This window comes from Sphaeramia orbicularis, chromosome 11, assembly GCF_902148855.1.
Source record: "Sphaeramia orbicularis chromosome 11, fSphaOr1.1, whole genome shotgun sequence".
Lineage (NCBI taxonomy): Eukaryota > Metazoa > Chordata > Actinopteri > Kurtiformes > Apogonidae > Sphaeramia > Sphaeramia orbicularis.
The window spans coordinates 14,662,499-14,806,677 of NC_043967.1; the positions used below are offsets into that span (position 1 = coordinate 14,662,499).

The 144,179-nt window shown below is 37.5% G+C and overlaps 3 protein-coding genes and 1 long non-coding RNA gene across 4 annotated transcripts; 2 read left to right on the forward strand and 2 right to left on the reverse strand.

Annotated features, from left to right (window-relative positions):
- Positions 1-15,707: 15,707 nt before the first annotated feature.
- LOC115428847 (tissue factor pathway inhibitor 2-like) lies at positions 15,708-20,907 on the reverse strand. Its single transcript, XM_030148071.1, is given in 8 exon segments — positions 15,708-16,129; positions 16,501-16,674; positions 19,029-19,160; positions 19,163-19,207; positions 19,369-19,497; positions 19,500-19,541; positions 19,671-19,747; positions 20,903-20,907. Coding segments are annotated over 8 exon segments (687 nt in total). The 3' UTR covers positions 15,708-16,046.
- A 2,461-nt stretch (positions 20,908-23,368) lies between these two features.
- On the forward strand, positions 23,369-71,881 carry LOC115428848 (probable acyl-CoA dehydrogenase 6). Its single transcript, XM_030148072.1, has 11 exons — positions 23,369-23,464; positions 24,012-24,125; positions 25,467-25,496; positions 37,145-37,265; positions 53,623-53,752; positions 55,664-55,770; positions 56,943-57,110; positions 57,407-57,580; positions 60,750-60,911; positions 69,480-69,630; positions 71,456-71,881. Exons 1-11 carry the CDS (start codon positions 23,369-23,371, stop codon positions 71,544-71,546), a joined length of 1,344 nt encoding a protein of 447 aa, XP_030003932.1. The 3' UTR covers positions 71,547-71,881.
- Positions 71,882-72,347: 466 nt separating this feature from the next.
- On the reverse strand, positions 72,348-76,615 carry LOC115428439 (BET1 homolog). Its single transcript, XM_030147487.1, has 4 exons — positions 76,447-76,615; positions 76,123-76,229; positions 75,932-75,988; positions 72,348-73,146 (listed from the first exon to the last, which is right to left on the reverse strand). The coding sequence occupies exons 1-4, from the start codon at positions 76,463-76,465 to the stop codon at positions 72,991-72,993; spliced, it is 339 nt and encodes a 112-aa protein (XP_030003347.1). The 5' UTR covers positions 76,466-76,615; the 3' UTR covers positions 72,348-72,990.
- Positions 76,616-107,701: 31,086 nt separating this feature from the next.
- On the forward strand, positions 107,702-115,221 carry LOC115428546 (uncharacterized). The gene is made up of 3 exons (XR_003936643.1): positions 107,702-107,927; positions 109,109-109,115; positions 115,207-115,221. It is a non-coding gene; the product is annotated as an uncharacterized LOC115428546 (long non-coding RNA).
- Positions 115,222-144,179: the final 28,958 nt, after the last annotated feature.

Sequence of the window (144,179 nt, forward strand, 5' to 3'; positions counted from 1 at the left end):
GAATTAAGTATAGAAAAAAGAGAAAAGAAAAAGAAAAGAAGAAAGTAGAAAAAACGAAAAGAAAAGAACAAAGTAAAAGAAAAAACAATCAAAAAGAAAAAAAGAAAGAAGAAGGGAAAGAAATGAAGGAAAGGAAGACGAGAAGAAAGAAAGAAAGAAGAAAAAGAAAAAAAGAAAAGAAAGGAAAGGAAAAGAAAGAAAGAAAGAAAGAAAGAAGAGATAGGAAAGAAAAGAAAAGAGAAGAAAAAAAGAAAGGAAAGGAAAAAAAGCAAAAGAAAGAAAAAAAAAGATGAAAAGAAAAGAAGAAAGAAGAAAGAAGAAGAATAGAAAGAAAAAAGAAAGAGAAAAAAAAAGAAGGAGAAGAAAAGAAAAAGAAAAAAGATTAAAAAGAAAGAAAAAGAAAGAAAGGAAAAGAGCGATTAAATGCAGTATTTAATCTATAATTGCATTGTTATTTCACTTATTGCTTCTAAAAGTCCGTTTCAGAGGTTAAAAGTGAGTTGGTAAAACAGTTTGGTGCTTTTTCTAAGACTTTCTGTCATAAATGCTTGTCTGTGTCTGTGCTCAGTGAGTGTTTGTCTGTGTTTCTTTTCTTCATAAATGTCAGACTTTACTGTGGGCCTCCAGCTGTGAACCTGGATGTGCACCCAGAACCACTGAAGTGACTGCGTCTGCTTGAAACAGTAAATATGGACCACCACCACCACCTGGTACCACAGACTGTGTCAGTTTGTGTGCAGTTGCATTTTTCTGTGGATAACTTAATCACTTTAGCCTCTTGTTGATGCTCAGTTTAACGTTTTTCATCTTCCTTCGTTGTAATCTTTAAACTTTGTTGTGCAGAGTGCTGTTTGTGCAGACTGTTTTCATATTTATCTGCTGCTCACTTCAAGTCACCTAAAGCCTCTATTTGTGAACATGGATTTGTGGATTCACAGTCATTTTGGGGCTTGTCTTGAGCAAATGGACAACTTTTAGATACAAAATGTGAAAACTTCACACCATAACTGCATTTACACTGAAAAGGAACTTTCAGAAGATGAAAAAAAAAAAAAAAAAACTATGACAATTGCACTTTTTGCACATTAAGATATTCGGTGTATTTAAACCACTGTCTTTATTCTCACTGTTTTTTTAGATTTTCTTTATATTTTCAAATGATTTAACCTTTCTTAAGTGATTTATCTCCGTGTATCATAATACTATCCTCTCCATTTTGCATTTTTTTCAGTGAAAATCAGGTATTTTCCATATTTAATTCACTGATTTTGTACTTTAATCATCATGCTGAGATTACATTTGAGGGTTATTATACCAAAAAACTGAGAAAACTGAAGAAAAAGTGACATTTTCAGTAAAATCTATCATTAACTGAACATAAACCAAGTGTCTCCATCCACTGTCACTGATCCAACTCTATGGGTTTTTCTGGTGAATCAATGTTGTAGAAGATGACAGTGTTTCCACGGTAACTACGGCGCCTCTGAATGTCCACATGGGTCATATCCAATGACCATGAAAAGATGACCAACTGTATTTTATACCAGTTTTTACATGTATTGATAGAATTAGTGAATCAACAGTGATTTACCTTTTCATATCAGTAGATGATTTTGACCACTAGTGGATATTTGGTTCTTATGGGTTAAATACACAGTAAATATCAGATGTCATAGTAGTGCTCATAGTAGCATGGGATCATGGGAATTATTGTTTTCACCACTGTATCAGAGGCAGAAATCATTATTTGCAGAGTAGTTCATGAATTAAAATTGAATTGTCATCATCTTTAATGATGTATATTCACACTGTGTCATTTTAATGGAATGAAATAGTTTTAATTAATGTTAAATATTAACATTGATATTAGTGAAGATAATGTGGCTGAAATGAAGCTGAACACAATGATATGAGTGAACAGGAGATATTAATGCTGCATATTATAGCATTTAACACAATCCATAGTTCATGCACTGCAAAAATCTAAATCTTACCTTTTTCTCATATCTGGTCAAAATATCTCATCACACTTAAAATAAGACATAATCACCTAGAGTGGCTTTTCAGTGAGATAGAAGAACTTATTTTTAGACAATAGATCTTGAAAATCTTATTCAAAAAATCTTACCAAGATAATTTTCACTTGTTCCATTGGCAGATTTTTTTGCTTAATTCAAGATTTTTTGACCTAATTCAAGCAAAACAATGATAATCTTGTAGTGTCATTGGAAAGGCCTCTGGTGAATGAATTCCTCCCCTGGTGGGTTATCCATGTATTGCATGTATCTAATTGTTTACATCAGGTGTTTCAAGAAAAAATATCACACTGGTTGCTTGTCCATTGGACATCTGCACAAAACTTTACCGATATTTACTATATGTTGAAAATGTTCCATTAAATCACAAAAGTGATGATTTGTTTATTTATTATCATCAGATGGCATGAGAAGTCATTCCATACATGGCGACGAATGTAAACAGTGTTGATTTACAGATATATTCATTATCATTATATACCCCTGTATCTTGTACTAAATTAAAAAATGATTGGGTTTCCTGCTGTTCATCATGTTTGTTCTTCTTCTTCGCTTGTTGTAACGTACGTCAACCTCCTTTTTTTTTTACTCACCTGACTCTGTTTCGAAAAAAGGTCTTTCCATTGCAGTTTGCGTGATACTATTTGCGCTATGCCCGAAAAACCACCTCTTGCCAGCGCAAAAAATTTTAATCGAAAAATGAGACTTTTGGCAAAATTTTTCCATCAGGTAAATTTTTATGCACAAGTTACAGGGTGGGGAAGCAAAATTTACAATGAACATTTAGTTGTTTTTTCTCAGCAGGCACTACGTCAATTGTTTTGAAACCCAACATATATTGATGTCATAATCATACCTAACACTATTATCCATACCTTTTCAGAAACTTTTGCCCATATGAGTAATCAGGAAAGCAAACGTCAAAGAGTGTGATTTGCTGAATGCGCTCGTCAAACCAAAGGAGATTTTGCGATAAATCTGTCATTTCTGCGGTTCAGAACAGCATCGACAGTGAAGATCTTTTCATCTGAAAAGATCGTTACAATGGAGGACTTTTTCTTGAACCATGTAATAATTTTCTTGCACCTTTCCAATCTCTTTTCCTTCATAGCTGTTGTCAACAAGTGTTTTGGTGTTCTTGTGTAAGATTTTAACTTCAAATCATATTTTACTGCATTTCCAATGGTCTTGTTGTCTACCTCAAGTTCAATTGCCATTTTTCTCATGGATTTGGTTGGATCCTTTAGGATTTTGGATTTGAGAGCTTTAATAAAAGCTTTGGTACGTTTTTTGTTGCTTCCTCCACTTCCAGACTTTCTTGTAATAGTTTTGCTCATAGTCATTCTCTTCTTTCCATTATAAACAGTCTTTATGGACACTCCAACTATTTTTGAAATCTCCTTTGGTGTGACGAGTGCATTCAGCAAATCACACACTCTTTGACGTTTGCTTTCCTGATTACTCATATGGGCAAAAGTTTCTGAAAAGGTATGGATAATAGTGTTAGGTATGATTATGACATCAATATATGTTTGGTTTCAAAACAACTGACGTAGTGCCTGCTGAGAAACAACTAAATGTTCATTGTAAATTTTGCTTCCCCACCCTGTATATTTGCGCAATTTGAGAGGCAGTGGAAAAGCAACTCGATCATGTAGAGGGCTTCAAAACTCGTGTATCAAATATGATACGTTTGGTGTTATAGGGTTAAATAGACTCTTTGCTGTGATTGGTGCATATCTGTATAAACATTAGCATGATTAGTCGGTCATGGTAATTTACTGTGTGAGTGATTCTATAACAGTCAGGTACAAAACACATGCCAGGTTCAACATGTCAGAGTGGAAAATGCACATACACAAGGATTAAAATGAATGTCTGCTGAATCCAATTTGTATGCAATGTATGGTTTATCTTCTAAACATGAGGCTGGCTGTCAAACTGCACTGAGAGGGAAAAAGCTTTAAAACCCAACTATGATCATTATCCATCTGTATCAGCACCATGAATCTGTGCATTACTGATTACTGCTGCTGCAGCGACACACACACACCTTCATTATAATCATTAAATTTGTTTTATAAGCAGAACCGTCTTGTCATACACACACACACACACACACACATACATTTTCAGCACAATCACAAAAGACAGATTGTTCGTCATCCCCCAGGTTACACACAATCTGCCTATTCAGGAAAAATTGCAGTTTGCCGTTCAACTCTCTCGTGGTGAGTATGTGATGGGTCAGCTTTCTTAAATGTAATATATTTAAAAACCCAGTATTAGGCAGCAAATCCAATTGTGCCAATGAGCCTGGCTGCAGACTGCACAGATCCACTGAGCAGAGGCTGGAGGTAAAGTCTTTAACCTCAGGGAAGCTGGTAATTGAAGCATAGATGTGGAGTCGAAGAAACCCAGGCTCTGATTGAAATCTTTATTTTTTTTATTTATTGTTGTTTGTTTTTGTTTTCATTTTCAGTTGTGCTGGAAGGGGAAAAAAGTATTTGGCTCGAGGGGGAGGTAGGCATCTGTATTTGTTCGTTCTGCTCAAATCATGCTTAATCCTCCTAACCTTGATGAAAAAAACACTCTGGCACATTGGCGGAGGGTGAAAGCGATAGATTTATTTGCAGCTATGAGTCATCTGCTTCAAACGGATCCTTTTCTGTACAACAAAAGCACAGTGTAATTGTTACCATGAAGACAAAGGTCTGCGCTGAGAGCATGAGATACTGTTCAAATAATCAATATTTAACACACATATATATAAAAATTAGTATTCTCTTTAAAAATCAATTATTGCACCATGACTGGAGTCAAGGTGGGATGGAATGACATTAGCAGGATGTGTGTGAAAGAAAATGATCAGTAAACCTCTGGTACATATATAGATGCTTCTATGAAACAGGACATGGGGGCTAAAAATTCAAACCAGATGTAGACTGATGTTTTGATGCAAGTTTGGAAGCACTTTGGGTCTATTTTAAAAATAAATACTTACCAAGATAAAAGAGAAACTATTTTTCAGATAAAACCCATTTTTTATTATTATTTTACATTATTAAATACAAAAACATGGTAACACGGTAAAAGGACACAAAAATTACATGCTACTATGTTTTCAAATATCTCTTTATTCTCTCACAGGTAAATTTGGGGAATTGAACTAATTATTTAAGGCAGAGTGTTTCACAAAAATGACTGCTATTGCAAAATCGTTTATGATTTATTTGTGTTTAACCCTTTCATGCATACTGGTCACTACAGTGGACAGTTATTCTACAGCTGTTCTCTTGTATATTCATAGGTTTGTTGTTTTAGTTCCATATCTTGTAGCACTTTGAGATTCTGCTGAATGAAAAGTACTTTATGAATGCAACTTATTATTATTATTATTATTATTATTATTATTATTATTATTATTATTATTATTATATCAGCTGACACTGTGGACACTTATGCATCATCCCATCCACTGCAGTTCATACCATTACTGTAATTTTGCTGTTCTTGGTAAACCTGATCTGCAGTAACATGCTTTAAATCAATTGCTAATTGTTATTAGACTGTAATTAACAGTTTTCTTAATCAAAAAGATGTTTTATATTTGCATATTATCTCCATGAAGTGAGTAATAACTAGTGTTAGAGTATGTTAAAATGTGAGAAGACATCAGATTAGCTGCATGAAAAATGTTTTTGTTTCATAGTTTTTCTTCCCCACTCCTTTTCAGTGTAGATGAATGATTTTGGAATTTGAATTTCATGTATTCTGTAAATGCTCGAAATAAACAAAAAATGAATGAATGAATAGTTTTCACACAGTATATGACTTTCTGATGATGGGTTTTAAATACATGTTTCTTTGCTTCAAAAATTAAATACATGGTGTCCAGTTGTGTGGATGTTTTTCTAACTAAATGAAAACAGGTTCATAAAAAAAAAAAAAAAAAACAGTCGCATTGTTTTTTTCATGCCTAAAGAGGAATAAAAACACTCATGAAAAAAATCTCGACTCAGGTTCTCATAATTCATGCATGAAAGGGTTAAATAGGCAGGTTCTGGATGTAACACAAGTGGACACAATGGGTTACATATTCATAGTTGAGTTATTGTTTGTTCAGTATTAATTGTCAGCCTTGTAAATCCAAGCTGGATTGACTGTACATATCCTGACCAAGGAAAATAAAATTCTCACTTTGTGCAGTAATCTACACCTGGCTTTTCTGCCCCGTCCAAATAATACACATTATATCAGGGGTGTCATACTCATGTTAGTTCAGGGGCCACATACAGCCTAATATGATTAAAGAGGCCAGACCAGTAAAATCATATAATAATAGGAAAAGAACTTTTGAGTGAAAAAAGTACAATTCCGTAATGAAAATGTTTACATCTACGAATTGTACTTGAACATAACAAGAACAAATATGAACGACCTGAAAAGTTTTTAGTAAAATAAGTGCAATGTTAACAATATTACGCTTTAGTTTATCATTTATACATGTGAATCACAACTTAGAGATCACAGTGGATCTACAAATACACACAACATTGAATAACAGGCAGAATATTATTAAAATTCCACATACTTCTCTTAAGACATTTCAGATATTCACATTTTTTGTAAAAGGCTAGTCCGTAAATGTAAACATTTTTGTGTAATTTAACTTTTTTTTACACTAAAACAAAGAGACAAATTTACAGTTTTCTTTATTTTAAGTTATTATGATAGTATTTTACTGGTCTGATTCACTTTAGACTGAAATGACCTAAAATGATTTCTACATCCTTAACTGTTAACATCTTCAGTGTAATTTTTACATTTCATAAATTCATCCCAGGGGCCAGATTGAATTCTTTGGTGGGCTGGATTTGGCCCCCGGGCTGCATGTTTGACACCTGTGCACTATATAAACTAAATGTCATCTAAAATTACGTTTATTTGCAACATAGTATAGCAAACATGAAAAAAAACAAATTAATTTTAGTAAAAAAATGTCTCAGTTTTGAATGTCTGGGGTCGCCAGAAATTTGTGAAGTTAAAATGGGGTCACAAGCACATCTTAACCCCTTTAGCCCTATCAGCCAACCTGTGGGCCGGAAAAATTATATTAATATTCATCTACTATAAAATATAATAAATCAGGACAATGGATGTTTTTTTCAACTTTTGCTCAAAGTTTAGACGCTAATGTTAATACAAGTACATCAAAAGTGTATTTTAGTGCAAACTTTAATGTTCAAACATGATTTTTAATCTTTGTGGGGTGAAATATACGCTATTAAAAATCTCCGACACAAACAATTAATTTGTGCATATCATCGTCAATCCAGCCGGAAAAAAAAAAAACAGGCGAGGATAAAAAATTCCAATTTCTCTTTTAGTTTGTTACAGTTTACTCAGGCATAGTAGTAGATATAATATTTTAGACAATGGGAATAGATTCTGTGAGGTCTGTAAATGTCCATAGACACCAAGAACATCCATATGAACCTTATTATTGTGAAGTAATTCTTCATTTACTTTGGGTCTTTTTAGGCGTTTTTCCCCTGAAAATATGGTCAGGGTTAAACAGGTTAACAGTTTCATCTCTGTCTTCTGGTGTTTCAGAGAAGGAAATCAGAGGTTGTAAGAGCCTCAGAGAAAACCATCCCAGAGGCTCAAGTATGGAGTCGTCTGACCTGTTGAGTGATACGGCAGCTACATGTGTTTGGCAGCCAGATGGACAGTGAAGCCCAACCCAGTTTCCCATCAACAGACACCAGCCTTCAGTGTGTGTGTGTGTGTGGTGTGTGTGTGGTTGTGTGTGTGTGTGTGGTGTGTGTGTGTGTTGGGTGGGTCGGGTGGCAGACACGTTCCACTTTGACTAACAGAGGGTGATGGATGTTGGGGAAACTCTGATGCCATGTCGGGGCAGGGAAGCTGCCTGAGAGCCAGAATCCTCCTGACATGTTTGGTCTACAGTTTAAACACAGCAAACTGTGACAGCTGAGAAATTATGGGTTTTATAATGCAAAAAAATAAATAAATAAAATTATAATTTCCATGTAATGTAAGTGGCCAGAGTTCAATTTCTAGTGTGAGTAATGTTTGACAGTGTAAATAGAGTCTGAATGTGGTGTTTGCCTTTCTATAGTATTATGGCTCTATCCTAGGGGTCACATCCGCTTACATCAGCGAGGAAGTTTCATATAATAATATTAATTTATAGACAGGGCGGCTGTGTTGTGTTGATAATATCACACATCTAATGGCTTTCCTGTTTGGTCTTAAGGGCAGTGGAACATTGGTCATAACTGAATTCTGTAAAAGCTATATGGAAGTAAAGTGCTGCTACTAGTCAACAAATCACGGGATGGTGATATGTTTAAGGAATAAACTTGGAAATCTATGCACTCAGATCTAGTCCAGACTAAACATGGAGCATTTACTCTGTTACGCTGCAAACAACTGGAACAAACTGACAGTAGAGCTTAGATATGCGTGGATTCATTCATTCATTCATTTTTATTCACATATACAGTATAATAAAAGATCCAAGTATAAGAACATCACATGTTGCATTTACATTATGTGAAATGGGACACCCTGGGAAGCTGAAGAGCTATTGAGAGGGGCCCAGACACAAAGAATAAATACCACATGTAACAATAACACAACACATTTTACAGTAAGACAAACCTAAAAATACCACACACCCCCTTTTCAAGCATCCACATTCTCACATGGTACAGGTTTATTTTTTTTATTTTTATTTTTTTTTTTTATGGGCTCAGCTGGCTGACAGGCAGCTGTCTGTACCGATAAGGCAGCAGCTGACACCAACTGTACTCCCAGTCATCATTGCCCATTTTTCTGACACCTTTGCTTGTGTATCCTCTTTTATTTGGACATTTACCAGGGAGTATCTCACACTACTTTTTTTTTTTTTTTTTCTTTTTTTCCTACTTGTCTTGTCCAGCGTTCTAACAGCAGGATGTTAGTGTGGTTCCTTTTGGTGCTGAACAAATTTGCTTTGCCAAGGGTAACTTCATAAAGTATATGAAGCGCCCTTTGATATTCTACTGTGTTTATTATAAGTTTTGTTGAACCACATTTCGATGCCGGACCTGACATGGTACAGGTTTATTTATTTATGTATTTATTTATGTGTTTATTTATTTATTTTTTTTTAATTTAATATTTACAGGTTTATATGATAACGATAAGCGCATTGATCCACAGTCTCACTCACACACACTCACATACACAAAGTAAAATAAGTTAATATGAATAATAATGTTGACTTCCCTAACCCAGTGGTTCCCAGCCTTTTTGCCTCATGACCCCATTTTATCACATATTTCTGACTTTCAAAACAGACATATTTTTCTTGCTAAAATTAATTTGTTTCGGATCATGTAATAGTATGTTATACTATTTTGCAAATAAACGTTAATTTTAGTCGACATTTAGTCTATGTATATTATTATGGACGGAGGCAGAAAAGCCAGGTGTAGATTACTGCACAAAGTGAGACTTTTCTTTTCCTTGGTTAGGATATGTACAATCAGTCTAGCTTGGATTTACAAGGCTGACAATTAATACTGAACAAACAAGAACTCAAACTATGAATTATGAAAGAGCTGCAGCATCTGAAACCGACCACAATGAACATTTGACAGATAAACAGTACCACAGTGCTTCAGTTTCAGCTTCACAGTTTGTCATGTCTTTTATAGATTGGGATTGTCTCTGTCACACCATATATTTTTCATTAGTAAGTTTTTTTTCGTTTTCTTTTAATTTTTATCAATTACTGGAAATTTCAGGTGACCCCATTTGAATTCCAGGTGACCCCACGTGGGGTCCCAACCCCAACGCTGAAAAACACTGCAGTAGAGCTTAGATATGTGTGGATTTTGTTTTATTTATTGTTTCTTCAACCCCTTGCTGTTTATAATTACTTTTTTTTTTTTTTTTTACTATAATCCTGCTGCACCGTGGGGCTTGGAGTTTTACAATATCAGTTTTCTGTATGTCCTTTACATATGGCAAAACTGACAATAAGGCTCTTTTTTCATCTGCCTATGAATATATAGCTTACACTTCATTCTTACCACACTTCATGTCATAATTCATTTTTATTGTTACTTAACCTCCTGAGACCTAGTAAGTAAATATTTTCTCCATTTTATGTTAAATAATTGCCTTAATTGTAAACAGCATGATGCAACAGGTTTTTTTTAGATACATTTAAAAACAAAATGTATATATTGCTCTTTTCAGTGGACATTTTATTTATTTATTTATTTTTTAAGTAAAGCTGTGAAACTCTTGTCCACTATAGAGGGCAAAAAGCCATTGCTGGGTCTCAGGAGGTTAAGGACTCTATAATTTCCTGTTAATCTTTTAATGAAAATTTCTTAAAGTGGTTGTATTAATTTCTATGATAGTTTTATGCATCCTTTTTTCATTCTTCTGATATTTTATTGTTTAAGCACAGTTTTTGTTTCCCCCTACATGCCTTTGTGTGTGAAATGCACTATGTAAATAACTTGCCCTGCCTTGACGTACACACTTATATCATCAAAACTGAACTGCAAGCAAAAGAGATCATTTTCTTTTGCAAAACTGTGCACTTTAATATTCACTACCTCATCACCCACCTACCAGATGATTCATTATGTTTATTCACATCAGAAACACAACACTGTTAATTTTTCTGACAAACCCAAGAAAGGAAACAAATATATTATAAATACTTTTCTTTCTAGCCTCTGTCCTTTCCCCCATTAGCTTGTTATATAAACCTGCCACCAGGGGGCGTCTAAGATATTCTGATACTCAACTATCTGCACCTACACTGCCCCTTGTCCTGAAAGTGCTTTGTATGATTATTTATTTGGCTTCACGTTAAATATCACACTCTATCTCCAGTGGCAATATTCGAAATATGCCATAACCTTTAGATTTAATAGACAGTGCATTTTCACAGCAGCAGTGAAGCCATTGTCACTGCACTTTATACTCAGTTTATAATCATAGCTTTAAAATCATGAATAACAATTAGGCAAACGCAGCATCCTATATTAAATTACTCTAATTTTCAATAAAAAATGTGTTCTGATGCAAACATCCATTAATCATCATTGAGAATAAGGGCAAGATGACGCTGCCTAATGTACTGCAGCTAATGAAATAACCACAGCAGGATCAGTTCATCTCTAGCCCTGAACTACACTAGATCTTTCACAATAAGGATTATATCACCTCACATTAATGTACCAAAACAGAGCTCTGTTTTAATTGAAGTTAACCACTGAACCATTCAGCACCATCTAATATTTGTCACGTCATGTAGTGATTAAAATAGTCTGTAAATACTGATGCCATGGGACTAAACTGAGTTCACATTTGTTCTCATGATGGTGGGTAGTTTTTACAGAAAGAAAAGTTCACATGTACTGCGTTTGGTTTGCAGCAGCTCAGGTCAGTACATAAGCCTGCGAAAATTTCACTTGAGATCTTAACAGTCATTTTAGTTCAGAAGCCAAATTTAGCCCACTTTAATGTTAAATGGGTGAGATCAGTAAAATACAGTCATAATAACCTGTAAACAAATGCAGCACGACAATTTTATCTTTGTTTTAGTGTAAACAAAAAAAAGTTAAATTCCATGAAAATGGTAATATTTACAAAGTATTCTTTCACAAAAAATGTGACTCATATGAACAAATATGAACAACCTGAAATGTCTTAAGAGAAATAAGTGTAATTTTACCAATATTCTGCCTGTTACTAAACGTTTTGTGCACTTGTAGATCCACTGCGATCTGTTGGCTGTAATGCACATGTGTAAATTATATACAGGGTGTCCATAAGTCTCCATACATAGGAAAAATAAACGTTTCTTGACACGAACCATTTTTATTTAAATATATGCTCTATATGACTGCCATTTTGTCGGGAACACATTTCAATGCGTGTCCCCCACTGCTGAAGAACTATAAAGAAGAAATATAAGAAATACATGTTAGAACCATGGAATGTATTATGTCTCCTATGTATGGAGACTTATGGGACACCATATATATTACATATATATATATATATATATATAATATATATATATATATATATATATATATATATATATATATATATATATATATATTAATATATATATTATATATATGTATGTATGTATAAAATGGTATTATTTTACTGGTCCGGCCTGCTTCTAATCATATTGTGCTAAATGTCACCCCTGAACTGAACTGAAATGAGTCTGACACCCCGGCCTTAGCCCATAAAGACCCCAACAGTCGCTGGAGACCAAAATCATCTACTGAGCTAAAGTGTTTAATAACTTCTGAACATTCATGTCAAAAATTGGTGTAAAATACAGTCTGTCTCTTTTCATGGTCATCAGATATGACCCATTTGGACGTTCAGAGGCTCTGTAGTTACCATGGAAACACTGTCATCTTCTACAATATTGATTCACCAGTAAAACCCATTTAGTTTCATAAATGAGTTTTTCTTCAGTTTCTCTGTTCCTGATATAATAACCCCGACTTTAATCTCAGCTTTTGAATATCTACATAATCAACTAGAAAAGCACTCTGAGAGCACAGACCTCCGCCAAGGCAGATCAGCCCCCCATCACCACCAACATTCAGTCATTTGTTCCTTGTGCCAGTATCAGCATCTCCTGAAAATGTCATCCAAATCCTTTTGTAACTTTTTAAGTTATCTTGCTAACAGACAGACAAACAAAGAATCCATCACCACCAAAATGTAATCATTTGTTCCTTGGTCAATATCAGCATTTCCTGAAAATTTCATTAAAATCCATCCATAACTTTTTGAGTTATCATGCTAACAGACAAACAAACAAACAGACAAACCCCAATGAAAACATAACCTCCTTGGTGAAGGTAATAAATGATGCATAGAAAAATACCTGATTTTCACTGAAAAAAAAAATCCATCATGGCCAACACCTCTCACCCACTGCATCAGACTGTGGAGACTCTTGCAGCTCCTTCAGTGTCAGACTTCTACACCCACAGTGTAGGAAAGAGCACTACTGCAGATCATTCATCACTGCTGTCAGTCTGGACAACACCACAGTGTCACCTGTTACCTGAGGAACCTCATCTGTACTACACAGCTCATCTGCACTGTCTGACTTTCTATAGTTCCAGTCTGTTAGTATTTGTACATAGTCCAGTGGTTCCCAACCTTTTTGGCTCCTGACCCGATTTTAACATCAGAAATTTCTGGCAATCCCAGACATTCAAAACTGAGGCTTTTTTTTTTTTTTTTTTTTTGGCTAAAATTAATTTGTTTTGATCATGTAGTTTTGCTATACTATGTTACAAATAACTTTAGATGACATTTAGTCTATATATGTATATTATTATGGACGGAGGCAGAAAAGCCAGGTGTAGATTACTGCACAAAGTGAGAATTTGATTTTCCTTGGTCAGGATATGTACAGTCAGTCCAGCTTGGATTTACAAGGCTGACAATTAATACTGAACATACAATAACTCAAACTATGAATATGTGACCCATCGTGTCCACTTGTGTTACATCCAGAACCTGCCTATTTAACCCTTTCATGCATGAACTGTGAGAACCTGAGATTTTTTTCCTGAGAGTTTTTATTCCTCTTAGGCATGAAAAAAAACAATGCGATTGATTTTATTTATTTTTTTTCTGTTTTTTAATGAACCTGTTTTTCATTTAGTTAGAAAACATCCACTCAACTGGACACCATGCATTTAATTTTGAAGCAGAGAAACATGTATTTAAAACCCATCATCGTAGATTACTGCACAAAGTGAGAATGTTATTTCCTTGGTCAGGATATGTACAGTCAGTCCAGCTTGGATTTCCAAGGCTGACAATTAATACTGAACAAACAAGAACTCAAACTATGAATTATGAAAGAGCTGCAGCATCTGAAACCGACCACAGTGAACATTTGAAAGATAAACAGTACCACAGTGCTTCAGTTTCAGTTTCAGAGTTTGTCATGTCTTTTATGGATTGGGGATTGTCTCTGTCAACTCACCATATATTTTTCATCTATGAGGTTTTTTTTTTGGTTTTTTTATCAGTCACTAGAAATTTCAGGCAACCCCATTTGAATTCCAGTAACCCCACATGAGGTCCAGACCCCAAGACTGAAGAACACTGACATAGTTTGTCTAGTTTTTATCACTATCACTATTATTTATTTTATATTGTTTGTTTTCTTGCACTATCTTTATGCATGCACACTTTTTGTTGCACTTTATTCTGCTAATGCCTTGACCACTGAATTTCCCCGTTGTGGGATCAATAAAGTCTAATCTAATCTAATAAATGGTGATATATCACTTAAGAAAGGTTAAATAAAGGGAATATTTCATTTGGGAACTGACACTAAAGTAACACTGGGTCTTTTTGAGTTAAAGGGCAGAAATAAACTTAAACTCAACCCTGTCAAAAAACAAACAAACAAAAAATCTACCTGTTCTACTGAAAGCAGCCGCTGTGATTTCAAGCTTTTATGAAAATGAGTGGTGACTGTTTAGGCCACATTCTCTTTCATATCACTATCTAATGGATGATTTAGCGTTGGTTCTTAATAGCAAAGAGCTGGATATATTACCATTTAGCACTATTTACAGCCCCGCAGAATGGATGCAGTGTCCTCTGATACCTTTCATAAATATTTATTGTCTAAAAAAAAAAAAAATCCACTCAACAGCACTTCAACCCGTCTATTATTGGAAATGGAACAAAGGAGAGATTTAGGACAGTCAGGATGGTCTAGAGATTCATTATATTTGAACGAATGCCTCCTTTTTTTATTGCACTTACAGGCCAATATTAAAAAACCAATGCTGACAAGACTAAAGCAGGTTTATTGACGAAAAACTGTGGCTGAGTTGCAAAATCCTCTTCAATAACTATAGGACTATCAGGAAAATGCAAGCATACACATGAATACATTCCAGTCTGCATGCATGAATGTGTCTATTGCACTAGGATTACACTGTAATTGTAAAAAAAAAAAAAAGAAAGAAACCTCAGGTCAAGATTTCTACAAAACCATTTCTTTCACATTCTGCAAACCAGCAGCTTTGTCTCTAATAAGCATGAACAAGGGTTTTAATGAACCTGCCTCTCCAGTGTTTGGCTGCTCTATGATTGCTTTTTTCCTCAGTACTTTTTCTAGCTTCAACTGGACCGGTTTTGCTCTTTGAAAACGTTTCGTCTCTTATCCAAGACACTTCTTCAGTGATTGCTTCTTTTCCTGAATCAAAGCTATGCAGAACCCAGATAGGCTGCAGCGCCTGGTAAAATATTTCTGATTAAAAAAAAAAAATAGGGGGGAGTAGTAGACAGCAGAATTGTTAAGGGAGAGAAACCTTAAGATAAAAAAAAAAAAAAAAACTGACAAGGAGGAAAGTGAAGAACTGGCTGAGCTTTTTTTTTTTTTTCTCTTCTTCTTCTTCTTCTTTCTTTGGGTGCAATGTTTGTTTGTTTTCTGAGGTTATACTCCATAAAACCACAGCACTTTCAGAAGCTGGAATTAGCACATTATGAGCTATTATTATAATACCACAAAGTGCAGCAATTTACTGAAATCTGCAACATTAAAGTACAAAAGTGGACACCAAGCTTGATAAAAGTATGTATTTGATGTGTATTATCAAAATGTTCTTATGACACAGTTATGAAAATGTACAAAATATCTTACTTATAAAAAAAAAAAAAACATACATTACATACATAAAATATCAAAGTAAACAATTAAGAACATTAGTGCAGTGCAGTAGTAACAAACTTCATCAACAGTGTAGAGTAAATTCACATTAAAGACATATCAAAATGCTTGTATGTGCCAATAACATCTCCAAAGTAAGGCCATCTGGTCCTTTTGTCATGAACAAAGTCAGTTAATAATGTTATTTTCATTACATGCTTGTCCAAGTGAGTCCCAGAGAACAAGACTGATGCTTACACCCGCAAGAAAGTTATGTGCTTATGTTTATTCCGCCTCATGCGACGCACTTTTCCTTGGACTGTGAGCTTTTTTGGCCCTGGAACAAAAAATTATTAGACAACTGAGTATGAATCATCTATAAATGGAATTCTTATTAAGTTTCTCAGTAAATGTAACACACATGATCATTGAATGATTTGGATGAAACCCTGAGTCTATGATGATGACTCACACCATGCGTTTGCCAGGCCTGATATAATTAACTGAATCTTATTTGGGTTCCTCCCAATTCCTCTCTCCCCTTTTTTTGAAATCTCTCCAAACCGAAAGCTATAAGTCAGCCTGAGTGGGAACCCAAACACTATAATTATTGCACTGAGGAGTCTGAAAATTGCACCTCGGTGATCATCTTTGGGATTCTCACGGACTAAAAGCTTCCCATTCATTCCCTCACTCACGCTCTCACACCTTTAACACACACGTCCATGCAGCTCTGCCTCGACACGAAGTTGTTGCTGCTCCCTCCGCAGCCTGAGTAGATGAACTCCTCACACATCTTGGTGACTTTGTTGTAGTAGTAACGAGGAATGGAAGCCGAGCACCTCCCTTTGTCCAGACGATCCAGGCAGAGCACAGGAACGGCTGGAAAAGAAAAGAACACACTGCACAATGAGGCTGCCATTCACCCTCTGTGGACCGCACAACAATTAAAGGAATTCATGAGATTTCACATTTCTTGCTCGTTTTTCTACAAAGCAACAATGAACCATTCTCACTATTATATTCATGGATATGTAGAAGATGTACTCATTCTCTCTAACTCACTTCTTTTTTTTTTTAACCCTATATTGAACAAGTGACTATTTTTGGTAATTTCTGCACACAGCTGTTATTACAGTGATCCAATGTGGTCTCCAGGGTCTGTAAGGTCCACCTCTGCATGAACAGTGAGTGGACCTGCTTTGTTAGGTACCATGAAGTAATGGTACTAATGTAAGGAATGATGTTCAAAGGGAGAATGTGGATGTGGACAGGGGTCTGGATCAGCACTTATGTTGGTCTAATGTTCTAAAATACATGTTCCTCTGACCTTACATGTGTTTTTTATTTATTTTTTTATATATACCAAAGGGGCGGAGAGGGGGATTGTTTTTGGTTCGTTTTTTTGTTTGTTTGTTTGTTTGTTAACACTTTGGCAGCAAAACTAGGGGTTAAATTCATACCAAATTGGGTTTATAGATTGCCAGTGACCCAGAATATAGGTGATTACAGTTTGGGGAAAGTAGGTCAAAGTTCCCATTTTTTAATTAATTTTTATTTTATCCCCCCCCCCCCCCTCCCATTTACTTATAATGGGCAAAATTTCAAATCGCTATAAAAATGTCAATTTTAACTCAATTTACTTAAAATGTTGCAGAGATATAGAGATTAATTTTAGACATCACTCTGCAAAATATCTAAGTGATAGCTTGTTTTTGAATTTTTTTGCAAAATTTTTAAATCTTTTTTTTTTTCCCATTAACTATAATGGTGAAATTTCAAATGCCTATAAAAACATAAATTTCGTTTCAATTTACTTCAAACTAGACACATATAATATTTTTTAAATGTAACAATTATTGAATATGGATGAAAGAGTTGATTGATGCCAAAATAAGCTAGAATATGTGCGAGGGGTGGGGTTTGTTGTGTCTGGAACCACCTGTTGGATTTGGGGGGGTTTTTTTTTAGATTTTTTTTTTTTTTTTTGCCAGTCATGGGTTGATGACATGTTTATCTGAAATCCTGATACATTTCAGAGCACTGATGATGACAAGATGAAATGGTTGTTTAGTTCAAATGTATATAAATGTACATAAATCAGCATTACTTGTTGTAAAGCCTGGAATAAGCGGCAGATGTGTTTGTTTAAATAGGTCAGTAAATTGTCTTGTTAATATCTGTTGTCAGGTATTTGGTCTTTGGTTTGTATTTTTGGTGTCTTAGAAGCCCATGTAAGGGCTAGGCATATTCTTATGCGGGACACAGGAGCTGGCCCGTCTACAGTTTGTCCAGAACCTGCTGCCAGGCTCCTGACCCGCACAAACAGGAGAACCCACATCACTCCCATCCTTAAATCTCCACTGGCTCCCTGTTCTATATCGTCTTCATTTCAAAATTCTTGTGCTAACTTTCCGGGCCCTACATGGCCAGGCCCCTGCATACATTGCTTCCCTGATCCAGCCCTACAGCTCGACTCGTAGCTTGAGGTCTTCAGGACAGTACCTGCTGATGGTTCCACGGACCTGTTTTAGCACACGCGGTGACAGGTCTTTTAAAGCTGTGGCACCACGTCTATGGAATGACCTGCCTCTACACCTACGGTCCATGGACTCTGTAGAGAGCTTTAAGAAACACCTCAAAACCCTCCTGTTCAAAAAGGCTTTTTAGTCTCCCCCCTGACCCAGGACCACCACAGACTGATTACACTCTATGTATTCATCATAACGTACTCCATGTGTCACCCCCCCCCCCCAGTCTCTCTATATCTCTATCGCTCTCTCTTTTCTCCTCCTTTACTCTCTCTCTCTCTCTTTAACCCCAACTGGTCAAGGCAGACAGCCATCCTTCAGGAGTCTGGGTCTGCTCCAGGTTTCTGCTGTTAAAGGGAAGTTTTTCCTCGCCACTGTCACCAATCACAAGTGTTTGCCCCTGAAGGATTCTGTTGGGTCTCTGTAAACTTAATTTGATTCTGATTTGAATTGATAAAGCACTTTGTGACTCTGTCTGTGAAAAGTGCTCTATAAATAAAATTTACTTTACTTTACTTACTTACACAATAATAAAAATTTCATTAACCTTGATTTTCTACATAAGAATAAAAAATTGGAAACTTTTCACATAAGTATTAAAGTCTTGTTAGGTCCTCCAATAACACACTATGGTTGGAATGTTGAATTTCTATGAGTGTCCTATAAAGGGTTAACATCATGACATGCATTGTATTTCCTGCTTACTTTTTCGTGGGCTGCAGTATTCTGTGCAGGAGGTGAGGTCCTGGAAGCGGTTGGAGTTCCCCTGACAGCCCCCATAAGTGAAGCTCTCACACTGCATGGTGGTCATGTTGAAGAAGTAACGGCGGAAGAGGCACGACAGGGTCCTTCCTCTTTAGGAAACCTGCAGATTTGAGGAATTTCTGCCAAAAACAACAACATTTCAGCTTAGGAATCATATCAGCTCCAACCTTTAATTATTAATGTCTGTTTTGTCAATTAAGAAGTGCTTTTTTTATCTTTAGGGAACATTTACTGTACATTATCAATGCAGGAAACAAAGAAGAACCAATGACTCATCAACCTACTTGGATTCTAAAGCATGTCTTCTGGCACTCCTGATAACTCTTGAAGTTATTGGCATTTCCTTGGCACCCTCCGTAATAGAAAATCTCGCATTTTTGGGTGATAGTGTTGTAATAATAGCGCTCAATTCACCTCTGCAGGGTCCTTCATCCACTTGAAGGAGACACACGCCTGAAAACAGCAAAGAAAAGGAACAGTTAGTGAAATCCAAAGCATTTACTTGCAGATAAAGCAACGGCGGTGCGTCTTTACGCGCAGAGTTTAAGTGCGCAAAAGAAAAAAAAAAACGCACTTCATTACCTTTAGGTGACAACGCCAAAACACTGTAAAACGAGGAGACTAGTGTGATAATGTCAGTGCGTAAAGTTCCATTATGGCTGTAAGTTTAGTCCAACTCTTCTCCTACAGTATCCGACCATCCCAGCCTGCGCCACTTTTATAGTTGAGGGTGAACCTTTCCCAAGAGAAACTAAGGGCGGGGACATGACTCATTTCCATACGAGAGCAAAGATTACAAAGAGGTGATGAGTTCATTACTGACCTGTCGTTAGGGTGTAAAACATTGCGTATAAAACTATGACTAAAGGTATATGCAGAAATGATCTGTAACGAATGATGAAGAGCTTTGTCGTTCAGATCAACACTGGAAATGAGAAGGGGAAGATGAGGAAGATGATAGACTCTGTTAACCCCCCCCCCCCCTCCCCCCCCTTAACCCAAAGGACCCAGTGTGGCTTTTGTGGCAGTTCCAAATTACTTTTTTTTCTTTATATAATTTTTTCTTAATTGATTTTACCACCATTTATTTTAATAAACTTCTCCTCTTGAAAGTATAGAGGGTTTTTTTTTTTATTGTGTTTTTTTTTTTTTTTTTAATTGTGTTTGTATTTATCTGTTTGCTTTTTAATGTGGACAAATTGTACAATATTTTCTACACCAATATTATCAGTATTAGTAAAAGAAATACTGTGCAAAAGCATTGTTGTGTGTAATTAGAGTTCTGTGGTTATACATTGATTCTAGGGCTCTAAAGTCTCACACACTGGGTGTGAGACACAAACTTCTCCTCTTGAAAGTATAGAGGGTTTTTTTTATTGTGTTTTTGTTTTTTTTAAATTGTGTTTGTATTTATCTGTTTGCTTTTTAATGTGGACCATGAGTCTGTAATACTATCTATCTATCTATCTATCTATCTATCTATCTATCTATCTATCTATCTATCTATCTATCTATCTATCTATCTATCTATCTATCTATCTATCTATCTATCTATCTACTATCTATCTATCTATCTATCTAATATTATCCTCTGAAAATCATGTATTTTCCTAAATGTAATTCACTGATCATATTCATGTTCATAAAAGCTCAGATTAAAGTTGATGGTTATTGTATCAAAAACAGAGAAACTCGCCGAAAAAGTGACTTTTTCAGTAAAATATATCATTAACTGACATAAAACTGAACAATTTTTCCTTCACGCCTCACACTGATGAACAATTAAGCCTGTAATAGAACAATAATTCATGTACCACATGTACAACCTTAATCTGCTGACTGCTCTTCTTTCTCATTGCACATTTTTTTCCACTGCACATCTTTTAATTACACTACTTAACTTAAATGTTTATACACTTTTTTGAACAAAAGCTGTTGTTTTTTTTTAACTTTATTTAAACTGTGTTTCAGTTGTGTGTGTTTTTATAGTGCCTGTTTTCTATGTTGTACAGAGAGAGCATAGTTTAAAAAAATTTAAAAAAAATTCCTTGTATTCTTTGAAAATACTTAACAAATAAAGACAATTCTGATTCTGATAAACCAAGTATTTCCATCCACTGTTATCGATCCAACTCTATGGGTTTTACTGGTGAATAAATATTGTAGAAGATGATGGTATTTCCATGGTAACCGAACCTCTGAAAGTCCAAATGGGTCATATTTAATGACCATGAAAAGATGACAAACTGCATTTTACACCAATTATTTACATATATTGACAGGATTACTGGATCAGTAGTTTAGATCAGTAGATGGTTTTGGTTGGCAGTGAATGTTTGGGTCTTCATGGGTTAATATCCCTGAAGAAGTTATGAAGAAATACACTTGTGAAATACTACACATCCCTTTTTCTCGTTTTAATATTGCTCATCAAGAACTAGTCTGACTGGATTGAAGACACAATTTCATTCAAAGCACTTTCCATTTCAGGCCTTGTGAACTCTTATCTTGTGAGATATTTAATGATAAGAGCTGCCGCCAACATTCTTTCAAGGAACGCAGCACTTTACTGAGATACAAGGTCCCTGCTGAGACATAAAAGCAGCACTGTCTGATAAATACAGATGAAATGCACAGTGAATTTGAGTTTTCAAATAAATAATTCATCTCTTGATCACTGTCTTTCACCTGAGTTAGGGTCTGGTCCAGTTCCTATGGTGCACTGCAAAAATCAAAATCTTACCAAGTGTATTTCTCATTTCTAGTCAAAACATCTCATCACACTTAAAATAAGACATAGTCACCGAAAGAGTAACTTGAAAGTGAGATATAAGAACTTATTTTTAGATCTATTTTTAGATTTTTAGATCTTGAAAATCTTATTTCAAGAAATCTTACCAAGATAATTTTCACTTGTTCCATTGGCAGATTTTTTTTTTTTTTTTGCTTGAATTATGCAAAAATAAAATCTTAATTAAGCAAAAAAAAAAAAAAAAATCTTGCATAAAGCAAAAAAATCTGCCAATGGAACAAGTGAAAATTGTCGTGTTAAAATGTCTTGAAATAAGATTTTCAAGATCTATTGTCTAAAAATCAGTTCTTATATCTCACTGAAAAGTTACTCTTTAGGTGATTATGTCTTATTTTAAGTGTGATGAGATATTTTAACTAGAAATAAGAAAAATACACTCAGTAAGATTTAGATTTTTGCAGTGTGCAAGATGTTTCCATATTGCATTTATTTGTATTTGACATATAATACACATATTTTCATCTATATTTGACTTCCTCTTTGCTTCATGCATATACATTCTCTGTGTACACTGCAAAAAAAGAATATCTGACTTAAATAAACTGATTGAATTTCGAATATTTATTTTGAAAGATCATTTTTTAGATTCATTTACTTGTTGAGATTTAATCGTGTTAAGATTATTTGACACTTTCCAAGAATTTTCTCAACCAAAAAATTCTTGAATTAAGCAAAAAAAAAAAAAAAGTTTTAAATTAAGCAAAAAATCTGCCAGTGGAACAAGTAAAATTTATCTTGGTAAGATTTCTTGAAATAAGATTTTCAAGATCTATTGTCTAAAAATAAGTTCTTATATCTCACTTTCAAGTTACTCTTTTGGTGACTATGTCTTATTTTAAATGTGAGATATTTTAACTAAATGAGAAAAATACACTTGGTAAGATTTTGATTTTGCAGTGTAGGAAACCTTTTCCTTTTTGCTGTTAAAAAAACTGATGTGCCTTCATATTTAAGACAATGACTCATCTTCATCTTGACAGGTGGAGGCTAAATACAGATTAGCCGTCTTATCAAAGTGACCTGACACACGAAGCACCACCCACTGACCCACATCTGAATGATTATTAAGTAAAACGGTAAATATGGACGTAGTGCACAACATATGAGGAATTCTATGTGGGATTTCAAGAATCCAGATGACACCTGTGTGATTGACCCTTCTGTTTCCATAACATAGTTCAGATAATGGTGTGATACACACAGTAGGGCCTCAATTTAATCAGATTAATGGATTAGGATTGTTGATACAGATTACTTTATAACTGGGATTGAGGAGAGGAAAGGGATTCTTCAGCTGGTTTTCAGGGTGAAGGACCGTTCCCTGCAAGCATCAGTAAGTGCATTTCTGTCTATTTGTTAATGACTTTATGCATTTTCCATTTGAAACTGTAGACTGTCATAAGCTTTCTTATGTTGACATGTTGAGTCTTTAATTAGTTTTTGTTTTTTGTTGTTGTTTTTTTAGAGGATGCCGGTCATAAATGTAGAGGACTTGACAGACAAGGACAAAGCTGTAATGGAAGTAACCCAACTTAAAAATGAAGTGAAACTTGAGAGGTGGTTGGTAAGTTCTTGAAATTTTTGACATGATAAAAGTTTTTGTTAAAATAGTTCTTTTTTTAAAATAATTTTTTCATCTTTCAACCTTGACAAGCAATAAATAATTATTAAGATTATCTAAACCAAGCACCGAACCTAGGGGGCCAGAGCTTTTTCTATTGCTGCTCCTACCCTCTGGAACTCTCTCCCACCTACCATCCGACACTGCTCCAACCTCAACACCTTCAAATCCCTTTTAAAAACTCACTTATTTAAGATTGCTTTTAGTGTTTAACTGTTTCATATTTATATACCTGTCTTCCGCACCTGCTTTTAACTGTTTTTAATGTGTTCTGTTTTTTATCTGCTGTATGTAGAGTGGTAAAGTGTCTTTGAGTTCCATGAAAAGCGCTATACATATAAAAATTTATTATTATTATTATTATTATTATTATTATTTTATTATTATTATTATTATTATATTATTATTATAATTGATGAAATTAAAATATAAATTATGTGGTGAAGAATCTGAACAACTTGGGCTAACATCATTTTGCTGTTCACATCAGACATCTAAATGCTGTGAGGAGATCAAGGAATACATTCAAGCAGGCGTGGAGGAGGACACCCTTGTCAAAGGCATTTCAGAGGAGAAGAACCCCTTCAAGGAGAAAGGTGGATGTGTCATCTGCTAAACTGGACCTGAGGAGATTTTCATTTCTGAGATTAGTACCCAAGGACATTCCTCCCCCCTCCTAAAACGGATTTGCAGACTGAGAAGACTAGACGGACATAATAAAGAATGAATTTATCAAACTTTACAAGCTCCCATGTAAATGATTCCTAACCTTTTGGCCAGATTTGTAATCCTCACCATTTTACTATTTGAAAAGATGCAGTAAATAAAGGTTGTATTTGGCTTGTCTCACATGTGGAGCAAACAGACCCATTGTTTTTTTTTCATATACAGAAGCAACTGTCATTAACTGTGCTTATCTAACTCAGCTTCCATCATTCACCGGATGTTTCAGGGCATCTGCATAACTCACTTTGCATACATTTAGAGTTTGCTCTAACTTTTCTCATAAATTCTTATTATTTTTGCATACATAAATAACTGTATCAGTGTATTTGCAAGAGTTACGTCTGGTTTCAGTTTTAGCTCGACATAACTGTAGTTGTACTGTTTTTATTATTTATTATTTATTTTTGGATCATCACTGCATGGCAACATGATGTAGTGAAGGGTATATAATTTGTGAATACAGCAATTACAACAACCTGTAGATTTCTGAAAACGTAAGTAAAGAAAGTACTAATGATTGGTGTTAACTGATCTGCTGAGGTACATATAAAGTGATTCATCAATTTGTGATGTAATTTGGACATATTGAAATCAAGAATTACACACATTGCACATATTTTACTTATACACTTATGGGTTAATCCTCACATTAAAAAAAATATTTAAATCAAAAAGAGTTGAAATACAAACAGTATACAAGTATACAAAAGAACATGAAATGATAGATGTGCCAGGGGTAATGTACATTACATAAAAAGGTTGTATATTTTTCTGAAATCTAATGTTTTAATTTTTTTCACTTGTTGAAATGGTAATGAGCTTAAAGTAAAGTTGCATTTCTTTTTGGAAAACCGCAAAGCAAGCAGTTTTCTCTATAAATCAATTTTTAATAAACATTTTGCCAAAACAAACAAAAAAAAAAATAAAAACTGAAATTTTCCTTCTCTTTTAGCGTAATTATGAAAACCAAAAACAACATTTTCCCAGAGTAAAAAAAATCCTTCACATATACAAGAACTGGACTACAGATGTCTGCGTGCGCATGCGCAGAACAGATGTAAATAAAAATGGCGCTGCGCACAGGATCAGTGCTACTGAAAACCCAGAATTTTTATAAATTCACCTCAGTTGTTGGCGTCCGGTGGTTTGCAGAAAAAGCATCTAAATCTGTAGCACCCAGCGACCCTGAGACTACGGGCGACCATTGATCTACACACAGCACTTTGCATTGAGGGAGTCTCTCAGAAAGGTAGGGAGGACTGCTAACAGGTTAGCAAACATAGATGTTAGCAAGAAAAAGAAAACATATAATATGATGAAGTGTCAGTATATGTACATACGGCGACTGCATTGAGTGATTTTGTTCGTGTCTCTTGTCCAAATATGCTGTTACATAACATAGCCGGATGAAGTAGCACAGGGGCAGTAAACGAAGTGGGTGAGAGGTCAGTGGTGTAAGGTCCGGTTGTTGTGGAAGGGTTTCACCTTAAACTGTTTTGCTAACGGGTCTATTGAGTATTATTCTTTCCCAGTTAATTAGTTACACACAGCCGGAGAAGGTTTAACCCTTAAAGACCTGTGTCACAACTTCAAATGATTTTTTTTTTTTCTTTCCCAAGTGATTTATAATATTTATTATAATATAATCCATTGCATTTTGTAGTGAAAATCATGCATTTTCTATGTTGCATTTATGATCATGTACATGTTCTAAAAGTCAGAGTAATCAGAGAACAAATAACTTCTTCCACAAAATATATCACTAAGAGAACATAGCAAGCCTCTCAAACACTGCATTTATTCAACTCCATGGGTTGTGTTGTAGCCAGTTTAGATTTGTGCTGTGTGTGTATGGTTGTATGTGTGCATGTAGGTGTATTTTTGGTGTGAGGCACTTGGGTTGCTAGGGTCACCTGCACACCTGTGAGCAATAGGTAGCAAACAGACAGGCAGAGGTTATATAAGGGAGACACAAGTGATCAGACCAGGGGATTTCAGCCATGGGGAGCCACACAGTTTTTCAACTGCGCCTGTGTGTGTGTGACTGTCTGAATGGGTGTTGTATTTGTAGTTTTTGTCTTAGCTCATTTTAAGTCATTCAGCACCCAGCCTTTTGTAGGTGGTTTTTTAAGATTTGTGAGGAAATAAAGTATTAAATGCACATCCATGGCGGACTTCGTTTTTTACACACCATCACGAGTTGGAAATGTCTTCAGAATCCCTCAAGTGGCATTTTTTGTAGCTAGATCACCACTATATGTTGCTGTCAATGGAACAGTTGATGTTTTTTTCAGTGGGGGCTGAGTTTAGTTTACACTGATTGTCTGCCCTTTAACCCATAAAGACCCAGTGCTACTTTTGTGGTAGTTCCCAAATTATTTTTTTTCCTTTTATTTAACCGTTCTTGAAGTGATTTATCACCATGTCTTGTATTATTACCCTTTGTATGTTGTAGTTTTTCAGTGAAAATCCGGTATTTTTCTAAGGTTTCATTCATTGATTATGTAGATGATCATAAAAGCTCAGATTAAAGCTGATGGTTTTTTATCAGAAACAGAAAACTGGGAGAAAGTGACTTTTTCAGCAGAGATATCAATAACTGAATGTAAAAATTGTGTGTGTTGTTTATCCAACTCCATGGGTTTTACTGGTGAATCATGTTGTAGAAGATGTTCCACGTTCACTATGCAGCCTCTGAGCATCCAAATGGGTCATATCTGATGATGAGGAAAAGATGACAAAACTGCATTTTACCTGAATTATTGCATGTATTGATAGGATTAGTGGAATTAACAGTTATTACACATTTTGGATCAGTAGATGGTTAAGGTCTGTGGTGGACGTTTGGGTCTTTATGGTTAAGGTCAGTTGTGTTGGTTTTACACTACAGTTTTACAGCGGTCTGTTTCCTACGTATGTTTCCGTTGCTCTTATGGGAACTTGGTGGGAATGGATGACAGGCAGAGTGCCAGGTACACTGAGTTATACTGGTCCCACACACTGGCACATGACCCATACTAAAGTCATATTCCAGCTCCTGTTGATATGTACACTGTCTGACAGAAATGTCCTAAACTAAAGCCGACTTCAGATCTTTCCATTTGGGTAGGTGAATTACTGCAGTGAGTAATATGTCTCAGCTGCAACAAGTTCTTTACCCTTTAACTGATGGGGTGAGTAGCTTCTCATTTGTTGATAGAGAGCATAAAGATTGTTTCAATGGATAAAAGTCATGTGGTCTGATGAGTCCAGATTGACCCTGTTCCGGAGTGATGGACACATCAGAGTGAGAAGAGAGGTGGATGAAGTGATTACCCATAATGCCTAGTGCCTACAGTACAAGCCTGTGGGGGCAGTGTTATGATCTGGGGTTGCTTTCAGTTGATCCCCAAAAATAACAAATAAATGTGTCATTGCATGAGTTTATGGGAACAATGCAACAGCAAAATGCATGCTGTGTTGGAAGCTCAAAGCTTCATAAGGCTAAGGCTAAATAGCCTATTAGTGTGGGACTTTTTCTTGACCTGGCAGTATGTGATGTCTGTCTTATGGGATTGTCTTTTGACTGACAGGTGTAAATGCACACAGTTATGTGTTTTTAAAATGAAAAATGTATTGTCAGTCAGGTAAATCTGTGAAGTAAATGGGAGGTAATTCTTCACATTGGTAACACAGCGCTGGAGCTGTACAGTCCACCTCACCTGTTTAAATCAGGGGATGTGATAGGACATAGCGTGAAAATAGTACAAATTTGCCAACAATTGCTGGTTTTCCCCACTGTTAAGATCATTATGTCTTGTACGGGGTTTTCCTAGGTTTATGCAGAGCTTTGATGCTGCGACGATTTTGGTTATCATGTGACTAAAAACTATGCATTTATGTATTGTTTGACTTATATTTTTTAGAATAATGTGTAGACAGTACTTCAAAGAAACACAACTCTGTTCCTTAATGAAGTGAACGCACCAAGTCAAATTTGCAAATAATAGGCAGCCCCCAGTTTATAAAAGGTTTGGTATTCAATTGTTTTTTGTTCAGGCCAGTTTGTTATATTTTCTCTTCCAAATATTAGAGGAATGTGAACTGAGGATGTTTCTTCAGGTCAGGTGCTGTAGGTGATTTGTTATTAGACATAAATGACACTAATGGACACTTACCATGTTAAAATTAGGAGAGGGTTTAATGATGCGTAGAGCAGTGATCAATTAAAAATATAATATCAGACTTTGTTTATATCAACCTCTCACCTGTTTTAAATTTTAAACAGTTGGCTACATGCATTTCTGACCTCAGACTCCATGTATCTGTCAGTATCATGTGATAAAGTATAATGGTGTTCTGTAACCTTGTTGCAGATATGCTTTCAAGCATTGTGGTTCATTATGTAGAGCATGTGTTTCGAACTCTCCTCTCAAAATTCACTCTTAATGTACAGCACTAAATCTTAAAAATGTCAGTATCACACTGTATATAAAGTAGGACATATATGTATCAACATATCAAATAATTCAATTAATCAAAGTTTTGTGCCATGAAAATTGTGAGCAATGCTTAAATATCAAACTGAGGCAGGAGACTTTTCTCGTTTGCTTCTTGTAATATGTTAATTGTGAATGTGTTTCACCAGATACGGTAAAAAAAAAAAAAAAAAAAAAAAAGTTTTAGTGAAGAAAGTGTATTTTGAATCATGTTTTGTCTTCAGTTCATGTACCTAGAAAGTAATTGATTAAAAATGTAAATAGTCCATAGCATTTTTTGGCTATATTGCCCAGCTCAGACATAATTTCCACATACTGTGATGAGCCATGGATTTTTTGTATGTTAAAGTCACCTTTTATTCAGGTCAAATGCAGCAGGACCACATTAGCAGATATATTACTGGAGCCACTCAGTCTCACGTAGCTCTGTTGTAAAGTGGTGACTAATGTGGGGAAACGCCTGATGAAACTGGCCTCTTCCGGGATGACCCCAACCAGGACATTAAAACATTGAAAGTGATGTGACTCATGCTGTGACCTTCACAGTCCTGATGTTAATTTAGTTGAACAGTTATTGGAAATTTTTAACTAAAGCAAGCAGTAGACAGAGCTCTCCTCCATTGCCATCAAAACCTCAAATGAGGGAAAATCCCTTGAAAGAATGTTGTTCAGGGACATTTATTTTGTGTTTTTCCTTTAATTTGTCATCTGCCGGTATGTATTCAGTAAGTTACAAAGCAGTGGTTAAAAAACGAAGGGAGTTAAAGTAAAAAGCTTGACTCATTTTGAACATGTATTACTAGACAGTCTCATGGTCCAAAAATAACAACAAAAGCTTAATTTAAGACCGGCAGAAAAGGTGTTGCGGTAAATAATGGGAGGTTTGTCGTGTGACTAAACTTTCAAAGGATGCTGGGAGGTTGAAAATAACGAGCACTGGGAATTATGGGAAGGATGAAAATATGAAAAGGAAATGCAGAACAATATGCAGGCAGTTCAGGAAAGGGAACTTGAGGCGACGAGGTTTATTAAAAAGAATGCACTGGAGGGTAATGTGTGTGTAAAGATGGTATACAAATGGGGTTATAGGAAATCCTTCAAGGTCAGGTGTTCATCAGGCCAGTATTTCCACAACAAATATTCTGTAATGGGTGGGGAGGGCATAATGCATGAATAACTGTTGTTAATGTGACCCTGTCTGTGGAAAACTGGAGTGGTGCATTCACATCCTCATGTATAGACTGGAGACACAACTCGAAATCCTAAGAAATTAGTCAGACTCCCACATGAACAAACCGCCAAACTCTGAAACTTCATCTGTTGTTGTTGTTCAAGGAGGATGAGGAGCCAATACGTGGACCTTCTCTTGGTCTCAGTCTGGGATTTCCCACCACAACTACAAAGCCAGAAATACCTTAGCTGCTGCAGAACAAAAGACCCTCAGATGTGCATCTGCTGGTGATAAAATAATCTGAAAATATAACATCAATGTCGGAAGCACCAAGGTCCTGTTATGATCATATACGGATCCTTCAGAATTAATTGGCTCCTGTGGTGTTCCTAACTACTTTTGATGCATCTAAAATAGTACAGTGTTAGTGGATGTGAAAAGGATTTAAAATGCCATTGTGAAATGTAATTATTGTATTTTTTTACTGTTGTTTTAAGTATTAAGTGTGAGGTTTAGGGTTGGGTATTGTTCTTTTGATACCATGCTGATTGTGATACTTTGGCTTCAACATCAGCTCCTAATTTTTTTTTTCTAATAGCAATTTTCCATCTTAACAAAAAGAAAATGACCATACAGATCACTGCAGGGTTTCCCCCATTGTTAGAAGGATTAGGATTTTGGGTAGCAGCTAAACTGGATTAATGTGAAGTAAAGTAAAGGGTATAACAACAAAAACTAAAATTAATTAAAAGTCACTGTGGAAAAATGTGAAAAACTGAGTCAACGTTGTTGTTTTCCTCCACCTCATGCATGTGTAGATGCTGGGATGCCTTATTGTTGTCTAATATAACTGAAAACACAGATTTGTGCTTAATTTGGGATCAGTGTTATTACAGCCATTTGGGGGGGCACTTTGTAACTACGTGTGGGACACAGAACAGTTTTACAAAATATTGTTCAGTCATTTGTGCATTAACAGGTACCCCACATGTTGTGTATTTTTATATTTTTGAATGTTTGATGTTTGTTTATGGCAAACACCTGTAATTTACTGAGCGTTTTGAACGCCTCACAATATTCCCTGAGGCACTGTGAATGTGATCTCACAGTAACACTGCAGCAGAGGCACGGTGAAGGAGAAGAGGAGCAGGTTCACTGGATTTTGCCAACTTGAGTTAAAAATAAAAACCTTTTTGCTTTAAAGGAAAACCGTGGACTCTTTTGTGCCACAAAGCTGCAACATATCGAAAAAGAAGGTGAAACTTAACATGCTTCAAATGTCTGACCTGGCTTCTGTGCCTCTATTATACTCTCTGTTGTCATGTTTTGGGGTTTTGTTGCAGCGTGCTGAGAATTCGTCGCTGGTGAATGTATATAGAGGAAACCCTGCACATGGGTTCTACTTGTATCCACCCTGCTTACAGAGTGTTTGCGTTCTTCACATACGCTACATGTATTCGTTCGGTATACCTCCGTATTGTATCGAAGGCCCTGAACTGACATGGTTTGGTACAAATGAGTACACCGTTACAACCCTAATATATATATTAGGCCTGTAACGGTACACAAAATTTTCGGTTCGGTACGTTTTCAGTTTTCAAAGCCACGGTTCGTTTTTTTTTTTCGGTTCGGTACGGGAAGAAAGAAAACCTCTCAAAATGTCTTTAATACATTTGAATTTTTGAACATTTTTTCCCCCAATTTTTGGACACAATAGAATATAGAAAACAGGAATAATATAATTCTGCTGCTATAGAATCAAATAGAGAATAAAATAAATTATTAATATTACTAAATGTATTTTAAACATTAGTATTACACTTTTCCCTGACAGGCGCTTTTGAACAAACAACAAAAATCTAATCACAGTTCTGTCAGTTCACATTCTGCATAAAAATATCAACAAAAAAATTCTGCATGTAGTGCAACATTAACAGGAGGGTAAACTGGTATTCTGTTTTAAACAAACTGATGAGCAACATTGACAACAAACTTAACCAAATTATTATTTTAGGACAGCTAACAAACTGTTTAGGGCCACTTTGTGTACTCATGTGTGTGCGCATGTGCGCACACGCAAGGTGCGATTTGTCTGGGGGATGGTTTGTTTGTTTGTTTGTTTGTTTTTTTGGTCGGAGCCGGGGGGGCGCGTGAGGGGGGGGGGGGGGGGGGGGGGGCGTGGTCCGGTCCGGTCCATAACTAACGTAACTAACGCTGGCGTGAAACGAAGTGAAACTTTATTTCTATATACTGTCAACGTCCAAACTCCGAGTTCTATTCCTCTGGTATACAGCGGTGCGTGAGAGACAGACAGACAGACCAGAGCTAGTGTGTTTTAGAACTACCGTAGCTCCCAGGGGCCACACAGCGTTCGTCTTATCTCCGTCTCTTTCCTCGTTGTTGTCTTTCACCGGGACCTGAAGTGATCCCAAACTGGACTGGACTGATGGTGGAGGGTCTTCAATCTCTTCCTTCCAGGTTCTCATCATATTTTTTTTTTTTTTTTTTACCTTATATCAGCTGCTATTTCATATTTCGGGTCAATGTATGCGTCCTTAAATATGTCCGTGTGAAACTTGCGCGTATTTAAAGTTCCGCATCAAACAATGTCTTTGTTCCTTTTCCTTTTTCTCAACACTGTGCCGTTCGGTACAGCTGTGTACCGAACCGAACAGGTGTGTACCGAAAACGGTTTCGGTACGTGTACCGTTACAGGCCTAATATATATACATCTACATATGCATGTAAATATATTGTAGACACATATCAGAGCTTCAACCAAATGAGCAGTTATTGTTGCACACATGAGAAAAACTTTCAAAAGGACACTTTGTTTATTGTTAAAGGGATATTCCATCTTTACTTCCTGGTTTTCCAAGGAGACGCTTGACACTCCATAATGGACAAGTCCTGATAATGAAATGCTCTTGACCTTGTCGGGCTGCTTGACAGTTTGGTGATGTGATATGGTTCTGGTATGCAACACAAATAGTCTACAATAACCTTTGTGAAGAGTTAGAGGATTACTCCCAGATGACCCATATGTTTCCACTTCCAGCGGCGAATCAGCCCCCCATTTCCCTCCTCAGGATCTGAACTTTGTATTCAGATGATTGTAGGTTAAAGGGACCTGTACCTGCTGTTTACTGTTTGTTATTGTCATTAACATTAGGTGGTTTTCACAGATTCAGGTCTAGGTTTGCGCTCCAAAGCTTGTTGAAAGTGGTGTCTGTTTTGTGTTCTGAGCAGTAAAATGATGATGCCCGTGTTTTCTGTCAGATGTTTCTCAGCGAGTGTGTTTTTCTTGGCTGGTTGAGTGCTTGGTTGGTGTGGATATGTGTGCTTTGGAAATAGAACATGAGAGTGCAACAGCTTTTGCAATCCTGGAAAAAAAACGGAATTCTTCTTCAGTACTCCCTTTGTTTCAAAGGTAAAATACAGGCCTTGTCGCCAGGGCTTCATGTGCTCTCATTATGAAGCAGAAATGTAACCACTGCAAAATAAAAGTCAGATTAATCAAATGCAGTTTTTACATTCACATTAAAGCGCATGGCTCATTGAACTCTTGTCATTGGATGTGGTTTGAGTTTGATGACTCCTATTTCCACTCAATGCCTGCTTTGTTTCATTGGCTTTACCTGCCATAACAGAGGCCTATTTATGAACCAGGTTGTCATGGGTGGGTGTTTTAAGAGCATTTATGATTGATTATGAGTTCAGATCATTTGTGGGAGGACACTTAAACTGCAGAGCATTCAAACAATGAAATGACAAGGGACTGCAGTAGTTTAACTGAGTTTGTTTGACTTGTGCCAAATTTCACTAAATATTGTAGTTTTGCCAAACCTTGTCAACAAACTGCGTACAACACACCATGTTAACTGGAACCAGTGTTGTCAGAAATATCCCCAAATGAACGTATCAATAGAATGGTCATTCATACGTGCTTCAGCTGTCGACCACTTCCAGGTGCTCAAAGTGAGTCACAACACCAAGGTTCAGTCATTCCATCATCTATTTTCAAAGCCAGGTTGAAAACCCACACTTCACTGCCTGGGGAAATGTTGTTCATGACTCATAAAACCAGCACTAGTAGTAACACAGACGGATGAAGCACAATGCTACTTAAATTTGGACTGGAGAGACTAAACAAAAGCCGCTTTCACAGTTGAAGGATATTATGTAAAGCATAGTCAGAGGGATACTTGTTGGTCCCTTTGGAAATCATAATTTCATTTTGTTTCCATGGAAATCAATATCAATTTGGAACTTGTTCACACACTGTGTACAGTACGGTTGGATAGACATAACCAAAAATGTTGTCAGTCAATATGATAATGTCAAATCATTAGTTCTTTCAAAATTAAAGGTTGATTTTTTTTTACTCTGAGTATACATTGAAGAACTAGAGTGTGTTTTGTGGTTTAAAGTTATTCTTTATGGTCAAGGAACTTTTGACACGTCAGAATTTTAGAGGAAGAATGCATAAAAACAGTTAAAATAATAAGTCTTTTTTCGACATTCATAGTAAAATAAAGTAAAACAACAAAACATTGAATTATTTTGCAAGTGTTTTAGCTGCCAATGTAAACAAATTATGCTCTGAAGTCAAAATTATACCTTGATTTATTACCAAACAAACACATTTGCACAACCCTGCAGGAAGATTCTGAGTGAACACAGCCCAGTGGGCAATATGTATGGGTTGAAAGTGGAAGATAATGTGGAGTATCTTACATTGACAGCCACTAGATACTGGCCATAGACTTGCATAACAATCTGGTCTTGTGTGGATTTCTGGTCCCTCTCCTAAATGTATGGTGATTTAGTACATCTATGACATATATGACAAGTGTGCATGACAGCTTACCTCCCTGTTGGGTTGGACTTTCGAACCATCTGCTTATTGAATAAAAAATTTTTCCGGGCAAACAACTGCCGTTGTGCTTGATAAGTTTCACTAACAAGGCCTTCAAATGACTCTGTTATGTTCCTAAAAGCTAGATGGCCATTCCCCAACACAAATTCCTGACTTCAAAACAGAATTTAAAAACCAATTGATGTTATCACAGTGCCTTGGTCTACTACTTATATACTAGAACCTGATTAGGCAGGCCCGATTTTAGCGTATCACTGATTAATCAACATCGGTCAATATGTAACCAATTGTATTAACTTATTAACTTCCACATGTACAACCCATGGTTCCCTATGGGTCACATAAGATAAGATTAGATAAAGTGAGGTAAGATAAGATCAGACTTATGATCCCACTGTGGGGAAATTTCATAGTTGACAGCAGCAACATGCAACACACCAGTGCAAGGGAAGGCAGGTAGAATTAAACATTCCTAAAAAATTAAAAATTTAAATGGTATTAACATATTTACATTGTTTATATTGTGGTTGCACATATACATGGCATACAACATGGCATACATACATACATACTAGTCTAATATAAGACTATTATACAGCTTTTGAAAGTTGTGTAAATTATGTTTTGAGATAAACAAGATGCAACTGTTAATTCACATATCCACCAGTATCTCATATAAGACTATGTATATCCTGTGTATATCAATGTTCTTATTTCATATATCGGACCGATATATCGGTTACCGGCCAGTATATCGGATATCGAACGATATATCAGATATTGGCTTTTTTAGCCCCCAGTATTGGCCCCAAAAATCCATATTGGTCGGGCTCTGTTATATACAGTCTGTGATGTCACCACTTGAGTCTGTACAAAGGTGTCTCCAGCTCTGTGGGAGTGTAACTCGGTCTTGTGTTCAGCAGAGCAGAAAAATCAGACGACAGCGTAACTTGATTCACTCTGTTCTCATAGAGTCCTGCCCACACAGCCTGCACTGCCTAAAGGTGGGTGCTTAGAAACATCCTGAACACAGCAAATCAAGAGGAAAGACAAAAAAATACAGCCAGAAGGAAATGTCTCCTAAGACAAATATTCAACTGCACACTTCTATTGGGTCACAAATGAGTATTGAGCCTAATTACTATTTGAGTCTCTACATTGTTTTTAGGAAACTGCAGTAATTGAATGCAACAAAAAGTGTATAATCACACAAAAATGAGTCATTTGTGATGTTTTTGCAGCTTTCATGGTCATCAGATATGACCCATTTGGACGTTCAGAGGCTCCGTAGTGAATGTAGAAACACTGTCATCTTCTACAACATTGATGCACCAGTAAAACCCATAGAGTTTGATTAATGACAATGGATGGGCACACTTGATTTATGTTCAGTTATTGATATCTTTACTGAAAAAGTCACTTTTCCTTCAGTTTTCTCTGTTTCTAATACAATAACCCTCAACTTTAATCTGAGCTTTAATGAACATCTATAGGATCAGTGAATTAAATATAGGGAAATACATTATTTACACTGAAAAAACACAAAATTCAGTGGGTAATACTATAATAAATGGTGCTAATTAAAATAATAAAGGTTAAATGTAGACAAAACTTTATTTGGGAATTGCCACATAAGTGGCACAAGGTCTTTATGGATTAAATGCCAACCCTGAAGCTTTAGTTCTGCCCACTGCTCTGCATATTATTTCAGAATGCTTCCACTGTTAAAGTAGTAGAATATGTTACACCGACTTCTAAAATACTGGAACAAAAATAGATGAATGCAGATATACTGAACACCAGCACAATATTGTCAACAAATGTATTAGTTAAAAATAACAGTATTCCATATGAAGCATTCAATAAGATTGAACCAGTTGGTTGTTTTATCAGCCTGCAGCTCGTCATGTATGTCAGTGCTTTAGTTATCACTAGGGGACTGATAATGTATAAATAGAAAACTGTATGCTATACATATTGTTACTGTGTCTGTCACTGTCATTGTTAGAGGTTCAGCATGTATTACATTTTCTAGGCTGTTTGTATTCATGGATATGTAATACCTTATCTATGTGTCTGCTAGAGATAGATTACATAGACTTAAGTAGAGATGTGCATTACACAGCAGGAGGCCTATGTGTAACAATCAATGTGCTGTGTAGGTCTTTTTCCACCCATAATGTATAGCCTTTAGGGCCTTTGGAGAAATAGAACAGCAAGGCTCTTATTCACCAGCAGAATAATTTTTAGTTAAAAAAAAAAAAAAAAAAAAAAGAAGCAATCAGTACATTTTTATGTATAAGCATGGTGCATGGGTATGTACATTTATGCTCAAAACTCAGTCTGTCCTGTTTTGTTTCTTTCTGTAGATCATCGACCAGGAGATCAACCCATATGTGGATCAGTGGGAAGCAGAAGGGAAGTTTCCAGCCCACAAAATCTTCAAGATCTTAGGAACCGCTGGGTTTCTAGGGGTCAACAAACCAGTGGGTAAGATGTCTGAGATGATGTGGTCCTTTAAACTCGCTTTTTAAAAGTAAAAACAAATGTAACATTGATTTTCTTTAACCAAGACTGTGTTAGGTCAGATGCCAGTGGGGTGAATTTGGTGACTTTACACTGAAGGTTTTAACAATCAAGGGTAGGGATGGGAATCGAGAACCGGTTCTTTTGAGAACCGAATCCCAGTAGCTCGATTCCTTGGAATCGTTTGCCAGCCTGGTTAATGATTCTGCTTATCAATTCCTCCTTTGTTGCGCATGTGCGATGACATCACATGTACGCTGCATTGTTTTGGTCAGAATAGAATAGAATAGAATAGAATAGCCTTTATTGTCATTGCACAAAAGTTACAACGAAATTGCTGTGGGGCTACTCTGCACCACATGATAATAATAAAAAATAGACAAGACAATAATAGTGTATATATATATATATATATATATATATATATAAATATAAATAAATAAATAACAGTGTGATTAAAAACGGTAGAGACTAAAAACGTAGCCAACATGGCGTTGAGACAGAAACGGTCTAAAGAGACGACACCAGGGCCACTTGTAAAACTTGCAAAGCATCCATTTCTTCAAAAGGATGGAATCCCTCCAATATGTTCAAACATTTGTCCACACAGCATGTGATTCATTTACAGGAATGTCATGTATTTGATACAATCCTTAACGGCACTTGTGAATCTAGCAGCAGAGTGAACACCAGGCCGTCATCCGGGCCTAGTTCCGGTTCCAGTGCGGGAAACAAATGTTGTACCTCCTCAAATACAAGTTTCCAAAGGTAGGGGAAAGGAAATGAGGTGCACAACATCGAGAGACGGGCAGAGTCGAACTGGTTCCACGTAGTGGAAATGCGGCAATAGAAGAATTAATAAAGCGTCTTCAGTTTCACTTTCACTGTGCACGCCCCCCCAAACCGGACCTGGCGTCATCTGTTATTATTGTTTGTACATACTGTATATGCTATATTTTCTCTGCAAAGATGGAAATATAAAAGACAGTTAATGCAAACACACCTGTTTATACTCTTTTATTCCCTCACCCAATGATAATCGATAAGAGAATCAATAAGGAATCGGATCGATAAGCAAAATCGATAATGGAATCGTTAAATTCTTATCAATTCCCATCCCTAATCAAAGGTTTCAAAATCATTTTAGTTCAGGTTTCACATAAAGACCTATTTAATCTCAAGTAGGACACAAAAAGAAAACAGTAACCTATAAATGATGACAACTCCAAATTTTTCTCTTTGTTTTAGTGTAAAAAAAGTTAAATTACATGAAAATGTTTACACTTACAAACTTTCACCTTTACTCTGGCCCCTTCCTGTTAAGCCCCATGAAAACTCATTAGGGAAAAAAAATGGATTGCATTCAGTGGTGTGAGAGCAGTTATTTTTTTGACACTGTTTTGTCACCAAAGTTTTTTTTTTTGTTTTTTTGTTTTTTTTTTCATGTCACAGCCAATGATGAAAAATGAAGTATCGATGTTAGTAAAGTTACGTACATATGACAATCTGGCCAAAAATATGACTGAGGCAATTATGCTGTGAGGCTAACAATATGATGTTTGTCAGTTTAAAGCATAATTTTATGATCCAAGAAAGTCACAATTTGTTATAAAACTGTTGAAGTACCAGTGTGTGAAAATACATAAATATGAAGACCACAGACCTGAAAGCTGCAGTAGTGACATCATCATAAATGTCCACCTCCACAGCTGCTGAGGATGCGTCTGTGTTTTCAACATGACCAGACTTGTATTGATTCCTCTTCTTTTAATACTCCCTCAACTCTTCAACAATGAGGTGAATGGGCTCTATGCACAGCCCCACTACTTCCTGAACTTCAGGTGGGTCCTTTATTTCCTGTCTTTCATTAGTGGACACACTGATTAATCATGGTGTGACTATTTAATCAATAGTCACAACAAGAAGTAGGAGGCACACCTGGATTAATCAGTGTGTCCAATAATGAAAGACAGGAAATAAAGGACCGACCTGAAATTCAGGAAGTAGTGGGGCTGTGCATAGAGCCCATTAGGCCAAATTAATGGCTGTGTTGGTCTTGGTGATATGTATCATGTGTGACAAGAGATGCAGTCCATTGAGCCATTTAACATAAAACTAGATGCTACTTTAGATTAGATTAGATTAGACTTTATTGATCCCACAACAGGGAAATTCATTGGTCAAGGCAACAGCATTGAAGTGCAAAAAACATGTGCATGCATAAAGATTAAAAAAAAAATGCATAACTGACTTTCTTCACTCATATTTGTTATATTGTTTATTTAAATAAACAAATATCACCTGTGTAAAAATTATTTGTCTTTAGCCATTGACCACCACAGGGCTTCACTTCTCTATCACAGTTTATTTACATTTTTGTACCGTGGTTGAATATTTTAGTAATGAGATTTATATATTTTAGCAATAATAATAATAATAATAATAATAATAATAATAAAACAAATAATGGATTGGATTTCTTTAGCATGTTTCAAGGCACTCAAAGTATTTTTAATTTTTATGTCATATCTGCCATGTTTAGTTTTTATTAGCAAAAGGTAAATAAAGTATTATTTATTTTGCAAGTTCTAAATTACACAAATAAAACCTTTTTCTCCTTCTTAAGATGTATGGGTAACAGTGATGGCATAAAGTGCATTTGTTCATGTCATTATTCAAAGTTTGTGTGACAACTAATGGCCACCTCATATTTCAGTATTGTGACAAATGTAGCAATGCATTCTGGGATCAGTTTCAGCCCTTCTGAGATGGTCAGTGTGTTTGCTCGGTTTTAAACAGACAGCTGCTTCTTAGAACTGATGAAGATTGAATTAATCCAGTGGGATTTGTGTAATATCAGGACTAATTAGAAGGTCTGTTTGATTTAAAGAGCCGTCTTTTTTTAATATCGAAAGGGACACGTTTTATACGAGAGGATCTAAGGAGATAACAATCCTGCTGGGAAGTCACATCCAAGTGCCAAACAGTGCACCTTTCTTGCTTTGTCTCAGTGACAAGTTTAATTTAAAGTAGTTAAAATTAATGTTTTTTTCAGTCTATTTGTGTCTGTGAACTTTTACAAATGTGGGTCTAGTTCACAGGATTCTCTCTCTGTATTTCTGTTCATTTCAGTTGCTACGTACGACATCTGATTAATCATCTGCGCTTGAGTCAATGGGATATTTGTTGAAACATGCTGTTTTCATTGCATTCGCAGAAACTACTTTAATAAATCTTTAACATCTGAACAAAATTAAAAGAAAACGCCATGGCACATCATAAATATTACGCAGCTTAAACCAAGAAAAACCACTCAGCGTTTAAGGACAGCATTTTTATCTATAAAGCAAGCCATGAAAAATAAAAGAGTCATGAACTAGAATCATCAATTACAGTTGTGGTTTACATTAGTCTCAACATTGGGATCTTTTTTGGAGCATTTCTTTTTCCTAGCTTAAATGACATTCAATTCATTTTCTCCCTCTCTGACAGGCATTCATTACAGTCAGGTCTGGTTTAGAAATACTCCCACTGTGATGATGGGTGTTGGTGTCACAGCAACATCCCACACCAGCTGTCTGCCACGCTGTAGCCCATATCCAGATGTGTATCCAGCTGTGTCACTGCTGGTGGTGGAGGAGGGTGTGGGATAAGTTCAGTACAGGCCCGTCAAGCATATGGTGGTGGTGTTGATGCGTCGGTCATTCTGAACACAGGGAGGAGGTTTTGCGGGAAGTGTATGACAGCAGATCTCTAATCAAATTACAGTTATCGTTGTCTTTTCTCAATAGCAGCTAGGGCTGGGTATCATGGCCAATTTCCTTAATCAATTTGATTTCGATTTGTAAGGTTTCATAATCGACTGATGACGATTCAATCCGATTTCAATTCAGTATTAATAGATTAGTTCGGGGGGCGGGGGGGGGCAGTGCAAGTGAAAGTAGTCGCTTTTCCATGGACATCTGCACAAAACTTTACCGATATTTACTAAATGTCAGAAAAACAGAAGTGCGTAATGTCGGTTTTTCCATTAAAATCACAAATGCGATGATTTGTTTATTTATGATCGCGAGATGATATGAGAAGTGCTTCCATAAACATGGCGATGAACATAAATATGGTGTTGATTTACAGATATATTCATTATTATTATATATTACCCATCTGTCTCCTACTAAAAAAATGATTGGGTTTCCTGGTGTGTCCACACATACCGCAACATGTTTCTTCTTCTTCTTCACTTGTAGTAACATACATCAACATCCGCTTTTGTTTTGTTTTTTTTATTCACATGACTGTAGTTGTGAAAAAGATCTTTCCATTGCAGTTTTGCGTGATATACCATTTGTGCTATGCCCAAAAAAACCACCTCTTGCCAGCGCAAAAACTTTTAATCAAAAAATGAGACTTTTGGCGAAATTGTCATTTTTCCATTAGGTAAATTTTTATGCGCAAGCTATATTTGCGCAATTTGAGGGTCAATGGAAAAGCGACTAGTGAAACTGAAGACGCTTTACTATTCCTCTAACTCCACACTCCCCTATGGCTGAATATGGATCCAAGGTAATATTCCCAGAACGGCCGCTTCCAAAACCCGCCTTGGAGAGCCTCCGCTCACCAGACGGTCTGGGTGGCGAATTCCTCCACACTGTAGGTTCAAGTTTTAGGCCGGAAGGACCTCCTGTGGACGTGTTTTCCCCACCCTTCATCCACCCCCCTCCCATGCCAGAACTGTTGCGAGTGAGATCGAAGCACCCCGTCTCCCCCGGGGGCCCACAAGATGGAGCCAGCCATGCCTCGGTGATACCGGGGTCAGGTACTCGCGGTCCTGCTCTGAAAAATCGATCTCATCCACTATTAATCAATAACGTAAAATTAAAATGAAGTCAATCCAAAATCAATCAAATCTATTTTTTTTACCCAGCCCTAATAGCCGCTGATGGGCATCTGTTGTCTTGTTGCGGCTGTGGTTGATAGCCTGGTCAACCATCATCTTTCTCAATGAGAAATCTGTCTGGAATCGTGGGGCTTGAATCCAAATATGAAGGCGGGACTATCAGGCGCCAAGTAAACCAACCACAGATAAGACGCATGTGACGCAGTGATTCGATGAGCAGATCCCTAATGTCAGCAAACCTCAGCATGTTTCCAGCATGGCGTGTGGTGGTGGTGGTCGAGTAGAAACTTACACTTACAGGGTGCAATCTGTAATTCAGTCCTTATTTTTGAATCGAGTAAACAACCAACAACAGCTGTAAAGAGGTTTGCAGACTTGGAACTGACTTAGACTCACGACAAAAAGAAGCTGGTGCATGTGACGCATTGGGAAACCCCCCCCCCCCCAGACTTGTGATTGGTCGTATAGAATAGATTGTGCATATTTCACCGCAATTGGCCTAGTTCCAGACTGTTTTCGCAGTTTTGAATACACTGAGAAAACCAGATGGCTGCCGAGGCTATGTGTTTGAAGCTGTGACATGTAATTCTGAAAGTGCGAACAGCCATAGCAGCCAGTGGGCCTCGGGATGAAGACTGCAAGTCTGTAGGTCAGACATGAGGGAGGGCAAAGCAATTACAATGTGCTGAGTACACAAGGCACGAGCATTAGTTGACAGGATTAGAGGAGAGACAGACTGAGTGAAGACACACTGTATGAGCAGGTGTTAGATTACCTCATGTGATGCACCGCAAAAGAAAAGAAATCTGAAAGAGACGCTCAAAAACATGTCCTTCCTAATCAGTGTTCTGGTGTAACGATGGCTACATGTTGCATATGTGGGTTTTTGACATTAAAGACATCCTCTGATAATTATCACTGCATTTGGTTTGACATTTGCTCTGATAATAGGAAGAAATGTTCTCAATAAGACTCATTAGTTTGGTGCACTTGGTAATGAAGCAGACTGTCAAAGAATGTAGCATTTGGTTCATTGATTCTGACAGGATTACACAATAGAGGGTATGCACGTGACGTCACCGCGGTTCCGCCCACTGAGTGGCAGAAAGAGGGAGATGAGTAGCAGCGTTGGCTTGAATACTGTCTAAACTGAAGAACAACATTTAATAAAAAAATGGGGAAGAGCTGTTGTGAGATTGATTGTATGAACAGGTTTGAAAAACAGGTGGAGCTATCGTTTTACAGGCACCGAAAGACAAAGAAAACAGAAGTAGATGGATCCACAAATCCAGGAAACCAAACCTAGATCTGTGGATCCTGTTTTGTGTCAGGTAACATTAATTTATGCTGTATTTTTGGGTCAAATCATACCTTAAATTACGTATTGTTTTGGCTGACGTTACTTCTTAGTAAAGCCCTTGGTTTCATGATCAGATCTTTCATGGTTTTTGTCTTCATTTTGAGATTATGAACCTTGTGCTCCTACATGATTTGTAAACTAACTTAAACTGAGGCTAACCCAGTTTTTCAAATACGGGGGAACTGGAGAATAAAGCAATGACAGCGTATTAGGGCCACATGAGAAAATAAAAACGCTTGTCACTATAAGTATAAAGTCATAAAATATCGATATAAAACCCGTAATTTTATGAGAATGAATTCGAATACAAAAGAATCACAGTGTTATGAGAATAAAGTCATAGTTATAAAAAAACTCAGAATTTAACAAAAATGTCATTTGTTTATGAGATTAAAATCATCATATTCCGACAATAAAGAAATAAATATACAAGACAATAAATATTACAAGAATAATGTCGTAATTTAAAAACAGGTGGGAAAAATATCATAATTTACAAGAATCCAGTCGTACCCTGCTGGTCCACAGCAGTAGTATCTGTGTTGTATAAAGTACTTGATCTGAACTAGACTCAGTAAATCTCCTCAGTGCCAGTAGATCACGCATATATTCACTGGGGTCAGTACACGATCAACTGTAAATGCACTTTGGATCAGCTGGTTCTGGGCCCTAGTTTTGGACCCTGGTTGTCAGTAATGATGAAACCATGTATATTTGTTTCAGGTAAAAATAGCGATGATCCCCTCCACCCTGGATGTCAGGATACACGATTTCTGTCCACATGTCAGTGTTTGTCGACCACTTGTTCTTTGGTAGTTCATACGGATCCGTGTCCAGTCCAGTTGTCCTTCATTTAATTTCATATTTCACATTTTCCTGGTCTTGCTGTGTTTGCTGCTATACTCCGTCATGTTGAGCAGGTTGGGTTTTGACACTCAGTCTGACGTAAAGGGGCATGGCCTGGGGGGGAAGTGACGTATGTGCATACCCCCTATTGGGAATCAGGATTTAAGAGTCTGTTCCACAGAATAATGATTCATCTGGTGGAATAATAAAAAACATTTGCCCCTGGTTAGAAAATAAGTCAAGACAAGTCCATTGCAAAAGTTTGCAAGAGGAAAAATCTATTATTACATGATGAAGTCCCCAAAGTTCATTTTTGTACTAGAGGCAAAACATACTACAAAGAAACTTCATGTTTGAAGAATTATCAGAATGAAATTGTATCGGCTTGATAAATGAGTATTATCTGCCTTGCTTTAAGATAAAGACACTCTGTTTTAGAAAGAAATCCTATTAACTACTTAGAGCTCCTCTCGGTGGGATTTATTGACTTTAAATCTAGGGAAAATCTGACTGAGAGTTGAATTAAATAAATTAAAGTCAAAGTTAGAACTTGGAGGAGTTTGAAAATGCTAGCGAATTTAAAGTAGGCATTTACAACATCATCAGTTTCCACTTCTTATCCACGCACAAGGAAGGGAATTATTACCAAAACATAGCAGCGGGGACATTTTCCTGAGGAATCCACAGCAAGGGAGAAGATACAGTTGACCCTTGGCTGTGGGCCTGTTTTCCCTTGGTCGGACAGGGAGGGAACCACAGATGACACCGTGGCACTGACCCTGCCTCCTCCTGACAGATAGATCCTGGCAGCCTGCACTGTTTTCCCTTTACCTCACTGTACTGGATACTAATGTTTAGACAAGAGTACAAACAGTACTTTTTAGAGATGATGAGGAAATTAGGCCCATGAATACATCGTAAAAGTTAGATGGTTCGGAAACTTTCACTTTTTAAATGTGTGTGTGTGTGTCACAGCTATTTGTAGTTACAGATCCATCATACTGTATGTAGGTCCTATGACAGTGATTCTATGGCCTATTTTCCTGCAGAGATCTGTTATCAGTTACACTCATACGACTTACTTACTTACGTAGTACATACTCATAGGGTGCTTTACACCTATACTGACCAACTGGACAATGTTTGTCTGTCGTGCTGTTGTGATATCATTTGTGGTATTTCAAAGACAGTGGGATGAGGGGCTGAAAAACTGAAGGGTGCAAAGGCCGAACATGTTGTTATTCTTCCAGGACAAAAGATGATATAAATGACAATCTATCTGGGTTAAAATGATTTGAACCCAAAAAGACCCTGCGCTACTTTTATGACAGTTCCCAAAGTAAATTTGTCTCTCTATTTAACCTTTCTTAAATGATTTATCACCAATTATTATAATATTATCTGCTGTATTTTGCATTTTTTCAGTGTCAGTCATGTATTTTCCTATATTTAATTTACTGATCATGTAGACGTTCATAAAAACTCACATTAAAGTTTAGGGTTATTATATCAAAAACAGAAAAAACTGAGGAAAAGGGACTTTTTCAGCAAATATATCAATAACTGACCATAAACCCAGTGTCTCCATCCACTGTCGTTGATCCAACTCTATGGGTTTTACTGGTGAATCAATGTTGAAGAAAATGATGGCGTTTCCACGTTCACTACGGAGCCTGTGAACGTCCAAATGGGTCATATCTGATGACCATGAAAAGATGACAAACTGTTTTACACCAGTTATTTACATGTATTGATAGGATTAGTGAATCAGTGGGTATTAAAGCTATACCTACCGATGTGGCATTTCTCACAGCACTTAAGGCGGCCATACACTGTGCGATTATTTCAATCGTTGCACGCAGCTCCATCTCAAACTGTGCGAATCAGTCGTACAGTCAGACTCACGATTCCTGTTCTCACACTGCACGGACCGACGCTCGTATGTGACCTGACTGCTCACACTGTAGGACCATACACCACAGGACGCACGACACGTTTGAGTGTTGTATCCGGAAATATAACGTTAAAATACCAAGGAATCCGTAAAAGTGCATAGACGATTGTGTATTGGCGTGAGCCACGAAATGGTAGTGCTAAACAAAAACCAATGAGCTGCTTTGGTAATAGGTGCCATTATCTGTGAGGAATCAAAAAAGAAGAAAAGACAACGATGTGTTCGGTGCAGGCATTGGTTGGCCAGACGTGGACAGTATAGGCTGTCATCCTACAGCAGGAACTAGAGGTAAACTGCAACAGCCAAACTGCACAAGGACAACAGACAGCTACTGTTAGCTTGTACGCTACTGTACGCGTCTGTGTTCACGCATGCACAGTGTGAGAATTTGAGGCACATCGGTTTGTGGCACTGCTTTGACAGTACGATACACTCACGAGGAGCGAGCAGGATTTCAAACAGCTCCGTATTCCTTGCGAACACACGATTGCTGGTCGTGAGGTGCTAATCGCTTCTCTTTACGCCATGTACACTGCACGAAGCACGACACACGATTAGAGGCACATCGGGCCCGATCCCAGAAATAGTCGCACGAGTGAGAAATCGTCTCTAAACTCGCACAGTGTAAGGCCGCCTTTGGTAAAAGTTTGAACATGAACAACCCGCCTCCCTCCAAAGCCCCGCCCCCTTCCCTCTGCCTGAGCTCTGAGGCTCCTCCTCCTCTCTCCTCATGCGCAATGGAAACGGAGGAGGAAGCAGAGGCGGAGGTCCGGTCCGTTTTGGCATGTCCGCGGACCCCTCCCTCAGTAATCAGATACATCATCCACCTGCCGCGGGCCCGCGGCCCCTGTTCCATCAGTAGACCTGGTCTGTGCAGTACTGGGTCAGTGTCTTCACTGCAGTGCCCAGGGGATGGGCGCGCACACTGTGGACGCGCGGCCTCCGCGAATTTTCCCGTGGACATTTGAGGTTTCATAGTCCATACATTTATCATCCTACATCATCTTACATTGTGTGACACCATGTACATGTACCTGTATGAGTCCCACCGTCATAAAAGCTGAGCTTTATGCAGACCTGTTCAGTCCAGTACAGCTGACTTCCGGACTTTTATCTCCATCCTTCATTCATCAGACTCCCGTTTGTCCCCCTCAGTTGTTGTTTCTGTTAAATCAGTTTTTTCCCTTCCACATGTGCATGTCAGTTCTATCCAAACACATCTTAGACAGTAGACTGTGGTCAGTAACAGGAGAAGCAGCGCCAGTGAAGCGTCAGATTCAGAGGGACACATATCGGATGTGAGGCGGCGATAATGGATCGGATGCTGGACGGCCGTAATGGATGATTGACAGGAGGTTCAGTCAGGTTCGGCCAATTATTTTATTCGGACCGATTAAAATGATCGGTCAGACTTTTATTAGAAATATATGATAATTAAACATTTTTGAGTTTCAATACCTGGTGGATTTCTTTTACATTTTAGTTTGACACACACTTATTAGGAGCATTTTAAGATGACAAAAGAAAAGTGTAAAAATGCCACATCATACGGTATAGCTTTAAACGGTTTACATCAGTAGACATTCTTGTTCGATGGTGGAGGTTTGGGTCTTCATGAGTTAAACCAGGGGTCACCAATGGGCACCAGGTCGCCCGCAAGGACCACATGAGTCGCCCACAGGCCTGTTCTAAAACTAGAACTAGTCCAGATGTCTCCAACACGTTGCTCGCGCTCTACCGGTAGCTGCCAAGGGTCAATAATATAAGAACACAAAGTTGACTTGTCATTTGGTTGAACAGGTCTAAATTTCCACCCAGTCAAAATTACAAGTGTCCTGCCCCCCTCCCGAGATGAACCGTCAACTAGCTGTCAATCAAACTTTAGCACTGGTTTGCTGTCTGTCATTGGAGAGGGGCGGGGCCCAGGAGGAGCAGGATGAGCCAGATGTCAGGGAGGAAGTGGGTTTAGCCCCGCAACGATGTGGGCTGAGTATACTCACGGAGTTATTTTCACCAACAATAAAACACAGACTTCTGTTTGACAAATGTGAAAGACAAGTGTGTGAGTGTGTGTCTGATCTGTGGTGTGAGCCTGGTAGTTGGTAAAAGATGCAACGTGGAGTGGAATTTCACCAAAGTTCACAGCAACTTTTCTGGAGATTCTCCAATGGGAATCAGCCTCTGTAAAGAGAAGGAAAAAGAGCTGAAAACTAAAGTCCAAAAACAACAGTCCATGTTCACTAAACTGACCAAGGCCAGCGTTTCAACCGAGGCATCAGTAAAGTGATTCACATCCTGGACAAGCGCAAACATATGTGTGCTATGTGCGCATGCGCTCAGACAGCTGGAGTCGGAGCTGGACAGGTGCCTCTGCGTTTTACTCCAGTGTGATGACTCTGTAGAAGTGACAGGGGGATGGTGGATTTATGTGCACAAAGTTGTTCTGTTTTTAGTTGATATGTTTTGACAGCATATGTGAATTTAGAAAAGGTCAAATCCTTCAGAAATACAGTGACAACATTCCTTTTCAGAATTTCAAAGTATTAAAAATGCACATACAGGTGTGTATTATTTGTTTTTAATAATGCTATAAAAATATGCAGGATTGTTCCATTTCATATTTGACATAGTATTAAAATATTTAGGAATACAGCATGCAAATGCTTGTATCTGTTTTTTTCTACTTTTGATTTTCTTAATAAAAGTAAAATAATAGTTTCATTTTAACACTATTTAAGTATTGTAAATGTTAAAACAAATAAATATAAATAAATAAAATAATAAATGAAGAGCACAATGTTTGAAACGTATTATACAAAATACGAGTGTGTATGCAAATTAGGTATGTAAATAAATGTTGCTAAATTAGCGTAGCCCTCCGACAACTTCATTATGTAAAAGTTGCTCACAGAAGAGAAAAGGTTGGTGACCCCTGAGTTAAACATTGGCATCAGCCCAGAATTTCACAATTGGCACATTCCTAGTAGCAAGGATTTCCCTTAGTTTTCCAGTAATGAGGGGTTTATATTATCCCATTGAAACTGTAATGACCTCAGATGTGTCCGTGCATTTCTTTCAGGCTGTCCCTCCGTCCATCTCTTCACATTTACAACACAAAGAACAACTTGACAAAGTGTCTTAAAATTTAGCACAAATGTTCCCTTGTACTCCAGGATGAACTCACATGATTTTGCTGGCCGAATGTGAAGGGCATTGTGATCTCATGCCTCTAATAAATGTGACACCTCAGGAAACACCTTGAGGGATGCCATTTATGTACAAATGATATAAATAGTACGTTGTCCTTTATATGTCATGTTTCGTTTTGAATGTTTCTGCCTGACTTTGTACACTTTGTTTCTTGTGTTTTTGCTGCTGTAAACACTGCAGTTTCCTGACAGTGGGATCAATAAAATTATATCTTATCATAGTTCCATGCAACAAACAATTTAGTATGCATGTTCATGTTTTGGTGGCTAAAAAGGTGTGGCATTAATTCTAGGTTGTTTGGAATTGAGAGAAATTCACTGAACTTGAGGCTCAGTCCATATTGTTTTTAACCATTATGCTTACCATATTTATGAAAGTCAAGTCTTGAGTCTGAATTTTGTTTGTGGAAGGCTAATTTCTCCAGGTGTGGGGTCCACTGGTCCCTCCATTCAAAATCCTATTATAAAAGAGAAGTGAACTCTGTGTGTCTCGGGCATCACACAAAATCTGGAAAGAGCTGACTACTGCAGTTTGGCATACTTAGGTATTTTTGGTCAAGGAACCGAGTAGCAAAAATGGCAAGTTGATAGAGCCAGTATTTTGGGAGATATTAGTAATTTTGGAATACAATAGCCTCCCAATGGCCAATCACATTGCTATGCCCAGAATTATAGAATTATCATTCTTCGCAACATTGCCCCCCCCCACCAGCTGCCGAAACACTCATCCACGCTTTCATCACTTCCATACTAGATTATTGCAACAGCATTCTTTATGACCTTCCTTCCACTGCCCTCCAAAAATTGCAGTATGTTCAGAACTCAGCCACCCAGTTACTCACCCACTCCTGCTCCAGAGATGACAACACACCCATCCTCCGTCAATTTCACTGGCTTCCCATTCAACAGTGCATTAACTTCAAGATCCTCCTCATCACCTACAAAACCCTACGCAACCTTGTCCCCTCTTACCTGACTGATTTACTGCACCGCCACTCACCAAATCGCCACCTCCACTCTGCTGATGCTAACCTTCTCACCCCCATTACAAAGACTAAGTTCCGTACCCTGGGTGACAGAGCTTTTGCTGTCGCCGCCCCAACCTTCTGGAACTCCCTACCCCTTCACATCTGGAACTCCGACACACTCACCTCATTCAAAAGCCAACTCAAATCCCACCTCTTCAGATCATCATTCGAAAAGTGACTATTCCACCTCATCCACCCTCATCTACCTTCTCTCGTGTTTTCTTTTTCCGTATCTGTCTCTACATTTTTGCATGAGTATTTGTTCTTTGTTTGCCGTTTAGCCGTATCTGTTTACCTGTTTGCTGTGTGTTAGTCCCTTGGCTGTTTATTGTAAAGCGTCTTTGAGTACTTAGAAAAGCGCTATATAAAACTGATGTATTATTATCATTGATGGGGATTATCTAGCAACAGATAAACAATAGGGCCATGTTGCCATGGTGTCAAATTTCATGTGCAGAGACAGACATGCCAGCTGAGAGGTTATTCACCTGAAAATGATTCAACAATTACATTCAACTAGTTGAATTTACCAATAAAGTAAAGGAATGAACTGGATCAGAGGAACTTCAGCCTGTGGCTCCCCATGGGTCAACGTGGTTATATATTTATTTATTTATTTACTCATCATTATGGAACATTATTACAATAAGTGTGCCAAAATGCTTACCACAAATATGAGGAATAATTTTGGGGCACCACTGAGGAACAACTGCAACCATTGGATGTGACAAACGGTAGTTAGTTTTGACTCTCTTCTCATTGATGGTAGATTAATTTGGCTTAGGTGGTCTCCAAATTGCATGGATGCTCCATCTGGAATCTCGATAGGGAAAACCCTGCCCTAATAAATTTTGCAAGAGAAGACATCTTCACATCAACCATGCTGTCATCTGTTGTTGTCTTGGATTGCCATTTTATAGCCTTCAGCCATTGGCCGGTTGAGGAGGGTAGGACGGTAACCAGAGTAAAGTAAATAGGTATATAGTCTGTGTAGTTTTTTTGTTTTTATTACTATTATTATTATTATTTTTTTTTAATTTTATATTGTTTGCTTTTACAGTACCTTGTTTTTTTTACACTATCCTTATACACGTATACTTTTTTTTTCTTGCACTTTATTATGTTGCTGCCTTGATTGGTAAATTTCCCCGTTGTGGGATCAATCTAATCTAATCTAATCTAATCTAATCTAATCTAATCACAAGAACGAATGGGTGAAACTCCCACTTGAGCTAATACTACTCCTGACTTGCACTATAAAGTGATAAACTTATTAAACATACAAACACTGACAAATTAATTTATTCAATTAATAGAAGCTCCAAAAGTCAATGAATGTTGACTGTGCAGATATTAAACCCTTTTATTAGCTCCAAAATCTGATTAACAGTGGAATATTTTGCAGAACGATCACCAGAACACTTAGTAGAGTCATTATTTCAAGAGAGAACTTAATTGGAGCCAACATCTAGTGGGTGTCAGGGGTATTTACACTTAAATGTCTGCATTTGCTTGAATTCCAAGCCACATTCTTGCCCCTTTGATTACAACACAGCAACAGGTCTATTGTATTTTAGATGTAATATTCAACACAGAGAAAGAGAACAAAACAAGATGAAGCACACTCTTTACATTGCTGTTGTCTGCTTAGCCTGTTCCCTATATTCTCCTGTTTTCATGCTCTACTTCTTGTGGAGCTCCAGCCGATGAGCTCCTATGCTGAGGAACATCTGGTCTTCAGAAGGAACATGTGTATAGGATGGACGTTAGTGACAGAATCATGTTAGTTTTTCTTTTGCTTGCTTGTTCAATCAGACAGCCTGCTGTTTTGTTAAAAGTGGAGTAAATCTCAGTGCTTCCCGTGGTCCACATTATCCACAGCAGGGTTTCCAGTGCTCTCAGAGAGTTATCGCTGCACAGCTGCACCTGTTTCCTCTTATTTTTGGCCGTCCCAATCCCCTGTTTGCACGGCCAGCTATATCCCCCACTTTCTCTGTCCTCGTTTATTCGCTCTCTTTCATTTATCCCCTGTCTGTTTTTGACAGTCTGCTCGGCTGTGCTTTCCATTATTTGATAACTAGCCTGACAGGTGATATTACACCACTTTGCAAGAGTTGCAAGCCTCCATGTGGTAAAGTCACTTATAATTATTCATTGTCAGTCAGTGGCAGTATCCATCACCCAGTGGCTGGCACACTGTGGTTAGTCATGGGGAAAGCAAGCACAGACTGACACAAATACTCTGCTTTTTTGTCTTTGTCTTACGGGGCACTATCAACACAAGATTTATCTGAAACGAATTTATGTCAGGTTACATTTACTGAGCAGTATGAAATGATAATGGCCATTTTCCAGACTGTAAAAACTTTTTTTTCAAGGTTCATATTTGTTTCAATTTTTTGTTCATGGGTAATTTTTGACAAGAATGAGACGTTGTGTGGCTTCGTTAACTGGCTTATTCCACAGAAAATTGGTCTTTTAGTATATTCCTATGAACCACCAGCTATTCAATTCACAGAGGAGGCTGCAACTTTTGATGAAAGGCAAAACAAAGGCTCTTTATAAAGATAACTGATGCAAAGTGGTTCCATTAAGGACCTAAGGTCTTTGTAAATGTCTCCATTGAAAGAATGACAGAAACAGACATCCATTTTCGACTGTCTCAGTAATTATGCTGTTTAGAGATCAAATCAAGTCGATGTACTAAGTAGAGCAGGGGAGATGACATGGAAATGACAATGACTCTTTTAGCAGTGGTTTTTATGCATAATTACAAGTAGCTAATTATAACATCCTGTAATTGATTTGAGTACATTTCTCAGTGTCAGTGGATAACTGCGTATTGTTGTATTGTTGTTAATGTATGTACATGTATGTCTACACAAAAACACTACCCTTTGTTTTATTGTGGAAGTAACTGAAAAGAGCAAAAGTAACCGTAGGCCTAATGTAACTAATTTAATGCATTTTTTCTGCATGGCATTGGCTAGGAGTTTGAAGAGCATGTTTTCTTTCTGTCCTGTGCAGAGTATGGAGGCTTGGGCCTTGACTACACTTACAATGTGGCAGTGGCAGAGGAGCTGGGCAACATCCGATGTGGAGGCATCCCCATGGCTATCGGTGTACAGTCTGACATGGCAACTCCTGCACTGGCCAGGTATTTCCACAACACTAAGATCTTTAATAAACTGGGACAGATTTGTCTTAGCTAAAATGTGTACTACACAATATTGATCATTCCATTTAAAATATGATTAAAGTTGCAGTGATATCAAAAAACTTGATAGTTTTTTGATATCATTAGGCATAATTCTATAATTACCTCTCAGGTTGACATTAAAGTTAACTCACTTTCGTTTGTTAACTCACTCTGCATTTTACCCATCAGAATACACACACATTAGCTAGCATCAGCAGTTAGCATCAGCACATAGCACACATTAGGAACAGTGGGCTCCCATTGAAAGCACGGGGGGGCGCAACTCCAGATTTTCATCAGTACTGTGGTCAGGGTTAGTAGATATTGTATTTCAAGTCATCTGAAAGGAAACGAGTCGTCACCATTTTTGTGGACTGTTTTAGGCTAAACCACAGGTGTTTTCAGACAGGTAGTGGGGCTGATGAAATGGTTTTAGGTCATCTTCTGTAGATTTATATTTAGTTTTGCTTTGGACAGAGAGGAGAAAGCTGTAGAGGAAAGGGAGTATTTTAAAATCGTGGCATTTTTCTCTGATTTGAGCTCCTACAGTTTTAATTAAATCTATTTTATATTGCCCCAGATACTTGTATGAGTACTTTAGTCTTCATTTAAGTCCTGTCAAAACTGTTGGTAGTCTCGTCCTGTTAATAAAGGATCTGACTGTGACGTTTGTCTCGGTGCAATCTAAGGTGACTTTTGTATCAAGTCCTGTTATGTTTAGTACCAGAGAGTTTCTCTGTCATATTTACTGTGACATATAGTGGTGAAGTCACAGAATATTTCCCAACCTAACCTTGGTGGCCCCAAAAAGTCCCTTGTTAAACTCAAAGTGGTATGTGCTTTCTGGGCTTTGTAGATGAGGGGATATTTACTCTGGACTATACCCAAACAAGTGGGTGAAAAAGTCCACAGCTCGTTCAGAGGTAACAAAAGCACAACAATTCTCCTTTTCATGTGATGATAAACTAAATAAAATGTTATTATAAATTTTATATTCCATTTCTGCTGTTAGCTCCCCCTAAATCTTCTGAATTTTACACAATGGACCTTCAAAACCTTTTCTCTCATGACCTTGCGTGAACTCTAAAGTTTATATCAGTGCACAGTATTTGTTTTCCATGGACTGGAATGTGAATGAATTAAATCTGTCAGTCAGAATGAAAGTAAAGCTCAGCGCTCTTAGTCATAAAGCAAAGTCTCCAGTTTTTTTTTTTACTTTACAGATGTGGCTTTTTGACTGAAGGATAGCTGTCCTCTCTCAAGGGCTGTACAGTATCTCGATGGTTTTATGAACGTTAGGTGTGAAAGAACAGTCTGTTACACAGTCGCACTTTATCCAAACTTCACTCTCGAGGGGTTCATATGTATTAATATATTTGGTCTTTTTTGTTTCTGTCATACTGAAGGCCTTCAGTTGTGATATTGTCGTGCTGTGAAACAGCTGCTGGTGACACAAGATGGAATTCATTGAAATAGATTCAGTCTCAGGAGCTTAATTAGGGGATCTACACTTGCCTGCAACGAGGTTTAAGTGCTGTGAGAGAAGCAAAGAAATGAACATCAAGGGAGATTCCTGACAAGACCCCCTCCCCTGTCCCACTGGAACTGTAATTGCCTCAAACATCCCGATGTCCTCTTAAAGCACTCAATCCACTGCTCTGTCTTGCCAAAGCCAGACACATACAGAACTTTTCAGAAGTTTAGTACAAAATGGTCTACTATATAGGTTTTTGCTAATCATGATCACATTGAGTAGATAGAAAAACATCTACTTAATGTTAATGTGTTTTACAGGTAGTCCAAAGGCAATTCTCCTGGATTTACATAGTCTCAGAGTAATTGCATGTTTGTTTGTGTGTGTTGCTACAGGTTTGGTTCACATGAGCTAAAGGAAGAGTTCCTCCTTCCCTCCATCATGGGGGACAAAGTGGCCTGCCTCGGCGTCAGTGAAGTCGGTGCTGGTTCTGATGTGTCGAGTACGTCTCTTCATAATTCATCCTCATCCTCATATGATTTCCTTTAGTCTCTGACAGATCATCGTACATCAGACTGTTACTAACACGGTTGATACACAAGTATTAAAGGGAGGAACACACCATGTCTACAATCAGTGGATGCCAATGGTTGTCTCCCTCAGACTTTCCACGGGGTTTCAGTGGAATTTTGACACATCTTATAATTGATTTTAGTTCAGTGCTTGGTTGAAGCCTGGGGAAACTAAGAATATGAAGGCTAGTGCAGCTTGTGCAAGAAAAGCCACTTGGAAAATTGTAGTAAACTGCCGTGGAAAATTCACCTTAAACTTCTGTATTCTCAATGGGAGCATCACCAAAGTAAAGTCAAGGGCAGCAGGAAATGAAATAGTTATTTACGTCTCTCATGGTCTTAAAAAGTCTTAAACTTAACTTGAAATCTCTAGGAACCCCCGTCCCAACTGATATAGACAGCATGGACAAATCTGTATGTGTACTTATATATTTGACCATGTTAAGGTCAACATCATTGCATTTTATACCACTTTTTGTCCTGATTTAGTATCATATTTTATACGTTAAGTAATGTATAAGTGTAAGTGACACAGCGCAAGTATTTTTTGTTCTTAAACTTTGAGGATTGATGGCAAAAACGTCTGTGGTGTAACTTTAGAGACTGTTACACTAATAATTCAACTTCCCTAAAAGCTTAGCATTGGTGTAATTGTTACATTACAGCTCTTTAGTAAATAAAACTAATGGATTTCCCTTATTCTAACTGCTGTAACTAATTAGGTGGTGAAGGGGGTGTAATATTTTTTGTTCTTTTGTGGTTAGAGCTTTTGACATTTTTAGATGCATTAAGTCTTCAGGTTACTTGAACCCAACATAAATACAGAGTGGACATTTCAACAAATGCACGCTTTTAAAACAAGTAAAAAAAAAAAAAAAATCATGAATTTCTCATCCTGCCAACTTGTGTGTGTGTGTGTGTGTGTATATATGTATAATCGACCCACAAAGTCTAGACACAGATGAATGTCTGCGGTAAAATCTTGCCAGAAATGTATTTCTTTGCCCGTTTGCCCACTGGGATATTAAATTTTAACACTGTGTCATTGCTGTCACTTTTCTAATCACCTCTCCATTCATTCCTGCACCACATCATAATTCAGGTATTAAGACCAAGGCAGTGAGGAAGGGGGATGAATATGTGATCAATGGTGGAAAGATGTGGACCACCACCGGCACACAGGCTGACTGGATGTGTCTCCTGGCAAACACCAGCGATGGGCCGCCACACAGGAACAAATCTCTCATCTGTTTGCCCATGAACCTGCCAGGTAGGATCAGCTGCTTATTTATGCTCTTGTTTTTCCTCCTAAAGCAGACGGCCTTCTATTGGAGACAAATATTATAAGCATTAAGTTACTCTATTCATATACACCAGCAAATATCTGTCAAATTTACGGCTCTGTATGCTTTTCTTCTCTGTTGTTTTTAGAGGGTATCACCATAAAAGGCCCGTTCTACCGTTACTGTATCTATTCTATAAATAGCGTTTGTTGTTTGGCGCTCGTGTGCTTTTATCGATGCTGCATCATGACGTCGGCTTTGTTTCCCGTTGTTTCAACCGTAGGAGTACACATCGCCCGCAAGATTGATAAACTGGGTATGCGGTCATCAGATACAGCAGAAGTGTTCTTCGACGACGTCCGAGTTCCCTGCAAAAACGTGATTGGCCAAGAGGGCATGGGCTTCACCTATCAGATGATTCAGTTCCAGGAAGAGAGGCTCTGGGCAGCGGCCAGTGGTGAGTGAGCTTGTCTTTAAACTTTGACATCTGTTTTCTCATTAAAACACTCACTCTTTTTACTCTGACATCTCCCCTGCCTCCTGCAGATTTTACGGGAAATGTTAAATTTCGTGGGATTTGTGTTTCATTTGCAAAAACTGGGGAGTTCAGGTCATGTAGTTCAAAATATTAACAGACTTTGCTGGGGCTGTTTACTTTGGGTTTGAGAAAGCGAGAGTCATTGTTTTTTTCTCAGAACTTGTGATGTATAAAAATGAAACTGCTCTGGTATTTCTACTGTATCTGACTAATAAGTTAATCTGTCTGGTCTGGTATGTTAATGCGTCATCATATAAACACAGAGATAACTTGGATTCCCACATGGAGCTTGTGATACTCCACTACGAGCCCTGTTGGTTTTCAATTTGAGTGTTTGTACACAACCCGACGTCACTTTTTCTTTCATTTTGCTGGTTTGCATCCCTCTGAAACAAAAAACTCATTAACCAGGATAATTAAAGTCAGCAGTAAAATCATTGGTACTACAAAAATACCTTTCAGATCTGTACAATAACCAGGCGTCAAAGAAGGCAAAATCAATCATGTCTGACAGCATTCTGACGTTAAGTTCCTGCCCTCAGCCATCTATAGTAGGGGTCTCAAACATGCGGACCAGGGGATGAATTTGTGAAGAGCAAAAATTCCACAGTCAAGGCTGTGACATCATTTTAGTTCAGGTTCAATATGATCTCAAGTAAAATAATAATAACCTGCAAGAAATAATGACTCCATATTTTCTTCTTGGTTTGATGTGAAAAAAATAATATTACACTACACCTATAAATAATGACAACTTCAAATTTTTGTCTTACTTTTCGTGCAAAAAATAACATTAAATTATGAAAATATTTAAGTTTACAAACTATCCTGTAACAGTAAAATGTGAATAACCTGAACAAATACAAAGAACCTGAAATATCTAAAGAAAATTAGGCACAATTTTAACAATATTCTGCCTGTTACTAAGTGTTTAGTGTCTTTGTAGATCTGATCCATAATGCGCATGTTTAAATGATAAGTTGAGGCATAATATTGTTAAAATTGCACTTATTTTTCTTAAGAAATTTCAGTTTTTTCAGGTTATTCACATCTTTTTTGTTTGCATGGTTTATAAAAGTAAGTATTTTCATAATTTAATTGTTTTTTTTTGCACTAAAACACAGACAAAGATCTGGAGTTGTCATTATTTATAGGTTATTATGCTATTATTTTACTGGTCCGGTCCACTGGAAATAAAATTGGACTGAATGTGGCACCTGAAAAAAAATGAGTTTGAGACCCCTGATCTATAGAATAGAATAGAATAGAATAGAATAGAGGGTTATTCAAAAAGGATCAACTGATTTCATTACGCAGTATTTTAAAAAGGAAAAGTAATAGAAAACTCCAGCCAAGTCACAAGTATTCTACTCACAATCAACTTTTATTTCCTGTCTTACAAGTGTTCAATGTAGCCACCACCTGCAGCACGGACAACATCAATGCGATAAGAGAATTCCTCCCTGTTGTTATTCGATGTTTAAGGTCATTGAGGTTAGTGGTGGAACATAACCGCGATCTGTTACATATCCCCACAACAAAAAAAAATCACACACGGTGAGGTCTGGGGATCTCGCAGGCCAAAAAGCAAGGTCTTGGGCCCCCTTCCGACCAATCCATCACCCCTGGCGCCCCTGTGGCAGCCATTCAAGACTTAGAAAACTCCTCTTTCAAATGGTCACTGACTCATCGTGGGGAAATTTCACAGTTAGCACCAGCAACATATAACAAACAAATGCAGGGAAAAAGACAGGTAGAAAAAAAAAACACATACGAGTGAGAAATGAAGATATAAAGAGAAAAAAAAGAAATTTGGTATTTATATAAATATTTATGTAAATAAAGAATTAGAATTAAAAATTAAACTGTAAGGTGCTCAAGAAAGATACACACATCAATTATACATTCAAGAAAAAATTTGAAGTATTAAACAATTAAGTAAAAAAGACTGTAAGCGGGTGTAAGAAAATGGTTTTTGCATATCCAGTGTAAACACACACACACACAAACAAAAGTGAGTCCAATTGCGTGTCAAATATGCAGAATATACGGTAATGACTGTAGTGTTAAGTCTTTTAAGTTAAAGTGTGTAGTGTATTGTCCTGGGTTATAGCAGCAGAGTGCAGTTACATGGTAAAGTGTCCAAGTGATTATTTTTTGTGGTTCAGAGCAGCCACGGCTCTGGGATAGAAACTGTTCGCATTATCATTGGATTACATTTTATTTAAGTATGTGTTTTTATTGTACCACCAGTTTTTATGTGACTGTGGTCTTGTGTCTCGCTGTGTCATTACCTCACAAGATAACTCAAAAAGTTATGGACGGATTTTCATGAAATTTTCAGGAAATGTTGATACTGGCACAAGGAAGAAATGATAAAATTTCGGTGGTGGTGGGGGGGGGGCAGATCTGTCTTGGTGGAGGTCTGTGCTCTCCAAGTGCTTTTCTTGTTGTCACTGTTTTTTGTTGTTTTTAACCTGTAAAGACCCAAACAGCCACCGGCAACCAAAATCATCTACTGATCTAAACTGTTTAATAGTTGTTGATCCACTAATTCTATCAATCCATGTAAATAATTGGTGTTAAATACAGTTTGTCATCTTTTCATGGTCATCACATATGACCCGTTTGGACGTTCGGAGGCTCCGTAGTTACCATGGAAACACTGTCATCTTCTACAACATTGATTCACCTGTAAAACCCATGGAATTTGACAAATGACAGTGGATGGAGACAGTTGCTTATACATTCAGTTATTGATATCTTTGCTGAAAAAGTCACTTTTTCTTCAGTTTTCTCCGTTTCTGATTTAATAACCTTTGAACTTACTCTGAGCTTTAATGAACATGTACATGATCAGCAAATTAAATATAGGAAAATACCTGATTTTCACTGAAAAGAATGAAGATACAGAGAATAATATTATAATAAATGGTGATAAATCACTTAAAGGTTCAATCTACCGAAAAATTCATTTGTGGCACTGGGTCTTTATGGGTTAAATTGCTACTGCGGCAGAAACAATTGCCCCCCAGGGATAAATAAAGTTCTTGAATCTTGAATCTCTGTCTCTGCCTTTACACTACAGTCCTGACAACGATGGACAACATCGTTCAGGAGACCGTCCAGTACACGCGACAGAGGAAGATCTTCAAGCTGCCGGTCCTCTACCATCAGGCAGTTCACTTCAGGCTGGCGGAGCTGCAGACGGAGGTGGAGCTGCTCCGTTCCCTCATATACCGTGCTACAGGTGGGATTACTGAATGGATATGTATGTCCAGCACTGAGACCACTTTAAATATATGGGTCAATATCACTATAAGGTGCCTTTCAGACTTCAAAATGTCCAGAAAGAACCAAAAACTTGAGATTTTCCACTTAACTCTATGTTTGATGTGTCGACTGCCGGCTGTTGGAATGTATGTTGGTCAAGCTCTCACTTTTTAAACAGATTTTTTGCAAGTAAACAAAGTACAAGTAGAACACAAAATATGAAACAAATATGTCCACCCTGTCAAATATCTGTAAAAATAAGTGACAGTGTGGACAGTTGTGGTTAAATTTAACATTTCATGACCACTTGTTTTATATTAAATGACATTTTTGGTGATGGGGTGGACATGCTAAGCTTGACCACATCTAAGTACAGACACAAAATGATGACTATTTAGAAATGTAAATACTAAATGCTCTCGTAGACTATGGTTCCGCCTCCATTGAAAACACTCAAAATGATGATGATGTCATCAGTGATTATTAAAGTGGCGATTCCCCTAAAGCAGGGATGTCACTCTCATTTTAGTTCAGGGGCCACATTCAGTCCAATAGGATCTAAAGTGGGCCGGACCACTACAATAATAACAGTGAAAAAAAGTAAAATTACATTATGAAAACGTTTACATCTACAAAGTTTCCTTAAAATTTAAATAACTGAAAAAAGAAGAATATTATTTTATATGTATTTTTAATGGTATTATTCCTCAGTCTATCATTTACACATGTATATTACCAGCTGGTGCGCTGACCTGTGGGAACCATGGGTTCTAGATCCTGGACTTCATCATTGTCAATACTGAGGGTGGGATGTGAAAGGGGGGGGGGGGTTTAAAATCCACATCCCGACCCTGAGGGGCAGCATCCCTGTCCCCCAGCATGGATATTTGTTGTGTATTCACGCATGCTGTACCACATTTGTCCAAACTGCAGCAGTCAGCTCTTTCTGAATTTTGTGTGATGCCTGAAACACACAAACACACACACAGAGTCCACTTCCCTTTTATAATACAGATATTATGTTGCAGCTCATTACTAACACAATTTACAGATCACAGTGGATCTACAAATACACAAAACATTTTTAGTAACAGGCAGAATATTGGTAAAATTACACTAACTTCTCTTAAGATATTTCATTTTGTTCATATTTGGTCAGGTTTTTCACATTTTTTGGGAAACAATAGTTTGTAAACGTAAACATTTTCATGTAATTTTACTTTTTTTGCACTAAAACAAACCATACATTTCGAGTAGTCATTATTTATAGGTTATTATGATAGTATTTTACTGGTCTGACCCATTTGAGATCGAATTGGTCTGAATATGACCCCTGAACTAAAACGCTTTTGACATCCTTGACTGTCAGTATCGTCAGTGTAATTTTTCCATTTCACAAATTCATCCCAGGGGCCGAATTGGACCCTTTGGCGGGCTGGTTTTGGCCCGCAGGCCGTATGTTTGACACCTGTGCTCTAAAGTGACAGGGTGGACAGCAATTTAAAGGGCACATGTAGAATGTTAAATACTATTATGAAAATAAAATATAAATTATCAAAATGGCTTGTTTTATGGAAAAAACTGTGAAGTATAATGACAACATCTAAAACGTATAATTTTTTTTTTTTTTTTTTTTTTTTTTTTAATTTAAACACTTATCAATGTCACTAAAGTTGGAAGGGCAGTGTAATGGACATGCACTAAACATATTGCATTCCCTCAAAGAAAATTGTATAAAATAATAAAATGGCATTTCAAAAGGTTTAAAATAGTACTGATATATGTGTAAGTGTTTCGCATTCATAATAAAACCCTAGAATTTCATTATTTTGCAATGTGTTCATGGTGACAGTTGGATTCTGCTGGGGGACACCAAAGGTACCTCATAGTCTTATTGACCCATGACACACTACAGTTACTCCTTTTACTTCACATTTGTTTCTCAGCACTGCAACTCAGTAAACAAATCTTTTATGCTGTTTCTGCGTGACTTCTAAAAAACACTTTGGCCGTTCATGAACAGACCTTTTCAGTACTTTGTGGTGCAAAAAACAAACATTTAAAAAGGTCTGGGGCAGTCTTTTTTGTCCATTTCCACTTTCCTAAAACTCCCCAGCCTCCTTCACTGCCTAAAGCTTTGTATAGACTCGCAAGAGATTAGAACCAATTGACCATACCAGTGAATTAATGTTAGGTAAAGAGTTTAGAGAGGAGGAAGCCATCTACTGGTGATTTTTACCTCCGCCAAGGAGGTTATGTTTTCGCCAGCGTTGGTTTGTCTGTCTGTCTATCGGTCTGTCTGTCCATGTGCAAGATAACTCAAAGAGTTATGGACGAATTTGGATGAAAATTTCAGGAAATGTTGATACTGGCACAAGGAGCAAATGATTAAATTTTGGTGGTGATCGGGGGTGGGGGGGCCACTGATCTGCCTTGGCAGAGGTCTGCGCTCTCCGAGTGTTTTTCTAATGTATTTATTTATTTTTTTTATTTGCACATACAGATATAAACTAAAACAAATACATGTACATATTTCTCTTGGTAGAGAGGAGGGTACAAAAATGTGCAGGTGAGGTCGGAAACCTGAAAGGCTTATATGACGTCGCCTTGACCTAGTTGTATTTTAAACAAAATAAAAGAATATCATTTGCATACCTTCTGTGAAGTAGAGGGATAAATAAAAGGACATAAAAGTAAAAGAAATGATGGTTATATATATATAAACATCATTTCTTTCAGTAACATAAAGAGTAAAAAGAAATGAATAATATTGGTAATACAATAATAGTAGTTGTAATAGAAACACTAAACAGACAGATAAATAAATAGATTTAATTTCATTTATTTCATTCATGGTTGTGCATTTCATCAGCAGACATTCAATAATCATCAGGGGAACAACATGTACACACCCATGACTGAAAAGGAACATGACGAAAATCTTATTTCCTGCCCCCTTCTAAGTAATGATAGCCTTAACGGTTGGCCATACACAACCAGCTATAAAGTCATACTGCATAAAGTCAGACAAACCAAACTAAATACATCCAAAGATAATACAAAATGAATACAAAACCAAGTGCAAAACTACATATCTAGGAAGTACAAAACAAACAAAACATAGGTAAATATATACCTGACGAAATGATGCAAAACAATTACGATTCCAGTCCAAAATAAGTAAATAAATATGTCACAAGATGCAAAAACAAATACAAAGCAAAATGTAAAAACTTATAACTGTTCATATAATCTCATTGTTCTGTCTTTATATACTTTTTAGATAGATAGATGGGAAAAAATGAGATTATGATGATTATTATTATGATTATAAAATGAATGTACACACAAGGACAATACAGGCAAAAATAGGCTTTACTAATGCAAAGATATTAGAAATAATCCATTCTGACTTCTTTTTTTTTCCTTCAGTTTTTATCCCTTCTTTGAGGAAATGTTACGGGCAGCATTTCTGTCCATTAGTCATCATTTTATTTAAGATAAGATAAGAGATAAGATATTCCTTTATTGATCCCACAATGGGGAAATTCACAGTGTTGTCAGCAGCATAAAAACATACATAGACATACACATAAAAACAGTCATATAAATTTGAATAAAAAAGTGTTTAAAAGGAGAGTGCAAATATTGTTCGATATGATGTAGTGCAAATGGTTATAAATATAAAAATATATATAAATATATATATACATATATATATATATATATATAAATACGGATTGAATATATACAACATAAGTGGAATGGAGGAAGGGTTGTTATTACACATTGTGCATTGATCTAATGGGAGCAGGACTGGTTGTGAAGTCTGACAGCAGAGGGAAGGAAGGACCTGTGGTATCTCTCCTTTGTACAGCGTGGGTGAAGAAGCCGGTCACTGATGGTGCTTTCCAGGGCTCTTACAGTCTCATGTAGGGGGTGGGAGATATTGTCCATGATTGATGACAGCTTTGCTGTCATTCTTCTGTCCCCCACCACCTCGACTGGATCGAGACTGCAGCCTAGGACCGAACCGGCTTTCTTCACCAGTTTGTTCAGTCTTTTCCTCTCTGCTGCCGTGATGCTGCTGCTCCAGCAGACCACACTGTAGAGGATGGCAGATGCAACCACAGAGTCATAAAAGGTCTTATGGAGAACTTTCTGCACTCCGAAGGACCTCAGTCTCTGCAGTAGGTGGAGTCTGCTTTGGCCCTTCTTGAAAAGGGCCTGGGTGTTGGCAGCCCAGTCCAGGTTCTGGTTCGGGTGAACACCCAGGTACTTGTAAGAGTCCACTATCTCAATGTCTGTTCCCTGGATGTTCACGGGAGAGGGAGGGGAGGCCTTGTGCCGGCGAAAGTCCACTACCAGCTCCTTTGTTTTTCCAGCATTAATCTGGAGGCAGTTCCGCTGGCACCAGGCCACAAAGTTCTGGTTCAGTTCTCGGTACTCATTTTCATCTCTGTTGTTAATGAGACCGACAATAGCTGAGTCATCCGAGAACTTTTGTAGGTGGCAGCTTGTTGTGTGGTGTCGGAAGTCGGCTGTGTAAATGGTGAACAGGAGAGGGGCCAGGACCGTCCCCTGTGGAGCCCCTGTGCTGCAGACCACAGTGTCAGACTCACAGTGTCATTTCCGGAGCTGAACAGGAAAACTATTAAATATTTTCCACCAAACTTACTACACTTCATCAGTTAGTTCTTAGAGAGTGGCGCCTTTTTCCTTTGTGTCTGTCATCTGTCTGTGTCATCCCTCTAAACCAGGGGTCACCAACCCTGGCCCTTGAGACCCACTATCCTGCGTGTTTTAGATGTTTCCCTCTTTCTGCACATCTGAAGGTCATTATCAGGCTTCTGCAGAGCTTGATGATAGGCTTATCATTTGAATCAGGTGTGTTGGAAGAGGGATACAGCTAACACATGCAGGATAGTGGCTGACCCCTACTCTAAACTGTGGAAAAGAATGTCATAGTAACTCGACTATACATGATTGAATATGTGCTAAACTTCACATGCTTGATAAGAATCCTGCCCTGAATACACATAACATTACTGAGGTATATTCAGCTCTGGAAAAAATTAAGAGACCACTGCACTTTTCTGTAAAATCAGCATATATATACATATATGACAGCCATTCCATTCCTGTGTCTGTTGAATTCCAACACAAACACACCTTATTCTACTGAATAAACACCTGATCCATGTCTTATTTAAGAGAGAGAAGTATAAACACCACTATGGTGTTCATCACTATTTCATTTCATTTATTTTATTTTGTTCATGGTTGTGCATTTCATCAGCAGACATTCAGTAATCATCAGGTGAACAACATAAACACGCCCATGCTCGAAAAGGAACAGGATGAAGAAAAATTAATATTTCCTGCCCCCTTCTAAATAATAATAGCCTTAATGGTTAACTATACACAACAAGCTAAAAATAGAATACAACACAATACAATAGCCTTTATTGTCATTGTGTGTACAATGACATTAGGAGTGCTACTCCAGTCAGTGCAACAATATTAATTAAACACCAGTATTACAGAAATAAGAATAGAGTGAATATAAATTACAAAAACTAAAAATAAGATTAGAAAACAGAACATAAATTTTGCAGTTTTACAAAGTCATATAAGAATAGCGCTAAGTAGAATAAAAAATAAAAATGGACAAAATATGAATAGATGCGAGTTCACAGTATTAACAGTGTGTGACAGTATGTATTAATGAAAGCAGTATTTACATGTATGAACCAAGTCTATATAAAAATAGTCCAATTATATTTAGATAAATACTGAATAAATATTGCATTGTAATTGCAGAACTTGCATCTTGAACTTAATGCCAGTACTCTGATGTTTATCTATGAATTTGAACCTTAAGTCTGTCGCTAATAGAGGTGATATATTAAAGTAACATAAAAACTAGTGTTAGCTGGGTAATATTGGCTCCGTCTCAATTATTCCAGCCTTTCAACACTTCTTCATTCATAAGACAGATGTGTATGGCTGCTTCATTTCTTTGGACTGGATTTTTTGTTTCAAATATCCATCACTAATTGAATATAATGGAGCGGACACAGTTGTACGGCTGCTGCTGAAACTGCTCCTACTGGCTCTGGTTGTGGACTGACCACACACTTGGCAGTCTTCACTCCTCCTGCCCATTACTTAGTTTCGTGCAGTGGCAGGCTGTCACTTTACATCATTCAGTGTGTGTGAAGTGGTGAATGAAAGGCAAATTGTATAAAAGCACAACACAAATACACACCATTTACCACTTCTAGAAAATGGAAATGGGTGCTTCTACGAAACTGGTCCCTAAAAGCAGGACAGAGGAGCTAAAAATTCAAACCAGATGGAGACTTATGTTTTAAAGCAAGTTTAGAAGCACTTTGGGTCTATTTTAAAAAGAAATATTTACTGAGATAAAGGAGAAACTATTTTTCAGATAAAACACATTTTTATTTGATGTGTTCATACAAACATCAACATGTAACAGGGTAAAAAGGACACGAAAATGATGTGCTACTATTTTTCCAGATATCTTTTTATTCTCTCATAGGTATGTTTTGGGAACCGAACTGCATTTGCAAGAAAGAGTGTTTCACAAAAATGACCACTGTTGCAAAATCACTCACGATTTATTTGTGTTTAAATGGGCAGGTTCTGTATGTAACGCCAGTTGACACGGTGGGTTACATGCGAAACCTGGAATGAGACTGAGATTCATGAAAAACCCACATGTCTGGATTAGAAAAACCACTAGGATCATCGCATTTAACATAGTGTCTTTATTTATAGTGGTATATAAGACCATTTACAGCCATGTTTTCAGATCAAATGCACTGACACCAAGGTAGCTTTTCCTGTCCCAATTTTGGTCCTATTTTTAGCCCCAATATTTTTTTCATTAATTTTAGGATGGCTCACAGCAAGAGTATAATTTTTTCACATTTATCTGAGGTCATCATTAGGTACATCATGGGGGGAAATATATTTAAATTTCTCTTGTATTATTGGGTCTAAAAAAGCTGGAAAAGTGCCAGGTACCAAAATAAACCCAGTTTCATAGAAGCACCCATATCCAAACAGGCTTAAAACTCAAATGTTGGAGTTTTAACCCTACATGCCTGGGATTTGTGTGTTTGGGAAAATGAAGCCCAGTGTGTGCAGCTGCCTAAAAGGCACTTAATACCAAAGATAAGATTCACATATCAGTATCAAAAACCACCGCTGACTCAGCTCTGGAAGAATGATATGAATCCCACAGCGGCCCCGAGCGTCTGTTTTGTCAAGGTGGATCAGTCACCAAAACACAGCGAACGTTGTTCATTATTGAAGTGACTAAACTGTATACACCTGTTAACTTAATACAATGGGAGTGAGATCATATGAAGTGGAGGCAGCGATGGCATCGTTTCAGAAATCCACAGTCTCGGCCAGCTGCAAACTGAAACAGTCCCAGGTTCTTCTAAAATGGGTGACAGACAACCCAAGCGGGTGTCACTGTAGTGTTTACACAGGGTACATACACATTTTTCAAGGTCAAATTCAAGGACTTTTCAAGCACTTTTAAGGGTAATTTTCAAATAAAAAAAAAAATACACATCCACAGGAATACATATACTGAGGATTCTTTTTTTCCCGCTTTTTATCAAAATGACGTAAATTCTATTTTGCTAGAAACGTCTGAAATTCCAGTTTCGGTTTCATAATAGTAAGAAGTTTAGAAATGAAATGAAAACACAAAGTTTTATCCAAAAAAAGGGAAGCCACTTGGTGTTCTTCAGGCACACTCGTATTGAGCCAAAGATTAAGATAAAAATGTACCTGGAGTCGACCTGAGAACACCCGCTGATTATCTTTTTTGACATAAAGTTTTATTTTTCTAAATGTATCGCCTCTCTGTATGTAGCTTTGGCTGGCCATGTAAGCTGGTAGTTAACATGAAAATAAATACATAAAATCACATCACAGAGTTATAATTGCAAGCACTTCCAAGCACTTAAACTGAAATTCAAGCACTTTTCAGACCTTGAAAACATAACATTGAAATTCAAGCATTTTCAAGAGTTTCAAGAGTCTTTGGTGGAACCTCTCCAGTATTCTTTCTTGGTAGTTCTTCTCGGTTCAACTGGACTAGTTTAGCTCTTATGAAAATGTTTCATCTCTCATCCAAGACACTTCTTCAGTTCTTCACTTGGATGAGAGATGAAATATTTTCAAAAGAGCTGAGCCAGTCCAGTTGAACCCAGAAGAACTACCAAGAAGAACGATGACTTGGGTAAATGAGAACTTGCACAGACCTCTCCAGTATTTGCTACCTGTGAATGAGCTCTTTACATGTTTACAGAAATGTTTACTTCCTCAGGTTTTGATCAAAACCAGTGGGGAAAAAAAAGGTCTAAATAAGAAAAGAAGCTGCAGAAACAGAACCACTTTTGTTAGTCACAAGTCTGTTTTCTAATTCACATTCTTTCTAGGTCATCGTTATCCTTTTGGACAGATCTTTATCTTCTACGCTTCTTTTTTTCTCCTGCAGCACTTTATATCAAAGGGAACGACGTCACCAAGCTGGCATCCATGGCTAAGTTAAAAGCGGGCCGTCTGGCCAGGGAGTTGTCCGACAGCTGCCTCCAGTACTGGGGAGGGATGGGCTTCACCAGTGACGTCCTGGTCAGCAGAGTTTACAGGTGGGACTGAAACAATAGGCCTGAACAATCCCCACTGGCTCCACTTATTCCTCAGTAGCACATCGATAACACCTTTGCATGCAGGTTATCTCATTTCAAACAAGTGGTCACAGGCACAACAAACCCCACCCCTCGCATGTATTGTAGCTTATTTTGGCAGCGATCCAGCTGATGTCATCATGTCTATGGATGTGCGGATGTCAGCGTATGAATTGCCTCTATATATCAGGGCTATCCTCTTACTTTTTTAGGTGGTAACGCTGGTGCTAGCAAGTTAAAAAAATTTAGTAGCACAGAAAAATAAACAGTTGGACAGTTAGTTAACGTGTTTTTTTTGGCTAAATTAATTTGATACTGATTAGAAATTCTAACAATGTTGAACAACAATTAAACTGATTCTTTAACCTTTATTTTTCCTCCTCCTGAACACAACAGGATGAATTTAAACATTTTTAAATATGAAAAATCAACAGTAATGTATTTTCAATGTGCATCAGTGAACAGTCTGTGCTGGTCTGAATTAGATAGGGCTTCTTGACAAGAAACCATTCTAATCAGTCCCATAATTCAAAAGAGATTTTACTCAACAAAAATGTATAAAGTTCCGTTGTTTTCCCGGCACACATCAGCGAAAGCAGGAACATTTACCCGGAAATGTAGTTATTTTGTATTCGGATTGAGAAGGACAGTTCACACTTACAACTACAGTTCTCATGAAGCATTGTTCCAATAACTGACGAACAGGATAAGACACAGTAATATAGGCTAGTTTTTCCACTATTTTAGACAGGATACCAGCGCAACTCCTTCGCACTTGTGCTAGTGGATGCATGTTTCTCTTTGCACAGAATGATTTTTAGTAGCAAATGCGACAGAAATTGTCGCACTGTATAGCCTTATATATGTGCCGAGTTTGAAGTAAATTGAAACAAAATTTAGGTTTTTATAGACGTGAAATTTCGCCCATTATAAGTAAATGGGAGAAGAAAGAAGATGTTAAAAATTCTTAAAAAGTTTTAACTTTGACCTACTTTTCCCAAAATGTAATGACATCTATTCTGGGTCACTGGCAATCTATAAACCCAATTTGGTATGAATTCACCGAGTAGGTTTGCTGCTACAGATATGTGAAATTTTCGCCCATTATAGGTAAATGGGGAAAAAAGATTTTAAAAATTCATAAAAAATTGAAACTTTGACCTAGTTTTCCCAAAATGTAGTCAGATCTATTCTGGGGTCACTGGTAATCTATAAACCCAATTTGGTATGAATTCAACCAGTAGTTTTGCTGCTAAAGTGTTAACAAACAAACAAACCAGAAACAATCCCCCTTGCCTTCCCTTCGGGGGTGGGGTGGGGTGGGGGAGGGTAACAAACAAATGTATGCGTTACCACAAACTGTGGCAGAGCGCTAACCATCACAGACACAAGCTCTTACAAACTAATATTCTACCTGGCCCCCAATTTGTATGTAGAGGCAGCGTTACCATGGTTACACAAACCTCTCCAGTGGCCAGGGTATATATAAAGTATGTGTTCAGTGTATTTTACAAGGAAGTTAAATATAATTTGGAATCAGACTGATTAGATAAACAACACATGATGAAGTGAGGAGTATGTGCATTCTTCTGTTGTTCCTCCTCTTGTATTTTATGCTCTGCTGACATCTAGTGATGGGGCAAATAATGCCACCCCACCAGCTGTTCAGCATGCACAGATTGTTTTCATAAAAGAAACACAAAAACTCCAATATTTCATTGTTTTAGGTAATTCTGTACATTATGAAAAACAGACCGTGCTTTTACTGATGGTGTCTTTTCCACAGGGATTTCAGGTTATTGTCTATCGGAGGAGGGGCTGATGAGGTCATGCTGTCAATCATCTGCAAGTACATGGACACACTCCCCAAGAACTGATGTAATGGGTGCCCCCTACCCTGAGACTGATGCCACAACACTTAACTCTAACACCGAAGTGCAGTTCAGCCGTCCTATTGAAGCAGTAAAAAGACAAAAACAATTAAGCTATTTAATCATTTTGTCTTTGTTTTGACAATGCTGTATGTGATCATAAAGAAATCCTTTGCTAATTGCTATTTGCTAAAATATATAGCAGACATCTGATTTTTTTCTGACCTCAAAAATGTGAGATCTAGTCACGGAAAAAATTATTAGACCATCAAAAGTCATCAAAAACAGTGGTTATGCAATCAAGTACTAACTCTTGTGTGTATCATGTGACTAAAACAGACAGAAAAGAAAACGTGGAATGCCTAAAAGCACTGTTTTTGTCAGTACGCTGTCATAGATATTGATGGAAGAACTTGAGTGATTTTGCTTATTATCAAGAAAACATGGAAAATGGATAGATATCAGCACTGAAATTAAACTCTTATGAGCTATTATTGTTGTTGTTATATTTGTCCAAACAAATGTACCTTTAGTTGTACCAGGCATTAAAATGAACAAGAAATTGAAGAAAACAAGGGGTGGTCTAATAATTTTTTTCATCACTGTAATCTAATGTTGTGTACTTTTATAGTAAATTTGTTTAGAAATACATTTTTAAATGACTGGGTGAAACAATGTGTATCATAATTAAAGTTGTGTAACATAACATGAGATTGTTGTAACAAAAATTAAGTTTGACCTTAATGCTTGTACTCCATTCTTTGTGTAAAATCTATAGCATGAAAAACTACATGATGAACGGTCAGGTAAATCAGCATAAAATTTGTTTATTTACATTAAAAACATTTTTACAACAAAGTTTAAACAATAATGAATTCAATTGAGGTTATTATGTACTGTTGACTTAATGCTGAAATGGATCCTTTCATTCATAAACGCAGATTCACCTGATTCTGAATTTGCAGACTCACTGTTTCCTATAGACCTAATCTGCATATTGTGTTATGAATGTTGACACAAGTAAACTACAGTTATTACACATATCATGCCTTCTGTCTCAATCCAGTCAGTTTGGCTGATATCACATGTTCAGTAAACTGTCTATGTCTACTCCAGCTGTAGATATATACAGAATACATATACTTAACATTGTCATCGACCAACTGAAATCCTTGGTACTTTTCTGTGTCTATGCCCATTAGCATGGACTTCATGACTCAACTTTGTACACAAAGAATGCTGCACATGGAAAGTTGGGACACTTTTATCCAATTATTAATCATAATGACCCTGCCCAGTTGTCACCATCCACCTGCACAGCCATCATCATCATCATCATCATCATCAATACTGCATTGGTCTGATTTTGAGAAACGTCAGCATGGCACAGAGTGGGCAGGAAGATATAGTGGTAAAGGGCAAAGTCCTGCAGGGTTCCTCCTCTCTCCCATCACCTCAGCTTGATGAACCAGTACAAGACAAAAAAGACAAAAAAACAGAAAAGCAGCATGTAGCACAGGAGTTTGGTTTGGCTTCCTCTGGATAACTGCTTCACTCTTCCAATAGTAGCACCAAGCAGGCCACCTGTCGAGTCAAAGTCTGTGTCCTAGTGTGGGAAAGAGGGATAAAAAAAGTCCAAAGTCTGGCAACAAGGCTTTAAACAGAACAATCAGGCCTAATACTCAGTACTACTCCCATTACATTCAATTCACAGCTTTAGTAATGAGTTAATCCTTAACATTAAGGTTGTTTAATCATTCATATACCTTCACTTGATCCTTAAAAAGGTTTTGTCACATTTGCAGTTGGGGATGGCCAAGTGGATGGACAGTTTTACTACATATTTGTTTGCCTTTTCACAACTATTTATGGTAAAAAGATGAACGATACCTCATTTTGCAGGGAATAATCAGCACTTTTAGATGTGTGATAGAAAAAAAATGTTTTAACCTAATTTTCTGGCTTAAAAACAGTAAAAACCCGTCAGTAACGGATGGACAGAAAATTAACAACTGTTTTTGACCACTTTATAAAACCTGCCTTAAAGTGTGGTTCCCATTTTCATAAAACTGTAACGTCTTTACTGTCAGTCCTCTAGGGTGTCTATTTTGCAGTAAACAGTACAACAGTTTGTATTTTTTCAATATATAAGGGCATGAAGTGTTTCGGTAACGGATGGACAAGGGAGAATAATTACAAGTTTCAGTTGTTTATCCAGCATATTTATTAGTTTAAACATTGCATATATAATATCTACAAAGTCAAATGCCTTAAACTAATTTAATACATTTTAACATATTTATCTCAGTTTATTAGATATTTGTAACCACTGTAAAAAGAGTGGACCTTACACTTATCAAAAGTATAATAAAAGGTCCAATAGAAGAGGATCAAAGTTATGCTTTGAATTGCACTGACGGACAAAGAATGCCAACATACATTTATGCTGAATATAATGCCATCTAAGTATTTTTCAAACATTTTTCTAAAAAGTACAATTTGTGCTGGACACTAGAAGTAATGTACTTTCAAAACATATAAATCTCTGGAATGTATTTCCTGTGAAATCATCATGTCTGCGTGTATGACAGCCATTCCATTCCTGTGTCTGTTGAATTCCAACACAAGCACACCTTGTTCTGCTGAATAAACACTTGATCCATGTCTTATTTAAGAAGGAGAAGTATAAACACCACTACTGTGTTCATCACTATCTTCTTACAATAGGCAACAGCAGTGCTATTACTACTGTAAAAGTAATTGGAATCCAAAAATAACTCTTGAAAACTACTGGACTTCTGTTCTGACAATGCTCCCAAACTCTGAGGACTAGTTTTTCTATCAGGACAATGCTCCTGGACTCAGCTAGGTCAATAAAGGTGTGGATGACGGACCACCAGATGAAGATCCTGTCATGGCCAGCCCAATCTCCAGACCTGAACCCACTTTGAAAACTTCTGGAGGAAGATGAATGGTCACAAGCCATCAAACATTACTGAGCTTCTTGAATTTCTATACCAGGAGCTGCATAAAGTCATCCAACAGCAATGGAGGAGAGACAAGACACGTGAAAGCTGTCATTGAAAATCAGGGTTATTCCACCAAATATTGATGTCTGAACTTTTCTCAAGTTACATTATTATTGTGTTGTTTAGAAATTAATATGAACTGGTTTTCTTTGCATTATTTGAGGTCTGAAAACACCTGCATCTTTTTGTTATTTTGACCATGTGTTGTGTTCCGCAAATACATGCTCTAAATAATATTTTTATTTGGAATTTGGGAGAAATGTTGTTGGTAGTTTAGAGAATGAAACAAAAATGTTCATTTTACTCACACATACAGGGGTTGGACAAAATAATGGAAACACCTTAAAAAATCAACAAAATATAATTTAATATGGTGTAGGTCCGCCTTTTGCGGCAATTACAGCCTCAATTCTCCGAGGTATTGATTCACACAACTTGTGAATTGTTTCCAAAGAAATTTTAAGCCATTCTTCAGTTAGAATACCCTCCAACTCTTTTAGAGACGATGGCGGTGGAAATCGACGTCTTACTTGAGTCTCTAAAACTGACCATAAATGCTCAATAATGTTGAGGTCTGGGGACTGTGCCGGCCATACGAGATGCTCAACTTCATTAGAATGTTCCTCATGCCATTCTTTAACAATTCTAGCTGTATGGATTGGGGCATTATCATCTTGAGGTGAAGGTGTTTCCATTATTTTGTCCAACCCCTGTACCTATACATGGTCAAATCAGAGAAAGTGATTATTTTGCAGTGGTCTCTTATTATTATTATTATTATTGTTATTATTATTATTCCAGAGCTGTACAATACACCACTGACTGGCAAAGGAATGAGGCTTAGACTGACAAGCATTGTCTTGTTGACTTGAAATTTGCAAGATATGTACTCCATGTCATACAAGTGAGATGATGTCTAACTGGAGTCAGCATGTCTGCATATGTTTTGCTTTGTCCATCCATCTCATCTGTTTGCCATCATTTGGTTTCATCCATTAGAATCTTCTATACGTTGTGATTGGTTTAAGCACTATTTTCTGAAACGACACGACTCCTCTGCTATCAATAGGCTAAAAAAACTGGATGAAGCCAACACCAGTAATAAACAGCACTTTATGATTTTGTTTAGAATAGAATAGAATAGAATAGAATAGAATAGAATAGAATAGAATAGAATAGAATAGAAAAATCAGAGAAAGTGATAATTTTGCAGTGGTCTCTTATTTTTTTCCAGAGCTGTAAGTGTTCAAGTGGTGATTTTAAATTCATTCTTTGATCTAGATGTTAACCTTCTCTTGGCCAACCCCAGTTATGAGTCTACATACTTATTTATTACACTTGATTGTTAAACTTCCAACTCACCATCTCATTCAGCATTTTATTTTGGTACTTTACTTCCGTTCCGATGTCGATAGACAGCTGTAAACATCAAAAATAAAATGACAGATTAGGTGCCATTACCTTAAACCTGAGGACTATATACAACACGTTTACTAGCTAGAATATACAGCAGTCAAACGCTGAACACAGCATGTACTGACAGGATAACTTACACTTTTTAAAGCGGTGACTTTGGCTCTCAGCCCCTCCTGAAGATGCTCATTTTCTTCCTCATACACACTGTAACCACTAGCAACGTAGTTTCCAGAGCTCCCTTCACCTTTATACAACATCAGTGACAAATAACACAACATTAGGGAACTATTCTGTCAGCATAAACATTATGTACAATAACCCTAAGGTCTGAAGGATGAGTAGATTTAAGGCAAATAGCACACACTTATTACAAAACCAGTAGCATAGCACAAGCTAACGTTAGCTAATTAGCAAGCAAGCTAATATGATGTTAAAAATCATAATTTACGTTCGTTTCTTACCCAAACCGGCGCGCCTCATCTTGAGATATAAAAGGAGTTTCTATCCAGTAATGTGTCTCACTTGTCAGAAAAAGAAACGCAGACGAACGTAGCTGTAAATTGGTATCGGTTAGCCGGTTAACTGTGTCAACCAGTGACTGTGAACGTCAGCAAACGCCACGACACCATACGGAAGCCGGCGAGGACAATCCAAAGTCCAGAATTGCGCAAAACGGAAATTGAATTATTTATAGAAAAAAGCAGAACTAATATTGTGTAGTAAAGTCTACAATAAAAGAAAGACAAGAAATACAGGAAATAAAAACATGGTGTTGAATTACACTGGTCTACAAGTTAGTTTTTCTCAGTTGTTTACACACATTTTCTGAGAGCATGCCTCATATTCAGAACTCTACACACAAATTAAAAAAAACACACAATGAGCAACACCCTCAATTCTTCTGCAAAATGAAACTTTACATTCAAAACAATGTTATGTATTCTCAAATGATATTTAGTTTTCAAATGACACACACAAACCATCATATAACCATCAAGGTTATAATAGTGTTGGATTTTTCATTATAGTTTAGTTTTGTTTACTTTTTACTTTTTTTCTCTAATTAGTTTTTAGAGCAGGTTTGCTAGATTTGATTAGTTTGTATTTTCTTTCTAAATGCTTAGTTTTATTTTATTTTATTTTTTTATGTTTTATCTTCCTTGTTGTCATATTCACATAAATCCCATACAGGACTCCGCTGCTTTCTCCCAACTTTAGTTTCCATGTTGTTGGACGAGAGGCCAACTCTAAATGACAAGTGACCAGAAGTGCCGTACGGTGCCTCCAGCTAAAATCGCTTGAGCGAAATAAATCAATCTCATATCAATCCAACATTGACAAAAAGGAAAACAAAGGGAATTTAATCCTTAATTTTTATACATTTTAGTTACTTTTATAAGCACACAATACAGTTCCAGTTAGTTATCATTTCTTCTTTTAATTATAGTTTTTATTTATTTCAGTTAACGAAAACGTTTTATCAATTCTAGTTTGCGTCATTTCGTTAGCTTTCGTTAACAATAATAACCTTGATATGAATAGACATGTATAAGAACCAGTTGAACTTGTGTATGTGTGCATGATTACACTAATGGGTTTACATTTGTGTGCAGTTTGCTGTAGCTTATGTCTGCAGGGTAAGTGGTTCCAGCAGACATTAACTCTATGAGGTGACAGGACCACTAACAAAGACAGACTACATTCATCAAAAAGCCCATCTGCACTCAAATGTGTCCACTGAGCGGCTTCACACACAACCTGAATCTGCAATATTTATTATCGCTTGGAGTTCAAGTTATCATCTTCAGGCTATAGTAAACGCCATGTTATCTTTTTCAATCATTGTGATAATAATATGCTCTACTCAGCTTTGCATCTTATGCCTAAATAACACATCAGTGGGTTAATCTCCCTTTGGTGGAGGAAAAACATATTATTATGAGGAGAAAATTGCTACGATGTTCCCTTTAGACACAGACAGATCGATTCTTTTCAGAGTTTTGAAATGTGACCAGCATAAATGGAGATAAATATCCATGGTGGGTTTAATAACCGGCTTACTGACACATCCATCTGCGCTCCATCGGATTGAAAAGAGTTTCTCAATATATCCAAAATCCTAGAGGTGCTGTTTAGCAATGATTAGCTTTTCTTATCCCCTTATATATCATCCCTCACCCTTGTGCCAATAATACAGGCGACAGCTGATATGATAGAAGAGATTAAAATGACTTCTGTGACGTTAATTTATTCCAATCCAGTGTCTTATAAATAAATACAACTTTAAACTTCTATCTACTATAATGCATTTCGATGCCCGACCGCTCATCCTTTTATTTCTCACCCAAAGGCTTTGCAGTATGCATGACCTTGACACAAGTGTCAAAAAATAGAGAATATTGAATGAACTATCTGTGTGCATCTCAGCTGCATTTGTGAAACTGTCAGGATTGAATTTATCAAATAGGTCTTTGGAGAGAAGGGAAATGTTTGGACATTTAAGAGTTGGCTTTAATCTTAAGACCCCCAGTGCAAAGATCAACACACAGGCTTTGGAATATTCTGTCTGAGGCTACGTTTAGATGGTAACGATCTGAACCAAAAACGCAAACGTGGTGTTGCGTTCTCACTTTTAATTCCACGTTTAGATGGGCATTTTGGGGGAACAGTGTGCATGCAGACGGACACGCAAAAGTGTGTGAAAAGTCCTATTTATCGATTTAGTATGCACACCAGGTGGCTAGGAGGCACCACCACCACCAAGACCAAGCACCTGTGTAGAACCTTTCTACTTGTCTTCCTGTTCTCTGCTAGCATGAAATACAATCACAATCTCCTAGACGTAAATTAGAGTGACTAGGGCAACTTGAAGGCCCATTGCAGGGAAAACTGCAGTGGACCAGAGGTGCAACAGCCCCAAAAAATTATCTATATAAGAAAAAAAAAGAGAACAGCCCAAAAAATTATCCATGTAAGAAAAAAAGAGAACAGCCCAAAAAATTATCTATATAAGAAAAAAAAAGAGAACAGCCCAAAAAATTATCCATGTAAGAAAAAAAGAGAACAACCCAAAAAATTATCTATATAAGAAAAAAAGAGAACAGCCCAAAAAATTAGCTATATAAGAAAAAAAAAGAGAACAGCCCAAAAAATTATCCATGTAAGAAAAAAAAGAGAACAACCCAAAAAATTATCTATATAAGAAAAAAAGAGAACAGCCCAAAAAATTATCCACTGTTAGAAAAAAAGGAGAACAGTCCAAAAAATTATTCACTAGCCCAAAAAATTATCCACTATAAGAAATAAAAGAGAACAGCCCCAAAAAATATCCATACAAGAAAAAAAGGAGAACAGCTTAAAAAATTATCCACTAGCCCAAAAAATTATCTACTATAAGAAAAAAAGGAGAACAGCCCAAAAAAATATCCACTATAAGAAAAAAAAACATCATTCACCTTTTCAATTAAGGGGGTGCTGTTTACCTAAGAGGTCTCTTGCTTTAAAATTAAGGCCACCACAAAAATTAAAACCAAAGGGTGAAAATTTTTAAGGCCTTCAGCTAATGTGGCTAATGCTAAGGAAGTAACCTACTGGAAGTGGAGGTCAGTGGCTAAAAATAAAGTTATTTTAAAAATATTGACAGTAATATAGTTTGCAAAGCGGTTAAATGATTAATTAAGGTTCTCATGTCTTAAGGTTAGGCCTGGGTGTTAAATGGTTAAGGTTAGGGTTAGGGTATGGTTGGGGTTAGTTTTCATTGGTAAATGGCCCTTGTGTGCACTGTGTGAAGGTTTGCTGCTAAGCTAATGCTAACGTGAAAAGTTGACTGGAACTTGATGAACTACCAGTGCTTTGTTTTAATTAAACAGTCAGATTTCTTAAAGTGGATCATTTTTTGGGCTGTTCTCTTTTTTTTTTTTTTTTTTTTGTAGTGGATAATTTTTTGGGCTGTTGTACCTCTGGGCCACCGTAGAACACTTAATGTGCTGTACACTTTTAATCTTCCTCGGCCAAATATAGTGTAAGATTCTGTTTGAAGTTACTGCTCTATAATTTAGATTAGTTTGACTTTGTGTAAAACTTATTACATACATATTTATATTTGAAAATACTCAGATATTACAAGTACACAAGACCATTTGACCTTGAAAAAGTAGGTCAAGGTCACCTGTTTTCAATAGACTTCTGCTCTATGCCAGGATGCATCCACAGCATAAATTTAGTGCAGATATCTCAATGCATTCTTCAGATAATGCGATTATGTCGTTGAATGGACAGACAGACAACAAAATGATTACAATGTCCCTTGGCTGGGGGCTAAATATCCAACATGTTGTTGTTTTCCTGTGCTGGTGCATGCCTGTGACGTAAACTATACGCGACGAGAAAACACAGTTTTGTGTTTTCAACCCTTTAGACGGTGATGTGAGAGCAGACTGTTTTAAAGTTTTCCACTCTGGAAGGTGGTTTCACTTTTTTACATTTTCAACCCCCATACAACACAGTTACCTACGAAACGAAAGGCACATCTGATAAAATATTGTGATGTAAACTGGGCCTGAGAATAAACAGGGCTGAAGCAGACACGTACGCATGGAAAGTATTTGGATGCTTCTATGAAACTGGGTACATTTTGGTACCTGGCACTTTACCAGCTTTTTAGACCAAATAATAAAAGAGAAATTTAGACATATTTCCCCCTAGGATGTACCTAATGATGACCTCAGATAAATGTAAAAAAAAAAAAAAAAAAAATTATACTCTTGCTGTGAGCCATCCCAAAATTAATGAATTTTTTAGCAAATATTGGGGCCAAAAATGGGAGGAAAATTGGAACAGGAAAAGCTACATAAGTGTCAGTGCATTTGATCTGGACCACATGTCTGTAAATGGTCTGATATAGTACTATAAATAAAGACACTGTGTTAAATTTGATGATCCTAGTGGTTTTTCTAATCCAGACATGCAGGTTTTTCATGAATTGGCAGTCTCATTCCAGGTTTTGCATGTAACCCATCGTGTCCACTTACATGCAGAACCTGCACAGTTAAACACATATAAATCGCAAATGATTTTGCAACAGTGGTCATTTTTGTGAAACATTCTGCCTTGCGTAATTAGTTCAATTCCCAAAATGTACCTGTGAGAGAATAAAGAGATATTCAAAAAAATAGTAGCACGTAATTTTCGTGTCCTTTTGGAAGTGTTACATACAGATTTTTGTATTAAATACAATGTAAAATAAAAAAAAAAAAAAGTGTTTTATCTGAAAAATAGTTTCTCTTTTATCTCAGTAAATATTTCTTTTTAAAATAGACCCAAAGTGCTTCCAAACTTGCTTCATAACATTAGTCTGCATCTGGTTTGAATTTTAGCCCCCATGTCCTGTTTTTAGGACCAGTTTCATAGAAGCACCCAACTGCAAAGGCATGAAAAGTAAAACCAAGAAACATTCATGTATATTATTAACTATTAAGAAATGAAAAAAGAGAATGCTGGAATTACACATTAGTTCCTGATGCAAACCAAGAAAAAACATAATAATAATGTCACAGTAAATTACAAATATGATAGATCAGAATGAAAGAAAGTACAGCATGATCACGATTTGTCAAAACAGTTCCATAATTAGCGGGAAATGAGAGTTGCTCACCTATCGGCGCTCAGCGTTAGACTAGTGATGCCTAACAGTATCTGGTTCATCCTGATTAGCATAATTTCTCCAGAGAATGGAACGATGAATGAGTCAGATGACGGAGGAGATGTGAAAGAGGAACATGCAAGAGGAAAGATCAAAAGGACACTATTGTGCTTCCCAGCATTAGTCTCAAGAGGCAGGATTGTGATTCCACACTTAACATTGCTTTGAAACACAGTTAAAAGCCTTCTGTTTGCCTTCAGCAGAACGGAAAACATCTCTGCAAATTGTAATCTGATGAGAATCTGGGCCCTGTTTAAATACTGTTCAATACGGACCGGACTCCTTCCATTAATGGTTAAATGGGTTTTAATGAGGGTGTGGAGCAGAATAAAACTGTGATATTTAGGAAATATGGTGTTTCTTCAAAGCTGGAAGAGGTTGTCTCATATCTGATCAGTGTGGTAGTGAGACTGAGATTTCCTGACTTTTCCAGAGACCTGAAGTTAACGTTGGCGACCACAGGGACTGCAGATGTTCTGGAGGAAAAGCACATTAGACAAACTGCTTTATCATAAACGCCAGACTGCAGAAGTGTTCAAATCCAAAACAAAAGCTTAGGAAGCTGTCCCAAAACACATGACAGCTGCTGCTGCATCAGTCATCCTGCTGTTTCCACCCATAAACAGAAAATATATAATTCACAAATCTAAACCTGGCACCGTGTCTTTGTTCATGTGTGTTTTCCATTATAGACATTTACATTTAGGTTGGTCTGTCTGTATCTGTTGGAAGAAAAAAAAAGGCATATCCTGTTTTTATCCTTCTGTCAGAAAAGTGACATGTTTTACTTCAAAAGCTCTGTGACACATTAATTTAATTTAATTTTGTATTTGTTTAGTTTATTTGGTAGGGACAGTGCACACTGCAAAAATCTAAATCTTACCAAGTGTATTTTTGTCATTTCTAGTCAAAATATCTCATCACACTTAAAATAAGACATAATCACCTAAAGAGTAACTTTTCAGTGAGATATAAGAACTTATTTTTAGACAATAGATCTTGAAAATCTTATTTCAAGAAATCTTACCAAGATAAATTTCACTTGTTCCATTGGCAGATTTTTGCTTCATTCAAGCAAAAAAATTCTGCCAATGGAACAAGTGAAAATTATCTTGGTAAGATTTCTTGAAATAAGATTTTCAAGATCTATTGTCTAAAAATCAGTTTTTGCTTAATTCAAGATTTTTTTTCTTAATTCAAGATTTTTTTTTTTGCCTAATCCAATATTTTATTTTATTTTATTTTATTTTTTTGCTTTATTTCAGTTTTTTTTTTCTGAATTCAAGACTTGTCTTTTGCTTCATTCAAGATTTTTTTTTTTTTTTTTACTTAATTCAAGATTTTATTTTTTATGTTTTGCTTAATTCAAGATTTTTTATTTTTTTTTTGCTTAATTCAAGATTTTTTTTTTTTTTTTTTTTGCTTAATTCAAGATTTTTTTGCTTAATCCAATTTTTTTTGCTTTATTCAAGATTTTTTGCTGAATTCAGGATTTTTATTTTTTTATTTTTTATTTTTTGCTTAATTCAAGATTTTTTTTTTTTTTCTTAATTCAAGATTTTTTTTTTCTGAATTCAAGCAAAAAAAAAATCTGCCAATGGAACAAGTGAATATTATCTTGGTAAGAGTTCTTGAAATAACATTTTCAAGATCTGTTGTCTAAAAATAAGTTCTTATATCTCACTGAAAAGTTACTTTTTAGGTGTTTTTGTCTTATTTTAAGTGTGATGAGATATTTTGACTAGAAATGAGAAGAATACACTTGGTAAGACTTGGATTTTTGCAGTGCATATTGATGAACACCTGCACTGAGACAACATCAGGTGTAAATATACTGGATTAAGACGAAAATGCTAATTTGCATCTGTAATCCCTCAGCAGGTCACAAAAAGAAAACATCACAATTAAAGCAAACAATAAAATATCAGCACAGTGAAAGTACTACACAATAAATAAATATATAATAATAAATGAATATGTGTGTGTGCGTGCGTGCACGTGTGTGTGTGTATGTGTGTATGTGAATGAGATGGACAGATGAAAAAAAGAACATTTGTATTCCATTAAATTCTACTTCAGCTGCCACTCTGTCAGGTGAATTAGTCATAGATCTCTGTGAGTAAACCTTCAACAGTTACAAATTAAAAAAAGCCAAACACTGTGGATAAAATCACCTAGCAACGTCAAACTGTGACAATGTGGAGGACTTTCAGAAAGGTAGGACCAACATTTGACACTTACTTCAGCTTGCACAGCTCAATTTCTGCAGGAAAAAAGCTCCCATATGACTTTGTCACAGTGGTCTCCATGGATTCACGTTTTTTGGAAGTGAATGCAGCACAGGAGGGAAGATGACTTCAGGGACACACAGTAATCAAATAAAATGCTAAAAAAAAAAAAAATACCTGTAGCCTAAAATGATTTATATGTATGATTAGAAGCAGTTTAGCCTCATCTATAACATAACCGAACAATGATTCATTTCCTGCACTGAGAATATGATCAAATTAGTGCTGTCAAATGATTAAAATTGTTAATCAGATTAATCACAGGGTTACTGTGGATTAATTTCAATTAATCACAATTAAATGTCATTCATTTTTTATCTATATTAATCATGTTTCATTTTGCATGAGAAAACAGACTCAAGAAAGAAGGGGATATATATCCACTTAATGTGGTTATTAAACACCTTCAACAGTTTCAACAAAACAACTGGAAACAACTGTTCCGTCTTGTTTTTTCATCCTCATATTTCCATCCAGAGGGACAACATGTTGTTTAGTGTCTTCCATCTGTATGGGTTGGTTCTGCTGCCTGTCACTACCAGATCAGCTGCCCATTTGCACATGTGTGACGCTAACTCTACGTGGACAAATTGCCCTAAATGTGTTACCAGAGATGTTCAGAGTTATTCTGTGCTGTAGATGGGTTAATTGCATTAAAATTTATAATCAGATTAATCATGATGATGGATTAATCCACATTAAAGTGTTGATTTTAACAGCCCTAGATAAAGTATGAGATAAAAAGTGTAAAATAATTTAGTATTTTCATTGACTGTGGTCAAGAAGACCTAAAATATAGAAGCTAAATATAGAATTAAAGCTATTTATTATAAATTTGTGGCTAATTTGAGAAAATATGAGACATAATAATAATAATAATAATAATAATAATAATAATAATAATAATAATAATAAACTTTATTTGGAACATAAATAGGAATACAAAATAAAGGTGAACAAAATTCAAAGCGAAACCACAGATCTAAACAAAACACTCCAAAGAACGGAAGGCAACAAGCCAACCAAAAAAAGAAAAAAAAAAAACTCACACAGTGTACACCTACCTCATTGTTGCTCCTCAACAACATAAAACATAAAAGTGACTATAACAGGAACTTATGTTGCATTATTTTATTCCATTATTTGCCATTGCAGTGTTTTGTCAGAAATGGAAGACTCAGTCCTGCACATAAACCGAAGCCGGTGTTGAAAATGGACCTTTATCAGAGTGTAAGAGGTGAGGGGCCAAGTGTGGGCACTTTCTTTTGTCTAATTCATCTGCTTAATAGCTCACATTTTAGCTTCATGGCTGTTCCATGAAACCCAATTCCTCCAGGGGTTCTCCCGTCGCTCCTGATGTACAAGGCTATTACTCAAGCTAGAATAAGTTGTCAACCAGTGGGATCCATGTTTTTTTTAGTCAAACCACTGACACACATCTGTGCATCAGTGCGTTAGTGGATGATGGTGTGTGTCTGCCTGGAGCTTTTCCTGCTCTTTTTCTTTCTTTTCACTTTGAGCCTCGATTCTGGAGTTGACACCACCACACATTCCCCTGACAAAGGAGATGCAACATCATTTACAATTGAATTGCAGTATTGATTCGCTACCGCGTCGCTAAGCCCGCTGGGAACCGGACTGGATTGGCTGTGGTTTTTAGTCTGATTATGATTTACACATGACGAATTAGTCCGTACCCACAGAAGACTTTTCAATCAGTGGATGTCACTCAAACAGGGATGACATTACTGTCTTATCCAACCCTCGGATGGAATGTTACGTAACACATTTTCCATATCATCATTCTGTTTATCGCTCTGCCTTACACACATCTTATCTGTCAGGAAGAAAAATACCATCTATTCACCTCATTCCTTCTCAAGTTACATTTAATGTGCAATAAATCTGTTATCAGTAAGCCCAGTGGACGGGGGAACATGTTTACACCGATGACGGCTATTGATTGTGATCACTGATAAATAACATCACATTAAAGTGGATGCAATTTTTACTATCATCATTATAGTGATTAATGATTGATTTGGCAACAATTCTGACAAATAAATGATGTTTCTTTTTTTTCACAGTTATTACCTCCGCCAAGGAGGTTAGGTTTTTGCCAGGGTTTGTTTGTCTGTCTGTTTGTTTGTCTGTCCGTTAGTGTGCAACATAACTCAAAAAGTTATGGACAGATTTTGATGAAATTTTCAGGGTTTGCTGGAAATGGGATAAGGAAGAAATGATTAACTTTTGGGGGTGATCGGGGGTGGGGGGGCCCACGGGAGGGCCCACTGATCAGCCTTGGCGGAGGTCTGCGCTCTCCGAGTGCTTCTAGTTTTTTATTGAGTATTTTACAGCAGTAGTGCTGAATATCTAAACAAGTGTTCAGAGAACGCAAACCTCGGCCAAGCACCCCGAATGGTGTGCATGTGTGGATCGACTATTTCTTTTTAAATTAAACAGTTTCAAGGTTGTTCCATACAGCAGAAAAAGTTGAAGCTTGGTACCAGTCATGTGTATGTCAAATTATATTAAATTCCAGTCAATATTTGTTGAGTTATGATGAAAAATGTGTCGTAAATGGGATTTTCAATGTTAAATGTAAATGTCCACAGAGTCCACATTCCACAGTGGATGTGGACAATTTTGCGCCAGATACAAGATATTGTTATAAGCTACGGGCGGATCAATTTGGAGGCTAATCGGAGTCATTTTGAATTTTTTTATGAATTTTCGAAAATTGCTCAATGATGAGAGGTAGGAAAATTGGAGAATTTGTGACCTTGCTGTGGCCTTGAACTTTGGCCTACTTGGACCAAAATTTAATGGGTTGGTCCCAGGGCCTAGGCCTATCTGTGGGGAAAATTTGGTAAAGATGGTTGGAATAGCTTTCCTGTAAAGTTGCTAACAAACAAACAAACAAACAAAGCAAAGTGATCACAATACTTCCTGGCGGAGGTAATAATAGGAATTGTTGTTTTTACACAGAACAGAACAAATAGAAAACACACATACAAAAAAACAAAAAAACATCACAAAGCAAGCCACCTATCGTCCTGAACAAATGTAACAGAGTTTGTGAGACACAAAGTTACATTTAAACATAGGTATAAACAAGAAAAGCACTTGGAGAGTGCAGACCTCCGCCAAGACAGATCTGCCCCCTCCCTCCAATCACCACCAAAATGTAATCATTTCTTCCTTGTGCCAGTATCAACATTTCCGGAAAATTTCATGAAAATTGGTCCATAACTTTTTGAGTTATCTTGCTAACAAACATGCAAACACACAAACACACAAAGCAAAGTGATCACAATACCTCCTGGCGGAGGTAAATATCACAGAGAGAAGAGGGGAAAAAAGGGCAATATATACATATATACATACATACATACTAGGGATGGGAAGATTATCCGATACGCATTGATACGCTGCCATGCGCCTGCACGATCTGAGTGCACCCGTAGAGAAACTGCAAGTGAATGAAAAGTTTGGAATGATATTGCGATGCATCGGTTATTGTATGTTTGCAAAGATAAGATTCAATCCGTTTAATAGAATATATTTTTACTTGCATTTAAAAGTGTTACTATTTATTTGGGTAAAGTTTTTCTTTCCAGACCAGCGTTAACGTGTGCCGCGGATTTGCGGATGTGTACACTGTACACTAACAGTGGATGGACTGTGGCACAAGCGCTGCAGATGAATGCTGTAATGTCTGTATGTGAATCTGACAGACTTAGAAGGGAGGAGACAACATGTGGTTTCTGAACGTGTTCTTCTTACCATATGAACTGCATTAAATACTGCTGTACATACCGGAGATATTTTCTTAAACAGTGTCATACATATCCAACAGCGCATCCCAGAATACCTTGTGCAGGTGTCTCTTAAAGTGACAAAACCTTTTTCTGTTTTACCTTCATCACAAATACATTACATTACAAACTGATTCAGCGAGGGAGCAAGAAGTTGAGTGTGAGAAACATACAAAGAAACGACTTTGGAAACAAAGTCCTAACTTTTTCACCTGACTGAATGTGAGGCACGTGTTCTAAAATTGAACTAAAGACACTTCGTAAAAAGTCATGGTCTTAATTGATAAATAAATAATGAAGCTCATTGAATTGCACTGCATTTTTTTTTTTTTTTTTACCAGATTAAATGTGTTCAATCAGAATGTGCTTAATTGCTCTGTATCGTGATTTGGGTGTGAACCGTATGGCATCGCATCGTGAGATGCCATACATGTATCTTTAATATATCAGATCGGAGATGCTGTATCGAGATGCTTATCATATCAGCCTTACAACTAAGATTCCCAACCCTAATACATACATGCATCTAAACGTGCATATGTAACAGAGTTAATGTATGTAGTGTGTGATTCCACTTGCCATCTCTCACACTGCTATTGTATTAATTACAATTTTATTTTATGGGCATTGAACGCCACACCCCTGCGGACTGGGGTGGTGCACCCCAGGGGGACAGCAGCAGTGTGGCTGTGCTGTCTACCGGGGAGATACACAGATTGTCAGAACCGACATTATTTTACATTTTTAATTTTAATTTCATATCTAAGTGGTTGTATCACACCATTATATTGTGTAATGCTTAACTCTATTGGTTGAGCATATTCTTGAGTGAAAATGACGATATTTTTGATTATTTGTTCATAGCATGATTAACGTGGTGTGTTAGCTAACTTTGATTTTTTTTTATTTTTTATTTTAATTTTAGCTTTACAGTGTGAGAGCAGGGTTTGGGCATTACTATTGAGACCGACTGTATATTTTTCTGCCAGGAATAAACGGCAAGTGTCCAAAGAAGTTTGGTTTTGTCATACCTAACACAATGCACGAATATAACCGTTACACACACATACACACATATACATACACCCAAATACAAATGCATACACACATACATATGGAATGTGTCATGTTGTATATATATCCCCCATGAACATATATGTAAGCACACATACATATATACATACGTACATAGGCCTACTAGATACTCCTAGAACTAGTTAAATAAATAAGAAAAAACAATAAAATAAAAACTGAAATTTCCAGATATATTTTGAGCACTAATGCATTCAGAGCAAACAATGGATCTGTGAATAAATTTGACAAATGATCCTGATGGTAATGAATGATTAGCTGCAGCTCTAATCGTTACATTCTGTAAATTACCAGCTCTGGAAAATCTTCATGACCATGAGTTTAAATACATTACAGAGCATATTGACACAGGGACAAGTGCTTCCTATCGCCTCACTACCCAGCATTTGTCATTTTTTACTGAACATAGATTCTGAATTTCAGCGCATGGTCACCAACACTTATCTGACTGAGCAGATGTCACGAGCACATTTCCATGCCGATGAGTCACACAGATCCATTGCGATTTAATCAAGCTCGCTGCTCACAGCTGTTTATCTCATCGCATGATGTAACAGAACGCAAGTGAATCGCCACCTTTTAGAGATGATCTGTCTGCATTATGGCACTGATTTTCACTCTGCACCATTCAGTATGAAGCTGAATACCTCTGAGTAGAAGTGACAAAAAGGAAAAAAAAAAAAAAAAACTAAGTGCACCACTTAACTGAGTTGCAGAAGCTTTTGAAAAGTATTGCACACATATACAGTAACCCTTGGTTTATTTGTTTGTATGTTAGAAAGTATGTTAACCCTTTCATGCATACTGGTCACTATAGTGGATGAGACTAATGACGTTCCCTTTTGTCTTCTGTTAATGTAATTATACTTTTTCTTTTGTTCAGACAAGGTAAAGTTTTTAGATGTTACCTGCTTGACAGTTTTGACTGTGACCAGCTGATAAATGACACGTCGGATGACCCTTCCAAGGAAGACTGGAGTCACAGTCGAAACTGTCGAGCAGGTAACATCTAAAACTATACCTTGTCTGAACAAAAGAAAAAAGAAAAGTATAATTACTACAGTGGACGGTTATTCTCCAGCTGTTCTCTTGTATATTCATGGGTTTTGTTGTTTTCGTTCCCTATCAGCCAGTGCAGTGGGCGCTTATGCATCATCACATACACTGCAATTCATACAGTTACTGTAACCTTGCTGTTCTTGATAAACCTAATCTGCAGTGATATGTTTTAGGATAAATCAATTGCTAATTGTTATTAGACTGTAATTAATAGGGTTTTTTTTTTTAAACAAAAAGTTTTTTGTTTTTTTTTGCTTATTATCTCCATGAAGTGAATAATAACTAGTATTAGAGTATGATAAAATGTGAGAAAACATCTAATTAGCTGCATTAAAAATGTTTGTATTGCATAGTTTTCCATATCACTTTCTGATATTAGTTTTTAATACATGTTTCTTTGCTTCAAAAATTTAATGCATGGTGTCCAGCTGAGTGGACATTTTTGTAGCTCCTTAAAAACAAAACAAAAACACTCGATCGCATTGTTTTTTTCATGCCTATAGAGGAATAAAAACACACAGGAAAAATATCTTGGCTGAGGTTCTCATAATTCTTGCATAAAAGGGTTAATTTATATTTATTTGATCTTTATGTAGTATAAGACAGTGGGGCATACCCAAGTCATCAATCAATCAATCAATCAACACATCCACCCACCCACCCATCCATCCATGTTAATGTAACTTTAATCTTTTTCTAGTACTATCATAGAGTGGGGCATGCCCAAGTAATCAATCAATCAATCAATCATCCATGCATCTGTCCATGTTAAAAGTAATTTGATACTATTATTTTCATTTCAACATGAAAGAGGTGATATATAGGACTATTTATGTCATTATTTGTAGGTTATTATGATGGTATTTTACTTGTCCAAACCACTTCAGATTGAATTGTCTGTATGTGACCCCTGAACTAAAATTATTTTAACACTCTTGCTTGTTCATATCTTCAGCGTAATTTTTGGTTGTCACAAATTCATCCCACAGGCTGGATTGGACCCTTTGGCAGGTCGGTTTGACACCCTTCTGTAAACTGTCCATAGGTTGGGAGGGGGTTGTGGTCTCCATTACTGTGCTGGTAAGTTCATTTACCCTCTGGAGCTCCACTTGAACATATTTTGTGCACCAGGTATGTCTCTTAGCCTCTGTTTAACTGGACACACATCATCCTAAACACGCCCTCTGGTGGTCTTTGAGTCCGTTGCTGCACCATATTCAGTGCTTGAGTTCACCTTCTGTGAACCCGTCATGTTGGTGGACTTTAGCCGTCTGCCTACATGTTGCTCTTTTCCAATAACATGCTCTGTTATTTCCTTGATTCCAGGAAACACATGCCTCAGGATGTTTGCATATCACAGCCTGTTTGGGGAAACTCTTCAGTGTGTATAAAACCTTCTACAGACAAAACAGATTTCTACCCAGGAATGACTGCGGTTCAGGGGAAGACATACTGAAACAGTGTTAGAAAGACAACGAATACTATTAAACTGTACTTACTTAAAGGGGTGATATTTTGCTTTTGGTTTTTTTTTTTGTTTTTTTTTTTACAGTGGTATGCAAAAATATTACAACAGTTGCCAAATCTTAAGAAACTGGTGGTTTATTTTTTTTCCCAGAGCCTGAATTTCACTTTTTTGTCTTTGCAAAAGGTGAAGACAAAGGTACTGAGAATATTTCACCAACAAATTTATTAGTCCAGTCCTTTTTTTTTACATTTAGTGTGGCACCCCTTGACAACAATCTAAGGAAATTCTAAGGAAACTCTCTGGAATGAGCTTCTGAGAGTGTGGAACGACATTGGGGTTGAAACTCTCAGAAAATACATCGACACAATGCCAGAAAGATATGCTGCTGTAATTGTTGCCGGGGGGGCACTAAATATTGGAGTAAAATGTAAAAAAAAAAAAAAAAAAAAAAGACTGGACTGATAAATTTGTAAGTGAAATATCCTCAGTACCTTTGTCTTTACCTTTTGCAATGGTCAAAAAAAGTGAAATTCAGGCTCTGGGAAAAAAATAAACCACCAGTTTCTTAAGATTTGACAAGTGTTCTAATATTTTTGCACACCACTGTAAATGGAATTATACATTTTCAAACATTTCCCTGTGGTCTACATAAACTGTAAATGCTATGTTTGGGTCTGAATTCTTCATTAATTCAACTCCACAGGTCCATCTTCAACCCTATTTCTGAGTAATGACACCAGAAAGGTGGTTTTGAGCGCTGGCCCTTTAAATGCAAATGAGCCACTTCATGCCCCACCCCCTTCAGGTTGTTGGCTGTGCTGCTCAGTCCCATTCAACCAACAACTGAACATTTTAGGTAATCGGATTGAAGTCTGGACATATTTTCCGTATGGACTACAACCGCTGCTGCTGACAAACCATTATGTCGTACTTGAAGAAATGTTCATCGAAAGTCTTGACCTTATATGTGCAAATGTTGTGAGGTAACTAGTTATAGATGTAACAAATTAAGCAGGAATTAAAATGGGTTGTAGAAATCCACTTGATTTTCCCTGGGGTGAATATAAAGATAGCTTTGCAGCACCTGGAGGGTTCAAATTCAAACTTTATGAACTATTAGGGTCCAAATACACAAATAAATGAACCAAAGACTAATAAAAGTGGGTTTAGCAAACTATGACCCCTTTAAATATTTTAGTTTATATTTCAGTAGCTAGACTTAAAAAAAAAAAAAAAAAAAAAAAAAACTAGCTGAGCCACAGTTGTTAACACCAGTGGCAGACTGTTGAGTTTAATACAAGACAAACTGTTTATATGAAAGTAATACTTAACATTCTTTAATGGTTTTACTCCTGCAATAAGGAAATCATGTTCTACTGTTGGGATATTAGACAAGTTTAGCCTGTTACTGGTTAAATCTACCTCAGTTTCAGCTGAAGCATCTCAATAAAAAAAAAAAAAAAAAGATTAATCTTTGCTTGATAAGATTATTTTTGTAGAAAGACAGCAGCTTTTTCACTCGAAAGCCCTATTTTCGCAAAGCACTGCATGTACTTTCAACCGATCTTTACAGCTACAGTGTAGAGCTTCATCAATAAAAGTGATTTGTCAGCGGTGGGACCACAAACGGTGTTTAAAGTCGCCCACACATAGTTCCACATCTGAGTTTGCTTCACTTGTTTTAGAAAGTAAGAAAAAAAAAAAAAGTGAAGGCAAAATGACTCACTTGTGACTGCACTTGGTTCTTTCTTGAGTTAAGATTCTTGTCCTGTCCTTCACTTTCCTCATCAAAGATTGGAAAGTATCACCAGAGATTCTAATAATAATAATACGAAGAATGCATGCATAATAATACTGTGTTGCTCTAATTAGTGTTTCCTGTGCGTCCACTTGAAGCAGAGTGTAAACACTGAGACCCAGTTGAGCAGAGTGAGTCATAAACCAGCCATGAGCACATTCAGCTAGTTGTCTTTGATCATATTGGGAAAACATCGCTGTCGTTCCTGCAGCCAAGTGAGTGTATGTAATGCCGCTTTTCCACTTCGTGGTACCGCCTCAGCTCGGCTCGGCTCGGCTCGGCTCGGCTCGGCTTGACTCGACTCGACTCAGCCTTTTTGCGTTTCCATTATGAAAAAGGGCCTGGAATCTGTACCTGGTACTCACACTCATCACCTGGAATCATCGATGGTACGTCACTTATAGCTGGCAATGGCTGCTGCCTGTAGGTTCTGCCCCCTCCCATAATATACATAATAAAAAGGTTCAGTGTGGTGCATTTATGGTAATTTTTTTTTACTGAATTTACACCTTTCTTGCTTATAATTAATACACAAAGAACAATTAACCCATTAAGACGCAGAGCTAATTTTGTGGCAGTACCCAAATGATTTTTCTCTCTTTTTAACCTTCCTTAAATGATTTAGCAACATTTATTCTAATATTATTACCTCCGCCAAGGAGGTTATGTTTTTGCCAGGGTTTGTTTGTTTGTTTGTTTGTTTGTTTGTTTGTTTGTCTGTCCGTTAGTGTGCAACATAACTCAAAAAGTTATGGACATATTTTGATGAAATTTTCAGGGTTTGTTGGAAATGGGATAAGGAAGAAATGATTAAATTTTGGTGGTGATCGGGGTTGGGGGGGCCCACGGGGGGGCCCATTTCCAACAAACCCTGAAAATTTCATCAAAATCTGTCCATAACTTTTTGAGTTATGTTGCACACTAACGGACAGACAAACAGACAGACAAACAAACAAAAAAACCCTGGCAAAAACATAACCTCCTTGGCGTGGGGGGGGCCCACGGGGGGGGGGGGCCACTGATCATTCTTGGCGGAGGTCTGCGCTCTCCGAGTGCTTCTAGTTGTAGAGGCAGTTTCTTCAAATTCCCTTTTGTGTCCAGTTCTTGAGCTAAAGTCATTGACGCGAGCCTTCTATTACTAAAGAAAATGATTGGCTTTACAAGAATAACATTACACAAAATAAAGAATCTTCCATCCATTACAGGAGATCAGTGAGGGCCATGTAGTCCTGTTGCGATCTGACCCCCTACTGGCTGATGCAGCTTACTGTTTTAACAGAGTAATGCAATACACATGTTCATAATGAAGCACATTAAACAAAATTAACACTACAAATTAAGTAACAGTTATTTCTTTCAAACATTCAATTTAAACATTGTATTTTACAAATTTAAGTTATTTTCCACTTATTTGCCTCATAGCTCTAACAATTACCATACTTTCCAGTCTATAAGCCGCTACTTTTTTCCACACACTGTGAACCCGCAGCTCTAAAATGATGCGGCTAATTTACGTTTTCTGGGCCAACGATCGATCCTGCTGATGAAGAAGGACATAGAGCTGCTGCACGTAAGCTCGGCATCAATGAAGCGATGGTGAGATGTCGGAGATGGGGTGAGTGCAGCTTATTGTCAGGTGCGGCTTATAGTCCGGAAAGTACAGTATCCTCTGTATTTTTCATTTTCCAGTAAAAATCAGGTATTTTCAGGTTATTATATAAAAAACAAGAGAAAACTGAAGGAAAAAAGTGACTTTTTTAGCAAAGAACACAAAAACAAGTGTGCCCATCCACTGTCATTGATCCAAATCCATGGGTTTTACTGGTGAATCAGTGTTGTAGAAGATGACAGTGTTTCCACGTTCACTTCGGAGCCTCTGAACGTCCAAATGGGTCATATCTGCTGACCGTGAAACTGCATTTTACACCAGTTATTTACATGTATTGATAGGATTAATAGATCAACAGGTATTAAACAGTTTAGATCAGTAGATTCTTTTGGTCAGAGGTGGACATTTGGGTGTGTATGGGTTAATGTTGTTAGCATGACCAGTGCAGTACAGGCTTCAATATTCCTGCAACTGGATCACACTTTCAATCAAAATGCTGGTGAAAAGTTGTGGATGTGACCACATAGACGTACCGACACGGGTTCTCTGTAAACTGACATGAGCAGAGCTGAGGCGTGAACCACACAAAGCCCATCCTGAGGTGAATTACATTTTCAGAGGCTTATGAAAACAGAAGTAGAACTGTGGTTTCATGCACTGCTGTGTCCGTCATGTCACCACAGCTTCGGTCCGCTGCTCCTCTCCTCCCTGTAATGTGTCACCATACTGCGTGCCTTTGTCCTGCTATAATTGAGAATCACCAGGGCTCAGTTCCAACACCCTCCCATAGCTCTGCTGCTCTGCATGACAAGCCCTGACAAGTAATCTATAGTTTGCTGAGTACGGCTATGAATTATTTTAGGGTAATCCGTCCCTGGGGATGCGGCATAATGTCAAACCTTTGTGTGTTTGTTTTTTTTTTTTTTTTTTGTATGGCTATGGAATCTTTAGTGACCAAAGCTGCCCTGGCCCAGGTACAGTTTATGCATTTATGTCCTGGCCACAGTGGTATTAATTCCAGGCGGATTACTGCGGTGGCAGATGTACACGACGCTGAAGCAACCATATGGTGGACATAATGAGGCCTGTTTACAAATTTCACAGAGGGAAAAGCATAGCAGCCAGCTAAATTTGTCAGTGTTTGTAATTGCATGGGTTGAACTGTTTATTGCAATAGATTCCTCTTGCAGCGCGGGTGCTATTTGTGTCCCACCGCTCCGTGGCCTGCATAAATGCTCGGAGATCACTGCACAGATCTTCTTGATATTAACATTCAAAAGAGACATCACAAAGAAGAAACTCATTGTAAAAATAAAACAAAGCCAGGATGGATTTGAGATAATGTCTGCCAACTTTGGGTGTAGGATGATTACAAGTTTGTTTTCTAGTCCCATACTGTTCCAAATGGGACTTGGTTTAATTAGATTCTTTCTATTTCATGCCAGGAAAATGTATTTTTTAGACATCTCTGCATTAAGATTTTTAAAGATTAATTCATTAAAATATTTCCTGTTGTAGATTTATTTATCCATTAACCGCTCAAGACCTAGAATTATTTTAGTAGTGACTTCCAAAATATTTTTTCTTTACTTTTAACCTATCTTAAGTGAAGTATCCCATTTTGTTTTAATATTATTTTCTTTCATTTTGCAGAAATTGAAATTATGAGTCCTTCTCTCACTGTGGCCCAAGACCAAGTCCTTGAAGGGTCAGGTCTGAGACCAGACTGAGAAAGCAAGAAAAGGTCTTTAGACTCAAGTGTGCTACAACACTACACACACACACACACACACACACACAAAAATATATTTATACTGTATATATATATGCTAATTACAGTTCTTACTGAATGATACCAGACTCTTTTTTGTATGTTTTTTGCTGGACTGATTTTATATTTTTATCCTTAATTGTTCTTAGAATCGTATTGTGTATTTATTCTGCGCACTTCTACAAACATAAAAACAAAAATGTCATTGCACTGTACAGTAGTATTTTGGCAATGACAGTAAAGCTTATTCTATTCTATTGTAGCTCAGAACTGAATGTCTTTATATATCTACACTGCACCTGTGCTTCAGGAGGACAATAAATGCATTAACTTACAGTGGAGAAGTTTTAAAGTTTGACAGAAATTACACAGTGGCATTGAGTTCATGAAACAAGCCTCTGAAGAAACCTGCCATCTTAGAAAAATAAAAGAGAGAGAATAGTAAGGAAAAGAAAAGAGTGTGGGAGGAGCAGTCAGATCCCTGGTTCTTATCATTCTATAACATCCTGACCCACTTTCTGCCTTGGAAAGTACAATTTGCATATATGAACTATAATCTGATTAGAAAATCCAGCACAGGTATTAGTACTGCAGTATATCCTCCCAAAAAAGAACTACAAAAAAGAAAAAAAAAATCTTTGAAATTTGTCATACCTCATTTAATGGAAATCTGAAGCTGGAGGCAATGAAAGAAAACTGGATTTAATTGGACTTAAGTATTAACTAATACAGTACGTGCATCACAACACTTCCAAACTCTTGTCTTTTACTAATATCATAAAAGAAAACCAGCACAGTTTCATTGACTTTCTTCTTCAGTAGCTGCCAAAGAGGTGTCGTTGCACCTATCACAATGCTGTTGCTGTTATTGTGGAGCAGCTCCTCTTCCTCAGTGTATCTGAAGAGCAACAGTGCCACCTGCTTTAATGTACAACATTACCATCTGTGCATCTGTATTGGAAAAAATACTCAAGTGCAGAGGAAAAATTCACTCCTAATGGCAGAGTGTTCATTTAGATCACCTGGATATGAAGATTGATGGACATAATGAGTGATTGGTGTCGTCCGCCGTCAGAACAGATCACATCATCATAATAATGCAGTCAGGAACACATTACCTGTGACCTTCCTAGATACATATTTGCTGACAAATATTTGTGGAAAGCATCGCACACGCTTAAAAATGTTGGCTTTTGGCAGATGCATCCTAATTAGCTGTAGGTCAGTGGTTCAGTGTTGTTAATTCTTCACCTGAAACTGTGCAAATGATGCCTTCACAGTGAGGCGACAATGAGTCATCTCAACAACACAGTCAGAGGAGAGGATAAACAAACCAAAATAAGTTCTGTCCTTGGTGATTTAAGACAAACACAGCCTGTTTGAACGATGTGTTTTTTGTTTTTCTGTGTAGAGCGGTGCACAATTATAACACAGACTTTACTCAGAAGTGGAATGTGATTATTTATGAAGGCAGGACTTAAAGGGGTCATATTTTGTTAAACCTACTTTTATTAGTCTTTGTGTATTTGGGGACCCTAATAGTTTATAAAGTTTGAATTTGAACCCTCCAGGTGCTGCAAAGCTATCTTTGTATTCATTTTTGTCAAGAATCAAGTGGATTTCTACAACTTGTTTTAATTCCTGCTTGATTTGTTACGTTCTATAAGTAGTTACGTCGCGACATTTGCACATATGAGGTCAAAACTTCCGACGAACATTTCTCAGAGTACGAAATAATTGTTTGTCAGCAGCAGCGGTTGTAGTCTATTACGCCCCGGTTAGGAGACCCTAGGGCATAGCATGAATAAGCTGACACCTTTCCTCATTCCCAAGCCACAGAGAAACCCCAGAGGACGCGGGTTGTACACTTTAACAGACAAATGATTTATTTACAAAACTAGAAAAGCACTCGGAGAGCGCAGACCTCCGCCAAGGCAGATCAGTTCCCCCCCGATCACTGCCAAAATTTAATCATTTGTTCCTTATGCCAGTATCAACATTTCCTGAATTTTCATCAACCCCCCCCCACACACACACACCGCCATCACCACCGAAATTTTAAAATTTTATCATTTGTTCCTTGTGTCAGTATCAACATTTCCTGAAAATTTCATGAAAATCTATACATTTTTGAGTTATCTTGCTAACAGACAAACAAACAGACAGACAGACAAACCCCAATGAAAACATAACCTCCTCCGTTATACTTGGCGGAGGTAAAATTCGTAGTGCAGTAGTGCAAAAAGCATATCTAAACAATCGGAATTGTTGTTTTTATACAGAACAGAACATATACAAAACACACATACAACAAAACAAAACAAAAAAACAAAACTAGAAAAAAGCACTCAGACAGCGAAGACCACCGCCTTTGTTTTAACTGCAGAAAAATGACATTAAATCATGAAAATATTTACATTTCCGAACTTTCCAAACAAAAAGATGTGAATTACCTGAAAAAACTGAAATTTCTTAAGGAAAAATAAATGCAATTTTAATAATATTATACCTCAACTTGTCATCTATACATGTACATTACACATCGGATCTACAAAGGCATAAAACATTTAGTATGAGGCAGAATATTGTTAAAATTGCAAATAATTTTATTTAGATATTTCAGGTTGTTCATATTTGTTCAGGAAATTCACATGTAATTGTTAAATGATAGTTTGTAAGTGTAAATATTTTCAAAATATAATATTTTTTTCACATTAAACCAAGAAGAAAATTTGGAGTTGTCATTATTTATAGGTTATTATGCTTTTATTTTCCCTTAGATTACAATTTGTCTGTAGGTGGAACCTGAACAAAAATGAGTACCTGTACATATAGTGTAATTCTTGCACTTTCATCCCACGAGCTGGATTGTAACCTTTGGCGGGCTGGTTTTGGTCCACGGGCCGCATGTTTAACACCCGTGCCTTAATGTTTTGACAGTTGTGGTGTTGAATGTTTGGAGACAGGCATGACCATATATGGACCGTCTTGTCAGGGTAGCTTATTGACCACAGTAGCAGGTACAGGTTATATTCACTCTAAACTTATCTCATCTTATCTTATCATTTACTCTAAACTCTTAAATAAGAGATGAGAAAAGATCAGATCAGATAAGATTGATCGCCTAAGGGGGGAATTCAACGTCCAACAAAGAACTCCTTTACTTTTGTCAAGGCCAGATAGAAATTACAACAGCACATGAACCCATCGAGGGAGGGTGGGGGGTGGGGGGGCAGTGACTGGCATCTGAAGGTTGACCTGGGCAGACGTCATAACTGTGCCCAGTCTTTGGCCTGACGTGACTCTCATGTCAGAATCATTAAGGCACGTGGTCACAATGGGGCCAACTATGCCCAGAGAAGACCAGATGAAGGAGGCGTTTAAGGACCAAATATGAGAAAATCCCTCAAGCTGCTGGGCATCCTGGGACTGCATAGTAGGAATGCCATCAGGAACATCAGCCACGCCTTGGAGCTGTGCTTATTTACCACTGTTATGCATTTCCTACACTTTACAATAAGGGTCAAAAAGCCTTCACTAATGGTTACCTATGGTTAAATAATGCCTATGAGCCATGCATTTATTAAGGGTTAGGTCAGGTTACTAATGTTAAAGTCTGCTGAGCTTCAGAGCCCGAGCTCAGGCCCAGTCTCCCTGTTCCTCTCACCCAAACATGAGCTCCATGTGCTGGGCTGTACAACCGACCAGCCCAGCACCAGTACCAGCAACGACAACTGCAACGGCACCGGTACCAGTGACAGCAACTGGTACCACCAATGGCACTGGGAACAAAGTAGCAGACAGCTGGCCTTCTGAACCCCATTAGTAAATTATTACTACAGACATTATTAATGGCTTACTAATATATAAACAATGTGTTAATTAATGCTGAGTAGTGCATCTATAATGATAACTAATTACATTATTCAACTTTTATTAATGCTTAATAATTTATGAATTAACTTTAAGTAATAAACATTAATTAACGGCTTATTAATACATTAACTAATATGTTACCTAATGCTAAGTAATACGTAGTAATGATTGATAATATATCATTAAACCGTTAATTAATGCTTAATAATGCACTAACTAATGTTAATTAAGGGACCCTTATTGTAAAGTGTTACCGGGGAATTTTATTACTCATTACTTTTAATGTTACTCTCCTTTAAGGTGACCATATGTTGGTTTCCAAAAAAGAGGACACTCAGCTTCACCTCCAGATACTTAAACGATCACATGCTATGTAAATATTATTTATCATCACAAACCACTTTTCCGATGTGTCGGAGCAGGTGAAAAAGGGTTTGAAGGCTTTGAGTTGAACCGTGGTGGTTCTGTAGTCGTCAACAGAATAATCAACAGCTGCGTCCAGGCTGCTAGGCAGCGCTGTATATGCTGTGGATGGGTTTATTAAAGGAACCTACTGTGGCTTTAACTCACCGATAGGCCAGGAGTTATTGTGAAGGGCCTGTGTCTGTGCCATCGTCTTTCATTGCCATCATCTTCATTAGCAGTTTCTTCAAACATCTTCTCCCACAAAACTACTGGTCAGATTCATTTAAAAACAATTTATGTAGTTTCCTTGGAACAATGTCTACAAAATTTGTTCTGAGAAATTTGTTCTGAGAAAGTTCTGAGAAATTTTGATTTTGATTTTGGAATTTTTGATGAGTTATTGAAATATTGAAAATGTACCTTTACTTATAATGGACCATATTTGGATGGTTTAGAACATGGAAATGGTTCCAGATATCAACATAATTACTATTGAGCACTGATAGGAAGTCATATATAGACTTTGTTGAATTATCCTCTAGTAAAAGTACCGCCCACTTCTATTGGAGAGATTGACCCCTAACCCAAACCTGACCTGATGGTCTTGATTCAGGTCTGGTTAATGGGCCTCAAACAGAAACTCTATAAAGTGGCCTATTAGAGATTTTAACACCATCTTACAAGCATATTGAGTACTACCAAGAGTTTGTTTGTTTTTTTTTCCTTTTTATCATCATTCTAGCTGCAGAACTGCGTTAGTGAGCCTTTAGAAAGTGGATATTAAATCCATTCACTAACCAAAATAAATCATGTTAATGCATTTAATTTTGTTTGTCAGTCATAACCATTACCATGTGAATTTTCACACTAATATTAAATAATCAGCCTGGTTTATCAGGTCATCACAGTCTGACCTGTTTCTTACCAAGGTGAATAATACAGACACTGACAGCTAGCGGCTGATTTACTGAGTTAATGTTAAAGTTATGTTAATGTTCTGAGCCAGCCCTTAGCCAGATATCCTAGTCTGCCTCAGCAGCTATAGCTGTCAGTGTCAGTGTCAGCAGGACAGTCACTGAAGTTACCATTCAGTGGTAAACTGACGTTAGTCCTGCACACAGCACATTCAGTAACAGCCTCCCTGGCTTTACCTCACACTGGCAAACCAACAACCACCCAAATTCAGTCAACAAATCATCAGCTGACTTAAAAATACAACTATTTACCTCCTTTTGGGTTGTATTTTCTTTTCTTTTCAATAGGGGGTGGTGTCAACCAACACTGTAAAATTGTTGGCTGGCCCTTTGGTGCTCTTTTCATTATTACACAGGTCAGTTAGTATCTATCACCACTATAACACCACCAGTGACTGAGCTAAACAAACAGCAAACAGCCAATGTACAGGAGAGACAGTGGGGGGGGGGGGCATACCAAGTATTCTGCATGGAGGTGGGGGGTGGGGGGCACTTTACCAGATGATCAAACATGCTCCTATTTTGCTTGCAAACAATGAATTAAGAAAATCAACAAGTTATTAATGTAAGTGAATTCATATTTTTTTTTCATCGCAATGATATGATTATTGGGGGGGGGTTATATTGGCTGGACCTGCTTTTTGTGGGGGTCATGACTCCTTAAACCCCCGGGGTAATTACTCACCTGGTACAAATGAAAAGATCATTAAAACTATACATCATTAACATTCTCTCTCGCTAAGATGACCCATGCTGGCTACAGTGGAATAAAACATGGTTATTCTCTTTGCCACAAGTTTTGATAATGAAGGATGTGAAATATGTTTTTGCAGCATGATCTGCAACTGTCTGCACAGCTGCTTGTTGAAGAATATCACTTATTACACATCAGGGGTAATAACTGGTCGCACATAATGAACAGACACAGAAGGAGACACTCCTTTTGTTCTCATGAACTTTCAGAAAAGCAAACACAAGCTTTGGGTGCAGTGTTTTATCACTTCGATTTGTCCCCTTTTCTATTATTTGTTCTTATTTTGGAGGCACTGTCAGCCATGTGTCTCTTCTTAAATGCCACCCTGATGTTATCTCTTATGCAGAAAACAAGGCAGGCTTGAGGACACACACAAGCAGAACCCTGGAGATCTGCATGTCTAAATATAGAAGGACTGCACAGAGGTAAAGCTGTGGTCACAAGTATCATACTGAGGTTGATGGTAACATTAGAAAACAAGGCGCTGGCAGATTATGCTTAGATCATAACATCAGCAACAGTTGAACAGTTCAGTCCGAGGCCTTTCTCCTCTGTATCTGCCAAAGTCCTGGATCTGGTATTAGACTCTTGTCTTGAGGAATATGTCTGTACATTTCCACTCCACTGCGCATAAAATCCCCTCTTTGAAGTCACATGTTCGACAAAGCAGTGCAAAAGACAAACAGAATGAAGGTGCAAAAACACGAAACGCTCATCTGCAACATCCAGACCATTCAGTAAAAGTGAAATCGGGCATCTGTGGTGAATAGAGAAAGAAAATCAACATGGCTTGTTTTGTGAGACATAGATTTTAATCTTATTGTATTGGATTTAAATGGGTGTTTTTCCATTAATAGTTTATGATACACTTATTAGCAGAGTGGTCTCAATGACTCTGTTTACATGTACTGGAATACAGTATACACTGAACAAAAATATAAATGCAACTTTTGTTTTTGCTCCCATTTTTCATGAGCTGAACTCAAAGATCTAAAACTTTTTCTGTGTAAATACAAGGTTTATTTCTCAAATATTTTTCTCAAATCTGTCTAAATCTGTGTTAGTGAACACTTTTTCTTTGCTGAGATAATCCATCCACCTCACAGGTGTGGCATATCAAGATGCTGATTAGACAGCATGATTATTGCACAGGTTGCACACACATTTTAGAGTGGCCTTTTATTGTGGCCAGCCTAAGGCACACCTGTGCAATAATCCTGCTGTCTAATCAGCATCTTGATATGCCACACCTGTGAGGTGGATGGATTATCTCAGCAAAGGAGAAGTGCTCACTAACACAGATTTAGACAAATTTATGAACAATATTTGAGAGAAACAGGCCTTTTGTGTACATAGAAAAAGTTTTAGATTGTTGAGTTCAGCTCATGAAAAATGGGAGCAAAACCAAAAGTGTTGCATTTATATTTTTGTTCAGTGTACCTTCTTTACATAGTTTCCAAAGATGATATCTACATAACCAGTAAAAATGAATAAAGTTTACATGTAGCCGTGCACACGTACCCCACTAAAAATGATGTTTTTTCTAAGTTTTCCCCTCATGCAGATATTCCACAATGTGAACTGAGGCTCGTATTTTTGTTCCTTCAAACACCTTCAGGAAAAAGGTCAACTTTTAGGTATTTGCTCATATCTATAAATCTTTTGATATCCTCTGTCATCTCCTTCTGAGGGTAAATGTGAACTTTTTATTGGAGCATCAACCTCTGCCTGAGATGATGTTTGTCATTGCAATCTACTTCCACAAAATAATGTATAATAATTATCACAAACCAAAACTGAAGACTTTCATCTGCACATGTCATGTATAATATGAACATGGTACATTCTTATGTCATTGTACTCAGGTAAATAAATGTCTAAATCAAAAAGTGCCATAAATATTACATTTTCTTACACTTTCAATCTTTTAAACCAATGTCAGTTTTTTTTTCCTGAATGCCACTTGATAATAATAATTTCCTGCAGACTAAAATACTACTTTTTAACCCATAAAAACCCAAACATCCATCACCGACCAAAACCATCTACTGATCTAAAATATTAAATACCTGATGATCTATTAATCCTATCAATACATGTAAATAATTGGCGTAAAATGCAGTTTATCATCTCTTCATGGTCATCAGATATGACCCATTTGGACGTTCAGAGGCTCCGTAGTTACCGTGGAAACACCATCATCTTCTACAACATTGACCCACCAGTGTGGTTGCTTGGTTTATGTTCAGTTAATGTTAATGAATGTTACTGAAAATATCCCTTTTTCTGCAGTTTTCTCTGTTTTTGATATAATAACCCTCAACTTTAATCTGAACTTTTTTAAACATCTTCATGATCAGTAAATTAAATATAGGAAAATACATGATTTACACTGATAAAACAGAAAATACAGAGGATAATATTATAATTAAATGGTGATAAGTCACTTAAGAAAAGTTAAATGTAGAGAAAATGTTATTTGGGAACTGACTTTATGGGTTAAAACTATTACCAAAGCATCTGCGTGGTTATATAAATGCATTCTTGTCAATCAACAAAAAATTAGAAATGTCCTGATAACAAAGAGTCCCATTCCAACCGTAAGAGAACAGTTTCATTTTTATTCTAAGCTTTGTTTAATGGACTGTACCTGATTAATTCTCTTCCTCTGAAGGCCACGTACACACTATTTATGCATCGTCCCCATGAATCAGCATCTGTTGTGCTATTCCGAGAAGGTAATTTACGTCGTCCTTATCTATCCACTGCAGGTTGCATTCAGGTCAGCACCAAATGTCAAACCAGGCTCTGATGGTTCACTACACAGCTGGAAAAGCACATTCACTCAAATAATGATTGTTTTTAGTGTGTGAGGAATTTTGAAACGACAACATGTGAGATCAGCGGGATAAAGGGACATTTAATACTGAATATCTTAGGACACAAACAGACGTATGGCAGGGAGAGAAGACAGAAAAGTAATGAGTTGTGTACACTGTGAAATAGAATTGTTGTGCTAACATAGTATTCTGTGTCAGAACAACTGATTACTTGACTTGTGATAACACAAAAATACAAGTTAAAAGTCTGTCAAATCTTAACTTGAAAATCCTTGTCTAACTAACTTTGTAAGTTTTGTCGACTTAACTTCAATGACAGTTTAGGAGAGTGGGCGGAGTTAAGCTCTGCGTCATCACGTTTTGATGATGTAACGTCCAAATGCATCATGAACTATTGGCAGAATCCTTTTCCAACAGTAAACTTTTTGTCGATATTTTGCGCCTTGTTTTGAAGCTGGGAATACATGTTATAACGCACATCACACATTTATTTTTTAAGAAAGTGCCTCAACCGTATGAACTTCCATTGTTTGAAATTATGGAGAAAAAAAAAAAGATTTGGAACTTTGTATTTTTTGAACTGAAATTGCTGCAGTAAAATAATAATAATAATTATAATAATTATAATAATAATAAAATTATAATAATAATAATAATAATAATAATAATAATAATAATAATTATTATTATTATTATTATTATTATTATTATTATTATTATTATTGTCGAAGTGTCCTTGGGCAAGACACTGAACCCTAAATGTCTCCCAGTAGGGCCTGGCAGTGTCCTGCATGGCATCAGCCTCCTACTGGTGTATGAGAGTGTGTGTGTATGTGTGTGTGTGTGTGTGTGTGTGTGTGTGTGTGTGTGTGTGAATGGGTGAACGTGAGGCTTTGTAAAGCACTTTGGGCACCATGAAGGTGTAAAAAATGCTCTATATCAGTTCAGTCCATTTACCATATTTTCCTGTATTAATTTACTGATCGCGTAGATAATGGATGTCAAACTGCATGACTATTAGATATAGAAAATAGAGTTATTTTATTACTTATTCATTTATTTATTTATTTATTTATTTACACACAACATTGGAGATGTGGAAGACACCTGATACGTTTCTCCTGGACTCATATGATGAGGTGTGACAGACAGATTTGCCCATGTTCCCATGTTTTAAGCCTCTTTTAGTCTCCTACAGTGTTTCTACAGCACAGATGTCAAACATACGGCCCGTGGGCCAAAACCGGTCCACCAAAGGGGCCAATGCAGCCCGTGGGATGAATTAGTAAAATGCTAAAATTACACTGAAGATATTAACAATCTTTTAGCTCAGGTTCCACATTCAGTCCAGATCCACCTCCAGTGGGTCAGACCAGTCAAATACTATCACAGTAACCCATAAATAACCACAGTTCCAACTGCTTCTCTTTGTTTTAGTGGGAAAAAAAGCAAAATTACATGAAAATTTTTACATTTACAAACTATCTTTTCACAAAAAAATGCAAAGAACCTGAAATGTATTAATAGAAGTGTAATTTTAATGTGTATTTGTGGATCCACTGTGATCTGTAGGTTATAATAAACATGTGTAAATGATAGACTGAGGCAAAATATTGGTAAAGGCTCAGGCACGAGGCTTCTTATGAACGATGGGTTTGTACGAGATCTGGAGTTCATAGACGTTCATGGAAATAAACTGAACTGAACAGTTAGTGTAGGCCTGGGTGAAAACTACACTTTTTTTTTTTTTTTCTTCCCATGCTTTGTTTATTCGGACAAACAAATCATACAGAACTTCCTTTTTCGGGTACAATTCAATGTCCACACCTCAAATGTGAATGAAAGAGTGAGTTGCTAATCCAAGTTTGTTAGTAGAATACAGAACAAATCTAACAAGTGGGCAGGAGGAGAGGGCTTCTTCCACTTCTTCATCAACAAGATAAGACACATTAAGGTGTGTATGTGTACACTAACCAAAACAGAATTTGATATCATGTAAATGTTTTCACAGAACCGATATATTCAACTCACAGCAATTACAGGTTTTACATCGTTTGTCCATCGAAACCAAACTTTGAATCTAAGGTTACGTTCAGACAGCAGGTCTTAACGCACAATTTGGATTTTTTTGTGAAATCCGATTTTTTGTGTGCTCATTCGTATTACAAATTAAATGTGACTTCTATCAGTTCTCAGTATGAACTGAATGCGACCCTGAAGTGACCTGCATGCGCAAAAGAGGTCTTGACGTAATACATGACACACTGTGTTTACGGAAGTAAATATGGAGGCATCTCGTATCAGTGTGTGTGACACTGATAAAGTTCCTCTACAACCAAACTCAGCACCATTACAGTCAAATAATTTTAAGTAGAAGATAAAAAAGAGCAGAGCCAGGTTTTTCGCTGTGGCCTTTTGTGGTGCAGTGGCTGCTACGTCTGTACAACGGAGTATTTGGATGTGGAGTTGGAGTCAGGAGTGGTGTTATAGTGATAGCAGCTTCACTGACACAGACTTCATTCATAATTTGTGCAGGCTACGAGGACATGGGGCCTTTGCTGCTGCTGGTCCCAGACTGGAACAGCCTGCCTCTGCATATCAGACAGGCTTCCTCTTTGCCTGATTTTAAATCTCTTCTTAAAACCCACCTGTTCTCCTTGGCCTTTCAACACTTGTGCAATGCTGACATTTTGTTTCTGTTTTTATATTTTAACTTGTTTTATTTGATTTGATTTTAATGTTTTTTAATGCTTTGATTAATTTGTATTGTGCTTTTATTCTTCTGTAAAGCCCTTTGGTCCACTGTGGTTGTTTTAAAGTGCTTTATAAATAAAGCTGGATTGGATTGGATTGGATAATTTTCAAATGACAAGAAGAACGTTTAAATATATCTGTGACCGCCCCTCTGTAACACTCTCACGACAAGACACTCATCTCCGGTGACCTGTATCTGTTCGCAAGCGTGTCGCAGTCAGGCTGTAATGGCATTTCAATGACATAAAGGTCGGATAAATGCGACCTGGGCGTTCAGACTGACATCGCATTGCAAAATATCCGATATGTATCGGATTTAGGACCACATATGAAAGTGGCCTGGGTCAGATTTGAAAAAATTGGATTTGTGCTGTTCAAACTGTCTTTAACAGGTCAGATACAGGTCAAATAGTGGCAAAAAATCAGATTTGGGCCACAGTTGGCTGCAGTCTGAATGAAGCCTAATTCACATTTCTTAGAAAACAGGCATGCCCACATCTTAATCTAAACGACCAATGAGCGAACAAACATGTCTGACTAAACCAAAGCAGACTTTTTGTGCTCAGTCCATATGAACCACCTGTGTGTGTCTACATGTCAGGATGTGGGTGAATGTCAGACATTCTCTGAAACACAGATGTGGAGGTCCTGGTGTTAGTTTTCTCTGTATGACAACATTCACATCACTCTGTTGTCCCTGGTCGGCCGGTGCATTCACATCCTTAATCGCTTTGTATTTTAATCTTCCAGTCAACGTCGGAGAGGACTGTCCTGTGTGTGACGGAGTTCTGCCAGCTCTGGTGGAGGCTGAGTACCAACAGCAGAACAGCTCAAGATGTTTGATCAGTGATGTTTGCTGTCAGATCAGTGTCCAGGGAAGCTCCTTTCAAACTAATCTGAAAGCGTGACAGTAAAGGTAAAGTGTGTGGAGGAGCTGGGCGGCTGTATCTGAAATCATACAGGATGGCACTGTTCATGTCATGTTGATCAGCTGTGATGCCTTTAGGGTGAGGTCAAAGGCATCACAGATGGACCGCCCACTACTTTTTGATTCATAACTTTTGAATCAGACAAGTTTAAGACAAATATTACACATAACTGGAAAGGTCTAAATGTCATCTTAAACATACTCAAAGGGCAAATTTAGTTTCTAATATTTTTAAATGAAAAATATCAAAAACTACTGTGTCACAGATGGACAAAAAATTAACATCTATTTTTTGCAAGAATTCCAAAGTTCTCAAAAGTGAATTTCCTGGGACATTTTCATCCTAAAATGTATTCAGTGTAAACCTTAAATGTTCTATTTTACAACCTAATAATTGGTTAGAAGAAAAAAATATTTGATCATACCTAAATAGTAAGAGATTTGACAAATGGCAGCATCACGGATGGACAACAAAAGTAAATATCACATTTTTTATTTCAATTATCATGTATCATATCATATACTTTTTTTTTTTTTTTTTTTACAATATTCACAACATACAAATAATATTGATATTATATTCAAATGTATTTTGCATAGATATATGCATATATTAAGCATAAAAAAGTCTTTGATGCAGTTGTTCAATCTTCATTGCTTTGTGAAACGGACCCTTGGTCTTCCAGTCCCTTCAATGGTAGCTGACTGCTCCTAATGTGATCTAACTGGTCTCCACAGATACTTTAAATGAATATGTTTAATGGATAGTTTATAACATCCATTCCCAAAGACTGTTGGGTCACTAGAGAGCTTATTTTGGTTGTCAAATAAATTTGTATATCAAGCATTTCAAAAAACTTTCAACTAGAATGATTTGTTGATTTTATTGTGGTTGCAACATGAAACACTAATGGATTTCTTGTACTATTGAAGGAGAAAAGAAGAGAGACTGTTAACTGTCCTCATCTAAGTGTTACGGGTCCCAGTATGGTAACACTAACAAAGTACAAATCTGTAAGATACAGATAAAGTTCAGCAGCAATGAAAACACGGAGCTTTCATTTCTTCATCCAGATTGCGTCTGATACGGGGGCAGAAGTTCCCACCTGAAACAACCTGGAGTGCAACCGCTCCCGTAACAAAGGTTCCACCTGGATGCTGCTTACATTTATCATGTTTATTTTTTCATAATATAAATGAAATATAAAATGACGTGGCTGTCAATTAATGTTTCAGAGCAATATTAAACCCTGTCAAACAAAGGAAATTATTTTCCGGTTGCCTAAATTAGATACAATACAAAAATGGTCGCACTATTTTTAGCATGTTACATAGCAATGATTCAAGTACTCAGTATGTTTTTAATAATACAACAGTGGCAGAGTCAGAAAAAATAAATGTATTTATACATTTGTAGGTAATATTTGTTCTATTAGAAGGTCCAATATGCAGATTTTTTAAAAACATTTTTCTCTTTTTTTTTTTTCCAGTGTAAATTTCAAGTGTTTTATACTTTTGCTAATTTTCCATTCAGATTTTTTATATGCACATGAAACTGTAAATAAAACCGTCTGGTTAGAAACACTCCATCACTTTAAGTCAATCTGTTTAACTTCATTGTTGCACCTTTATTGTCTGTTTATTGTCTCCTCAACCCCCTGCAATTTATAGTTATAGTCTATGTTTATAGTTATATTCTATTCTTTTTTTCCTATGTTCATTTTGCACTGCAGGGCCTTATAGTTTTGTAATTTCAGTTTCCTGTGTGCAATGTACATACAGCAAAACTGACAATAAAGCTGATTTTGACTAAACCAAAGAAGAACCTAACTATGAATAGTATGCTCCATTTCTGTAATTAGATCCTCTTAAATCCCCGCAAATTGCACATGCTGGGCCTTTCATAGAATTACAAGTAATTAATTAATAATGTGTTGATGGGAGTGTAAATCATGTGGGAAGATACTTATACTCTGAACAACTTCTGTTAGTAATTTAATGGTTAGAATAAAAAATGAAGAGCTCTCTGTTCAGTCCATCCATTTTACATGCTGTTAAGAAATTAGTGAGTTTGCTAGAAAGAACACACTTACGTGGGTGTTTTCTAACCTCATACTGTGTAAAGAACATGGAGCCAGTTTAGTCAAATCAACACAAACAAAGCAGACTGTAGACGTGTCATGAACTCCCAGCAAACTAATCAATAGTTTGGACAGTTCATTCAGATTGACAAAGGGGGAAGGTGTAACCAGACGGCCTCCTGGTGCTCTGCACATACAACACATGATTAAGTGTATTATCTACACAGGCCAGAAGGCACCGGTGACATGAGAGAATACAACGCTATTTGTTTGCCTTGGATGGAAGTAAAGACAGAAATGTTCACTCATGTCTGTGTCCTTCCTAAATCCACCACGCAGGGTTCAAAGGTTAAGTCTAATAGGTGAAGCTAAAACAGCGCTGTTGACAACCGCCTATATGTTATCAGGCAAAAAAAAAAAAAAAATCTGTCAGTGGGTGCACAATATGAAAAGCTTGTGCTGACAGCCGGATAATACAACCTGCCAAAAAGCCAGATCTGGTCTGGAGGTCTGCAGTCTGCTACTGACAACATGGTGTACCCTGCATGCTGATGTGTTTCTACAGTGTAACACAACATGCAGGAGACAGCACACCTGAAATGTATAAGCAAGGAAATGCCAACTTTATCAGCCTCCATTATTACCATCAAAACTCTATTATTACCTCCGCCAAGGAGGTTATGTTTTTGCCAGGGTTTGTTTGTCTGTCTGTTTGTTTCTCTGTCTGTCCGTTAGTGTGCAACATAACTCAAAAAGTTATGGACAGATTTTGATGAAATTTTCAGGGTTTGTTGGAAATGGGATATGGAAGAAATGATTAAATTTTGGTGGTGATCGGGGGTGGGGGGGCCCACGGGGGGGGCCACTGATCAGCCTTGGCGGAGGTCTGCGCTCTCCGAGTGCTTCTAGTTACCTCCGCCAAGGAGGTTATGTTTTTGCCAGGGTTTGTTTGTTTGTTTGTTTGTCTGTCTGTTTGTTTGTTTGTTTGTTTGTTTGTTTGTCTGTCCGTTAGTGTGCAACATAACTCAAAAAGTTATGGACAGATTTGGATGAAATTTTCAGGGTTTGTTGGAAATGGGATAAGGAAGAAATGATTAAATTTTGGTGGTGATCAGGGGTGGGGGGGCCCACAGGGGGGGCCACTGATCAGCCTTGGCGGAGGTCTGCGCTCTCCGAGTGCTTCTAGTTAATGCTGCGTTCCAGGCCGGTTTTTGAGTCTGTAAGTCATGACTTCAAACCACGACTCACGACTTTGTGGCGTTCCAGGCAAGTCACACCAAACTGCCTGAGCGCAAGGAATTGTGGTAGCTAGATGTAAACAAACCAGCATGTCGGATTGAACGTCATGCTCATTTACAATCATTTCTATCGCCAAAGGTGTTTGTTCTTTGCTTATTTGAGGGAAACAGAGGAGTAAAAACGGCGCATAAGGCAAGAGAAGCTGTTCTACCTTTTATGTTATGTTATTTGTATATTTGTATATTTGGTATTAATTACCTCCGCCAAGGAGGTCATGTTTTTGCCAGGGTTTGTTTGTTTGTCTGTCCGTTAGTGTGCAACATAACTCAAAAAGTTATGGACAGAATTGGATGAAATTTTCAGGGTTTGTTGGAAATGGGATAAGGAAGAAATGATTACATTTTGGTGGTGATCGGGGGTGGGGGGGCCCACGGGGGGGGCCACTGATCAGCCTTGGCGGAGGTCTGCGCTCTCCGAGTGCTTCTAGTTTATTCTTGCACTCATTGGACTGAAAACTAGGTAACGCTAGAGCAGCTGCTGATTATGCAGAACATTTGCAGAGAAATAATGTCAGAGCAATACCTTGTTTTAATAAACAATTTGCATAAACACCACATCCATGGGGGCCGCCATTGCTACATGACATCAGAGTTCAGAACTGGGAGTACATCGATCTAGTATGAGTTCACGGGTGGGAAGTCACTGGTTTGACTGATATTCCAGTGCATTTTCCGGTGTATTAGAAGATTGGAAAAACACAAGTTACAGGTTGCCTGGAACGCAGCATTATTTTTATTTCTAGTCTAGAGACCAAGGCATAAAATTAACACCCGCCAAGTGCCAATGGCAGGTGAAAAAATAGTTTGGTGTGTAAAACAAAAACACTTACCCGCCAGTGGCTGATGGAAAATTTTGAATTGCATGTGAGTTTTTGTTTTCATACATTCGACCATTTGTGCCGGATCGTTCTAAGCAGGTTGATGGCACAGACTCACACATGTCTGACTCAGGCTGATCATGTGGTCATTACCTGAGCCAGAGTCAGGTTGGGTGCGGATCCAAGTTAATATAGAGCGGCTTCGACTGCCTCGAAGAGCCTCCACCAATCAGACAGTCGTGGGCCAGTTCCTGCGCAATGCATGTTCGACTTTGAGGCCAGGAGGACTTCCCACAGAGGGCTTTTCTCCACCCTTCTTGCGCCAGAGTGAGACTGATGAGATGCTCCGTCTCCCATAGGGGCCCGCGAGATGGACCTCAGCGGTACCTGGTTCTGGTACTGGCAGTCCCGTTCTGAAAAATCCAATCTATCCAATCTCATCCATTATTACTTGATAACGCAAAATTAAAATAAAGTTGATCAAACTGATTTTTTTTTACCCAGCCCTAGTATTCATATGGCATTCTAGGAACATGTCTCTGGTCTGTGGAGTTCATTTCATTTAGACTCAATCCCAGTTGATGTTTTTTTTATTCTTTTCTTTTTCCTGTGGGTTAAACAGAACGTTCCTGTTAAAGCTGTGACAGACATTTGTCTCACTCAGTCAATGTCAACGGTTGCACTTTTGAATATTTTTATTACGTGATGATGCAGCAGTCACCTTGAAATTAAATATAACCTCATAAAATAGCAATAATTTTATCTTATTTAAAAAATGAAGGGGTTTTCTTTTTTAGGCATATGAAGTTTTATATTTTCAAACACTTTTTTTTGATAAATGTATAATTTTTGATGTTGCTCAATTTTTATTTTGAGACACTTTTTTGCATAGGTCTATTTTTTAGGAGATTTTTTTTTTTTTTTTTTTTTAATCATAAACGTTTATTTTATTTCTTTGTACAAACTTGTTTTTTATTAAAAGTTTTTTTAAGGAGTTTTTTTTTTCATGCAAGTGTATTTTTATTTAAGGGGTACATTTATTTTTCAGGTACTTCTTTTCAAATAAATCACAATGTGTTTTTTTTTTTCTTATAGTGGAGAATTTTTGGGGGCATTGCCCCTCTGGGCCACCGTAATGAACACATACATGATCAGTGAATTAAATATAGGAAAATACATTATTTTTGTTGAAAAAATGCAAAGTACAGAGGATAATATTATGATACATGGTGATAAATAACTTAAAAAAAAGCAGCACTGGTTCTTTATGGGTTAAAGACAGTCGACTCAACTGAGTTCAATATGTACTAAGTGCAGTGTGTTTTTAACACTAATCATATATATTTATTCCTGTATATTCTTATTTTATCTTACATGTTAAAAATTAAAAAAAAAAAAAATTCACTGATGCGTCATAAAAAGACTGAGAAATAAATATCTACACATTTATCATTATAAGACATACTAACCTACATGTTTTACTGCACATTTCTATACAACTCTGCAGAAAATAGATGTCATACTAGCCTAATATTTTGCAAAAAAATCAAAGTTTTTTTAATGACGACAAAAGCTGTGAGAATACCTAATCCCTCCATGAACCAAAGGAAATCCCCAAATGTATGCTCATTACAACCCTGCAAATACAACAAAGCTGAAGGGTTAGGGTTAGGTTAAATCCTTCAAACTCGCAAATTACACCATTAACATATTGTCAGTTTTGGGGTAAGACACTGTAATTTAGTTGTGTTTATGAACTCTAGAAGCCACAGCTATGAATGCTTTGGTTTGGGGTACTAACTGTTAGGACAGATTGTACGAGTACTGGACCCAGATGCAAGACCCTCAGACAGGAGTACAATTAAAGTGGATTTATTAGAAATAATCAGAGTAACAGGTTCACACAGAATGGTAATGAATGTATCTTCAGCTGGACTGAGATGGGGAATCGTCTCGGCTTCGGATCTAAAGTGAACCTCGTTACGGCCCAGGTCGGGAGCACACGAGGGGAACCCGACTAGGAGAGAGCACAGGAAAATCAGTGGACAGACCAGGTCATACACGGGCAGACTATCAGACAGGCAAACGTACATAGGGGCAGGCAGGCTCACGTACCAGTAGTCCAGGCAGGGGTCAAACCAGGAAAAGGCACCAGGGCGGAGGAACAGACAGGGGTCAGGCGTAATCTCAGGTGTGATGGACAAACCAGGTCGAAGACGGACAAGCAGGCAGACGAGGAACAGGCAGAGTCGGAGGTCGATAGGCAAAACAGGTCACAACAGGCAGGCAGGATCAAAAAACGCTGGTAAGTTATCACACCGAGGGTTGAAAACGAACTGGCAACGAACAGGGGGAAACACAGGGTTTAAATACACAAGAGGGCGGGAAGACAATTGGACACAGGTGGAGACAATCAGGGAGGAGGCAGGTAATCAGGGCAAAGGTGAACACAAAGAGGAAGTAAAGACACCAGACAAGACACATGAGGGAAACTAACAAAATAAAACAGGAAACACACAAAACAAGAAAAAGTCCAGGGACTGATATGACAGAACCCCCCCCTCAAGGGACGGCTCCAGACGGCCCAGGAACCTCAGGGTGGCGATGGTGGAAATCCCTGATGAGCTCCGGGTCCAGGATGAAGGACGCAGGGACCCAGGACCGCTCTTCTGGTCCGTACCCCTCCCAATCCACCAGGTACTGGAATCCTCTTCCACGGCGGCGGGCCGCTAGGAGACGTCGTACTGAGTACACCGGGTCACCATCGATGAGCCGAGGCGGCGGTGGGGGTGGAGTGGGGGGTACCAGCCGGCTCTCCCTCGCAGGCTTGACTTGACTTACATGAAACGTGGGATGGATCTTCATGGTTCGGGGCAGCCTTAAACGGACTGAAACAGGATTAATAACCTTAGATATGGGAAATGGGCCAACAAACCTGGGCGCCAGCTTGCGGTTCTCCACCCTTAATGGGAGATGACGTGTGGATAGCCATACCCGCTGGTCTTGCTGATAGGCCGGCGCCGGGGTCCTGCGACGGTCCGCCATGGTCTTATAGTAGCCGACCGACTTTAATAAAGCCTGTCTGGCCCGCATCCAGGTCCTCCTACAACGTCTGATGAGGGCCTGGGCAGAGGGAACACTGACCTCTCTCTCCGAAGATGCAAACAGGGGCGGTTGATATCCATACACGATATGGAACGGAGACAAACCAGATGAGGCACAGGGTAGCGAGTTATGTGCGAACTCAACCCAAACCAGCTGATGGCTCCAGGAGGCCGGGTTATGAGAAGCCAGCACACGCAGACCGGTCTCCAAGATCTGGTTGACCCTCTCAGTTTGACCATTGCTCTGTGGGTGATATCCAGAGGAGAGACTGACAGATGCCCCTATGAGGGCACAAAAAGCCCGCCAGAAGCGGGCCACAAACTGTGGGCCCCTATCAGACACCACATCCTTAGGGAAGCCATGTAGTCTACACACATTGAGTAACAGGGCCTCAGCCGTTTCCTTAGCAGAAGGGAGTTTAGGCATGGCGACAAAATGAACCATCTTAGAAAACCTATCCACAATGGTGAGTACAGTGGTGTTACCGTCTGAGGGGGGTAGACCTGTCACGAAGTCCAGGGAGATATCCGACCACGGCCTCTTAGGAACTGGTAGGGGATGTAGCTGACCAGCAGGAGCTGCGTGGGATGGCTTACAGGATGCACAGGTGGGACACGCGGCCACATATTCCGCCACCTCTTTATCCATCCCGGACCACCAGAACCGCTGTTTAATGATGAACGTCGTGCGTCTAACACCTGGGTGGCATGCCATCCTGGACGTGTGAGCCCACTGGATCACCTGCGGACGGAGACAAACAGGGACAAACAGCCGCCCCGGCGGTACCCCCTCCGGGACGTCACAGTCTTTAAGGGCCTCATTAACAGACTTCTCAATGGCCCACTGAAAAGCCCCCACTACACAGGACTCCGGTAAAATAGTCTCAGGTTCCATGACAGAGTTAGTGGCAGAAAACATTCTGGACAGGGCGTCCGGTTTGCCATTCTTAGAGCCCGGCCGATAGGACAGGGAAAAATTAAAACGGGTGAAAAAAAAGAGCCCACCTGGCCTGCCTGGAGTTGAGCCGTTTAGCAGAACGCAGGTATTCCAGGTTTTTATGGTCAGTCCAAACCAGGAACGGGACCTCTGTGCCCTCCAACCAGTGCCTCCATTCCTCTAGCGCCACCTTGATAGCCAACAGCTCTCGGTTCCCGATGTCGTAGTTCCTTTCTGCTTGAGACAGCCTCCGTGACAGGAAGGCACAGGGGTGAAGTTTATTGTCCTTCTGGGATTTCTGTGAGATGACCGCTCCCACCCCCACATCAGAAGCATCCACCTCCACCACAAACTGCAGGGCCGGATCAGGGACGGACAGGATCGGTGCTGATGTGAAAGCCTCCTTAAGGCGACCAAACGCCTCCTCGGCTTCGGGGCTCCAACTGAAAACAGTCTTCGGAGAGGTGAGGCAGTGCAAGGGGGCAGCCACATTGCTAAATCCCCGAATGAACTTACGATAAAAGTTAGCAAATCCCAGAAACCTCTGTACCTCTTTACGAGATGTGGGTGTGGGCCAGTCCCTGACGGCGCTGACCTTCTCTGGGTCCATCTGGACACTCCCCTCACCAATGATGAACCCAAGAAAGGAGACAGAGGACCGGTGGAATTCACACTTCTCGGCCTTAACATACAGTTGGTTCTCGAGTAGCCTCTTCAGGACTTGACGGACATGCTGGACGTGAGACCTCTCATCGGGGGAGAAAATCAAAATGTCATCCAGATAGACAAAAACGAACAAGTTAAGCATATCACGGAGGACGTCATTCACTAGGGCCTGAAAGACAGCGGGAGCATTAGTCAAACCAAAAGGCATTACCAGGTATTCATAGTGTCCGCTGGGAGTGTTAAATGCAGTCTTCCACTCGTCTCCCTCTCTTATTCTCACCAGGTGATATGCGTTTCTGAGGTCCAGCTTGGTGAAGATCCGGGCTCCATGCAGGAGCTCAAAAGCAGATGACATCAGAGGTAATGGGTAACGGTTACGGATAGTAATCTCGTTAAGTCCTCTGTAATCAATACAGGGTCTAAGGGTCTTATCCTTTTTATCCACGAAGAAAAAACCCGCCCCAGCAGGGGACGAGGATGGTCTGATTAACCCTGCAGCCAGTGACTCATCAATATACTTTTGCATTGCGGCGGTTTCCGGACCCGACAGGGAATATAACCTCCCTCTAGGGGGACAGGTTCCAGGCCGGAGGTCTATGGCGCAGTCGTAGGGTCTGTGTGGGGGTAAGGAAGTAGCCCGGGTCTTACTAAACACCAGTTTCAAGTCATGATAATGTTCTGGAACTTTACTGAGGGCCGGGAAATCCGCCTCGTCCACCTTAAAGGACTGGACAGAAGCCACCGTGGTGTGGGGAACCTGGGCTACTGGCTCAGACTGAATACCTCCCACTAGACAAGAGGCGCACCCCTCCCCCCATGCCCGGACCTTCCCTGTGCTCCAGTCCATACAGGGGTTGTGATGCTGGAGCCAGGGGAAGCCTAAAATAAGGGGGTGAGCCTCAGACTGGTACACATGGAAGGACAGAGATTCAGAGTGACCGTCAGGGAACCGGACAGTAACAGGTTGGGTGCGCTGGGTGATACGGCAAATTAGCCTGTCATCTAGAGCTTTAGCCTCCAGTGGTCTTTCAAGGGGCGTCAGACCGAGTCCCAGCTTCAGAGCGAGGCTGATGTCCATAAGATTGGCATCTGAACCGGAGTCTATTAACACGGGGTGCTGTAATGACAGGGAGGTAGAACTGAGAAGAATCATAGGTTGCAAACGGGAAGAATCTGAAACACACACAGTTCGACTAATTAATCTGTCCTCACCAGTGGTCGACTTGTTCTTACTGGGGCAGTTAGCGACCCGATGACCCTCTTGACCACAGTAGAGGCAGAGCCCTGCCACAAGACGGCGCCGATGTTCCTCCGTAGAGAGACGGGTGCGACCCAGCTGCATAGTCTCCTCCTTAGGACCGTCTCCTGCCTCCGTGACCGGGAATGGTAGACTTGCCGTCGGATTGCCTTCAGTCACCTGGGACGACGGACGGAACCGTGCAGGCTCCGCGTTCCAGAAGGTCATCTGGTCGGAGGTCTGGATGGCAGATTCGATGACCTCATCCAGGGTCCTTAGCTCCTGACGGAGCGCCATCTCGCGTCCGATGGATCGAGTGAGTCCTGACTGAAAGGCAGTTATTAAGGCTTTCTCGTTCCACTCAGACTCCACCGCCAGAGAACGGAACTCACATACGTACTGTCTAATGGACCGCTCCCCCTGTCTCAGTCTCATAAGCTGTAAGGCAGCCTGCGGTCCTCGAACGGGGTGATCATACACACGTTTAAGTTCAGCACATAATCTGGAATAGGAACGAGCCACTGGGGATTCCTTTTCCAACAAGGCATTGAAATAACTCAGGGGAGGACCCTCCAATAAACTAGCCACGTATGCTATTTTAGCAGAGTCATTGGAAAAACGCCGTGGCTGAGCCTCTATGATTAACTGAATCTGAGAGAAAAAATTCCTACAAGTCTCTGGGTTACCTGAGTACTTGTTCGGCGGAGGGATATTAGGTTCGTCCAGGGCTCGGGCAGACGAAGCAGGAGGCACAGACTCAACAGACTGAACCGGTACCGCAGTCTGTGTTAGGGAGGACTGGGCGAGCTGGGCGGAGAGCTGGTTCATCTTGTCGAGGAGACTGTGTAAAACCTGCTCGTGCCCCCCTAAACGCTGCCCCTGTAACCGGATAGCCTCCCGGACCTGGTCAAGGTCTGCTGGGTCCATATCTGGCCAGTTCGTACTGTTAGGACAGATTGTACGAGTACTGGACCCAGATGCAAGACCCTCAGACAGGAGTACAATTAAAGTGGATTTATTAGAAATAATCAGAGTAACAGGTTCACACAGAATGGTAATGAATGTATCTTCAGCTGGACTGAGATGGGGAATCGTCTCGGCTTCGGATCTAAAGTGAACCTCGTTACGGCCCAGGTCGGGAGCACACGAGGGGAACCCGACTAGGAGAGAGCACAGGAAAATCAGTGGACAGACCAGGTCATACACGGGCAGACTATCAGACAGGCAAACGTACATAGGGGCAGGCAGGCTCACGTACCAGTAGTCCAGGCAGGGGTCAAACCAGGAAAAGGCACCAGGGCGGAGGAACAGACAGGGGTCAGGCGTAATCTCAGGTGTGATGGACAAACCAGGTCGAAGACGGACAAGCAGGCAGACGAGGAACAGGCAGAGTCGGAGGTCGATAGGCAAAACAGGTCACAACAGGCAGGCAGGATCAAAAAACGCTGGTAAGTTATCACACCGAGGGTTGAAAACGAACTGGCAACGAACAGGGGGAAACACAGGGTTTAAATACACAAGAGGGCGGGAAGACAATTGGACACAGGTGGAGACAATCAGGGAGGAGGCAGGTAATCAGGGCAAAGGTGAACACAAAGAGGAAGTAAAGACACCAGACAAGACACATGAGGGAAACTAACAAAATAAAACAGGAAACACACAAAACAAGAAAAAGTCCAGGGACTGATATGACACTAACCTATGCTACATATTTGTCCAAATAAACACTAAAATAAAAAACATATGACCCTCGGTGCCAAAATATCAAATCTGATGCCAACTGACCACATTGGTAACACTTCTGCAACAATGTTTTATATAATATTCATAATAATCATTTACATCTGTTTTAAATCCCTATTTTTAGACCATAATAACACATATTCTTGATTATTATTGATTAACTAATTCGATTTTTTTTTTTTTCATAGGATCTCTGTATGGGTAATATTGAAGAACAAAAGAGAATCAGAAGAACCTGCTGTAAAATATGATTGTGCTGAAAATGATTTAACAGCCATAATTAGTGCGTTTTACCACCAGCTTGGTGGAAATGACATCTTCAGAGTCCTAAGAATACTTTATTTCCTCTCGAGGACACATTCCAGTGAACTGAGCCTGTTATCATATGCGTGACTATCAGTGAGTCTTGGTGGCCCATCTGTCTGTGGCCCACTGATCTATGCATCTCCCTTCCCTTCAGCTTGTCTATAAAGTGCAGATTTCTTTTTAAAGCTAATCTTTATGTATGGCTGCTGTCACAAGCATCTGACTGCATTTACAATTCTAATGTATGCAGATCAAACTTTCATTTCCGAAGCGAGTCTCCTGGTGGTTCTTGAACGACTGAACTGGGACCTGTGGTAAATAAAGCTAAACAGGGATAGAAGGAGCAAACAGGGCCAGCACTGATAAGATTTAGTCTGACACAAGCTAGCAAAACGAGAGATGACAAAGGACTTTAAAGTGGACCTGTACTGGTCATGCTTACAACATTGAGATCCTGGTGAACTTCAACTGTTGCACCATCGAGAGCATCCTAACCAGCTGTATTGTAGTGTCAGTGGTGTAGTGGGTTGTTATGGAAATGTTCAACTGATAACCCACACACAAAGAGGAGGAGAGAAAGTTAGAGTTAAAATAAATAAATGCATTTATTGAGAAGTCAATCACAGAGAAACTCTGTAAGTGAAGTCTGATTAAACAAGAGAAAACTAAAGATTATATAGAACCAAATCCAACCCCCTCAAACTATGATGTCATTCCTTACGTACATCATACCACTCCCTACTACTCCTTCTCTGCTCCGTGAAGAGGTCATGATGACCTCTTCACTCTAACCTTGCTTGGATCCCATCTGGAGTGCAGGCGTCATCCTCTATCTACACATTCAGACATTTAGGTGTTTGGGTTTTAACTCAAGGCAAGAACTCCGTTCCTGGGTTGGGGGTGTTACAGAGTGGTAAACATCACACATAATGAATAATGACTCAGCATTAAAAGAAGATGTACTAACAGTATAAAATATAAAGAGTATAAATATAAAAAGTAAATTTTTCCACCACAGGGTATATTCTCAATTTTTGCCTCTTTTTTTTTTTTTTTTTTTTTTTTAAAGTAGTCCAGAAAAACACCCTGTTCTAGAAACAGTGACATGTAAGACTAGTCTATTTAGTTATCCAAAAATCCGTCAGTAGTATTTGCTCACTATTATAAAATGATCGTGACTTGATCAGGAGCGGTTTGTAGGTATTACTGGTCACACAGCTGCATGAATGGAAATGCATTCAACATGAGGCAAACATAGGATAGTGTTAGCCTTTCGTAACACTAGCCTTTCATAACGTTAGCCTACTCACATAGTTTAAAGGTGGGGTACAAGATCTTAGAAAAATGGTTCGAGCAAGCTACATTTTTGAAAATACTCAATTCAAAAGCCCAAACCCCTTTCTTCAGACATCCCCCTGAAGCCACGCCTCCAGAGTACTGGCAGTGATGATTTGTGTTGCCATGGTATCTGCTGGTGTTGGTCCACTGTGTTTTCTGAGGTCCACAGTCAACGCAGCCATCTCCCAGGTGAGGCCAGCAGTAGGCATGGGCAAGGGTGGACTCAGCCCACGCAAATGTCCGTCTTGCCCACCCAGTCGAAAGTTAAGGGAAAACGTTTATCCAGTAGAAAAACATAAACTACACTACTATTGGCTCTTATTGGTGATTGGATGGGCAGCCTACAGCCCGCCCTATTCCGTCAGTGATTGGTTATTAGTATTGTTTTGCATTTCCTGAGAGCTTCATTCGCTCGTACAGCAGCTCACAGTCTGTTTCTGGGCTGTGGGGAGTTAAACGCCCCTCCTTGGTCTCTCCTCGGGGTTTCTGTTTAATGCTGCGATTCTTTCTATCGGAGTTTCACTGTATCTGTGGCTTGTTGACGTGCTCTTGGGCTGAGCATCGTCTCTGAGCTCCTGTAGAGCAGCAGGGCCGGTTCGGCGGACACTCGCATCAGATTATGTACACACACACACTGACTAAAGCAACGCCAATAAAACACACACATTGGGCAACACAACACCAGTAAAACACACACAGGGTCTGTCAACTGTCGCCCAAGGAAGGGACAAAAACTGAGTGAGGGGTAAATGATCTCTGTCATGGCATTATATGAATTATTCTAATGATTTGATCCTGTTGGTTTATATGTATGTAGTTCTACTGACATTTGAGTCTAAAGTTCAGGATTTTAGATGAAAAAGAAAGATTTGTTGTTCTCTTTGTCTTTTGTCACTTTTCAGATTGAATTTGAATAAGACTTTTTTGGTTTGTGAAATATGAAAAAAATAAAACTCATGGCCAAGTTTCAGTTGTTGGTGCAGTTGTTATATCTGTGCCACTTTTCAGTCTGAGTTTGAACGAGAGTAGACGGTCTTCATTTTGTATAAATTCTGGCCACAGTGAGAATAATTTATTTTATTAGTATTTAGTATTCATTCTTTTATTTTTCAAGCTCATCCAATAAAAAGAAATATGCACTAAGGACTTTTAAAATAATTTTTATTTTATACGTTAGTTTCCTATGTATAATGTATTTCAAAAACAAAACTGAGCTAATTGTCTTTGGAGCCAAAGAGAAACGACTGCAGGTCACCACAGAGCTTCAGTCTATAGACCTAAAAACCACCAACCAGGCCAGAAATCAGGATGTAGTGATGGACTCAGACCTAAATTTTGAAAAACACATCAAGGCAGTCACAAAATCAGCCTACTGTCACCTTAAGAACATCTCAAGGATAAAAGGTCTGATGTCTCAGCAGGACCTGGAAAAACTAGTCCATGCATTCATCTTCAGTCAGCTTGATTATCATAACAGTGTCTGTACAGGTCTACCCAAAAAATCCATTAGACAACTGCAGCTCATCTAGAACTCTACTGCTAGAGTCCCACTAAGACCAGAAAAGTGGACCACATTAGTCCAGCTCTGAGGTCCTTCCACTGGCTGCCTGTCCGTCAGAGGATAGACTTTAAAGTTCTGTTGCTGGTCTATAAAGCTCTGATGGTTTAGGACCAAAATACATCAGTGACCTCCTGACCCAGTATGAACCCACCAGACCCCTCAGGTCATGTGGATCCGGTCTGTTGTCAGTTCCCAGAGTCAGAACCAGGCATGGAGAAGCTGCGTTCAGCTTCTATGCTCCTCATGTCTGAAACAAACTCCCAGAAAACCTCAGATCAGCTGAAACACTCAGTTTATTTAAATCCAGGTTACAGACCCACCTGTTCTCAGCTGCATTTGAATAGAGTTTTTAGTCTTTTAAGTTTTTATCTGTTTATATCTATTTATCTGATTTTGTTTTGTTTTGTTTGTTTGTTTCTCTCATGCCTATACTTTTTATTGCTTCTGCTGTAATGCTTTTAATGTTTTTCGTAAAGTTGTCTTGTACATGAAATGTGCTATAGAAATAAAGCTGCCTAATGTAGTTTAGTTTGAGATAACTGCTGATAAATCTCAGTAATAATGAATACATTCAGCGTATAGACAGGTAAGATTACATACCCCATTGTTGTGTATTTTTGTTGATGATTGTCTATTTTTTTTTATTTATTTTTTTTTATTATGGATCATTTGATAATTTTGTTTATAATTTTTGTAGGAGTCCAGAGGAGAGAGACCACAGGAACAGGACCAGTCTAGATGTAGACCAGCCACAGATCAGGACCTGGTGACATAGACTAGGACCCACACAGGTCCAGGTCACATCTTCTGTTGGATTTAATATTTGATATTGTCAAAGCTCCAGTGCCATGGGTTTTCATCTTCATCTTTCTTGTTCTTTTTGTTTTCAGTATCGTCTCTAATGCGTTGTCTCTGAAGATCCATTTTTCTGCATCTCTGATCAGGAATGTCCACCACAGTTGTACATTTGTGTTGTTGTGTGTCAGTGGGTGTCACAGTGGATAACCTAAGTCTTTATTTTGGCTGTGTCTCAGGAAAGACAACAGCGATGCAGATCCTCTGTGAAGACGGAGGCCCGTCTGATGGAGCCGTTCGTCCATCGGTGGTCGTTTTCCAACAGAACCAGTGGATCCAGAGGTAGGGACAAATCCACTTCCTGTCTCCTCAGGACCCACATTTACAAAATCACATCATTAAATCACTGTCCTACATCCAAACCATGTTTGTTTATTTTTTTTTTAAATGTAAAGGACATTTCATTAAAAAAAATAATTATAAAAATATGTCAGAAAACTGTTGCATCATGCTGTTTTCAATTAAAGCAATTATTTAAGATAAACTTTAGAACTGTGATTTTGCTGGGTCTCAGGAGGATATGACTGAGCTTTGATCTTTGATCCTGACCTTGAACTCAGCACCACTTACTAGCCTGTAATAATGAACGTAGACGATTGTGAGTAAAAATAACTAGAAAAGAATGTTTTCTTGTTAACTAAAAATGCATGTGGATGTAGAAGGACATCCTGGCATTTTGAATGGACTGTATTTGACATAATGTTTATCACACTAAACAGTATTGCTTTATGGGTACTGGTGCAAAAGGATTCTTTAGTGCATCCATTCTGTACATCATTCAATTTGACAAAACAAGAAAAGACAAGTTATTTACAATACATGACTAAATTTTGATTTCACTCCAGTGTTTAGAAAATCTTTGTGAATAAATGCACAGTAATCAGCCAACAGCTGGAAGTCAGAGGGACAAACTACAGATGCTGTTGGCCTACAATCAATAACATGCTATACAGTCAAAGTGAAACAAACCAGAACACAACTCAGGTGTGTCATAAGTTAAAACAAAGAAGTCAAAAGCATATACTTCTGGTTTTCATTTGTTTCCATTATCTTGCCACTGTGGACTTCACATATATGCACAAATGTGTCATTTAAATACTTCAATAAGAATGATAATAAGCATCATATAATAGACTTAACTGCCTTATTATCTATTAACTATTTAACGTAAGGTGTTATCTGAGACAGTATATCACAGAGTGATGAGGAAAAAGCAATAATGAAATGCTCTGGTTGCATATATGAGAAGATACAGGGGCTTAAAGAGCACATAAATAGAAATGACAAATGAAGCCTTTTCAGATGAACTGGGTCCTGTTTGATGTCACAGTCTGTGAAATCTGTTCTGATGATATATGCGGTTTTTGACTATGTTTGTTTTAAAAAAGTTATGAATGGATTCCAGTTGTTCTCAAAGGTTGACATATGCTTCTTCTGGAGAGCGTTATTCTTTCACATTAAAATATATTCAGCAATTGCTGAACCTCATTAATGAGGTTGGTCCAGTGAGTGATGTGACATAAATTCTTGGATTTCCAGTTTGAAAACTGGAAAATCATCTTTTCTTTAAATAAATTTGATAATTTTAACTTTTATGAATTTGGGTCACATCTTGTCATTGAGGGGTAATAGTGGGTCCCAAAGCCAAACCAGTTGAGAACCGCTGTTTTAAAAGATGCCATATGACACATACACATAGCAGCTCCTTTTTGTTAATCACTATCAATAACCTGATGCCTATGTCAGTTAGTGTTATTTGATCCAAACCAAGTGTTGAGATTAGAGGGAAAAGTGGTGTGAAACACTGTGGGAGTAATACATCAAGAGAAGCTACTGAGGCGTTGCTTTAGAGAAAATGTCATTAAGCTACTGTCAGTCAGAGTGGTGCTTTATAATGAAGACAGAGTGAATGAGAACCTTACATATACAGAGCAAAACGCACAGGAAGCAGCCCCAGTTCTGTTCAGTTACACTACAAAAACTGCACCTGATCCATTCAGATTTTAGTTTCACATAGATCAGTGGTTCCCAACCTTTTTGGTTCATGACCCCATTTTAACATCACAAATTTCTGGTGACCCCAGACATTCAAAACAGAGACTTTTTTTTTTTTTTTGCTAAAATTAAGTAATTAGTAATAGATTGCTATACTATGTTGCAAATAAACGTTAATTTTAGACAACATTTCGTCTATATAATGTATATTATTATGGACAGAGGCAGAAAAGCCAGGTGTAGATTACTGCACAAAGTGAGAATTTTATTTTCCTTGGTCAGGATATGTACAAGCAGTCCAGCTTGGATTTACAAGGCTGACAATTAATACTGAACAAACAAGAACTCAAACTAGACTTTCATACACTTCCTGAAGGAAGTGTAACCCATGTGCTTGCCTCTTGCTGGATTGGTGGACTTGTGGTTAGGTGAAATGTTAAAGCAAGAAATATCTGCCATTCACTTCATCTGTGAATGTGTGTGTCAGTGTTTGTGGACTGACGTCACCACAGACTTTGTGTAGACCTGTATTCAGATCAGAAGCCCCTCCCACAGTCTGTGTCAGTCCTGTTAAAGCAGTGTTTAAATAGGCTCCTTTAACTGAATAGTTCCATGTGTCTGTGTCTGTAATCCCAGGTGAGCTCATTCATTTCATAGAGAGAATTTATGGGAAGTTTTTCAGCTTCATTATATTAATATTTTTTTCTTATATTTATTTTGTATTGTATTCATTATTTATTATTTCCATTTATTTATTTTTAATTTTAGTATTTTTCATCTTTTTTTGTGGAGCCTTAATTATCTTAATTGTCTCCAGCTGTGCCACACGGACAACATTTGCTGTTACCATGACAACGAGCACTGCAGGCACTTAAGACACAGACACACGCCCATTTATGACTCTGAAACACTGTGAAACAGGTCCCAGTGGGAATTATGGGAAAACCATAAATGATAGGTGAAAACTAACATGATCGTAAGCAGCAGACAGACCTGGGGAACACACAGATGTATTTTTTTGTCCGTACTATGAGAAATGACCGAGTTATGTCAGTGCAAAAATAGTCAACTCACCAGGAGCAAGACAATCTGTTGAACACTAATTTATATTGATTTGAAAAGGAGCCACGGAAGGATTTGCCCCTAAACTACTGCCTGCCATCTCACTTTAAAAAGAGCTTTTTTTCAAAGATTTTTGTATAATATTAATAATAAGTCATAACAAGTGTTCAGAGAACGCAAACCTCCGCCAAGCACCCCAAACAGTATGCATGTGTGGATCGACTATTTCTTTTTAAATTACACAGTTTCAAGGTTGTTCCATACAGCAGAAAAAGTTGAAGCTTGGTACCAGTCATGTGTATGTCAAATTATATTAAATTTCAATCAATATTTGTTGAGTTATAATGAAAAATGTGTCATTAATGGGATTTTCAATGTTAAATGGAAATGTCCACAGAGTCCACATTCCACAGTGGATGTGGACAATTTTGTGCCAGATACAAGATATTGTTATAAGCTACAGGTGGATGAAATTGGAGGCTAATCAGAGTCATTTTGAATTTTTTTATGAATTTTCGAAAATTGCTCAAAGATGAGAGATAGGAAAATTTGAGAATTTGTGACCTTGCTGTGACCTTGAACTTTGGCCTACTTGGACCAAAATTTAATGGGTTGGTCCCAGGGCCTAGGCCTATCTGTGGGGAAGATTTGGTAAAGATGGTTGAAATAGTTTTCCCGTAAAGTTGCTAACAAACAAACAAACACGCAAACAAACAAACACACAAAGCAAAGTGATCACAATACCTGTGATCCTGGCAGAGGCAAAGATAATTAATATGATGAACCATAGTCCCCTGTGCCTTACATTACATGACCTCCATCTCTTTGGATGCACACTTGTGCTCTCCTTATCATGTCCTGCACTGCTCGCCTGATCATTCCTCTGTCTCGCTGCAGGATGTCCACTTCGGCTCTGATGCGCTGTTCAATGTTCGTTCTCTCCGTGCAATGCCACGTTTTCATCTTCAGCAGAGTGGTCAACTGGCACGTGCTTGGTGGGCACAAGATGGTGCTCCCCCACACCGGAGAAGAACGGTAACGGATCGGCTTACAGAGCTTTTTGGTGACCGTGTCATTGCCTTGAACCGCCCAGTGGAATGACCCCCCAGGTCTCCTGACCTGACGCCCCTTGACTTTTTCCTCTGGGGACATTTGAAATCCAAAGTGTATGAGACACCACCATGTGACCTTGATGACATTGAACAGCGCATCAGAGCCGAAGTGGACATCCTGCGGCGAGACAGAGGAATGATCAGGCGAGCAGTGCAGGACATGATAAGGAGAGCGCAAGTGTGCATCCAAAGAGATGGAGGTCATGTCGAGGACTAAGTGGACAAAAACAGGGTAAGTAAGTGACTTACTCCTCGTAATGTGCACCTAATTAACCTTCTTTGGGATGCAGTTGGGTAGTCATTACTTGCTAACCATGGTGTTACTTTCAAACACATTCCAATTCATACCCATTGCTCAAGTTTACCTGACAAGAAACAAAGGGTTAATCCGGGTACCGCAGCAGAGAAAACCAAAGAATCACGCATTGCACCACAGTTTAAGGCTTTTCAACCAACTTTAACCCTTTAATTTTTTGGAGGAAAAAATTTTTTTACCCCCTCTTAAAAAGGGCCCGTGTGAAGTCATGCATGCAGTTATGTAATAAATTTTGGTATGGACAGATGCAGGACGTCCATATCAACATAGGCAAACAAAGACCGTTCATGAAAACATTCACTTGTAAATTTGGTGGGCACTTTTTGGACAGTCTACTTTTTTTTTGATACACCCTGTAGTGAATCCCAACACACTCATGACAGTGGCCGTCTGCTCCTTCAAGTCCCTCAGACTGTGTCGTAAACATAATAGTAGTTGTAGTTACAAACTCCCGCTGACAGGTTCCTCATTCACTGTCATTCTGTGAACTGACAGCTGGGTCTTGCTGCACTCTAAGGTTTTATTTACCATCCGTGGTCACCACAGGGGAGGTGACAATGTAACAGTCTGAGCTTTGAAGGAGACTGAGAATGGACTCTACAACTAAAGGCAGCAAAAAAAAAAAAAAAAAAAAAACAGTAAATGAAGCTTTTTGTACCGTAACATAAAAACCACTGATGCAGAAAGGAGTCCCATCAGCAGAAGAATCAAGTGTACCAGCAAAGGAGACAATCAAGTTATTGAAGGTTGTTCTGCTAAAACAGTTTTCTCCACACCATGGTTCAAAACACTGGAATTAAATAAATCAGAGGACTTACAGAGGGAGTTGACATGAGGTTAGGTGTAAACACAGAATTTCCAATTACCTGCGCAACAAAAGGCTAATGTTCTGGACAATAACACAGGAAGAGAATAAAATACATGCGTAATTGTTTCAGCGAGGCTGAACATGAGTGGAAAACAAGAAGAATAAAAGCACAGTGTCAGAGGTTGGAGGTTTTTGTTTTTCTTGTCCAGAGTGGATGAATGTAGGTTATTATCCAATCACCACAGGCTTGTTTCTTCAACTTCTGCACGTGGGTGACAAAAACCTCAGCGAAAACCTGATTAACCCTTTAAACCCCTGAGCCTATTATGGTCCTTTTTTTCTTATTTTGGCCATAAAAAGGTTAGAAAATATGCTGTGAGTGAGTCCTTTTGCCCATTTTCTAGAGCATTTAAATCTTTCAAAATCTCACAGTCATTTACAATTTCCTGCGTGTTATAAATCCGCCTCTTCTCCCACTTCTAGTACAGGCGTAAATGAAAATACCATAATGACTGTGGTTACCATAAAGACTGTTGTCATGCCAACCAACAAGGAAGTGGATGACGATGTCCAATAACACAGTAAGGTTGAATTTTGAATTTCAGAGTATTTTAAATACTGCTGAAAAATGATCATGTCATACTCGGAAAAATGTTCGTAGGAAGTCTTGACCTAATACGTGCAAATGTGGTGACATAACTAGTTATAGATGTAACAAATTAAGAAGGAATGATAACAGGTTGTAGAAATCCACTCGGTTTTTGCCAAAATGAATATAAAGATAGCTTTGCAGCACCTGGAGGGTTCAAATTTAAACTTTTTGAACTATTAGGGTCCAAATACACAAATAAATGAACCAAAGACTAATAAAAGTGGGCTTAGCAAAATAGCAAAATATGACCCCTTTAGTACCTGCTGATCCACTAATCCTATCAATCTATGTAAATAATTGGTGTAAAATACAGTTTGTCATCTTTTCATGGTCATCAGATATGACCCATTTGGACGTTCAGAGGCTCCATAGTCACCGTGGAAACACCGTCATCTTCTACAACATTGATTCCCTAGTAAAATCCATGGAGTTTGACAAATGACAGTGGATGGACACACTTGATTTCTGTTCAGTTAATGATGTATTTTGCTGAAACAGTCACTTTTTCTTCAGTTTTCGCTGTTTCTATATAATAACCTTTGGATTTACTCTGCGTTTTTGGGAACCACTAAATTAAATATAGGAAAATACGTGATTTAAAGTGAAACGTGCAAAACACATAAGGATAATATTGTAAGGCTCAGAAGTTAAAATAATTTATGTTGAAGAAATGTAAGGTTTAACAGTGGAATAAATTACAGGGGATAAGTTTGTTAAAATATATTGACAGTGTTTACCCAAATAACTATTTATATTTATGTTTGCAGAATTTTTATTGAAACATTTACACATTTAATTATTTTCATTTGTTGTACACAAGTAGCTAAAATAATCTGTTGAATGTGCCTTTCTAGATCCTAACATTTACCGATCTAAGTACTGTTAGCTCCTGAGTGGTTTGTTCGGTCATGTGAGGTGATGTTTCAGGAAATGTTGGGGCAGTAGTTACGGTATGTGAAAAGTAAAGCACTGTTTAACCCTTTCATACATAGTGGTCACTACAGTGGACACCTATTCTACAACTGTTCTCTTGTATATTCACAGATTTTGTTGTTTTAGTTCCATATCAGCCAACACAGTGAACGCTCATACATCATTCCATACACTGCAGTTCATACCATTACTGTAACTTTGCTGTTCTTGATAAACCTGATCTGCACTAACATGTTTGAGTGTAAAAAAAAAATTGATTGTTATTGTTATTAGACTATAATTAACAGTTTTGTTTTGTTTTTTTGTTTTTTTTCTTCCATATTATCTCCATGAAGTGAGTAATGACTAGTATTAGAATATGTTAAAATATGAGACAACATCAGATTAGCTGCATTAAAAATGGTTTTATTTCATAGTTTTCACACAGTTTATCAGTAAATACAGGGTGGGGAAGCAAAATTTACAATATTTTGAGGCAGGGATTGAAAGACAGTGTATGACCAATTAGTTTATTGAAAGTCATGAGAATTTATTTGCCACAAGAAAATTGACATAATAGAAAATGTTTTTATTCTATGTGTCCTCCTTCTTTCTCAATAACTGCCTGTCACACGCTTCCTGAAACTTGCGCAAGTGTTCCTCAAATATTCAGGTGACAACTTCTCCATTCTTCTTTAATAGTATCTTCCAGACTTTCTCCTAATAGTTTTGCTCATAGTCATTCTCTTCTTTCCATTATAAACAGTCTTTATGGACACTCCAACTATTTTTGAAATCTCCTTTGGTGTGACGAGTGCATTCAGCAAATCACACACTCCTTGACGTTTGCTTTCCTGATTACTCATATGGGCAAAAGTTTCTGAAAAGGTATGGATAATAGTGTTAGGTATGATTATGACATCAATATATGTTTGGTTTCGAAACAATTGACGTAGTGCCTGCTGAGAAAAAACAACTAAATGTTCATTGTAAATTTTGCTTCCCCACCCTGTATTTTTCTTTGCTTCAAAAATTGAATGCATGGTGCCCAGCTGAGCAAACATTTTTGCAACTCCATCAAAAATAGGTTCATAAAATTTTCTTCAATTGCATTTTTTTATGCTTAGAGGAATAAAAACACTCAGGAAAAAAAAAAATCTTGATTAAGACTCATAATTCATGCATGAAAGGGTTAAGAAGAAATGCATCTCCATCCTGCTGTCTCATTTTATAAAGAATGAACCATTAACCGCCAACAAACCCTCACATTACAATATTATAATAAATGGTGATATATCACTTAAGAAAGATTATATATAGAGAAAAATTCGGTAACACTTTACTTGAAGGTCTAGTTTATAATGCATTAAGCGCACATTCATAAGACATTATAATGCATTTATAATGCATTATAAAAGTCATTACAACAGTTTATGATGATGTAAAACAACTTATACCAAGGTTAATAAAGTATTATAAGTGTAGGCATACTGTATTATAAATTCAGCTTTCATAATGTTTAATACATCCATACCAAAGTGACAACAGTGTTTGTAGGAAGAATCTCAAGTCCTGGGTTACAGAACACATTATCAATTGTATGATATAACACAAGTATGATGACGTACGAGCAGTATCTGCTGGCTCTAAGTAAAGTGTAAGTCAAAAATTATACATCCAAGTGGTCTTAATAACTCTATTTTGCAAAAACAAAACATTAAAAGAACAGAGACAAATAGAAGTAAATAGAAGTGTTACATGTTGCTTTGTACATAAATAAAAAATAATGTGGCAGCTCTAAATCTTTGTTTATTCAAACACATACTTTTATTCTTCTTTTAAATAAATATGAAATCCCTAAAATAGATGGCTATAGAGACCAGTGACAGAACCTAATTTAAGTTCCCCACGTAAAAAATTAAATTCCTTCACACTGCTTTGGTATGGATGTATAAAACATTATGAAAGCTGAATTTATAATACATTATGCCTACACTTATAATACTTTATTAACCTTGGTATAAGTTGTTGTACATGATCATAAACTGTTGTAATGACTTTTATAATGCATTATAAATGCATTATAATGTCTTTTGAATGTGCACTTAATGCATTATAAACTAGACCTTCAAGTAAAGTGTTACCAAAAATTCATTTGCAAACTGCCACAGAAGTAACACTGGGTCTTTATGGGTTAATGTCACATTAATTTTGAAGATGCCAAACACTATTTGATAGTCTAGTTTTGTATGTGAAGCAGCAGCACCCTCCAGTGGACGTTTGGACTGCTGTGTTTCTGCAGGGTTTGACCTTACACTTTAGAAGACAAGTCTGTTCATGGTCCTATACTTCAAAATAATGGAGTCAGATAAACTTATGCAGCACATTTGTATCTGCACAGATGAAAATATCCCTGTCAGCATCTACTTTACTGTCTGTAAAGGGGAGGGGGACCGGCTCCAACATTGGGGGTGCCTTTGTTTATTGAGCATTTTAACCAGAAGAGGATGCTGCTCTCTAACTCATGAAGGAAAAGAAAAGAACTAGTCTGGCCGGGGTTGACTCCAGATCAGTCGGTATTTTCAGTCTGGAAAGTATTATTGTCTGACAGTAACAGAAATGAGCAGCAAGAGAAGACAACAACAACAGCTATTTTTACACATTTAACAGTTTATTCATGTAGAACCACATCTGTCGTCAATACAGTAGTCTTTGAAAAGCAATAAATAGAATATATGAAGTTATTTAAATATATTTCCACCTCTGATGTTGTTTTGCTTTTCTTTGTGCTATTCTATGCATTTATTTTGGGAGACGCAGTTAATGTCTCCCTTCTCTCCTTTTGTTTTTTTCATTTGGAGATGGTTGGGGCGGGCCTTCAGATGAAGTGTGGGAGGTGTTTAGATGTTTCACGTTTCTCATATTGTTGCCAAAAGGGTTTGAGGTGAAACTCAAGCAGGATTGTTGTAATGATCAGGTATGGAGGAACAGTTTAGATACTTCCAGTTCATGGATACATATGTAGGTGCAGAAACAGGGTTCTGTCAGAACTATGTTTCTTAATACGAAGGACTTGTAAAGGCAACAAATGTGTGTCGTTTGCACTGATACAAGGTTATAATAGTTTTGATTTTTCATTATAGCTTAGTTTTATTTAGTTTTGACTTTTTTTTCTCTAATTCAGTTAGTTTTAATTAGTTGTTAGAGCAGGTTTGCTAGTTTTTCTTAGTTTTTGTTATTTTCTAAATGCTTAGTTTTAGTTTAGTTTTTTTTTTTAATATCTTTTCTTTGCTTCGCCATCGTATTAAAATAAATCCCGTACAGGACTCTGCTGCTTTCTCCCAACTTTATTAGTCTCCATGTTTCCAGGTAGAGTGGGGACCAGAAGATGACTGGAAACCACAAGTGACGGACCGTTAAATATCATACGGTGCTGCTAGCTAAAATTGCTTGAGGGAAATAAATCGATTTCGTATCAATCCGACATTGACAAAGACGAAAACGAAGGGAATTTGATCCATAATTTTTATACGTTTTAGTTAGTTTTATAAGCACACGATACAGTTTCAGTTAGTTATTGTTTTTTTTCTTTTAATTCTAGTTTTTATTAATTTCGGTTAATGAAAATGTTTTTACAATTCTAGTTTTCGTCATTTCGTTAGTTTTCGTGAACGATAATAACCTTGCACTGATGACATTTCCATCTGAGCTATTTTCTTACTTTATTTGAAGATTAGACTGTTCACTCTGCATTAGTCAGTTGTGTGCGTGTATTCATACTGCAGATCAGCAGCATTTTGACTGCAGTTTGTCTCTGGTTCTGGATTTGCCAAAAATCTGCATTCACAAGATGGTTGGAGTCTCTGTCTCAGGTCAATAAGGCTGTGTCCAACAATATGATGTGTTCACTTGTAAATCTAATACTCAACAGCTTAGAAAGCCGATAAATATTTTGTGTATTTACCAGGTATTTGCTGGTAAACCTGGTAAATACAGGATATTTTATCTCATATTTTATTATGCAGGAACTGTACTATGATACAATGACACATGGTTCTGTGTCCATTTGTAAATACTACCTAGGATCCGGCCCGCCAGAGGGTCCAGTCTGGCCTGTGGGATGAATGTGTTAAATGCAAAAATTACACTGAAGATAATAATCATTTTAGTTCAGGTTCCCCATACAGACCAATTAATCTCAAGTGGGTCAGATCAGTAAAATACTATCTTAACCCTTTCATGCACGAATTATGAGAACCTTAATCAAATTTTTTTCCTGAGTGTTTTTATTCCTCTTTAGGCATGAAAAAAACAATGCGATTGAAAATTTTCTTCTGAAAAATAAATGAAAATAAAAAAATAAAAATAAAAATAATTGAAAAATGTAAAAAAAAATAAAATAAAATAATAATAATAATAATAATAATAATAATAATAATAATAATAATAATGAAAAAAAAATCTTATTAACCTATTTTTCATGAAGTTGCAAAAATGTCCACTCAGCTGGACACCACATGTTTAATTTTTGATGCACAGAAACATGTATTTACTGATAAATTGTTTGAAAACTCTGGGGAGGGCATGTAATTCTGGGGATTTATGATCAGGAGAGATCTACATAATGTTACCAATTCATGTCAGAAAAGATATGTAGTGTCTCAAAACTTTAATAAAGATATGTGTTAAAAAAAAAAAAAAAAAAAAAAAAAAAAAAACAACGAAAAGAACAACAAAATCCATGAATATACAAGAGAGCAGCTGTAGAATAGCTGTCCACTATAGTGACCACTCTGCATGAAAGGGTTAATAACCTATAAATACTCACAACACAAGTTTTTCTCTTTGTAAATATAAACATTTTCATGTCAGTTTACTGTATTTACACTAAAACAAACTATCATTTCAGAAAAATCTGATAATTTGAACAAATATGAACATTTTGAAATGTCTGAAGCGCAAGTTTACCACTAGTCTGCCTGTTATTAAATGTTTTGTGTATTTGTTGATCCACTGTGATCTGTAAGTTGTAATTTACATGTGTAAATGATAAACTGAGACATAATATTGTTAAATTTGCACTTAATTTTCTGAAGAAATTTCAGTTTGTTCATGTTATTCACATTGTTTTAAAGGATAGTTGGTAGATATAAACATTTTCATCACATAATTTTACTCTTTTTACTCTAAAACACACAAGAAAGTTTGGAGTTGACATTAGTTATATATTGTTATGTTATTATTTTACTGGTCCAGCCCACTTCAGATCAAATTTGGGTTAATGCGGCCCCTGAACTAAAATGAGTTTGACACCCCTAACCTTCAGATCATGCTGAATAATTATGCGATATTGTGAATACACACCTCAGTGATTTGGATTCATGTTTTTACCTCCAGTTCAAATTCCCTGTGGTGGAGTGGATGCAAGTTCACTGTCAGTGCTGTCACTGTTACCAGCACAAGAAATAAGAAATGTTTTCTTCAGAAAGATGTCAAAAATTTCCAAAAAATCATCCACTTGTGAAAAATCTTTTTAAAAAAATGTTTAGACTGTGGATCTGGACTTGGAAGGCTATACTTTAGTCTACTGTAGATTTTGAATTACAGTCACAAACAGACTTGATTCTAATACGTTTGCATGGTAGTAAATACTATAAGCTTAAAGAACAACGTTATGACAATGTCGTTTGGGACATTTTCATTCAGCTCCAGTCCAAATGAAGGGCTTGGTTTCTGTCAGGTTATACCGCCTCAGTCAAAGAGGAGGAGCAGGTTCTGTCTGGTTTTTGGGTCTGATCTGGGACCCACTGAGGCCTGCATCCTCCAGAGGATCCACCCCCTGAACTGGGACACACTCACAGACCAGGAAGTAATTAACTGTATGGAAGCCTATGAAATGTAGTACTGCAGACCTCATGTAAACAGCATATTCAGTACAGACAGTATGTGCTGACTCTATCATTTTACTTTACTTTACTTCACTAGATAAAGAATTGTTAGATGACCAACTTATTATTTTAAATTTATACCTTTTTATGATTGTAATTTTATGTGTTCTTATTTGTATTTTATTGTCTTATTTATATTTTATTATCTTTTGTAAAGCACTTTGTGACTTCTCTTGTCTGTGAAAGGTACTATATAAATAACCTTTGCTTGCCTGCTTGCTTTAATAACTGCCAGATACAGCGTTAAATTTAATATAATACAAGATGGGCACAAGATAAAGCACACAGGAAACCTACTGTACACACACTAACACAAATAACACAAATACAACTGTCAACATTCAACAGGTCACTGTCAACCCACTTCAGGATTAGGGTTTTGGATATCATATCATATCATATCATATCATATCATATCATATCATATCATATCATATCATATCATATCATATCATATCATATTATATCATATTATATCATATCATATCACACATTGACACACATAAATTGATTTAAAAATGTCTTTAGGATTCACATCAGGTTTATTTGCTACACATTTTTGAGGACCAATGTATTTTATAGTTTTATTGCAAAAGTAACATATGCCCTCTTTCTTTCTTTCTTTCTTTCTTTCTTTCTTTCTTTCTTTCTTTCTTTCACTGTTGTCTCTAAATGTCTAAGAAAACATATTTTGTCTCTTCTTCAAGAACATGGAGGGAACATTGCTGGAAAAATATAATTTGATTTTTCACAACACCTAAAATTACAGCTAAATATGTGTCCAGAGTTCAACCTTGTTGGAGAGAATGTGGAGATGTCAGTGTAAATCATGCACATGTGTTTTGGTTATGTCCTAAACTTGCATCATTCTGGGATAATGTATATTCAACAGTTGTTAAGATATTGGGTTATGCCAGTGTTTTTCAACCTTGGGGTTGGGACCCCACGTGGCGTCGCCTGGAATTCAAATGGGGTCGCCTGAATTTTCTAGCAATTGATAAAAATTAAAAAAAAAAAAAAAAAAAAAGAAAAAGAAAAACCTTGCTAATAAAAAATATATGGTGAGTTGAGAGAGACAATCACAATACATTAAAGACAAACTGTGAAGCTGAAACTGAAGCTCTGTGGTTCTGTTTATCTTTCAAATGTTCACTGTGGTCAGTTTCAGATGCTGCAGCTCTTTCATAATTCATAGTTTGAGTTCTTGTTTGTTCAGTATTAATTGTCAGCCTTGTAAATCCAAGCTGGACTGACTGTACATATCCTGACCAAGGAAAATCAAATTCTCACTTTGTGCAGTAATCTACACCTGGCTTTTCTGCCTCTGTCCGTAATAATATAAATTATATAGACTAAATGTCATCTACAATTAACATTTATTTTCAACATAATGTAGCAAACTATTACATGATCAAAAACAAATTAATTTTAGCAAAAAAAAAAAAAAAGTCTCAGTTTTGAATGTCTGGGGTCGCCAGAAATTTGTGATGTTAAAATGGTGTCACAAGCCAAAAAAGGTTGAGAACCACTGAGTTATGCAATCCCTAAAACATATCTGGGGATGTATTTCAGATGTATTATTGGTAATAATGTAAGAAAAAATGATAGATATTTGTTTAAAATTATATCAGCAGCCTGTAAAAAGGCTATTACCAAAAAATGGTGCGGATTAGAACCACCTACAACTAACGATTGGATACAAATTGTGAATGGAATATTTGAGATGGAGATTCTGACCCATAGACTGAGGACTGAAGAAGAACAGTGTCATGATAAATGGAAGAAATGGACAATTTTCATTTCAGCGTCACATTAGTAAAACCAATTGATAGTCACAAAGGTTTATTATGGTCAGTGTATCCCAGATGTCCCTCATGTTTGTTTTGTAATGTACAGAAATCAAAAAGGGTCAAAATAAAACACAGTAATGTCCCATCAGAGAGCAATTTTTAATTGATTGCCATTCCAACATTTATTTCAATATAAAGTAGTTCCTTGTTTTGGATAATCCCTTATGGTCCAACTAAAGCAAATATGAATTTAAAAGTAAAATGTGGGTCATTTAGCAACACTAATCTATCAAATTGTCTCTAAAATGTCCCGTCAGAGAGATTTCAAATACCGTGTTTTGACCCAACAATAAAAATAACAAGTAAAAAAAAAAAAAAAAAAAAATTGTCTCTTCTCATGAAATGATTGTAATAATGAGATTTATTCTTGATAGACAAAGTTTAACTGGGACTCAGTATGTCATCATTTCGCCATGTCAAATAAATATATTATAATTAATATATTATTATATTATATTATATTATATTATATAAGAACCTTATAATATTATTTCAGCATATTTCAGGCTCTTTCAGTCAGTTGTATTGTATCAGTCATTCTGCAGATGAGTGAACCTGAATAATACTGCAGCCCAAACCCAATGTGCTTCAGAGTCCTTTTCAACAGCTCATCCAGTCTTCCTTTACAGAACTGAAAGACTTGACGGTAACACTTTATAATAAGTACACACTATGAAGCATTAGTTAAGCATTAACAAATGCTGAATTCATTATTTATGAAGCATATTTCTGACATGAATACTCATTAGTATATAGTTTATAAGCAAAGTTATAAATGTTTTACTGATCATTCATGATCATAATCATTCATCATTCCATCATGCAGTTTGTTTAATAATCCCATGTGCTGTGTCTTTCCTTTGTTACAATAACTCAGACTTTTGTGAGTCTTTAGGCATTGCCAACCTTTAAATCTCATTTGTAAATGCTTTAGATGGCATACATAGTGCACACTTTAGATGAGCTCACACCATAGACTTAATTAATGAGTAGTAAGTGCTTTATAACTACCTGAAATAATGAATTCCTGTATTAATAACTGTTTTCAAGACATCTATTGGAAAATAAATGTGTGAGTTAGTATAAATACACACTAACATGTTCACTAACCATTAGTACATGTCTGAAGAGTGTATGTGCGAACATAAATGCACATCATAACTGGATTGTAAGTGATGCAATACTAAATGTTTAAATGCTGACTTCATAATTTATAAAGTATGAAAATACAATCATTAAGCACAATGTAGATGAGCTTATGAATGATGAGTAAAACATTATAAATTTGCTTATAAACCATATACTAATGAGTATTCATGTCAGAAATATGGTTTATAAATGTTGAATTCAGTATTTGTTAATCCATAACTAATGTTGGTAACACTTTACTTGAAGGTCTAGTTTATAATGCATTAAGCGCACATTCATAAGACGTTACAATGCATTTATAATGCATTATAAAAGTCATTACAACAGTTTATGATCATGTACAACAACTTATACCAAGGTTAATAAAGTATTGTAAGTGTAGACATAATGTATTATAAATTCAGCTTTCATTATGTTTTATACATCCATACCAAAGTGACAACAGTGTTTGTAGGAAGAATCTGAAGTCCTGGGTTACAGAACATATTCTAACCATCATAACTCTAGCCAGTTATAAAGACACAGAGAACTGCTGTGACATGCCGTTTCTGAAACTGAATAATGCCTTTGAAACATCAATAATAAGTTACAGGATGACTTTAAGAGCTTTTAGTAAAGTGACAACACTTCATTAGCAATTGTATGATATTCTAACACAAGTATGATGGCGTATGAGCAGTATCTGCTGGCTCTAAGTAAAGTGTAAGTCAAAAATTATACATCAAAGTGTCTCCTAATAACTATTTTGCAAAAACAAAACATTAAAAGAACAGAGACAGTAAGTAGAAGTGTTACATGTTGCTTTGTACATAAATAAAAAATAATGTGGCAGCTCCAAATCTTTGTTAATTCAAACACTTTTTTTTTTTCAATAAATGTGAAATCCCTAAAATAGATGGATATAGGGACCAGTGACAAAACCTAACAAAAGTTCCCTACATAAAAAACTAAATTCCTTCACACTGCTTTGGTTTGGATGTATAAAACATTATGAAAGATGAATTTATAATACATTATGTCTACACTTATAATACTTTATTAACCTTGGTATAAGTTGTTGTACATGATCATAAACTGTTGTAATGACTTTTATAATGCATTATAAATGTGTTATAATGTCTTATGAATGTACGCTTAATGCATTATAAACTAGACCTTCAAGTAAAGTGTTACCCTAATGATCGTATTAATGATGAGTAAAACATTATAACTGTGCTTATAAACCATATATTAATGAGTATTCATGTCAGAAATATGCTTTATAAATGATGAATTCAGTATTTGTTAATGCTTAACTAATGCTTCATGGTGTGTACTTATTATAAAGTGTTACCAACTTGACAAGATGAGAGAGAACAGTTTGGTGAAAATGGCCTGTGAGCGAGGCCGCCCAGTTCTGATTGTACCGTCTATCCGGTGCAGTGTGGTCACCAACTGGCATTTAGAGCACACAGGGAACAGGAAGTCATCTGGGCTGACCCTCCCTTCATCCCTGCAACAACCACATCATACAGTATGAAAAAGAAAAGAAACAGACAAGGACAGAGTAAAGCCAGAGCATATAGCAAAAGAAAGTAACAAAAGAAAGAAAGGTATCATCAGAGAGAGATGAGAAGGATGGTGAAAATATACAGAGTCGTATTAAAAAGGGACAAATAAGCAAAAGAGAAAAAATGTGTAAGAAATGTCAAGCAAGGGAATGAGGAAGAGACGGAGAGAGAAGAGAGAGAGAGAGAGAGAGACAGGGAGGGAGGGAGGAGACAACGTGGCAGGAGGTTTTTGTCCGATGTAGACCTTGGCTCCGACAGCAGGGCTTTGGGTTCATGTGAGGATGAGGATGAGGATGAGGATGAGCCTCCAGTGTAACCACTCATAAGCTCCATCCAAACATTCATTAACTTTCAAACCCTGTAACTGGTGTTTGCACTGCAGCTGATGGGGCTATTACGGATCATGCAATTTAGTTTTCACTAGCTATTTCACGCCCCACCCCACGGTATTTAATGAAGTCTAATGCACATACATTAAGCCATAAATGAATGTAATAACAGTAAATAATCTAATAGATAAGAATTAAAGATGTGAAGTAAAGAATTATCTAGTTTGATGGTTGTGTTCCTAAATAACGGTCCTCCTCCACACATCAATGATCACACCATCTGTAACAAATCTAAGCAACGAAGACACAAATTAATGTGAAAATAGGCATTATTCAGTAGATTATAGTCCCTGTGAAAATGGCAGGGGCTAAAAAAAAAAAGAAAAAAAAAGTGCATTAAATCCCTGCATGACTGTTTGATTTGTCCTGTTTGACACATTATTTCTGCAGATTTTTAGAAGCAAATGTACACTGCAAAAATCTAAAATTATTAAGTGTATTTTCCTCATTTCTAGTCAAAATATCTCATCACACTTAAAATAAGACATAATCACCTAAAGGGTAACTTTTAAGTGAGGTATAGATAGAGCTATAGATTTAGATAATAGATCTTGAAAATGTTATTTCAAGAAATCTTACCAAGCTAATTTTCACATTTTCATTGCAGTTTTTTGCTTAATTAAATTTTTTTTTTTTTTTTTTTTTTTTTTGCTTAATTCAAGACTTCTTTGCTTGAGAAAATTCTTGGAACTAGTCAAATAATCTCAACAAGATTAAGTCTCAACAAATAAATGAATCTAAAAAAAATGATCTTTCAAAGTAAATATTCGAAATTCAATCAGTTTATTTAAGTCAGATATTCTTTTTTTGCAGTGTATGCAGAGAATGTATGTGCATGAAGCAAAAAGGCAGTCAAACATAGATGAAAATATGTGTATTATATGTCAAATACAAATAAGTGCACTTCAAATAAGACATAATCATGTAAACGGTAACTTTTCAGTGAGCTATAAGAACTTATTTTTAGACCATAGATCTTGAAAATCGTATTTCAAGAAATCTTACCAAGATAATTTTCACTTATTCTATTGGAAGATTTTTTTGCTTAATTCAAGATTTTTTTTGCTTAATTCAAGATTTTTTTTTTTGCTTTATTCAAGCAAAAAAATCTTCCAATAGAACAAGTGAAAATTATCTTGGTAAGATTTCTAGAAATAAGATTTTCAAGATCTATGGTCTAAAAATCAGTTCTTATATCTCACTGAAAAGTTACTCTTTTGGTGATTATGTCTTATTTTAAGTGTGATGAGATATTTTAACTAGAAATGAGAAAAATACACTTGGTAGATTTAGATTTTGCGTAGCGCAGAGTTTTTTCATACCTTTGGGGAATCTATTCGTGGGATTTGTTTGGTTCATGGTATACTTGATC

Excerpts from the sequence above, each read along its gene's own strand:
- LOC115428439 (XM_030147487.1), bottom strand. Across the intron at positions 75,989-76,122 it reads AAGTCACCGCTTTAAAAAGT|CTGTCTATCGACATCGGAAC; the intron begins GTAAGTTATCCT and ends TGATGTTTACAG. Across the intron at positions 73,147-75,931 it reads ATAAAATGCTGAATGAGATG|GACACAGACTTTGACTCGAC; the intron begins GTGAGTTGGAAG and ends TTCCCACACTAG.
- LOC115428848 (XM_030148072.1), top strand. The coding sequence starts at position 23,369 with ATGCCGGTCATAAATGTAGAGGACTTGACAGACAAGGACAAAGCTGTA. Across the intron at positions 24,126-25,466 it reads TCAAGGAGAAAGGTGGATGT|CACTTTGCATTGAGGGAGTC; the intron begins GTCATCTGCTAA and ends ATCTACACACAG. Across the intron at positions 69,631-71,455 it reads CTGGTCAGCAGAGTTTACAG|GGATTTCAGGTTATTGTCTA; the intron begins GTGGGACTGAAA and ends TCTTTTCCACAG.